At 40.6% G+C, this 144179-nt stretch overlaps 1 protein-coding gene across 3 annotated transcripts; it reads right to left on the bottom strand.

The window, feature by feature from the left end:
• Positions 1-39866: 39866 nt before the first annotated feature.
• On the bottom strand, positions 39867-139730 carry ano1b (anoctamin 1, calcium activated chloride channel b). Of its 3 annotated transcripts, XM_030426387.1 has the most exons (25): positions 139193-139730; positions 122468-122860; positions 117018-117116; positions 109904-110055; positions 108999-109053; positions 107867-107915; positions 89961-90016; positions 87213-87254; positions 86978-87042; positions 81125-81259; positions 72424-72584; positions 71485-71567; positions 68787-68798; positions 61867-61941; positions 59316-59384; positions 58982-59183; positions 57795-57906; positions 57545-57602; positions 56240-56340; positions 51196-51338; positions 50703-50855; positions 50528-50580; positions 46872-47056; positions 41661-41766; positions 39867-40753 (listed from the first exon to the last, which is right to left on the bottom strand). In XM_030426387.1, the coding sequence occupies exons 1-25, from the start codon at positions 139295-139297 to the stop codon at positions 40493-40495; spliced, it is 2925 nt and encodes a 974-aa protein (XP_030282247.1). In that variant the 5' UTR covers positions 139298-139730; the 3' UTR covers positions 39867-40492. The 3 variants fall into 3 exon arrangements, with proteins under 3 accessions (XP_030282247.1, XP_030282248.1, XP_030282250.1); XM_030426388.1 differs by lacking the exon at positions 68787-68798; XM_030426390.1 differs by lacking the exon at positions 81125-81259.
• Positions 139731-144179: the final 4449 nt, after the last annotated feature.

Raw genomic sequence — 144179 nt, 5'->3', positions numbered from 1 at the left:
CCACAGCAACCTCAGCAACTCAAAACACTCGTCATGGTGTGTCAGTGGTGTCAACTGGCAACGTTCTATTTGTTTACATACTTACGTGCCCCATGTCAAACAACTTATATGTTAGTATTCTCATGTTAGGTCTCTATAGTTGGCGTATACTTAGCATATAACCTAATATTATAACGAATGGCTTGTTCTACCTGTGCCAAGCTAATATACTGAAAGAAAGGCGAGTCATTTTCGATGAGCAACAACATCCAGCATGATGGAAACAAAACTGTTAGCTTACCCGACAACTGAAAACATGCCCATATACATGTTAATTTATTCCTTACCTGCTACATTGAGCGATAGGCTTACAATAGAAGGATGCAGTCTAAAACATAACTAACTAGAGTATCATACCCTGTGTGTAACTAATTACATGCCTTACCTTAATTGACCCGGTACGGTAAATAGTTGAAGATGGGCATGAATGTGCGGGCAGGAGTCATGGGCGTCACTTGCAGGATAGAGGTTCTCGCGGGAGTTCGAAGGATCGCGATGATTCAGAAAAAAAATTACTCCGAAAAACAGGGGGAAAAAAATTACCACAAAAAACAGAAAAAGAAATACTTCGAAAATCAGGAAAATAATTACTCCGAAAAACAGGAGAAGAATTAGTCAGAAAAACAGGAAAAAAAAAATTGTCAGGAAAAAAAGAAAAAAATTATTCAAAAAAACAAACCAAAAAATAAATTACTCAGAAAAAGTTATTAGTTTTTAAGTGAATGCAAGACGGCCTGTATAGGTCCGGTAACGGTACCCTAGCGCTGCTTTCTGTAAGCGGGTGCAAAAGAAAGGGAAAAAAGATGGAAGGAGACAGCTACAACAGTATGAGAATGAGTGAAGAGGAGGAGTGGGAGATTGGTGAAGGGGGCAGTAAATGGGAGCAAGTAAGGAGAGGAGAAAAGGGAAGAAAGGCAAGCGAAAGAAAGAGAAAGAAGAATGATAAAGAAAGCCTAGAGAGCACGGAGAGTGAGGGGCAGGGAGAAGAGGTAAATAGTGGGAAAAAAGAATCTCTTAATGTAGTGGTGAGATTTGACGGAGAAGGGGGAATAAAGAAAATGGATCCACTAACAATTACAAAAATAATTAGAACACAAGTAGGGGAAGTAAAATACGCTAAAGTGTTAGGCGATGGGAACCTGCTAATTGAGTGTAATACAGAAACACAGGTAGAAAAAGCTCGGAAAATGGTGAGTATAGGAAAGATGAAGGTCACAAAAACTATGAAAGTTGGCGAACAGAACAGAGGATGTAAGGGAGTGATAACAGGGGTACCCCTTGGCATCAGCACGAAAACGCTAGTGGGAAGCCTGAAAGTGAGAAATGCCGCAGTTAAAGATGTTAAAAGAATGACAAGAGGACCTGAGAAAAAAGAATCAGAAACAGTAGTGGTAGAGTTTGACACAAAAACTATCCCAAGAGAACTGTACTATGGATTTGTAAAATATAATGTGAGAGAATTTGTCCCAAAACCAATGAGGTGTTTTCAATTGCCAGAAATATGGACATATTGCAAAACTGTGTAAAGGCAAAAGAAGGTGTGCAAGATGTGGAGGGGACCATGAATATGGGAAATGTGGGACAGGTGTGACGCCAAAATGCTGTAACTGTGGAGGAGAACATAGTGTAGCATACTGGGGATGTGAAGCTATGAGGAGAGAAATAACAGTGCAAAGGATAAAAGTGAGTGGAAAGGTATCTTATGCTGAAGCTGTCAAGAGAGCGGGGCAGAAGAATGTCATTGGAAATCAACAGAATAGAGAGAAACAAATGATGACAAGTATTGTGCGTGACACTGAATAGAAAATGTTAGAGGAGCAAAAGAGATTAGTGACATTCATTGCAGGAGTCATAAATGCGACCGCAGATGTTAAATCTAAAACAGAAAGAATACAGATTATAGTCAAAGCAGCAGCCCACCACCTGGATATGAAAGGGATAAGATGGGAAGAGGTAAGAGATGAGCTGAGTATCCAGGCCAGTCAAGAAACAACATGTATTGGGTAGTATTAATAATAATGATAATCCTTCAATGGAAGAGAAAACGAGAAAAGTAAAGTCCAGCAGATGGCGGTATCCACCTTATTCCTGACGTCACGAGATTACCCATGGTTCATAGCAGTATTCGGTTATGCTCTTCCGGTTGAAGTGGTTGAACTCGGTGTTTACTCTAGCGTAGCTGTCATGCTCGCCCTAAAAACCGGCTTTTAAGAAAAGGAAAACAACAAAATGGAAAAAAATCGGAGGTGGATACATAGTACGGACGTTTTAAAAAGTCGCGAGGACAGTTCTGTAACCGTGCCTCATCCGTCAGTTTTCACGGAGTGGGTAGATGACATGAAGCAATGGCCAAACGTTAGCTACATCGACATAGTAAATTATCTTGTGTTTTCTGAAGGTGTTGACGGCGAAGAATTGCGAAATTACAAAAGCACAGAAGCTTATGGCTACCTTCACAGTAACAAAATAGGTAAAGTACTGTTTAAGAAACACAGCGACTTAGGGCAGCTATAGAGCCCAGCCAGAGCGTCAATCAGGCCAAACATGCAGCGTGGATAATGCTGAAGGAAAGTGGAGTCGTGGAGACAGGCGGCTGCTCGTGCATTGCCGGGTTAGGGAAGTCGTGTAGTCATGCAGCAGCTATTCTGTGGAAGGTATTCATAAATCCAAATATCTCTGTTCTATTGTTTAAACATTTGAACAATTAAATATATTTAAGGACATTAAGAAATTGTGCTTTTATTGCCGAAGGGTCTATATGGTTAGGTTCATGCTTTATAATAATGTCAATAATTAGTGGAGAAATTATGAAGATCCTAATGATGTCATTATGGCAGGTGCAGAATGCCGTAGTCAGTGGAAAGACATGGCTTGCATGTACAGATGAACAGCGCAGGTGGAATTCAGGGACTTCAAAGAACCTTGAGCCTAAACGTCTGAGTCAGATAAACTTCAGGCACCACAAGGCAGAACAGCAATACAGTGCAAACTTTAGGGCTGTAGTGACTGAATTACTCCCAAATACACCACATCATCTTTCACACAAAGACTTCAGAGACAGTGTGGACACAGCCCCCATTCAACCACTTTTTCTCCTCAAGAACAGCTTACTAGAAAAGTGTTATAATGCCTCACCATCAGTAGAACAACCTAGCAGGAGAACCAGTGCAGTTGATGACAAGATTTTTCAGCCACACCAGACACACAGTAATGATCTCACCTGTGACTCATGCAAGACATTCTACCAGACATATGTTGAAGTTGGTGATGCACAAGCAGCTCAATTAGAATTAGAAACAAGCGAGCAGAGTGCATCTGATTTGTGGCACAATTGTAGGAAAATTAGACTAACGGCCAGCTCTGCAAAGAAGGTTCCCGTACATGCAGACACAAAAAGTGACAAATTCCTCTGTGAGCACATATACCCCTCCTTTCGCGGCAACTATGCAACCAACTATGGTAAAGAAAATTAAGTTAGAGCCTGCCTTCAACTGAAGGAACAGGGCTTTAACATTACTCACAAGGGCACTGTTGTTAGTGTCCAAGAACCATGGCTCTCTGCCAGTCCTGATGGGGTCATCGACTCGTGTGTGCTTCTTGAAATAAAATGTCCTGTGCCAACCCATCTATCACTCACTGACCAGCTAACTCAGAAATGCAGTGATATCAAACTAGTAGATGGAGAGTTGCAGCTGCAGAAAGCTGGAAGCAGGGGATATTATATGCAAGTACAGCTTACAATGTTTTGCACAGGTCTAAAGTCTGCTAAACTTCTAATCTGCACACCCAGTGAGCAGGTTTCCTTTACAGTGCAGTATGACGAGGCGTTTGTGAGGGAGCTAGTAAAGCGCTTGAGAGGTTTTTACTTCTCATGTATGCTGCCCCGGCTTGTAGATGAATATGTTGCAGGACGGTTTAAGCTAAATGAAAGATACACAGAGATAATGGGCAAGGATTAGTGCACAACTGCACATGTGGCATTAACATACATGTGTGCCATACGTTAAGAGAATCAGAATGAAATATGTGATACCTTCTGGCTGTGTAAATCAACTTTCTTTCAGGTTATGCAAAAACATGCTTTTAAACTTTCTGTTCTAACAATATGATATGAAACATGATTCCCACAGTATATTTTACTGTAAAAAAAACATTGACATATCACCATGTTATTTTTAGAAAAGCTGATGACATCCAATGTTGAAAGTGGTTACAGATTTTTCACCATCTTCCAAGGTATTGTTCCAAACACAAAAAGTTGTTACAGTTAAAACAAATTCAATGTAAACATTTAAGGTGACAAGGATCCCTTGCTTTAAGTAATGGCACTAAATGTATACAGTTTATATCATGTAAATAAAATGCATTAGTATTCACATTCTGTACAACAGAACAAGCATTCAAAGAAATCACAATAACACATAAATCACATAACTCCCTAAATGTTCTGTAACCATCAATTTTTCAACCATTTTAGATTTTAATATCATTACTGTACTATTTCATTTGATGGTCCTGTATAATGTTCTAGATAGCACTGTAAATATCTCATGTCTCAGTCTACGTTCTTTTCTTAGTTTAAACATGTAACAGGTATTTGTTCAAAGATAAAATACATCAATACAACACAGCTTTTAGAAAAGACTCTCGACTTCTTAACTTGAAAAAAAGTTATGGATGGGATGGGACATTTCAGTTTGTGCATAGATTTAGGAATACATACAAATATATACATTTAAGTCTTTGGAGGTGTTGCCCGCCAACTCTAGTACTTCATCAGTGAGTTACTCAAGAATCGCAGCACTGTACAAAGCTGCTGTGGCTCCTACACGACCATGACTGGTTGTGCGAGTCTTCAAGTGCCTGTGGACTCACGAATCACGAATGAGATCCGCCCTTAATTGACAAGAGCAGCACATATTCTTAGAATCTTGTCTATTTTAGGGGCCATGGTAATTGGAACAACCTGTGATAATATTTTGTAAACTTTCAAACATCTGATTGCTCTTTCAACATGAATTCTTACATGTGCAATCCGTCTAGTGCTTGTAACCTGTTCCTCGGTTAGCTGTCCGCGTTTTCTTGTAAAACAAGGCATTACCAATTTAACCTTTCTTTCAAACAGCAAATCGTTTATGGTAAAGCCTCTATCTGCCATGACCTCATCTCCAGGCATTAAGTAGTCCAATAGTCCTGAGTCCATGGTAATGAATTTGTCACTGCATCGTCCTCCATATGCTGCAGAAATGAACATGATCAGTCCACATGGGGCAACAGCTACTAGGTATTTCACCGTGTTGTGTGAATAGTAATGGCTGTACGATTCCCCTCTTGAATCAAGGTTTTTGGGTTTTTGTAAAAGACTCTCACTGCAGTCTACAATACATGTTGTATTGGGAAAGTTTTTCTTAAATGCTGCAGGCATGGTTGCCTGAATAGTTTCTCTTGGAAGCCATGGAATTAGAGGTTGCAAAACTTCCTCCAGTTTGTCAATCCAATGTGAGATTATCTTGCTAGCCATGCTCTGTGATGTGTGGAACTGTCTGCTCAGATCACCTACTACATGGTTGGTCTTTAACTTCATAAGTGTCATGAGAACTTGATCTTGCAGAGACATTGTAAATGAATTACTAGCATATCCTTCCAGTGTTGAAACAAGGGTGTTAAATGTTTCTAGGGTTATACCAGTGTACAGCAAAGCATCTGCATCGTTTTGAAGCATGAAGTAGCCAATCTCATCACACTGAGTCATTTTATCCTGCACATCTTTTCCGCTGGGTGTCTGGCAATAATTGTGATCCTGTTGTGCAGGGTCCTCCCACTGTGTGTGGACTGAGTGCAGCTGTTGGTCAGGGAGATGTGCAGAGCTTGAGCTGCTGGTCTGGTCAGAGACAGGTGAAGTCAAGTCCGCCGAGCAGTCTGACAAAGACAAAAGTATTGCCAAAGTTACACACTAACAGATTAAACACTGTAGACAAGCCCAGATATTGTACATCTGAATCACTAGTATGTATGTAAATAGGTATAGAAAATAAACAGATAACTGTGTATGCCAAGGTAGATAGCACGTGTTATGACTGCAAATACATGCCTAAGTTTGTGCTCCTTGTGTAAATGGTTATTCAATACGAGACATGTTTTGATTTTCAGACTACCTACATCCATGATTACATTCTGTCTCAGACTACGTAGCATACTCTATTTACAATGACAGTATACAATATTATATGCAATATAACATACAGGCATGAAAACAGGTCAGGGGTGAAAAAGGTGAGAAGGATATGACCCCTCTTGGGCGGTCTGGGGGCATGCTCCCCGGAAGAAAAATTTGAATATTTCATATTTAAAAGCATCAATTTGAGCGACTTCTATTGACAGTGTGCCTGCAGTGCATGGCTGCCCTCGTGTGTTTACTATAACAGTAAAAGGACAAGCGCTATTATTCCATCTAGCAGATGTGTTCAGGAAGATCAGTCAGCAGGGATTTGCACGTTGCATTCTCTGTCAGAGAGACATTAAATATACAGTTAATAGTTAATGTCTTTCTGACAGAGAATGCAACGTGCAAATCCCTGCTGACTGATCTTCCTGAACACATCTGCTAGATGGAATAATAGCGCTTGTCCTTTTACTGTGACTTGGCCTTCTAGCTTGAGCCAAGACCAGTTCCAGTTGCACGTGATCCCTGCAACGCGTTGTTTGACAACCACAGCATCTTTCTCTCCAAACACACTAATTCTGGAAAAACAAAGGTAATGTTAGGGTTAACTTCTAGTTTAGCCCAACGTTAAAGTTAGCAAGCTAATCAGTCTCGAAAAGCTAGCTAGCACGAAAAGCTAACGTCGTTAGCTGGCTCCCACTTCACCTTCAGCCTCTGGTCAGTCCCCTACAGTTTAGATTATCTGCTCGAGCCCGAGCCCGACCCGTCCTGGACCGGGTCATGCTACCAGCTGGAAATAAAAACGATGCGTGAAACAGTAAATAACTGCCATTACAGTTAAACTTACGAGGTCCATCTTCAACGTCTCGGTCAATGTTAACGCTGCTGCTGCTGGAGGTAGCCTTCGCAGTCGCACGGACTAGCTTTCGCCTCTTCGGAGGAGGAGGCTGGTCGTAGCCTAGATAGAGCTCCGGATCAGGGTGCAGTTCCGTAGGTCTTTTGTCGACAAAGTGGAAGGAGCAAACAAAGACTCTCTTCGGGGGATATTTTAGTCTCAACGCCGCGAGCCATGCCAGTCTCCGTTCCTCCTTCCTCGGGATTGCGTGCAGGGCGTAGGGCGCAGGGCACGGACATGTTCGTCTAAGTTGTTCATGTTCGACACAAGAAGTCTCTGAAAAATGCTTAAGTTTTCTTGAGTTGTTGTGGCAACCAACAACGGCACATGTCGTGCCTGAGCTCATTTTAAAAACTATTTATAATGTAACGCTAGTTGTTCTGGGCTAGCTTCGCGCCGGCTGTCAGTCATGCAGTTGCAAGGCAACTGGAAACAGAAAACCGCCAGTCCCGCCCCCATAGGCTTCCGAGGAAACAGGTGGATATGCAACAATAAGGATGCCGACTGCCATTAAACACCAAAGAAGAAGAAGACGTTCTACTATGGTGAGAGTTCATGACCTATAAGAGTTTTTACACTTCCGGGTAGTCCGGAGCGTGAATGACGAGGAATAGAAGAAGGAGCGGAGAGTGAATGGCGTCGAGCAGCTGACAGTGGACTGTGTGTGTCGTCAGTGTCATGTTTTATCACTAACAGACTGTGAACTGTTGTCGGACAACGTGCTGTGAGTGTGTGTGAGTTGGACTCTCCATCACGGTCGAAGTGTTTGTGTTTTAATGGACATGAAGCAAGTTCGGCTAAGCTAGCTAGCAGGAGCTAAGCCACGAAGAATGACGCCGACGGACGGAGCTTCGCTGCCGCAGAGGGACACAGAGATTTATTGCTGCGAGCATTTTGTTTTCACAGACTAACCTCGCATCACAACAAGGCCGCGACCTCCTGTTAGCTCAGAGCCACGTCTGCAAGTCCAGATTTACACGATGCCGATAATGACGCCATTGCGTGTAAGTAACTGTTACTTTTTTCTCCCTCGTTTAATTTTACTGTGACTTACGTTACTTTATTCATACCACTCTTTTTAATAGTTTTCCAGCTGCCTGTAAGACATTACGAGACAGTACACAGGACAACAAACAACCAGATCTTGCATCGCAGGCGGACGCTGTGAGGAGTTCAGCTCGTAGTCGATCGAGGACAAAGAGGGTAAAATTTATTAGATTAGATCCGTTTTTGGTCAATGTGACTATTACTCTATTAAATAATAGATGTGTTTTATCCATATGCAGTGCATCGCGCAGTACTGATCGTCTGTATTGATTGTTTTTACAGCTGCTGGAAGCGGGACAGAGTGTTAGCTGAGGATGAGGTGGACCTTTGGAAGTGCGCCGCCATGGACCTGATGTCTGAGGAGGAAGACGGCACAAGATGGCGGGGTGTCTGGATGAATTGTGCGACCTACGTCCTTTCGCAGCCGAGAGCTCACCGAGCTTGGGCAGATTATACTTTGTACATGCTCTGTGTTTGTGTTTGTGCTAATAAAACACTTTCTTTGAATAAACAACACCTTCCTGGCAAATGTTCCTTTCCTCAATAAATTCATTCATGTCCTTGAAGATATCATAAATATAAATGCATGAATATAATCATAAATAAATATATAAATATAAATGAATATATATATATATATATATATATATATATATATATATATATATGTATATATACGTATATATATATGTATATATGTATATATATATATATATATATATATATATATAAATATATATATATATATATAAATAAATATATATATATATATTCTCACTGGGATTTAAATTTATAATGACCCAGGGTGACCAATCACGAGTGATTTTGCTTGTTTATGAGTAGTGGTTTCATCCAATACTGAGTGAGGATATTCAAGCCAGCCCACACATTCTCTGGCAAGGCATGGTTTTTCTGTTATTCATATGCAAATTAGAGCCTCCGGGAGCTCCACTGACGCCATGGTTCGTTTCCGCCAATTTTCGGCACAGACCGCCTGTAAATTGTCGTTAACTGACGAAAATTAGGGAGATTTGCGGGCGTTTACGGGGCCGAAAATCCCACTTTTCATGCAGTGTTTATAACATAATGGTGATGAATGCTGGTTGAAGGGCCCCTAGGTTTTTTTTTTTGCATAGGGCCCCAACAGACTCTAGCAGCACCACTGCCTCCAAGGACCACATGAGCAGCCGTTGAGCCTGTTCTAAAAATGAAAATTGAATATTGATATTATCTGTTTCCCACCTTGTCAAGTCATTGTTGATAATTATTGTGAGAAATCACCAATGTGATCAGTGTTTTCACATAGATGAGTATCATTAATCATTAAAAATCATACATAACTAAAGGCAAACTGAGCAAATTTGTTATTTCAGAAGAGTGTATCAAACTCGTAGCACTTCGTATGACGCTTGCAGTCGCTCTTAGTTTTAAAAAGGTTGGTGACTCCTATAATTAGCCATTTTGATATGTCTGTATCCTGGGAAAAAAAGTAAACTTTTAATTTTTTCAGCAAGATGCTGGAGCTAGTACAAAGAAAAAGCAGAAAGTTATTGTTGTACATATAAATAACATCACACTTCTCTTTATAAATTATTTTCCTGAACATGTTTACACAAAGTGTCTCTCCTGCCACTAAAACTAATCACAACTGAGCTCCAAATACTGCTACTGATAAATGATAACACTATTTGATTTGACATCACCTTGAATTTAAAGATTATGCACAGAAACCCTTTTTTTTAACCATAATTTGATATCAGTCATGAAAGTGTCTGATGTCTCAATCTTTCTTGATATCCTGGTGTGTATGTGTTTGATCTGTAGTGTCCAGCTTTGTTTTGTTTAATCTTTATGGTTATTTGGTTTGGTAGTGTCAAAAACTGTTTAAACAGTTTATTATTTTTAAGTTAAATCATTTTGTTGTGATATCTTATAATTACTGTAAGTACAAGTAAATGTTCTCTGACTCTGACTGCCATTAACAGGTATGTTTGGCAAAAGATGATATCTTGTGACTAATTTCACATAGAGTATGTAAATTAGAACTGCACAATATAAAAAAAGTATGCAATACGCAACTATATTAGGAAATATTGCGATAACAATAAAACAAGCAATACAAAAAATACAATTACAGAGTTAATGTGAGCTATAAATGCAAGTGTCTGCTGTTTTACACCAATTTTAGAATTCATGTCCACCCAGAATCCCAAATAGAATCTAATTAAAATGGTGTGACAGCCTAGTTATTATACACAGGCACATCCATATCATGATACTCATAAAGCTAATACCCTACATATAATCTTAACAGCAAAGGTTTAATGTAAACATTTTAGCCTAGTCCTGATAAAAACTCCTTTCAAGGAAGAAGTGCACAGAAGTCACCAAAATCATAGTGTGGAGTTGTCTGATCTCCCAGAGGTTCAAGCTTGATGAATACACTCCCAGACTGCTGAAAATCTTCCACTCCAAGGGTGGAAGTATGGGTTTGAAAATATAATCCATCCTACTCAAGGTATCCACAAACAATTTTTATGTTAGGCCAAATTGAAGTTTAGACATTTTGTGGTCAATTTAATGCAACAATAGCAAATTTGAGTAGTTGGAAAATATACGTGCTCTAATGCCTCTGTGCACGCTCAATAATCACATTGCAAGAGTATCCAATGTCAGTCATGTGACCAGAAATAAGGTATGCTGTCATTTATCTGTTGCTTCATTCAAAAGAACTCACCAGTTTTTCTTTAACCCAGAATAATGATGACAACAAAATAGGTCTGATATCACAAGCACACAAGTTCAACCTATGTCGTCTCTGGGCTCTCGTCTTCAAAGGTGTCGGCGTGTAGTATGTTGATAAAAGAATGATAAAAGATGATAAAAGATAAAAGAATTTTGCGGTGGCAAGGTCGGGTGGAATACAGATCTCAAATGCCTGCATCCGAACAGAGTGTGGCCGCACGTCTGGTAATCTCAAATCTATGGCAAAGTAATGCCAAACACTTTCGATCTTAGGAATTCTACCAAAAACCACCACCCTTTCTCTGGTGTGGGGGCCTTTTTTAAAGTCTATTTTCCATACCTGCCTACTTCTCCTAATTGGTCACTTTGATAGATTAAAGATACATCTATCCAATGGGAAAGAAAAGAAGGATGGGTCTGCCTCACATCCCCTATGAAATAACTCTTGTGTGTGTTACTTAACTTTACTGATGTCAGCTAAAGTAGACAGGATGGTCTCTCTAAACTTAGATGACAATGTATAGTTGAGTCAGCTCCAAACCTCTGGTGTGGGCTCCTTCATATAGCTTATCTCTGATGCCCACCCCAGAGCTGATCAGGGCTCCTGGTCATGGGGACCCTTGTCCTGTCGTATTCCCACACTTGTCTACAGGGGAGCATCTAGTCCTGTCCCATCCTGTCTTCCCTCTATTCACTATTGTCTTAGAGCCCAGGATGTGTAAGAAAAACACAGACGCTACACCTGTCACGAGATCACACAGAGAACTGACCTCTTTACATGCAGAATGAGAGCATACCCTATATGCTGTTGTCAAAGAAATCTCTCCAGCCAAAATTTCTGTACCTCCCTTACAGGGCTCCAAAAAAGAGCCATAATAACGCATTGTTGTCTCATACGTTTTGTACATGAATTCTATGCCAGTTATCCAACTAACAAACTTTCTTTACCTACTAATAAAAATGCAGTTTAAACTGTTTCAAGGTTCTATGATTATTTTAATTTTCATTAAAAAAATGTATTTCAGATTCCCAGCCGTTCCACCATCGATGTGAGCAGATAGGCCGTCATTCATTGTTTGATGGCTTATCTTGGGGAGTCTACTGATCAGCTCTTGAAAGAGTACAATGTAAGTTGAAGTCCATCTTTAAATATGCAAGTTTCGTCAATGTAACGCATTAAGTTGTAATTTATTCAAAGACTCTGATGCAACTTTTTTTAATGCATTCTGTGTGTGTGTGTGTGTGTGTGTGTGTGTGTGTTCAGGTAATTCTATATATTTCTACAGTTTTTTTGCAATTCTGCATTGGCTTCATTTTCCAACACAGAAAATGAAAAAGCTTACTTTTTAAACATCAACTCTTTCATAGTGTAAACTGGCAACAAGAAGTTCCCAAAAAACGGAATTGCATGTGCTAATTAAGCAGCCATGACTTAGTAGGTGTAGAACAACAAAAAAATCTGACTCCAGAAATCTGTTTGTGTAGCTCACTCTTTAATTATCTTGAATTTATGAATTAATAAAGCGGACCTGTCCTCTGTCTTAAATGTTCGTGTGTTAGCCTTCTCTGTATGTTTCCACCTCACCAATCTGTAGAGCTCTCTGCCGTTTTTGTGCAGCCGCTCCGAGCACTGAAGTTAAAAATCTTTAACATTTTCAGAAAGGCGCTGTTTACGTCACGGGCGCTCTTTTAAAAATGTATAATTCAACTTTATCTTTTATTCTCCGACAGATCATATCTTGTACCCACATCCTCTTTGCTCTGTGACTGCTGGTGTAAAAAACACTCTCAAATATAAAACATGTAGTAAAAAGTAACAGAGCTGTGTCAGTCTTACAGCAGCAGTTGTTGAAAACGTGCTTTTCTTCTCAAAGCAAAAGCGCTTTTCACACTCCCGAGCGCACAGCCAGCGCTTTTGCCACTGCCCGGAAAAAAATGCAAGGTGGACACAGGGCCTTAGTCACTCTTTTAAGCAGGGTGAAATATGTGCCATAGCATAGACCAGGTAGACCAAAGCTATATTGTCCAAAGAGGTGAAGAAAATTTGGTGATTATTAAACAATCAACCTCATTATCTTCCCCTCGAGGAAATTCGTTTTGCAGCCTAGTGAAAAGAAAAAGGTGTGGATCACACAGGCACATAACCTCAGACATTAGGAACAACATTCAAAAACGCTAAATACATAAATACTGGCTCCTTGTTAGAGTTCATTAGCTTGATCCCATGAGTTAATAATAATGACACTTGTCTGTGGCTGTACAGTCTGATAAGTACACAATATTTTTGCAATTCCGGGAACTGATGCAGACAGTGTGGCACAGGACCTGGCTGTACAAAGCGTGAAGATCTACAGAATCAAGAACAGTGCGTCAGAGGACCCTGAAGACATTGGAATTGTGGTTGATGGTGTCAAAGTGGTTATTGCTTTGAAGAACTTTCCCAGGGCCTGCTCCATGCTTGTTGGGCTGACATATGCAGTGGATCTTGTGTATCCAAAGGAGCTCCGATACACTTTTGAAGTTTTCCAAAACTCCTTCTTGAACTGGATAGTTCAAAGCTGTCCCCAAAAGTTACCAGCCTCAAGAATAAACTGTTAGCTAGAAGAGCTTGAGAAGATTGGATATTGATGAGGTGGATGTGTTGGGACCCACAGATAAAGTCATTCATTGTGGATTTCAAAATGGACTCTGAACTGAACTCAGTGTCCCAGAATTCCCCATTCTTCACACCTAGGTGCAGAATTCAGGTTTGAGCTACTATTGGTCAGGGTAACAGACCCCCTGCTGATCAGGTAGTCAAAACCCCAGAGCATTCAATGTTCTCTCTCTCTCTCACTCAATGCCCTCTACTCCTTCAACTTCGGATCTTCAAGGGCTCCTCTCCACCTCCCCCCACGGGGCTGCCTGCCTTCAGGATCCCTTCTTCTGGGCCCAATAAGCTGTGGAGAGCTGCAAGCTGCATTGGCAGCAGGCCCAAAGAACTTCTCCTCATTGCAGCAACACAAGGTCCTGCCAGTCTGAGGATCTGAGGAACACCAGGCAGGTTAGCACCGAGCTGCTATCCTTACAAAGGAAAAGGAGCGACCAGTTTCCTCCTCTGCCGACTTTCATCAAACCTTGCACAGCAAGAACAGCTTGTTCAACATTGGAGCCCCAAATTTCTCCTGCAATCACCAGCACCTTCTCTTCAAAGACCGATAACGTTGAACTGGGCTTAGATAGCAAACCATAGCACAGCTAAGCACAGGACTTTAAACTCAGGTTGATGTAATGTGTTCAATTTATGTGTTTGTTCAATGTTTTGGTGTTATTGTGACCTCAAGTCAAGTTATTGGTGGTTTGCTTTCCTAGACGGCTAATTCGACATTAGTCGAATTATGCTTCACACAGACTCAGGGTCTCTGCATGCAACTAACCATCTTCTATAACCTGGCACCACGTCACACACACACACAATCTCGCAGACACACACATTCCTTGAGGCTAGAGCATATCACACCCACATGTGATATCATTGACCGCCATTGTTTCTTTGTTCTGCCAGGCACTCACACACACACACACACACACACACTCACACACACACACACACTTGTATATAGTACATGTTAGTTAGATTGTGTGTTTCCATCTTGTGGTAAATAAAAGACCTTGAACCTTCTTGCTGTCTATTTAATATTGTACAAGAGTGAATGTTGCCAACCTCTACACTGTCAAGAACTCCAAAATCCTTCAACCATTACTAGCTGTTATGGTAAATTTGGTTGTAGTTATTAAGTTAATTATTAACCAGAGTTATAAGTAGTTCAGTACATTTTTATGAGACTGATTTAGTAAAATTGCTATCTTTTCCCTTCTTTAAGGGTGGTGCAAATTGGATCATATTATTTATCATAATTAAAAATTATTCCCAATTAATCATTAATTATTATTGATAGCCAAATTTAACCTAAATCCCCCTTTTATTGTTCTTAAACACTCCTTAACCGGGCCTTGTGTAAGGCGAGGCCCAACGGATGTTAAAGTCACTGTCAGGTGTTACTCATAGACGTTAAAGTTCCAGTTAGATGCAGTAATAGATGCAAGTAAAAAAAACTTGTCTTAGGATCTTCTAATGATTTTTTTTTTATTCAATATTGGCTCAGGAAGCACTTATTCTTCCAAATGTTTTAAATGGGTATTCCAGATATTTTATTTAGATATGTTTGTATTACAATTGCAGATGAATGTGAACAAATTATAAATGTGCCAAGTTATAGCATGATGTAAGTTACATCTCCTAAGGTCACATGACCTTGTTGGAGCTTGCAGCTGAATGAAAATCCAATCAATCAGTTACTTGTTGATAAAACAAATTTCCTTAGGATTTCTTTTAGTGTATGTTGTACACAAAATCTCATACAGTACAAAGATAAGAACACATACTTGCAATTCAGAAACATTTTTCAAATGCATTACTGCATTACTTAAAAAAAGGTAAGAATATTCAGTGCTTGTGATGGACAGAGTTTATTGTGAAGTGTTGTTAAATGCTTGTAAGCTTTTGATTCTTTGAGTAATGACCGGTCTTTGTTGGTACATTGACGGGAGCCTAGTTACTATGTGAACAAGCCCGTGTTAAGCATTGTTTACCAAATGTTCTTTATTTTTTGTTGCTCCTCTCAATATTTTATATTAACATAATATAGCTAAAGGTTTTATAGGCTTGTTTACACAAAATGTTTTGTACTATCCTTTACTGCACTGTGATATTTTGTTGTGGTATTAAGTAAACTTTACTACCAAAAAGCCATAGTATTGAGCAGATTGTGCTTAGAAAATTTGTGGCAACAAAGTGACAATCAAATGTATTGAATAGATTTAAAGCATTGTATAAATATAAATAGCTTATTCTTGAAAAATTGTGTTTGATTTACTTAATTTTCTTTTGCAATATAACTCATCTTTAAGCATCATATTACTACATTAAACTCATTTGAACGCGTTTATCAAATGGTATGTTCTAATTAAGTTAGTTTTAATTTGGTTAAATAATTCAGTAGTTTTTATCTAAAGTTGAAGAACTTTAAACCTATTTAATAATTTTACGTGTCACTTTGTTGCCTTAATTTTTTTTTAATAACTAATAGTCAAACTTTTTACGGTGTAATTAGAGGTTGTGCTCATGGCCAGTGTTGGGCACGTTACTTTTAAAAAGTAATTACTTATAGTTACTAGTTACTTCTCCCAAAAAGTCCCAAAACTGAGTTAGTAATGGAATTACTCCACTATAAAAGTAATTAGTTACCAGGAAAAGTAACTATTTCGTTACTTTTATTTATTCCCCCTTTTGAGCTCGGCATTCATTTTAGCGTACTCGGCATATGCATTTAGAAAATGTCTCTCTGCATGGCGGACCCGTCTGCTCTCCCCAATATTTTGCCAGTGAGTGAGCTGTTAATAACGGTCAGTCAGATAACAACAGCTTCAATGATCAGCTACAGTTTGTAACGGGACACATTTAATAGTCGGTAACGGTAACGGCGTTGTAACAATGGAAATAGTAATTAGTTAGATTACCTGTTACTGAAAATAAGAACGGCCGTTAGTAACGCCGTTTATTCTAACGCCGTTATTCCCAACACTGCTCATGACTGAGCGCATACATTTGGCTGAACAATATTGCCTACTACTAGATTTGAAATGAATTTGCAATAAACTTAAGCCTATTACATAAAGTGCAATTAGAAAAGTGGGGCTTACGGTTCACTCTAGTCTATTTGTTAACTTCCACTGGCTCCTCTGTATTGCGTATCTGCTCCATCCAAGCTCCTGCAGTTCAGAGCCTTCCGGAGCAGATACACAGTACATCTATTTCTGCCAGATGTCGGAGCACGATGCAGACTTTCAGCCAAATTCAGCACAGAGCAGACAGGATGTCGCACTCCAAAACAACAACATGATATCCAGTTAATTTTCAAAGTAAAACACTCCACAGAAATCCAAAAAAGAGAGACAAATAAAAGCACTTTGTGTTATTGTTTTTATAGCTGCGGTCATGAGCGATTATGTATTCTCATCGGTCTCAGAACTCCAGGCAGTGCTACGCTGTGCTGGACTCAAAATGCAGCCAGTGGGGGTTGCCGGAACTGAACATGTAAGCCATTGGAATGTAAAGGCCCCCACAGACCGCCCGGACTCAGACCAACAGCCAACTGCCTTTATCCAACCACTCCGCTCCCTCTCGTCTGACCCGTTCTTTCTTGTACAAAGATCCTTAATTGATCTAATGTATATATCTATATATATATATAGATATATATGTATAAAAATATATACATACATACAAAATACCATGGCAACCGGCTCTGAGAGGACGCTGGTGTTAATATCGCCGCTTCTCCATCCACAACAAAACAACTTTTTTCTGCTGAAAATATGAAAGCCAAACTGTCTTTACAAGCTCTAGAGCTGCGCTACAAACTTTGAAGGCTGCACACCTGAACGTCTGGCTCCGGTGGACTCACCTTTCTCCGCGATCAGCTGTTAGCCGCGCTGGTCAGCTGCTAGCCCCACTGGTCAGCTGTTAGCCCGCTAATTAACCGTTGGCAACGCTAACTTCCAAACCGGCGTTCTCAATTCTCTTTAAGCTATCCAGCATTACTCCGTTGGTCCTCTCTCCACTACAACCTCAGGATAATTCACCCCCTGGCTCCTGTATCACTCTCCTCTGCTACTGTGGTCTCATTATTATTGACTTTCTCTGCCACACTGAGACATGGCAGCATCAGCAGGACTTCTTAACTCTGAATCAAGCCACTCCCCCAGGCTATGTTTACATCCAGAAGCCCCGCTCTAAGGGCCGTGGTGGTGGGCATACATCAAGCCGACATCCTAGTTAAACAACTTCCAGTGCTGAATGTTTCCTCATTTGAATGTACAGCCTTCTCTCTGGCTGGGCATACACAGCTACAGGTTGTCCTCATCTACCGCCCTCCAAAAGCCTCCTCCACCTTCCTGTCTGAGCTGTCTGAGCTACTCACCTCCATCTGCTCTATATCTACATCTACACTCCTGCTTGGTGATTTCAACATCCACGTGGACTCCACCAACTGCCTCCCTTTGCCTCTGAATTCCTGTCACTCCTGGATTGTTTCAACATCACACAGCATGTTAAAGGTCCCACCCATGTCAAACACCTCTTTAAGGCAGATGGATTCTGCCTTAACAAGTCAGGAGTAAGGTTGTTAACCTCCAACATATTCTACTCTGTGCACCACACACCAGTTCCTTCCTTCAAGGACACCAGGCAAAACAAACTAAAACAACTGATAAGACAGCCCTTGGAAGGAGAAATACTTGTGCCTGAGATAAGCTTCGAACAGACAAGTCAGCTGTGCCAGGAGGAGGAGTCCTTGCTGCCATCTTCGCCCCGCAAGGAGGAGTCCCCCCCAGTCGCAACAAGAGGGAACATCCACTCTCCACCAACCCCAACCAACTCTCCCCCCTCTCCAGCCAGCCTCAGCCTCAGCCTCTCCCCCTCTTCCCCCCTCCTCGATTTCACGGATGAGATGAAAAAGCTGGTCAATGTTGGACTCAGACTCACACCCCGCCCAAATCTGCCACGCTTGAAACCACCATCGCCAAAACGTCATCGTGCCCCTCCGCCCCCTCTGAATAATCTTTGGCCTCTACAGTCTGAAAACAGCGAAGTACATCCTGTCCATGCTGACAGTACAATTAACGCTTACTGATATGTGCCGGGTCCGGGCTATGAAGTTGATATCACTACTGTTTTCCCCCGAGAAAAGCCAGGGCCCTGGAGTTCAGGCTGCCTCCTCAATTCCTGTGCTTACAGGTAATAGAAAAATTGTGAATTTGTTGAGAAACAGGAAATGCGGGACTAAATCTGCCAATCCATTCAATTTAGCTCCCATTCCTCGTCAGCCACTAACTGTCGCAAAAAACTGCACAGTTGCTTTTGATACTGTAACTGTAGCTTTATTAAATATCAGATCTCTAGCAGGAAAATCTTTTTTAATACATGACTTTATCATCAAACACAATCTTACTTTTATGTTTTTAACTGAAACTTGGTTAGACCAGGATAACAGTGCAGCTGTTCACATTGAATCAAGTCCTCCAAATTTCTCTTTCATAAGTGAAACTAGAATGCATAAAAAAGGAGGAGGTGTTAGTATTTTGTTTAATGAGTTACTCAAATGCAAGCAGATGTTTTATGGAAGTTTTACTTCTTTTGAATATGTTGCTCTTCAGGTAGACTCATCTTCTCGAGCTATATTTCTAAACATCTACAGGCCACCTAAATACTGCACATATTTCTTTGATGACCTTGTTGAGTTACTATCTCTTATCTGCACTGACTTTGATTGTGTGTTAATTGTTGGTGACTTTAACATCCATGTCGACAAGCCTGAGGACAGATGGACTAAAGAACTGTGCTGTGTCCTTGATAACTTTGGACTCACTCAGCATGTGACACAGCCCACACACAACAGGGGCCACATCCTGGACTTAGTTATCTCAAAGGGTCTGAACATTTCTAAGGTTCTGGTATCTGATGTTGCTCTATCCGACCATTACTGTGTTTTCTTTGAGAGTGATATATCAGTGCACACAAATGTTCAAACTCAGGTTGTCTCAAAGCGATACATCACTGAAAACACTGGTGACATATTCATTGATGCTTTCTCTTCCACACCACCCCTCTCTAGGTTCTCTGTCAATGACCTTGTACTTCATTTCAATTCCAAAATTACAAATGTCATGAATGCCATTGCACCCACTAAAGTGAAGGTGGTTTCTGGTAAGAAAAAATCTCCTTGGAGAAACGCCACGCTTGTCAAGATGGAAAAAAGGGAATGTCGAAAAGCTGAGCGCAGGTGGCAAAAAACAAATCTCCAGGTTCATTTTGACATTTATAAAGAGAGACTTTACATTTTTAATTTAGAATTAAAAAAGTCAAGGCAGTCCTTCTTCTCAGACATTATCACCAAGAACAAAAATAATGCTCGTGCCTTGTTTGCTACTGTCGACAGGTTAACAAACCCTCCTGTGCCAGTAGCAGCTGAACATCTGTCTACCAGGGCCTGTAATGAATTTGCATCATTCTTCACTGCCAAAATTCAGAACATTAGACAAGCGGTCAGTGCCACTGACCGCTTGTCTACCAGGTACTGGAGGTGTGTTGTCATTTTGTCCACCTAAACCCAACTCTAATACCCTGACACAATTTGATCCAATTAATGACAAAAACCTTCAAGACATTATACAGCATTTGAAGTCTTCCTCCTGCAGCCTGGATATTTTACCAGCAGGGTTCTTCAAAAAAGTTTCAGACTGCATGATTCCAGACCTGCTACAGATTGTTAACACATCTCTTCTCTCAGGTGTCTTCCCCCAAGCCATTAAGACGGCAGTCATTAAACCACTCCTGAAGAAGAGAACTCTAGACACATTAGTAATGAATAACTATAGGCCCATTTCAAACCTCCCAATTTTAAGTAAAATAATTGAAAAAGCTGTCTTTCAACAGCTGAACAAGTACTTAATAATAAATGGCTGTTTTGATGTTTTCCAATCAGGTTTCGACCACATCACAGCACTGAGACGGCCCTCGTTAAGGTCTTCAACGACATTCATTCAAACACAGACAGCGGAAAAATCTCAGTCTTAGTATTACTGGATCTCAGTGCTGCGTTTGACACAGTCGACCATAATATACTACTGGACCGACTGGAAAACTGGGTTGGACTCTCTGGTACAACACTAAAGTGGTTTAAATCTTATCTAAATGAGAGAGATTACTTTGTGTCTATTGGTGACTACACATCTGAACGGATGAAAATGACAAGCGGAGTACCCCAGGGCTCCATTCTGGGGCCTCTACTATTCAACATTTACATGCTCCCTCTAGCTCAAATAATGGAAAACAATGAAATTTGCTAGCATAGTTATGCAGATGACACACAAATTTACATAACCATATCACCAGGGGACTATAATCCCATACATACCCTGAGTAGATGCATCGAACAAATCAATGATTGGATGTGTCAGAGTTTTCTTCAGTTAAACAAAGATAAGACTGAAATAATTGTTTTTGGATCCAAGGAAGAACGACTTAAAGTCTCTGCTCAGCTTCAGTCTGTAATGTTGAAAACTACAGACCAAGTCAGAAACCTTGGTGTGACTATGGACTCAGACATGAATTTCAGCAGCCATATTAAGACAGTTACAAAGTCACTATCACCTTAAGAATATATCCAGGATAAGAGGGCTTATGTCTCTGCAGGATTTGGAGAAACTTGTTCACGCATTTATCTTCAGCAGACTCGACTACTGTAATGGTGTCCTTACAGGACTCCCTAAAAACTCCATCAGACAGCTGCAGCTGATTCAGAACGCTGCTGCTCGAGTCCTAACAAGAACCAAAAAAGTAGATCACATCACTCCAGTTCTTAGATCTTTACACTGGCGTCCTGTCTATCAAAGAATAGATTTCAAAGTCCTGTTGTTGGTTTATAAAGCATTGAATGGTTTCGGGCCAAAATACATTTCTGATCTGCTGCCGCATTATGAACCATCCAGACCTCTGAGATCGTCAGGTACCGGTCTGCTTTCAGTCCCCAGAGTCAGAAGTAAACATGGAGAAGCAGCTTTCAGTTACTATGCGCCACATATTTGGAACAAACTCCCTGAAAATTGCAGGTCTGCTCCAACACTCACCTCTTTTAAATCAAGACTTAAAACATTTCTTTTTGCCACTGCTTTTAACTGAAGCAATTCAAGTCTTTGAACTGCATTACTACTCTGAGTTTTTTTTTTTTTTTTTTTTTTCTTTTTTTATAATGCAATTTTTAATGTCTTTTAAATGAAATGTTTATGTCTTTTAATGTAATTTGTGTGTGCCTGTAAAGCACTTTGAGTTGCCTTGTGTCTGAATTGTGCTATACAAATAAACTTGCCTTGCCTTGCCAAAGGCCACACACTGGATCTGGTGTGCTCCACTGGCACAGCTCCCTCCCATCTACAATGCCTGGACCTCGCTGTTTCTGACCACTATGCTGTCCTCTTCACTGTTCCTGTCCCTGTGCCCAAGCAGTGCATAAGTCGAAACATCACATACAGGAACATCAAGACAGTGAAAACGCTGGCCCTGACCAACATCCTGGAAACCCACCTGGCCTCTGATCCCCTCGACTCCTCACTGGATGGGCTGGTGGCCCACTGTAATACTGCTGTCTCCTGGGGTCTTGACTCCCTTGCCCCTCTTAAAACCCGGACTGTGTCATTTACCCATTCTGCCCCCTGGTTCGCCATTGAACTCCGCACCCTTAAGACTACTGGTCGCCGTCTGGAGAGGCTCTACAAAAGATCTGGCCTCACCGTCCACCATGAAGCCTACAAAGACCACATTAGGTCTTATAAAGAAGCTCTCTCCAAGGCTAAAACAAACTACTACACCACTCTCATTGGAGACCAGCAAAATAACCCCAGAATGTTATTCTCCACTATTAACCGGCTCCTTAGCCCTCTAATGCCCCCCAGCTTTCTGGTGTCCCTGACCTCTGTTTCAAGTTCCTGGACTTCTTCCAGGAAAAGGTGGCTACCATTCACCAGCAACTCTATTTCTGTAGCTAAGTTGGTCTCCCAGGCAAAAGCCTCCACCTGCTCTCTGGACCCCATGCTAACAACTCTGGTGAAGTCTTCACAACTTTCCCTATGTCCCCTCATAATGGAAATTATCAACTCATCCCTAGAATATGGCATTGTACCTTCAAAACAGCTTCAGTCACCCCCATCCTCAAGAAGCCAGGTCTGGACCCAGATGACTTACATAACTACCGGCCAATCTCCAACCTTCCTTTCCTAAGCAAAATCCCGGAAAGAGCAGTTGCCGCCCAACTCCAGCAGCACATGTCCAACCATGAGCTCTTGTGAACCTCTCCAGTCTGGCTTCAGTGCACGCCATAGCACAGAAACTGCCCTCATCAAGATCACCAACGACCTCCTCATCGCTGCAGATTCTGGCCACATCAGTATTCTGATCCTCCTGGACCTCTCTGCAGCCTTCGACACAATCTCCCACACCATCCTCCTCACCTGCCTATCTGACCTCCTTGGTCTCACCGGTACAGCACTCTTCTGGTTCCAGTCCTATTTAACAAACAGGAAACAGTTTGTCACCATTGGAGACTCCAGTTCCACCCCAGCTCCAATCAACCAGGGCATGCCTCAAGGCTCTGTGCTTGGACTCCTCCTCTTCACTATCTATATGCTTCCCCTTGGTCAGATAATTCTCAAATATGATCTCAACTTCCATTCTTATGCTGATGATACTCAATTATATCTCTGCACCAAACCATCCACCCAGCTACCCCCACAGTCACTCGTTAACTGCCTACATGATTTAAAACTCTGGATGACATCAAATCTACTCAATCTAAACACCAATCAAACAGAGCTCATGGTTGTGGCCTCCAAGGCGCTGCTCCAGAGATCTTCTCCTGGATGTGGACGGCTGCACTATCTCCCCATCCACGGAAGTCCGCAACCTGGGTGTCATCCTTGATTCCACACTATCTTTCCAATCACACAAAAGATCCATTACTAAATCAGCTTTTTACCATCTCAAAAACATCTCCGGCCCTCCCTCTCTGAACCTGTGGCTGAGACCCTCAACCATGCCTCATCACCTCCATCCTGGACTACTGCAATGGAGTCCTGTCCGGGCTCCCTTCCAAAACCCTGGATAGGCTCCAGTATGTGCAGAACTCTGCTGCCAGGGTCCTCACCCGCACCAAGCCCTGGCAACACATCACCCCCACTCTCATCCGCCTTCACTGGCTCCCAGTTAAATCACGCATCACCTACAAAATTCTCCTCCTGACCTATAAATCTCTCCATTCCCTCACCCCCCCAATATCTGTCTGACCTCCTCCACCCCTACACCCAGTCCCGGACGCTGCGCTCATCAGGCAAACACCAGCTCTTCATCCCTCACACCAAATTTCAAACCTTCGGCGACAGAGCCTTCTGTGTGACAGCCCTCAGTCTCTGGAACACTCTCCCAGCTGAAATCCGCAAACAGACTTCTCTGGAGACTTTCAAAAGAGACTTAAAAACCCATCTTTTTAATAAGGCCTATCAGCTCTAGATCCAGCCAAATCAATCAACTTTTCTATTCTTTGTATATAGCTGTCAAAGTTAACGCGTTAATAACTCGTTAACGCACCATCCTCTTAATGCGGTAAATTTTTTTAACACGCGATTAACGTTTGGTATTTAAAAAAAAGGAACGCACATTGTTTGATATACGGCCGTCGGTGGCACCTGTAGTCTTGATCCAGAGGATGGCAGAAGAATAAGAAAGGGAATCAGAAGAAGAAGAAGCAGGGTTGGCATTCGGGAAAAACACGGTGGACTGAAAAGGGAAAGTGAAAGGACTAATGATTGGCAGATTCACTTTCAAAAGACTGCCAGATGGTTCGGTCGATAGGACAAAAGTTATCTGCACGTACTGTTGACATGAAATGAGTTACCATTGACCAAAGTCGACATCACCATGTTTTGATCCCATTTAGGGTGAGGGGATATTTTCTGAGCCCTTTATTTAAAGTGCATGGTTTGAAGTGTTGAATAAACATTTTCATAAAGCAAGTCTATTTGCCTTTTCTTATAAAAGTATTAAGAACATGAAAAAAATACATTAAGGTACATTTAGAACAGAAAGAAATGTGCCCAAAAAATTGCTATTAATTTGCGATTAATCGCAAGTTAACTATGGATAAAATGCGATTAATCGCTATTAAAAAAATTAATTGTTTGACAGCCCTAATATATATATATACATATATATATATATATATATATATATATATATATATATATATATATATATATATATATATATATATATATATATATATGTATATATATATATGTATATATATATATATATATATATATATATATATATATATATACACAAACACACATATACACACATTTGTATGCTTGCTGCACACGGCTTATCTGCTCCAGGCATGAATCTTAAGGGAGATGATGAAGATGGAGAACTCCAGATCCTCTTTAACCCTGCCTTGTGTCAGACAGGAACCCTGATTGGGATCGACGCTGTCCCAGAATGTAGATCCAGCAACTCAAAAAAAAAAACAGTCTCTCATTTTCTTGTTACCTCAAGTGTAACTTATAATGCTGACCCCAAAAGAAATGATGAACTATATCCTGAGACATTATAACCTCAGCCATCATTGTGTTTTTCCCTTTATTTTTTAAACAGCTTTTGTTACACAAATGATCCTTTACCTCTAATCAATCATGTCTTTCTCATTTACATTCACCCTTATGTATTTTTAATCATCTCAACATGAACTTTAACACATTATTTATACCAGGAAAAACCCATACCTGTACCGAGAACCCTCAAAAACTTTGTACACGCACAGACTGGTAAACATGAGAACAAAGCAGTATTTCTTTCATAAAATGTCATCAATTTCACTTTGTATTGTGATCTCGTCAGCATCAGGCTTAGACGGGGTGTCTCAATCCCAGCATGCAATGCTCACATCTACTGGATTTACTACATATCACATACATAAAGTGCCCTCTAGCGGCCATTTTAAGCAACTATAGTCATCTTGAAACAGAGTTCTCATAAATTCACATAATGAGACTGAAAAATATTTCCTCATGAGGCCAAACAAACAAATAATAGTCAGTAAACCCAAAGCTGTATTTTCATAGGGGTTACATTTTATTCTTGAATCCCTCAAGGCTGGTGTTTTTGTTAAATTCTGCAGTCTTTATTTTTGGTGGATATTGATTGAATTTGACTTACCCTACCCTGAAAAAAGCCACCAGGAGAAAGAAAAGCTGTAAAATAAAATAAGAGGAATAAGAAAAAAGGCTCTGTTAAATCAAGACGCTATAGACTAGGCACAGCAGGTGGAGTAGTGGACCTTACAAAGGCAGTGTGCCTTACAGTAATTGTACTTTATTTTATGGTGTATGTATGTTGATTATTAAATGTTTGCTCCACACCTTTATTTCAATATGCAAAAAAATCCTTTGGATGTCAGTATGATCTTCATCAAGACCCCAATATAAGTCGACTTTCTGGCATATAAACTTACTTGATAAGCTATTTATATGGTAGTAAAAATTCAGGAAAAGAAAAATGTTGTTCTTTATTTGTATTAACTAATAAAATCCAGTGTGTCACATGGAATGTTCATGGTTTACGCCATGGTACCAAAAAAACACAAGATTCTGGCACATTTAAAAAGTCTCTCTTCTGATGTTGTTTTTCTACAAGAATTACATTTCAAAAAAGGGGAAATTGAATAATTGAAGAGAGACTGGGTGGGAGAGGCCTATGCCGCTACTTGTTGCAGTAATAGTAGGGGAGCAGGAATTTTGATCAATAAAAACATACCATTCTCTTTGATAGCATTACACAAAGATCAAGACCGCTGTTACCTCATCATAACCATCGTACTATACATAGAGAAAGGTATACACTAGTATCTTTGTATATACCTCCAAGAGCCAACCTAGCATTTTTAGATAACATTCAGAATATATTAGATAACGATCAGACAGGAATTATAATCATAGGAGGGACTTTAATTATACCTTCGACAAACGTGACCGGCATAGTCAAAAAAAGAGGAAGACACAGAGATCCTCCAAAAAAGTTGACAAATTTCATTTCAACAAATAACTTAGGAGATACATAGAGATAGCTGTTTCCAACGACAAAATACTATACTTTTTACTCTCAGAGCTAGAAGAGCTACTTTCGAATTGATTATATTTTTATTTGCTGGTCTGCACTTTACAATATGTTGGGCTCTAAAATTCATGAAATCGTGATATCAGATCATGCACCAGCATCTTGTCATATGGTGCCATCCGAAAATAAAAAGAGTGATCGAATATGGAGAATGAACAGAGCTCACTTAGTAGATGTAGAGTTTATAAGATAAATATGTGAGGGAGAAAAAGTACAAATACATTTGCCCTCAAAAAGGCCCCAGGTATGGATGGATTCCCTGTTGAATTGTATTCAACATTCTGGAGCAAACTAGCTAAGATAAGATATATGTCAAATAACCTAGTCCTTCCTAGATCTATGTATCAAACCATACTCTCTGTTATAGTAAAACCAGGCAAGTCTGGAGAATCCCCCTTAGACTTTAGACCCATAAGTTTGATTAACTGTGACAATAAAATATTTACTAAGGTTGTACCACATCTGATACATAGGTATCAAACTGGGTTTGTTAAAAATAGACACTTACAAACAAATACAAGAACATGTTTTAGCATAATACAACATGCAAAAAAGCATAATATATATTTATCAGTGATGGCAGTAGATGCTGAAAAAGAATTTGATCGACTTGAGTGGCCTTTTTTATTAAAAGTTTTGGAAAAATTCAACCTTCCAGCTGAAATCATAGATTTTATAAAATTACTATATAAATATCCCACAGCTTGGATCGATACTAATAATTTACTATTTGGAGAAGTTACATTAGAGAGAGTCACAAGACAGGGTTGCCCACTTTCCCCACTCCTTTTTGCTTTAGCAATGGAACCATTCGTAGAGAAAATTGTGGTGTCAGTATAGGTAAACAACAATGTAAACTTAATTTATTTGCGGATGATCCTTGATGTACCTAACTAACTTTGAAAAATCTATACCTTCCCTGTTTAAAATTATTTCTGAATGTTCATTAGTCTCAGGTTATAAAATCAATATGGACAAAACTGAAGTAATGGCAGTAGGGAAGCATAAAAACATAACACAAGAATCACAACAATCTTTTAAGTGGACAAACAGAATTAAATACTTAGGATGTGTAATAAGCAGTGATGTGCACAAGGGGGGGGGCGGTCGCCCCCCCCTTGTGGCCCAGTTGTTGAAAAACGCGCGCTAAAGTGCCCTCTTGGGTGGAAAAAACACACTAAACTGCCCCCTTGGCTGGTTAAAACATGATAAACTGCCCTCTTGGGTGGCAGAAATGTGCGCTAAAGTGCCCTCTTGGAAGGCAAAAACGCATGCTAAAGTGCCCACCTGGTTGGCAAAATACAACTGCCCTCTTGGGTGGCAAAAACGCGTGCTAATCTGCCCGCTTGGGAGGCATAAATGTGTGCTAAAGTGCCCTCTTGGGTGGCAAAAACGTGTGCTAAAGTGCCCTCTTGGCTGGCAAAAACACGTGCTAATGTGCCCTCATGGGTGGTAAAAACACGTGCTAATGTGCCCTCTTGGGTGGCAAAAACGCATGCTAAAGTGCCCTCTTGGGTGGCAAAAACGCGTGCTAAAGTGCCCTCCTGGTTGGCAAAACACACTAAACTGCCCTCTTGGGTGGAACAAACACTAAACTGCCCTCTTGGCTGGTTAAAACACGATAAACTGTCCACTTGAGTGGCAAAAGGGCGTCTTTAAGTGCCCTCCTCATTGGCAAAACACACTAAACTGCCCTCTTAGGTGAAAATAAAAACTCTCTTGGGTGGTTAAAACAAGTTTAAGCGCACTCCCGGTTGGCAAAACATGATAACCTGCCCTCAAGTCTTGGGTGGTATAAACGCGTGCTTAAGTGCCCTCGAGGTTGGTAAAACACAAGTGCTCTTTTGGGTGGAAAAACACACTAAACTGCTGCTATTGGATGGAGAATATTGATTCCAATTAAGGCATGCAAGCTTTACCAGAGTCATTTTATGGTCTCAACAAGTTAAACCCTGTTTATGTTCAATATACTTTGTATGGCCATTAGCCCATATTTTCTGTTTTTTTAAATTCATTAATTTATTTCTTTTTTGCAAACGGCTGATGGGCTAATAAACTTTCTAGATTTTATTTTCAATTTAGAATTTAGGCTAGGTCAGTTAGATTCATTGTATTTAGTAAATGATGGAATAAATTGATAGCAGCTAGATAGATGGTAACTTAGGTTTTAAGAACACATTCCCGTTGTTAAAATAAGTCCATTCCATCCATTTAAGTATTCAATTTGAGACACACTCTCTCTGAAATGGTCACATGTCAGTGGGGACTTTATACTGACTGAGGTGCAACCCGGCATCCTACTGCTGTGTGAGGTAGGTAGCTAATATAGCAAGCTGTCTATTAAGTTACCAATTTTGCATTACTAAATACTAGTGTATGTAGCCTGGAAGTGCTATTATTAGGTAGAGATACCTATCACATGTTTAAGCCTAGGCTGAGGAGCTAGCCTAGCTAAGTCTTGCGGGAATCGCTTTTTAAAGCTAGCCAGTAAAATTAAAAGTGGGGTTAGCATTGCATATCAGGGTTTCCACCAGGTTTAAGGTTGACCCCCCGCCAGGCTAAGCATTTGGGATTTTTTATTCTATTTTAATTTTTAGAAATGCTTTTCCTTAAAATGCCTTTTGTAAGTGCACAGCTCAGTTGGAAACATATACAGTGGCTTGCAAAAGTATTCACCCCCCTTGAACTTTTCCACATTTTGTCACGTTACAACCACAATTGTAATTGTATTTTGATGGGATTTCATGTGATAGACCAACACAAATTGGTGCATAATTGTGAAGTGGAAGGAAAATGATACAAGGTTTTCAAACCTTTTTTAAAAATAGAAAACTGAAAAGTGTGGTGTGCAAAAGTATTCACCCCACTTTACTCTGATACACTTAAATAAAATCCAGTGCAACCAATTGCCTTCAGAAGTCACCTAATTAGTAAATGGAGTCCACCTGTGTGTAATCTAATCTCAGTGTAAATACAGCTGATCTGTGAAGGCCTCAGAGGTTTGTTAGAGAACATTGTTGAACAAACAGCATCATGAAGCCCAAGGAACACACCAGACAGGTCAGGGATAAAGTTGTGGAGAAGTTTAAAGCATATGAAAAAATATCCCAAGCTTTGAACATCTCACAGAGCACTGTTCAATCCATGGGATGGGAAGATGGATGGAGCCAAATACAGGACAATCTTGGAAGAAAACCTGTTAGAGTCTGCAAAAGACTTGAGACTGGGGTGGAGGTTCACCTTCCAGCAGGACAACAAGCCTAAACATACAGCCAGAGCTACAATGGAATGGTTTAGATCAAAGAATATTCATATGTTAGAACGGCCCAGTCAAAGTCCAGACCTAAATCCAAGTGAGAATCTTTGGCAAGACTTGAAAAATTGCTGTTCACAGACACTCTCCATCCAATCAGACTACGCTTGAGCTATTTTACAAGAAGGAATGGGCAAATATTTCAGTCTCTATATGTGCATCTCTGGTAGAGACTTACCCCAAAAGACGTGCGGCTGTCATTGCAGGGAAAGGTGGTTCTACAAAGTATTGACTCAGGGGGGTGAACACTTTTGCACACCACACTTTTCTGTTTTATATTTTTAAAAATGTTTAAAAACCATATATCATTTTCCTTCCACTTCACAATTTTGCACCACTTTGTGTTGGTCTATCACATAAAACCCCATTAAAATGCATTTACATTTTTGGTTATAACATTACAAAATGTGGAAAAGTTCAAGGGGGTGAATACTTTTGCAAACCACTGTATGTCCATGCTTCATCATAGTTTGTTTCTTTTGAGATGTCAAATAAATATTTTAAATGTGTATTGTTCCCTGTGTTTTTATCACAGAGCCCTATTGGGTGAAGAAAACACACTAAACTCCAGAAGACTATTAAGACCAAGAAATACTTTGAAACATTACTGTTGCAATGACTTTTATGTTGGGCCCCTTTTTGATCTATATTGAGCCAGAAGTATATCTCACAGAACCAGTTTGGATTATCTGGTGCTAATATGGTGTTAAAATGCACTACAGGAAATGGCATCTACTTAATTGAAAATGTTCTGGGGGAGGACCCCCAGACCCCCTAGGGTTTTATTTCCTTCATACATCCATGTCTCTGTGTGTTCTTCACAGTCCAATGTTGTATCTACACAGTTCTCGTGGATGCTGATCCTAACTACAAATTAGCTTGAGTAGTCTGTCTAGTTAGTCTGTTTTAAGGCTATGTAATGTGCCATTTGTATAACATATGAACATGTCTAAAGTGCCCTCGGCAACACACAGAACTTAGTGCCCTCTTCAGTGGCAAAAACGCGCTGTATGTGCCCTTTTTTTCTTTTTCGCCCCTGCCCTTCAAATAGTCTGTGCACGCCACTGGTAATAAGTCACAATAAGCAACAGATATATGAAGATATTTTCATTCCATTGCACAGTAATATGAAATCAGATCTGAAAAAATGGATGAACCTTCCAATAAACTTTACAGGAAGGATCCATTTATTTAAAATGACATGGCTTCCAAAATTCTTATTTATATTTTCAACAGTACCAATGACTTCCCCTAAAATATGTTTCAATAAAGCTTATTCTATTATGACAGACTTTATATGGGGGAAGAAAAATCATAGAATTAAAAGGAAAGCTCTACATCTCCCATGGTTGAAAGGGGGATTTAACCTCCCGGACTTAGAACTACATTATCTTGCTTCTCAAGCATTTTACTTACGTCATATAGTCAAAAACACAATAGAAGAGCAGTGGATCCAAGTGGAAAATACACAAGTTTATCTCAAATGATAAAATCAGCTCTGTTGATTTCGTAGTAAGAACTTTAGGAACAACATGGAGACAAATGAAAGGTATTCTGAGTGAGTCAATATCCGTGCCCAAAAATTCTTCTTTATGGAACAATCCTGGGATAGCTTTTCAAAATGTACCATTAAGCTGGTCTACATGGAGAGATAGTGGGATAGAAACTATAAATGATTTAATTCATGGAAACAAACTCAGTTCATGGGCTGATGTACGAAAGAAATTTGGTTTGTCTAATAGAGAATTTCTTAGGTATATGCAACTCAGAAGCATATTTCAAACTGTGGATTTATAGTCATTCGGACAGCAGAGTAATTTAGAATTTAGAATTTAGTTATATTTGATTCAGAATCAGGTGATCATTTAACAGGTAAGGTCTACAGGCTCTTGCAGAAAACGTTTTCTGTAGATAGTTCGTTACAGTCAAGAATACATTTGTTGAGCCAAGATTTAAAACGAGAGGACACTGATGTAAGATGGAGGGATTGTTGGAATTAGACGAAAGATATTACTGTTAATGAGAATCTACGTTTGATTCAATATAAGATAATGTACAGAACCCACTGCACAAGGGATAAAGTGCATAAATACAATCCACACATATTAGGAGACTGCTTTAAATGTGGAACTTCAGATTCGTTAATCCATGCTTTTTGGGACTGCAGCAAAATTCAGAGGATCTAGGTTAATATATACATAATTGGCTATCAGACATATTTAAGGTCAGATTTAACTTTAATCAATCAGTTTGTATACTACAAGATATGTCGCAGCACACAGTGAGGTACCCATTGAGTTGGATTATTCTTTTGTCATCAGTTGTATAAAATAAACTGATCCTTTAACATTGGAAATCCACACACCCTCCCACATTACTACACTGGAAAGAGAAATGTCTTTTTTTTTTAACATAGAAAAAACTATCGCCATGGAAAAGAATGAATCAACTCAATTTGAAATCATATGGGCAAAAGTATTACAGGCACTGAGTACTTATACGAATATTTTGGGGGTGACATGATTTTTATTTATTTAGTCCTTGGGTTTCAATAATTAATCAATGTATTTATTTCTATTTATTTATTTATTTTTCCCTCTTGAGACGTGGGTGTTCCATAAAGAGGAATGATATTTGGCTGTATTTCTATATTGAAGGTCTAGATGACGACACTGATATTGAACTTATGTGTTGGATATGTGGAGCAATCAGGGTGTGTTTTTGTATGGTTTGTTTATTTTTATTTCATTTTTGGCTTGGCCTTAATTGTCTTGTTTTGTTCCATCTTCAAGACTGTGGTTGTTTGTCTTGACTTGTATGTATTAAAAAATCTAAATGAAATTGTATATATAAAAAAAAAAATCAAGACGCTATAACACTGTCTAATGGTGTCAGTGTCAGTGCTGATTGAATTTGAACTGAACTATGACTCTAAACATTGAAAGTAAAATCGAATCGTGAATTTAGAGAACTGTGGCACCCATGATTAATTATCCATGCTAATACAGCAACACACTATATCTTATTTTTTCTCCTTCCATTTGGATGTTTGACAACTGTCAGTAATTAAACAAGAGGTTCTGTTTGAGCGGCAACAGTGGCGGACCAGTCTGAACCAGGTGGACCCAGAGCAACCACATATAAGGAGGGAACTGGAAGAACTCTGGAGCTGGCATGAGGGAGAGCAGCTTAATGGATTTGTCACTGTTTTGTTGAGGATGATGATGAAGAAGCGCCCACTCAGTCCTCACAATTACATCAGAGACAAACTGAGCAGAACAGAGTGACAGAGCCTGCAGCGAGCAGCTCAGCTTAAAAGCGGAAAACCCCCAAGATTCCGAGACGAAAATACAGCTCTGACGAGGTACAAAGGACAAGGAAACCTCGGAAAGCTTTGACTTTTAGGTAACATAAAGAAGTCCATATAATTGTTGAAAAATGTCACTGTAGTATTGGCAAGAAAACGTAGTGTTCTATAAGAGTATGGCAGAAAATTTTGCCTGAAGGCATCTCTGCTGAGACACATGAGAACTCACACATGAGAGAAACCATTTGCTCAGTCTGTGGTAAAAGGTTTAGCTGGAAACATCATGTGCAGGAACATCTGATAATTCAAACAGGGGAGAAGCCATACGGCTGCACAGTCTGTAGCAAAAGGTTTCGATATAAAGGAGGCTTGAGGAAGCACATGCTTTCACACAGAATCAAAACCATTACTGTGTGCTAAGACTGTTCCAAGAATAAACCGTTATCTACACATATGATGGCTCACAGGTGGGAATAAGCTTTCTGCTGTTCAGTGTGTGATAAATGATTCATATGAACATGAGGAGCCATGCCGTTGCTCAATCTGTGCAAGAACTTTTCATGGGAAAGCAGGTTGTGTGGAAAAAATGTTTATGTCAACCACTAAAAACTGTAAATGTGTTGCTGAGAGCAGGGTTGTTCAACTAAAAAAAAAAGCTTAATTCCAAAGTACCCAAATTATAAAGGAACAATTAAGTCAGCCTGTTTTCTGGCAATAACAACATGTTTAATCCTTGTATGGTGTTCGGGTCTGTGGGACCCGTTTTCATTTTTTAGTAAAAGAAAAATTATACTATTCATCATTTTTTCAACCTCAAACTCATTGGCCTTGGCTCATTTTCTGTGAAGAACATATATCAGAACCCATTTTCAACGACCACACAGTGTACACCCCCCCTACACATTTATATTACATACAGGGTGTTCGGGTCCACTAGACCCGGGGCGAATAAAAGTGGGGTAATGGTAGGTCCTGTGTACCTTCATGCTGTACTGTCTGGGCCTGTTGTTAGAGTGAGTTTGTGTGTGTGTGTGTGTGTGTGTGTGTGTGAGTATGTGTGTGTGTGTGTTTGCATGTGTTTGCATGTGTTTGTTTGTGTGAGTTTTGTGTTTCTGCCCGTCATTCCCACACGTTGTTTCAAAAGTACGTCTGATCTCACATTCCCGCACATTTTACCCTCTGTCTTGTGGGAACCAATCTTTATATTCTCATACTCTCTCCCAGCTGCAAATTGGTGGTGGGACACAATAAATATAGCTTTGCCAGTGTGGTTCCTTAGCACAACTGATCAAGATGGCCAAAAGATTCTCTGCTCAGAGGGCCTTGCAATTGATTTGGGAAGAGAGAGAAGCTTTTGATGATGATGTAGAGGAAGAGGTTTCAGAATGTGAGAATCACATTTCTAACAGTGACTTTGAAGAAGAGGATGAGATTGAGCATCAGCCCGTTCCAAAACGAAGACGAGCCACAGGACCAGCCCGTCAAAGAAAGTCAAGAATGTGGTACTTATGAGTACACTGTGCAGGGATGGGAGAATCTGTGGCCAGGAGCATCAAAACCAGAGATCATCATGGACTATGATGTCACCAAAGGAGTCATGGACAACATGGACAGCCTACAGCTGCAAAAGGAGGACCTTACACTGGCCACTGGTGATTTTTTTTGCCTATTTGAAATCTCTGCAGACAACGCATTTTTCATCTGGATGGCACTGAAGCCAGAGTGGAACAGAGGGAAGCTCCAGAGGAGCCCTCTTCTCGAGAAACTGGTAAAGGTACTGGTGATACCTCAAATCCAGGGGAGACAGCATGTTCCAAGAACCCCAGCCTCTGCAGCCATCATGACGAGGATTCAGGAGAAGAATCAATAGTCATCATGATGTCTGACATACCTTGAAATGTAAGACGTTTTTTCCCTAAACCTGCTGCAGAAAGTCTGTCTTTGACTTTTTGGTTGGGGACTAGGTCGGCGTTTTGTCAGAATGAATGTGTGTAGGAATACATTTTGGCAGGCCCAACAACAAATCGCCGTCTTGCTGTCCTTGTCCCTCCCACGTATGGCCCAAACAGTCTTGAAACCTCGGCTAGGATCAAGTGAAGAGGACATGCTCAATGTTTGAAAATAATATAAAGAGATTGCCGGGGAAATATGTTGGCTAATGTTAATGTTAGCATAGGACACTATAGCAATGTGATCTGTTAAAGCTAATGCACAGCGCCACTAAATCAATCACTCATCACTGGCGATAGTAGTTTTGTCCACAGATGGGATTAAGAATTAAAGAGTGTTCCCTGTAGAAACCTACGGTCCACTGGGTGTCTGGGTGTCATGCTATGTGTCGGCGGAGGAGGGGAACTTGGTGCGTTAGCGGTGCTCAGTGCTGAACATAAAATAACAAAGCAGTGAAAATCATTTGGGTGTCTAGTTCAATTATTAAGCTCAACAACTGCTGTTTCTAGCTATACTTGTTACAGGCATAAACAGAAGAAACTCACAATTTTCAAGCTGGTCAGCCACATCCCGCAGCAGGTCTGCCAGTGGCCTCCCAGCGGAGGCCATTACACTAACTGGAGCTGGTTTACAACGTTACAGAGAGCAAGGCTTGGGATCGGGAATCGTTTGCTGTTGTATGGCTCTCCAATTTGACCAATCATGCTGTTGACTGAGGTTAGGACCTCCTACCTTATTAACATATGGACACAGAAATACAGAAATAAATAAACGTAGGTGAACAGAGATGTAGAAATAAATATAAAGCATTTATTTATTCTTTTATTCATTCGTTCATTTATTTATTTATACATTTATATCAGCATTTATTTATTAATTAATTTGTTTATGCATTTATTTATTAATTCCTGTATTTATTTATACATTTATTTATTTATACATTTATTCATGCATTTATTTATTCATTCATTTATTTATGAATTTATTTATTTCTGCATTTATCTATACATTTATTTATATTTATTTATTTATTTATTCCTAAGTCAAGTTTAGTCCTCCATAGTTCTGAAGCCTGAAGTTCGGTTAGTACGAGCAGGTTAGTGGATCAAAGCTTCTCCACATCTGAGACTGAAAACAGGTTAATGTGATGTTAATGTGATGTTAGCTGATCGCATAATGTGATGAGACTCCAATTGTTTGGAATAATGCAGCGTATTACAGGGAAATGCGATTCATGATATATTTTTATGGGTTTTGCTGTAAATCTTCAGACAGTAACTTCAGCAGGACACTTGAATAACTCCTCTGGAGACAGCAGCAGGGAGGACAGGAGCAGAAGGGAGAACAGGAGCAGGTGTGGACGGGCTGAAACAGGTCTACAGGTGCTTCCCTAAACTATGGGGTTTGTAATCCCCCAGTTAATAATTGATCCAGGCTTAGGTTTCCAGTTGAAAAGAGCATGTACAAGTGAGACATCAGCATTACTGTAAGAGGTTCAGTGTCAGGAGACGGTGTGGCACCTCTGCAGTGGAAAACTGGGTGAGCCCAGACACACTGTCCACATCTCAGCATTATGAGAAATGTTCTGAATCAAACAGGCCCACCACCTCCTCATGTCGCGTGTTGTCATTTGTGTTCCAGACTCTGGAGGGTTAATTACTTTTTCTGTTTTTAAGTAAAGTCTGCCAAAGACTGAAACTAACATTCAAGTGTTCATACGCTGGTCTCTTCCACTGAGCATTTAATCATTGAAAAGTTCAGACACACTGATGTGTGGAGAAATGCTGTGTTGTCAGTACAGTGTGTGTCCTCTCCCTGCATCGTCAGCCCGCTGACACACACACACACACACACACACAAACTGGAACCATTATAAGTTGTTAGGTGTTCAGTTACTGTGATGATAGACATTTAATAATTGGCATATTTTGGCACTAGCACAACTATTGGCTGAAAATAAATATCAAACAAAAACATAAGAATCTGGGGTTCTGATTCTCTTTCACTCTTTCTTATGTTGTCTCTAACAATACGTTGTAGACAGGAAATCAAAACAAAAAGATAATCTGACTGATTTGCATGATGATCATTTCTTGCTGTATTTACCTTTTCATTCCTCTCTCTCTGTGGTTGAGAGAATTGTCCAGGTTGGGATGACCTAGCTATTCTGTAAATCCTGCCAATGAGGGCGTTTTCACACCTATAGTTTGTTTGCTCTGTTCCGAATCAGGGACCAACTTGTCACAATGTTGCATATTGCCTCGAGTTTGGTTTGTGTTCACACGGCAGCATTTACAAGCGGACCAAAATGTGTGATGTGCGAGGAAACTGCTCTCTAATTGGTCTGAATTTCGAAAACGAGGCAGCAATTCAGCTGAATTTAGCACCGAGCAGACAGGAAGTCAAGCACTGAAACAACAACAATATGCGTATCAGCTCTGAAATCCAGAACAATCCAAAATCCAGCTGCTGACTCTGCGCTCCACTATCACACAACGGATCATATCACTCTCTCTTTCTCTCACTCAATATTGTTTTGTAGCATATAAATATCTAGTTTAAACAGATTTATTTATTTGCATAAACAAAATGCTTCTTGTTAATGAGGATCATCTCTCTCTCTCTCTCTCATGCTGTCCGCATGCTGCGCATCACTACCTGCGTCAATGTGTTACATCCAAATGAGTCAGAAGCAGCAGCCCGTAGACGTGGTCTTACATGAAGAAAATGAATTTTGGGCTGTTTGGGGTTTATATGTGTTTCAGAATTAATCTCAGCTTTAATATATAGACCCTAGTCAACATTCAAATGATAAACTGTGGTTAAGAAATTAGTTTAGTAAAGTTAGGTCGGAGGTTTTTCCTCCAACCTAACGTTACCTAAGGGTTGTAGCACCTGTTATTTAATAGAGCTGAATAGAGTTTATTGACAGAGAAGACAGATTTTGGTTGACAGAGGGAGATAGTTAGCTTGAAAAAAAATAAAAAATCCATGAGGAAAACATCGCCTGACTCTCCCTTTTTCAATAATTTCCAGTGAATAATATAAACATTTACGTAAGATTAAGATTTTTAAAGCTTGTATCATGAGGCGTCCCCCCCCCCACTGGCTGTCAATGGTTGGTGCCCCTGGGCACTTGCCCAATCCAGTCTATGGATAATCCGACCTTGCTACCTGTGTTATTGTTTGTATAGGAAAAAAAGGATCTGCCCATGACTAAATGAAAATGCCAAACTTATACATTGATATTTTTATGCAGATTCCTAAAAGATTAAAAACATTTATTTTATTTAAATGTGCTGGCCTGTTGGACACAACTGTAGTGCTACAGTCTGGGACATGTTCTGCTCCATTATTTATTTGAAAAAGTACAGAATCATATTCTATGCACAACCCAAAAATTGAACTAGTGAAGCAAAAATGCTTTAAACAAGTTATTGCAGCTCAAATATGAACTTTCACCCCATGTTTGACAGAATGTTTTATATTTTTGAATAAAAAGTGACAACCCTAGTGATCGTTGGTAGCTGCCGAAGTTATGCACAGTGTTTCTCATACATAGGCCAAATGTTCAGCTGTTCTAATTTAAACGTACTTACAATGTTAAAGTGAAATTCTTGCCAAAAAGCAACCGAGGCTTTATTTGTGATTGAATATGAGTCAAACCTTTGTGTAAATGCATAATTGCGATGAAAGAGGCACTTTTAAGATTTACTGTAGTTTTGTTTTCGGGCAAGCTAATTTTCAATGGAGTGCAGGGGCTATTTTTAAAAAACTCCTCCAATCTCCTAATCACACGTCATATGTACTTAAAGTACTTAAAGCCCTTATGCTGCCAGCAGAAAAAATGAGTTACCAGAGTGTTTATTTAAGCTGAGTTCAGATGATTTAAGGCTGTTGTGTTGACAGATTTGACCAATAAAGTCTCTTTGAGCTGAAGTTATAAATTGGCTGATAGCTGATGGGTATCTAAATCACTTGTTAATTGTACAATGTCAGCCTATTTTTTTTACTAGTTAAAATAAAACTTTAAAATTATGATGCACCTCATGCACTGCTCAGTCTCATAGATGAGTCTATAGTATTATACTGTTATAGAAGGCAGATAGTTGGTCTGGTGGTTTAACAACAAGAGGTTAAGAATGATTAAGAACAATGTTGCAGATTGATATGGGAAAAAATCACATGTCGAAATGAGAAATGCACATCAGGTGAATATGTGGGCAAGGTAACATTAAATATTACACTATAAAAAAATTGTGAAGATGGAAAAGGAAATGGATAAGTGGTTTATTGACCTGCAGAGGTTATGCCAGAACCACGTGGAAGTTTCATAGAAATGTTTGAAAGAAATTACCAGCTATTAAGTACTTATTAGAACAAATATGAAATAGCATAATATTTCTATTAAATTATATGGTCAATTTTGGGGTAGTTATTGTGGCAACTGTGGGGTACTTTCAAATAAATGTTAAATGTGTTACTTGAAACCTACCACGATTGACCATGAAATCTGCAACACAACACTCAAGTTATTATGTGTCACTCTATGCTTTGGGACAACCATACATTAACAGGAAAAAGTTTCATATTTACAATCATTCAGTTTATTGGCCTGCTGTGGGCAAGTAGTTGACAAGATCAGCATAAAATGAAGTGTTAATGATTTTTACTGGGGATAATATATTATTATATTATATTTCACAGACCTTTCTCAGGGTTACAATTTGTAATTGTCCTTGTTTAATAAAGGACTGCACCAAAGTTTAGATACATATAATTGAAATACAAAACAAAAATTCCAGGTTCAGCAACAAAAAAAAGAAGTTGAGTTTGTTGAGTACAGTTTTATTCTTATAGATATAGTCTGTCGTATGCTCATGTGGGATTTTCGTACACGTGGCAAAGTGGAGCATGTATTATTCTTGTACATATTCTCAAATCCTTGCACATTTACAGATTTATGTACACATTCACAACGTGTGACTGAGAACATATGTATGGACTGAGATAGTTTTACAACTCTCCATACACAATGCGACATAATTGGCCCCACACATTCACCTTTACTCTCCTCTCACCACGCTACCAGTTGTTGGAATGATCTGAATAAGAACATAAAATCAATTTAGGTTCGCCTGAGCAAGCACGGTGCTAGTAGTCTTTGGCTTGCTAACTAAGACTGAACTAAGAATGAATTGTTACAAGCATTAGAGGCTTTTAATGCTGTTGGTGTGCAGTCCAGAGCGTGGGTGTGCCACCATGCTGCTACTGTTGTTGTTGTTGCTCCGGCTGCAGTTCTCCTTGCCCCCTGTAGACAACCGGCTCTCAAGGATTTGAACCTTGCCCTGCTCTTCCTTCATGAAGAGGTCTACCAATAGAATCTTCTCCTTGTGGATCTGGAGGCTGATGTCTTTAGGGATGTCAGGTATTAACCAGTCAACTATGTCGCTCATCAGCATCACAACATTCTGGCAAAGAGAAATTGAGAGTTTAGTTAATTTTTTTATTTATGTATTTTTATTTATAACTGGCCATTGAAGTGAGGATGAGGTGAGCACTGTTGACTTGATTGTACTTTGCAACCTGACATGCTGGATGGCACATCATCCTATACACTGGACCTTTAAAACATACTGAACATACTGAAAATAGAAGGAATGGACTAAATAGTGTGTAATGCAAAACCCAAACACTGAAGCAGAAGTGAGGTATGATTTGCATTTCAAGTCATTCTGCCTTTCAATGTGCATAATAATTGGTGCATCTGTTAGTGATGGAGCGTTTGTCCTAGATTCCACCAGATACGTGTCCGCCACGCCAGCGGAGCTGATAGGTTTTGCTTTAGTTTATGTGTTAACTTCCACCAGGTCTGCTGCGCTGCGTATCAGCTCCGTCCCAGCTCCGTCAGTCCGAAGCCCTCCCACGAATACGCAGGACTTCTATTTCTGGCGGATGCCAGTGCACGACACACTCTGAGCAGACATTAAGTTACGCACTAAAACAATAATATTACTTCCGGTTAGTTTTTAAAATAAAACACTCCATGCTGACACCAGCACACAAATCTCAAAAAACAGACAAACACAAGCTCGTCTACTAATTCTTTGTTCGGAACGCTTCATGTTGTTGTTATTATAACACATATCGATAACTGCGGTCGTGAGTGATTATGTGATTATTGCGGGAACTCCTCGGTCTGGCAACTTACTCAAAACACAACCGGTGGGGGTTGCCGAATGGCGGGGCAAAACTGGATCGGAGCCGTAACGCAGCGGAAACGTTTCTAGTGGAATCTAAGAATGCAAAGTACAGTCTGACTTATCTGAATGTATAGCATTTGTAATCTGTTTGGTACTTATGAATGTTTCACCTTACCTGGAACACAATGACAAAAGCCAGTCGGACAGCGAGCACCGCCCAGAATTCCTTGGAGATCTCATATGGATTGGTTGACCAAGGAGGCTCTCTGTAGTCCTTATACCTTTAGAGATAAAAATACATTTTATTTGTCCTTCTTTTCAGTTCTAACATTTGTTTATAATCCAGCAACTCTCTTCTTAATGTAACATCATCTCCACTGCTAGCTGCAGGTGCCATTATGAGTTGAAGCTGGTGACTGAATCACTGTCTGATCTGTTACAAGAACGCAATGGGCTCCATTTTACTGTTGGCATTAAGCCAGCACTTGGGCTCATGCAGTGTTTATGCACATTTCTTCAGGGTGCAGATGGCAAGTTTCTTGTTAGATGTTGACATGTGGTAGCTGTAGAAATGATTGCAGAGAGCCATACATTCTGCAGCAGGAGGCAGTCGGGGACAGACGGTCAGGTCAAACAAGCACAACGCTTTCATTCAGGAGACCACGGTTTGTGTCCAGTGTGAAAGTGAAAGTCAGCGAAAGTCAGCGTGACTTCAAAGTGTATACACTTTAAGAGATGTCATAATTTTAACCCAAACCACATTGTTTACCTAAAAACCTAACCAAACAGCGAGCATACTACAAAGGTCATGTTGTTTTGGATAGGCTATATGTAGTAGTATATATGCTATATATATGTATATTTACACACAACACAAGACACATATGTGTATATGTACATACAAGTGTGTGGTTTCTTGACAATTAAATAAGTTAGCTAGTTTTGATGGCTCTTTTCTTAATTTATGTGACACTATAAATCAACATTATACAGAACATCATTAGTCCACAGTTGCACCAGTTTAACCTGTTCAACACAATATACATAAAGCTACTAACAGGAACTTTTATTTTTTTGTTGATTCTATTGGTCCCTTTGGATAAAAGATTAGAAAAGATTACACTGCTGACACAAGGTACACTTTGTTTCAGTGCTGTACCACAGACTGAAGAATAGCTTCTTTCCTTAGCCTGTGAAACTTCGCAAGCATTCTGCCAGCACAGTTTAACATCTGATTGTGTTAACTTCTAACTTTGGTCCGAATGCGTCCATGGTTACCAACATTTACCAACACCAATACAAAGAAAGCAGCAGACCTCTCCATAGCTTCCCTAAAACAGCATTCATTGTGAGCTAACAAGCTGAACTCTTTGAGCTGTGCATGTTCTGCTGTCACGTTAACCAGCTCAGTTTAGCTACGACACATATTGTGTTGCTTTGATTGGTTGTAGGTCTTTCCAATTGCATTTTAGAGGCATGCTGGTCTGCAAGTATTAATAATGGCCCTTCAAAACTGAAAATGAACCAAGAGGATCTGGACTATTTTGGATTGGTCTAGCGATGTCAGGCTAGTGAGATTGTATTTCAAGCGCTTGAAGTTCATCAAGGCCAAAATAATCATTATTTCTTCTCGTATGGCCTCAGCAACAAGGCCCAGGACCATCATTACATAGACTACTATCCTGCACCATAGACACAACCCGCTACATTAACAGTCTCCATGTGAACGTGTTTTGGATTATTATCTGCACATTGCACATGTTCCTAGTACTTCACTCTGTGAACTTTCTCACATACCTTAATCAAAATATTACACATTCCTTCCACTTTGTTTTGAACTGTGAACGGTTCTTTTTGTTAAAATAATATCTAATTAATGTATTTTTTTTCGTTTTTTTCAAATTTTTTATTGTAACTTTAGATAGATAGATAGATAGATAAATACTTTATTACAGTGATGTGCACAAGGGGGGGGCAGAGGGGGCGGTCGCGCTAAAAAAAACACGCGCTAAAGTGCCCTCTTGGGTGGAAAAAACACACTAAACTGCCCCCTTGGCTGGTTAAAACATGATAAACTGCCCTCTTGGGTGGCAAAAACGTGCGCTAAAGTGCCCTCTTGGGAGGCAAAAAGGCATGCTAAAGTGCCCACCTGGTTGGCAAAATACAACTGCCTTCTTGGGTGGCAAAAACGCGTGCTAAAGTGCCCTCTTGGGTGGCAAAAACGTGTGCTAAAGTGCCCTCTTGGGTGGCAAAAACACGTGCTAATGTGCCCTCTTGGGTGGCAAAAACACGTGCTAATGTGCCCTCTTGGGTGGCAAAAACGCATGCTAAAGTGCCCTCTTGGGAGGCAAAAACGTGTGCTAAAGTGCCCTCCTGGTTGGCAAAACACACTAAACTGCCCTCTTGGGTGGAACAAACACTAAACTGCCCTCTTGGCTGGTTAAAACATGATAAACTGTCCACTTGAGTGGCAAAAGGGCGTCTTTAAGTGCCCTCCTCATTGGCAAAACACACTAAACTGCCCTCTTAGGTGAAAATAAAAACTCTCTTAGGTGGTTAAAACAAGTTTAAGCGCACTCCCGGTTGGCAAAACATGATAACCTGCCCTCAAGTCTTGGGTGGTATAAACGCGTGCTTAAGTGCCCTCGTGGTTGGTTAAACACAAGTGCTTTTTTGGGTGGAAAAACACACTAAACTGCTGCCATTGGGTGGAGAATATTGATTCCAATTAAGGCATGCAAGCTTTCCCAGAGTCATTTTATGGTCTCAACAAGTTAAACCCTGTTTATGCTCAATATACTTTGTATGGCCATTAGACCATATTTTCTGTTTTTTTGAATTCATTAATTTATTTCTTTTTTGCAAACGGCTGATGGGCTAATAAACTTTCTAGATTTTATTTTCAAATTACAATTTAGGCTAGGTCAGTTAGATTCATTGTATTTAGTAAATGATGGAATTAATTGATAGCAGCTAGATAGATGGTAACTTAAGTTTTAAGAACACACTCCCGTTGTTAAAATAAGTCCATTCCATCCATTTAAGTATTCAATTTTAGACACACTCTCTCTGAAATGGTCACATGTCAGTGGGGACTTTATACTGACTGAGGTGCAACCCGGCATCCTACTGCTGTGTGAGGTAGGTAGCTAATATAGCAAGCTGTCTATTAAGTTACCAATTTTGCATTACTAAATACTAGTGTATGTAGCCTGGAAGTGCTATTATTAGGCAGATATGTCTATCACATGTTTAAGCCTAGGCTGAGGAGCTAGCCTAGCTAAGTCTTGCGGGAATAGCTTTTTAAAGCTAGCCAGTAAAATTAAAAGTGGGGTTAGCATTGCATATCAGGGTTTCCGCCAGGTTTAAGGTTGGCCCCCCCCCCGCCAGGCTAAGCATTTGGGATTTTTTATTCTATTTTAATTTTTAGAAATGCTTTTCCTTAAAATGCCTTTTGTAAGTGCACAGCTCAGTTGGAAACATATACAGTGGCTTGCAAAAGTATTCACCCCCCTTGAACTTTTCCACATTTTGTCACGTTACAACCACAATTGTAATTGTATTTTAATGGGATTTCATGTGATAGACCAACACAAATTGGTGCATAACTGTGAAGTGGAAGGAAAATGATACAAGGTTTTCAAACCTTTTCTAAAAATAGAAAACTGAAAAGTGTGGTGTGCAAAAGTATTCACCCCACTTTACTCTGATACACTTAAATAAAATCCAGTGCAACCAATTGCCTTCAGAAGTCACCTAATTAGTAAATGGAGTCCACCTGTGTGTAATCTAATCTCAGTGTAAATACAGCTGATCTGTGAAGGCCTCAGAGGTTTGTTAGAGAACATTGTTGAACAAACAGCATCATGAAGCCCAAGAAACACACCAGAAATGTCAGGGATAAAGTTGAGGAGAAGTTTAAAGCATGGTTAGGATATGAAAAAATATCCCAAGCTTTGAACATCTCACAGAGCACTGTTCAATCCATGGGATGGGAAGATGGATGGAGCCAAATACAGGACAATCTTGGAAGAAAACCTGTTAGAGTCTGCAAAAGACTTGAGACTGGGGTGGAGGTTCACCTTCCAGCAGGACAACAAGCCTAAACATACAGCCAGAGCTACAATGGAATGGTTTAGATCAAAGAATATTCATATGTTAGAACGACCCAGTCAAAGTCCAGACCTAAATCCAAGTGAGAATCTTTGGCAAGACTTGAAAATTGCTGTTCACAGACACTCTCCATCCAATCAGACTACGCTTGAGATATTTTGCAAGAAGGAATGGGCAAATATTTCAGTCTCTATATGTGCATCGCTGGTAGAGACTTACCCCAAAAGACGTGCAGCTGTCATTGCAGGGAAAGGTGGTTCTACAAAGTATTGACTCAGGGGGGTGAATACTTTTGCACACCACACTTTTCTGTTTTATATTTTTAAAAATGTTTAAAAACCATGTATCATTTTCCTTCCACTTCACAATTTTGCACCACTTTGTGTTGGTCCATCACATAAAACCCCATTAAAATGCATTTACATTTGTGGTTGTAACATGACAAAATGTGGAAAAGTTCAAGGGGGTGAATACTTTTGCAAACCACTGTATGTCCATGCTTCATCATAGTTTGTTTCTTTTGAGGTGTCAAATAAATGTTTTAAATGTGTATTGTTCCCTGTTTTTTTATCACAGAGCCCTATTGGGTGAAGAAAACACACTAAACTCCAGAAGACTATTAAGACCAAGAAATACTTTGAAACATTACTGTTGCAATGACTTTTATGTTGGGCCCCTTTTTGATCTATATTGAGCCAGAAGTATATCTCACAGAACCAGTTTGGATTATCTGGTGCTAATATGGTGTTAAAATGCACTACAGGAAATGGCATCTACTTAATTGAACATTTTCTGGGGGAGGACCCCCAGACCCCCTAGGGTTTTATTTCCTTCATACATCTATGTCTCTGTGTGTTCTTCACAGTCCAATGTTGAATCTACACAGTTCTCGTGGATGCTGATCCTAACTACAAATTAGCTTGAGTAGTCTGTCTAGTTAGTCTGTTTTAAGGCTATATAATGTGCCATTTGTATAACATATGAACATGTCTAAAGTGCCCTCGGCAACACACAGAACTTAGTGCCCTCTTCAGTGGCAAAAACCCGCTGCATGTGCCCTTTTTTTTCTTTTCGCCCCTGCCCTTCAAATAGTCTGTGCACGCCACTGCTTTATTGTCATTACATATCAAAATACAACAAAACTTTGGCATCAGTATCCTAAAAAGATATGTATGTAATAATGGTCAACAATATAACAGAAAAATATTATTTCTCTGTTGTGGTACAATAATTTGGTGATTACTGATCTCCTAAACTGAGATTGATTTCCCACCTGCAGATCTCAATGGGGTAGCCGAGTTGCAATGGCTCCTGGGTTTCTTTGCCTTCCTGGAAGTGGCTGACATTGAAATAGGACAGCGTATGGTTGACAAATCCATGCATGGAGCCATCAGGGCTGTACATGTACTGGTAGACCATTCGAGGGATGAAGTCTGAAGTAAAGGAGATGACAAATGCCTAGAAATTGGGGTTGGGGAGGTGGTGTGTGTGGAGGGGTAGGGGTGGAGTTCAGAGATTAGGGACAAAAATAGGAGTTAGTCTAATGTGAATGAATATGTCATATTGCATGAGTAAACAAGACAGTGTGTAATGTAACAACATACAGCGTCAACCTAATGTACCCACAGTGGTAACACATAAAAGTGTCAGGCATGTTCACTGCACTTTGGTTTCTGCAGCAAACATGTAAAATGCTCCAGCCACATAAAATCCAATATGTTTTTTTTTTTCTGCTAGTCGAAAAGTGGCACCTTCATGTGTGCAGTGAGGTGTCCTGAAGCAGTATCAATTATCTGACTAACATACAGGGGCTGTGCTGGATAAACAATCATAATCTGCCCACCGGATTGCACGTGTTATGATCTATTAGAACACAGCAGTAGACAGTATCACCTGTCATGGAATTATTGAGTTTGAGTTAATTCCTTGCTGAACAACCACCAATGCTGATGAAAATCTGTCTCATGTGAATGCAGAGATATTCACAGACGAGGTAATGTTTTAGTCTGATTACATTTTAGCTTGAGTAAAATTGTTGATTTCTCTGGTTTGAACATTGTTGGAAACATTTTGAATAATGTTATAACACATCTCAAAAACATATAGAACAAAGGTCATGTTATTTTTTGACATTTTAATGTCATCAAATTCAGTAGCCAACAGCATCAGTAGCCCACAGCTTACAATGATTGCTGGTTAACAGGTAGTATTAATGAGCTGCAGGTTCACTATTTCTTTATAGGTAGGATAAGTTTATACCAGGATACCATATAGTGCATTATTTTTCGCCAACCTGCAGCAGCTCCCATCTTCATCTCACCTACAGTTTTGAATGTTAAATGATCTTCAGTCCATGTGTGCTCTAAAGTCTCACACTTAAATGTATTCTTTTACAGTAATTGATTGATAACCATCAACATCAAATACTTTTACCTTTGTGTCTGTTGATAGATTTAAATAATTAACGTGTTGTACATGCTGCCAACAAGTGTGCTGGATTTTAAAGGGGTTTGAGGTCTCTGAGGTGCAGGCACCTCACTTCACTGATATCACTGATATTTGGTCTACACCAATGGTGTTCTGGTGGATTGAATCACCCACTGTAGAGCCTTCCTGTCCTGGGCCATGATGAACCATGCCAGACTGTGATGTTTCCAGTCAGGATGCTTTCTGTTGATACTCTCTGTAAGTTAGTTCTAGGCACCTAGTGCACTGATGTAGACAGGGGTGTGTCTTTGCCTCCTTTTATCTAAAGTCAACATCAGCTCCTTTGTTTTGCTAAAGCTGAGCAGTAGATTTGTCTCTGTGCACCCCTCTGACAGATTGTTGATTTCCTCCTGATATGAATACTCATCAATGTGGTGGTCTCCTCCTCATACTACACAATAGAGCTCTCCTGATGTCTGGGAGTGCAGTCATGGGTGTAAAGTGTGAATGGGGGGGGGTGAGCACACAGTCCTGGGGGGATCCAGTGTAGAGCACTAACGTAGAGGAGGTGTGACTGCAAATCTAAACTCTCTGGGGTCTGCTTGTGAGGAAGTCCAATATCAAGTTGCAAAGTATTGTACTTAAGCCCAGAATGTTTACTTTTCCGATCAGCTTCATGGAGACTGTGTTGAATGCTGAGCTGAAGTCAACAAACTGCATCCTGATGTAGCTGTTCTTATTCCCCATGAACACTGTGTGAAGACTGAGTGGAGGGCAGTAGATATGGCATCTAATATCTCAGTTTTTTTTCTTGATATCAGTTGTCAGGTCATGTGAAGATTTATTAATTCTAATATACACTATATTGCCAAAAGTATTCGCTCACCTGCCTTGACTCGCATATGAATTTAAGTGACATACCATTCTTAATCCATAGGGTTTAATATGATGTCTGTCCACCCTTTGCAGCTACAACAGCTTCAGCTCTTCTGGGAAGGCTTTCTACAAGGTTTAGGAGTGCGTTTACGGGAAAATTTTGACCATTCTTCCAGAAGTGCATTTGTGAGGTCACACACTGATGTTGAACAGAAAGGCCTGGCTCTCATTCTCCGCTCTAATTCCTCTCAAAGGTGTTTTATCGGGTTGAGGTCAGGACTCTGTTGCAGGCCAGTCAAGTTCATCCACACCAAACTCTCTCATCCATGTCTTTATGGACCTTGCTTTGTGCACTGGTACATGGTCATGTTGGAACAGGAAGAGGCCATCCCCAAACTGTTTCCGAAAAGTTGAGAGTATGGAATTGTCCAACATCTCTTGATATGTTGAAGCATTCAGAGTTCCTTTCACTGGAACAAAGGGGCCAAGCCCAGCTCCTGAAATCAACCCCACACCATAATCCCCCCTCTACCAAACTTTACACTTGGCACAATGCAGTCAGACAAGTACCGTTCTCCTGGCAACTGCCAAACCCAGACTCGTCTATCAGATTGCCAGATGGAGAAGCGCGATTAGTCACTCCAGAGAACGCGTCTCCACTGCTCTAGAGTCCAGGGTGGCTTCCTTTACACCACTGCGTCTGATGCTTTGCATTGCACTTGCCAATGTATGGCTTGGATGCAGCTGTTTAGGCATGGAAACCCATTCCATGAAGCTCTCTACACGCTGTTATTGAGCTAATCTGAAGGCCACATGAAGTTTGGAGGTCTGTAGAGATTGACTCTGCAGAAAGTTGGCAACCTCTGCGCACTATACGCCTCACTGACCCCGCTCCGTCATTTTATAAGGCCTACCACTTCGTGGCTGAGTTGCTGTTGTTCCCAATCGCTTCCACTTTGTTAAAATACCAATGACAGCTGACTGTGGAATATTTAGGAGTGAGGAAATTTCACAACTGGACTTGTTGCACAGGTGGCATTCTATCACAGTACCAAGCTCATTCAGCTTCTGAGAGCGACCCATTCTTTCACAAATGTTTGTAGAAACAGTCTGCATTCCTAGGTTCTTGCTGTAGCCATGGACGTGATTGGAACACCTGATTTCAATTATTTGGATGGGTAAGTGAATACTGTTGTCAATATAGTGTATGACATGCTGTATACAAGACAGGATTCTGTAGAGTGTAGAATTTTTTCCCTTTTGGTTTCAGGTTTTTAATTTCCACAGTTCCTTATTTTGGGCAGTGTTTCATGCTCTTCAGTTCATGTTTACTGTGTACTTTTTCTCCTCTTTTGTATACTTTCTTCATTGAATTTGTCTGGATATCTTATTTGCAAATCATAAATTTGTTCCTTTTACTAGTATGTCCCTTGTTCTGTATACCTACCTGGGGGGTATGTTTACAGTTTGCATGAAGATGTGAATGTAAATGCCCTCAAATCAAATTCTGCATCTATTCCTTTTAACCGCATTGTTTCAGAATCCAATATAATGGGGTATAGAGTTGACAAGAATACATACAGACTGCACAATGCATACAAATGAATAAATTCATCTTTTACTTACATTAATGATGACGGCCACTTTTGCTACCCCTCTTAGTATGTTGTACCATATACCTGTAGACACAAAAATATGTATCAGCAGAAACATTTGACAAGATCTAACTGTATTCCTTTACTATGGGGTACCTTCATGCATTTTATGGCTTAAAAACTACAGCATGTTGAATATAACCCACCAATGTCTTTAGCTCTTGCTGCCACTGGTCTCCGCAACTCAGTAACAAATTTCTTGGCATCAAGTCGTATTTCGATGATGTTGTTGAGCAGAGCAAAGAGAGGAGCCAGAGGAAAGGATGCCACAAACAATGTAACAAAACCAAACTGGATGACTGGACAAACAAGAAGACAAAATAATATATTAGAAAGATATCATTACTTACTCTCAGCCTGATGATCAGCATATGATTTCTGATGATGAGCATGGTCCGCCTCATTTAATTACTTTACTAAGTGAGTAGATATAATGCAATGTAAATCAATATGATGTGATGAATTGCATTCAGTCTCATCACATATAAGGTTCACTGTGGTTTTGTTATTCACTTTTAGGTGATGCCCAGGGAATGTGTATCAACACAAGATTTTGTGTGTTTGCTTCTGTTTTTGTCTGATTCTGAGGACACGATGCAGTGTGTGTATGTGTGTGTAGTCATTGTGTGTGGCACTGACTCATTTCCATGTATTCAGGTGTTAACCCAGCAAATGGTTCCAGAAAGTGGTCAGTTTCATATCTCCGCAGCTTCTTTTGCCTCTCTTCTTCTTGAAAGGCCCCTTGCTTTGATTGAATGTAGCGAATCAGCTTCTTCAGCTTGCTGACAAATGCACACACAAACCACACCCACACAGGTACCCCAACACACACGCATGTGCACACACACGCACACGTGCACACACACACACACACACACACACACACACAAAATGTGAGAAACAGAAGCATGCACACAATTTCGCAACTGGTATGCTGCCATTCTTACATGCTAATGATGGATGGTTTGTATTCATACATTCATCCAGTATTGTTCTGTTATTGAAATCAGCTTTTTTTTTTCTTTTTGCTCATAGGGGGTCATAATAACTGTTGTTTTTTTTAACTGTAGGCATGGTAACCTAATCTGACCATTTATCCATATCCTATGTTTCTCAAAAACAGACATTCTGGTTGATTTTCTAGCCGCAAGACGAGTGGCGTGCACAGACTTTTTGAAGGGCAGGGGCGAAAAGAAAAAAAAGGGCACATACAGCACGTTTTTGCCACTGAAGAGGGCACTAAGTTCTGTGTGTTGCCGAGGGCACTTTAGACATGTTCATCTGTTATACAAATGGCACATTATATAGCCTTAAAACAGACTAACTAGACAGACTACTCAAGCTAATTTGTAGTTAGGATCAGCATCCACGAGAACTGTGTTGATTCAACATTGGACTGTGAAGAACACACAGAGACATGGATGTATGAAGGAAATAAAACCCTAGGGGGTCTGGCGGTCCTCCCCCAGAACATTTTCAATTAAGTAGATGCCATTTCCTGTAGTGCATTTTAACACCATATTAGCACCAGATAATCCAAACTGGTTCTGTGAGATATACTTCTGGCTCAATATAGATCAAAAAGGGGCCCAACATAAAAGTCATTGCAAAATTATTCACCCCATTGAACTTTTCCACATTTTGTAATGTTACAACCACAAATGTAAATGCATTTTAATGGGGTTTTATGTGATAGACCAACACAAAGTGGTGCAAAATTGTGAGGTGGAAGGAAAACGATACATGGTTTTTAAACATTTTTAAAAATATAAAAATCACCCCCCTGAGTCAGTACTTTGTAGAACCACCTTTCCCTGCAATGACAGCTGCACGTCTTTTGGGGTAAGTCTCTACCAGCGATGCACATATAGAGACTGAAATATTTGCCCATTCCTTCTTGCAAAATAGCTCAAGCGTAGTCTGATTGGATGGAGAGTGTCTGTGAACAGCAATTTTCAAGTCTTGCCAAAGATTCTCACTTGGATTTAGGTCTGGACTTTGACTGGGCCGTTCTAACATATGAATATTCTTTGATCTAAACCATTCCATTGTAGCTCTGGCTGTATGTTTAGGCTTGTTGTCCTGCTGGAAGGTAAACCTCCGCCCCAGTCTCAAGTCTTTTGCAGACTCTAACAGGTTTTCTTCCAAGATTGTCCTGTATTTGGCTCCATCCATCTTCCCATCCCATGGATTGAACAGTGCTCTGTGAGATGTTCAAAGCTTGGAATATTTCTTCATATCCTAACCATGCTTTAAACTTCTCCACAACTTTATCCCTGACCTGTCTGGTGTGTTTCTTGGGCTTAATGATGCTGTTTGTTCAACAATGTTCTCTAACAAACCTCTGAGGCCTTCACAGATCAGCTGTATTTACACTGAGATTAGATTACACACAGGTGGACTCCATTTACTAATTAGGTGACTTCTGAAGGCAATTGGTTGCACTGGATTTTATTTAAGTGTATCAGAGTAAAGTGGGGTGAATACTTTTGCACACCACACTTTTCAGTTTTCTATTTAAAAAAAAAGGTTTGAAAACCTTGTATCATTTTCCTTCCACTTCACAGTTATGCACCAATTTGTGTTGGTCTATCACATGAAATCCCATTAAAATACAATTACAATTGTGGTTGTAACGTGACAAAATGTGGAAACGTTCAAGAGGGGTGAATACTTTTGCAAGCCACTGTATATGTTTCCAACTGAACTGTGCACTTACAAAAGGCATTTTAAGGAAAAGCATTTTTAAAAATCAAAATAGAATTAAAAATCCCAAATGCTTAGCCTGGCGGGGGGTCAACCTTAAACCTGGCGAAAACCCTGATATGCAATGCTAACCCCACTTTTAATTTTACTGGCTAGTTTTAAAAAGCTATTCCCGCAAGACTTAGCTAGGCTAGCTCCTCAGCCTAGGCTTAAACATGTGATAGACATCTCTACCTAATAATAGCACTTCCAGGCTACATACACTAGTATTTAGTAATGCAAAATTGGTAACTTAATAGACAGCTTGCTATATTAGCTACCTACCTCACACAGCAGTAGGATGCCGGGTTGCACCTCAGTCAGTATAAAGTCCCCACTGACATGTGACCATTTCAGAGAGAGTGTGTCTAAAATTGAATACTGGATGGAATGGACTTATTTTAGCAACGGGAATGTGTTCTTAAAACTTAAGTTACCATCTATCTAGCTGCTATCAATTTATTCCATCATTTACTAAATACAATGAATCTAACTGACCTAGCCTAAGTTGTAATTTGAAAATAAAATCTAGAAAGTTTATTAGCCCATCAGCCGTTTGCAAAAAAGAAATAAATTAATGAATTCAAAAAAACAGAAAATATGGTCTAATGGCCATACAAAGTATATTGAGCATAAACAGGGTTTAACTTGTTGAGACCATAAAATGACTCTGGGAAAGCTTGCATGCCTTAATTGGAATCAATATTCTCCACCCAATGGCAGCAGTTTAGTGTGTTTTTCCACCCAAAAAAGCACTTGTGTTTAACCAACCACGAGGGCACTTAAGCACGCGTTTATACCACCCAAGACTTGAGGGCAGGTTATCATGTTTTGCCAACCGGGAGTGCGCTTAAACTTGTTTTAACCACCCAAGAGAGTTTTCATTTTCAGCTAAGAGGGCAGTTTAGTGTGTTTTGCCAATGAGGAGGGCACTTTAAAGACGCCCTTTTGCCACTCAAGTGGACAGTTTATCATGTTTTAACCAGCCAAGAGGGCAGTTTAGTGTTTGTTCCACCCAAGAGGGCAGTTTAGTGTGTTTTGCCAACCAGGAGGGCACTTTAGCACGCGTTTTTGCCTCCCAAGAGGGCACTTTAGCGTGTGTCTTTGCCACCCAAGAGGGCACATTAGCACGTGTTTTTGCGACCCAAGAGGGCACATTAGCACGTGTTTTTGCCACCCAAGAGGGCACTTTAGCACACGTTTTTGCCACCCAAGAGGGCACTTTAGCACACATTTTTGCCTCCCAAGAGGGCACTTTAGCACACATTTTTGCCTCCCAAGAGGGCACATTAGCACGCGTTTTTGCCACCCAAGAGGGCAGTTGTATTTTGCCAACCAGGTGGGCACTTTAGCATGCGTTTTTGCCTTCCAAGAGGGCACTTTAGGGCGCGTTTTTCAACAACTGGGCCACAATGGGGGGGCGACCGCCCCCTCTGCCCCCCTCTTGTGCACATCACTGCCCAAGACCATCTGTGAACAGATTCAAAGCCTCTGTCCATGGGATGCCCGCTCTACCAACTGAGCTAAACAGTGCCCCAGGACAATCATTTTACCAATAACTATAATGTTTTGAGCATTAACACTGATGAAAGACAAGATTCTGTAAACGGTGGCACTAAGCACACGTTGTGTTCTAGAGCTACGTCTGCATGTTAGGAAATGTATATTGATGAGTTTGGATTTAAAATCGAAATTGTGACACCCTTGGTAACGAGTAATCTAACACATCAATATTTCCAAACCAGTAATCAGATATTAAATGACCTATTCACTCATTCACTGTGCATTACTATTATTTTTGTCATTTTCCTCAGTAAGAATATACATTTTTTAGGGCTGTGAAACGATTATTTTTTTTAATCGTGATTAATCGCATTTTGTCCACAGTTAACGGGCAAATATGCTTGCTTTGTTAAAATGTTTATTCAACACTTCAAATCATGCAGGAAAATAAAACGCTCAAAAAATATCCAATCACCCTTAATGGGATCATACATGGTGAGGTCTGCTTTTGGCTTGGGGGGGGGGGCTCTCTGCATCTGCCGTGTGTTTGGCTTGGAAATGATATTTGAGATTCGACGTACTTCAATGGTAACTCATTTCATGTCAACAGTACGTGCAGATAACGTTTGTACTATCGACCGAACCATCTGGCAGTGTTTTGAAAGTGAATTTGCCGTTCATAAGTCCTTTCTCCATTTACCATCACTTTCGCTTTTCAGTCCACCGTGTTTTTCCCGAACGCCAACCCTGCTAATTCTTCTTCTAATTCCCTTTCTTATTCTTCGGCCGTAAATCAAACAATGCGCGTTCCTTTGTTTTTTTAATACCAAGTGTTAATCGCGCATTAAAAAAATTAACGGCGTTAAAAGGATGTCGCGTTAACAGGCGATTAACGCATTAACTTTGACAGTCCTAATATTTTTGCTTTCTTCTTGCATCTCGTGGGAGTGATGTATGCGACAAGTCACGTTTTTCAGCATGAAGACAACTCACGTGTAACACACAAAGATGGACAACAGCTGGATGGAGAGTTGGCCATCTATAACGTGTTTTCCTAAATGCCATTAATTAGCTTATATGAGCAAGTCTACAATTCGATACCAATATTTTAAACACTCCTGTGGCATTATTGTGTAGAGACATGTTGAAGAAGCTTATTTATGGCCCTGTACATTTCATTTTGGTTTAGACTAAAAATTATATATTTAAAGTTAGTAATTGTTTTTAGTGTGGACAGCCATTTACCTCTGGACAAACATTCCATACTAGGAGAACTTCCATTCCTTGAAATACAATGCTTAAGTCTCTCATCTCAAAAGATGATGCTCTTCCACAGAGCAGTGACTTGAGACCATTTATTTCATGTCCAAGCCTTGTGTATTTAATGACAATTAGAGTTGTAATGATGAGATCGATAAAAGTGATGCATACTTACGGTATTCCAATCTCAAAAAGGTTGTTCTGAATTAGCTGTTTTCCCAGCATGGTGATACTCAGCTGGATACACAGCTCCATTAGACAGCCTCCATGGGCACACTGAAAACAGTCCAGCACAGCATTCTGATATGACCAGTAGGCCTCAAGATACATGACAACATATGACAACATTTATGTAAGTGTTTAAAGGACTGTTGATCAGTACGAAATTATTATTATTAACATGAATAAGTTGGTGAGTTAATTTTACAGCTGTGTTGGATAAAACTGGTGTTGATGCTGATGCAGTGCGATCTTTTCAACAGCTGGATAGATGGGTGACCCCATGGTTATTACCTTAGCTTACTTTAAAGTTCCCTGTTTCACCCATTAAATGTGTGGTATCCAGTCACAAACTAGTACTTTGATCCTGGCTGAGGTTGGTAAACTAACTTGCCTGTGTGAGCCGCTATCAACTTGGAGATGACCTCTCATCTGTCTACTCGTTCTGTGTTGGATCTAACTTTCTTTTCACATGGTTGGTGTGTTCACTGAGGAGCAATGGTTCTTTGCTGTGAATGTAAATGTATCCATAACTGAAATCAGTCTTTATTAGTCTAATCAGTCTTATCTACTGATCTCATCTCACCAGAACTGTTTTGATGTTTTCAGTCTCGATCATTGGCATAATTTATTATAAATAGGTCAGAATTCAGCAGTTCTCCACCTACCAACAGATATTACTGACTAACTTTCAGCCAAATTCTGCAAAAGAATAAAATAAATCACAGGATTTGGTATTTATTAATAACACTGTTCGATATAGTATAGTATAGTAACTATGTTTAATCTCTATTCATTTCACATTAGTTTGAATTAAATTCATAGTTAAATTTTTGTCTAAAATTGTCAAATTGGGGGAAAGGAGAAGGTGAAGGCTTTCGTTAGTGTCTGCAGCGCTGTGGCTTTTTCCTGGTGGCAGTAACAATGTAAACCCTGAGTACACATCGAACTCAAAAGGGCATATCGAAAGGACATTATTATTAAAACATTTTATTTTTAGCACCAATGTGTTTATGTTTTATGAAACATTCAACAATCTGTACATGAAAATAATATAAACTACAAAATAGAAAAACGTAGTTTATTTCAGTTGGTAACCTTCTGTACACCGGTTACGAATGAAGAATGTACATGTGTCAACACAGAGGAGCACAAGGATGTTTATTGTTGTTAAGAGCATATAAAAAGCACCTTAAGTCTAATGTCAGTGTGTGGTTTTAAAATATTTTTCTCAAATAATGTATAAAAGTGTAAACTTTACCTCTTCCATTCTGTAGGATTCAAACACATACAGGTAGTTGCCTGGTCTGCCTACAAGTCTGGAAGTGAATGAAACGGTTAAGACCAGACATAAAATAATTTCCCAGTCTGGCAAGTAATTCTATTCTATTCTATCGTCAAACTGTTATTGTTATCGTTGTTTATTCGAAAATATTTAAGATTGGTTAAATATATCATAATGAAAGAAGAAGTGACAGGGAAACCAACTGAAAGCAAAAGAAGTTACTAACCTTCCCCTGAAGAAAGCAATGTAGATGATGGGGCTGAAAGCATTGACAAACTTCAGAATGAAAGTCTTGAAGATGAGTCGTTCCTCAAAACTCTTGTCTGTTTTAGGAACCTCTAAAATGAATACAGACAATTACTTTGATTCTTTTTGGCATTTGCATTGAAAATCAGGCACAACTTTTCCTTCTGAACTAAATGTATCCATAGAAACAATTCATAAGTCGCTGCCTCCCTCACAAAGCAAGTTCATTTTAGATATTCTGTCTGTCATCCAAAATAGATGAGTCTGGCTATAAACTGGCCCTTTTTTTTAAATTAACAACAGTTCTACATATTAAGGTTGGGACAAAGAACATATGAAATGGACAACATACATTACATAATATACCACTGTGTGAGTGCAATGAACAAGTATTCAAAGGGGAAAACAACACAACAATCGCTAACTAGGGATGTATTTCTCCAATCCATTTTCTCCGACCCAAAGTTTAATTGACTTCAGGGAAGAAAGTCAACTCCATGACCTTACAGGTAGATTTTTCCCATTAAAGTGTGTTTACAGGTCCTGGCTAATGCTACTGCATTTGTGAAAAAGGTTGAATAAAGCTTTTGGTTGCTCTTGAGGAAGCTGCATGCAATCTGATAAACTGCTTCCAATGCCTCCATTGTGGCAATTCACTTCAAAACACCATTTCTGAAGCGATACCATTGTTATGACATGCCAAGTGTTCTTTGTAGTAAGCACGTAATGTTACATTACATCTGATGATTTGTTACAGTAACCTAGGATTTACATCTACCACAGTTGTGTTACACTCAGAAACTGTGTTGAGTACCTATTGGCAGAAAACAGGAATTCACTTGACTGTGCAACGCAGTCTGTACCTGTGTGAAATAGCTACATACATACCAAATAAAAACCATGCATCAGCACAATGATCAAATTGTGGTTCTACAAAATCATGAACACAACTTCAAAAGGCACCTTGCTTGGCTCGGACAGCATTTAGCAAACAATACCATGTCAGATACTTTCAGTTTGTGGACGTCTTTTTCTTTTCTGCACAGTATACAGATTATTTTGTTATCCGCAAGGAACAGCCATAGCAATGTGTACATGCATATCCCAATATTATATCAGGTACATTTGACAAAAACAATCACCAGTTGTACACCTAACCCAACGTACCTAGTACAGTGAGCCATCGTGCCACAGCGCCATACACCTCGTCCAGTATGAGGATGACCACCAGGTTGATGATGGCTGCAGTAGTTTTGACCGTTAGTTGTACATGATTCCGTGTGATTGGATTGGAGCTCATATGAAGAGCAGCTTTGGTGGAGATCCGGTAGAGGATCACACCAAACACAATGGCAAACGTAACACCAATCTGACAATGTAAAGATTTTCAGGGTTATAAACAGATTACACAGACTGTGAGGGAAAAGTGACAATAACTCCACACCCTTTCAGTAAATCATCAGTGATGTACAGTAAGTGCTGAGAATCAGGTTATTCTTACCATTAACAGCATCATGACAATGTTCGTCATGTAGGCAGGTAGGCGGTCACGACATGAGAGTTTTTCTATCTGAAAATAAAAGTATAATGAAAAAAGGTTTATAATTTCAACATATTTACAAGGGACTGTAGGTTACAGTCCCTATTTCTCTGATTGAAGAGATTATCTCTCTACCTAGCTACAGATATATATACAGTTTTACATTTTAGGGCAATTTGCAGACCCTTTCTTTCAAGTTGGCCCAAATGTACAACTCTAGCGCTCTTACACAGCAGAAAGTGGATCATTTTTGTTGTCCATCTGCTTGCGGGCAAGAGGGATTAAGCTTAATCACCTGATTGCACTCCTCCCCCATTTTCCGGCCTAAACCTGCATAGACCCTAATGCACTTTGAGGCCATGCATCTCTCCTATTCTCTCCACAAATCTCACGGGTAGCAGAAACGCTGTCTAGAGTAATAGCCATTGCAGGCCCGGCAACTCAAGCTGCTCAAAGAGTCACACTGCAGAGCCTCCCGGACCAACCCTTGGTCTCAATGCGGAACTGCAGGGGCTCTCACATGAGACCAGAGTCTCTTGGCGACTTTAAAAAATGTGCAATGAGGATACCACAGTCCTCAGAACGCATGCACCTACCCACACGGGCTGCTTTAAAGGCAGCCGCCATTCTTTTAAGGGTCAATAGAGCCTTCCCTCTGTCCAACTGCTCCTGTAGGTAAAGCAGGATTGCCTGAGATCCACGCTTGATTTGGCCTGCAACATAACTCCAATGGTATATGTATGCTGTCTAGATGGGGCTCATGCCCCCTGAAGGATCCTTACCACAGTCTGCGGCAGGTCCATTTCCAGGAGGCCGATCCTTTTAAGGGCCAGGCCTAAAGCCAAAGGCTCTGGGGAATGGGAAGAAACAGAGCCCTTTGTGCCTGTAAAAGTAGATCCTTCCAGACCTGGCGCCCCTATGGCGATGCCAGATATCAGTGGTTGGAGGTTAAAGGACCAGACCACGTGAGGCCAGTTCAGGGCTACCAGGACAAACTGCAATTCCCCTATCCAAATCCTGTGCAGGTGGGCAGAAAGGAGACCAATAAGGGGAAATCAATACAGAAGGCCTTTAGGCCATTGACCGGCCAAGGTGTTGATTTCAAGGGGTGAGTCGTCTCTCCTCAGGGAGACAAACTGGGAGCAATTGGTTGACTCCCTGGAGGCAAACATTCCTGCCACCACTCTCCTCTCTGAGTGGAGCCTCCATTCTCCTGTGCTCGGACCCCCTCTGGACAGGTAGTCTGCTGCATGATTCTCCAGCCCAGGCCCCTGTACTGCCTTGAGGGATTTAAGATGCAGAAATGCCGCCAGCCACAGCTCATATGCCAGTCTGCAAAGGTGAGGGGGGCCAAGGACTCTCTGCCTGTAGATGTAAGAAACTGCAACCATGCTACAGCATATGGCGACCTTGCAGGTGTGGCAGAAAATTCTGATAAACACTGAGATCCTGTTGAAGCATATTCATTTCAGAAGATAAAAGTTTGACTCGGTTCCCTTTTCAGTTTGTATCACGATTTTTGACCCACGGTTCGATACAAACCTCGATTTTTGTTTTTTTTTAAATTTAACATTTTATTTATGTAACATTTCAATAACTTCTGTATATGATACTCGTCTGATAGTATCAGAGGCACAGTATTGGCAAACTGAACCAGTGTGAATGGATGAGCCGGCTGCGTGTATGGAGGGTGTGTGTATCGGATGGTCTATTAACTGCACAGGTCCCCCCTCAACTTAATAAAGGGAAATGTCCCACAAAGCAACTTTGCAGAACCAAAGTAAGGTAACATAGTAACTGTAACTGTCTTCGGCAATGAAGTAAAAAATATGCTGTATGTGGAGAAGTGTATGTCCTCCTGTCCTTCCTCCCATCTGTCCTAATGACTCCTCATCACAAAAAATCACTGCGATGGTCAGCCCTCCTGACCGGGACTTCAGTGAACTTTCCCCCGGAAAACAGCCTCTTTCCTCGCGAGTGTGGAGCGACCTGTTTACTGATGGCGATTATGTAATTATGTAATTCAGAGCGAAAAACATAACTTTGTTTCTTTCCAGGATGTTTGGTGTGTCAGGATCTCAATCACGACACATTATAACAGCTAATTATAACTTATCCATGGGTTTAGATTGACAGGGGGACACTGGGGAAGCACCTTAAAAGCACACACACGTCATCATCATGACGTGTACCGTCACGTCTCTTTAGGAGCCACAGCGCCAGCTTTCTGAGTGAATTACACAGTGGTTTGTCTTTACTCCAGTGGTGCTCTGCTCTGTGTGAACGACCAACGGCGGAGAACTGGCAAACCACCGCTGTGGTGTTAATGTGGTGTCGCTGTGTAAAAGGAGCTACTTATAGCTCACAGGGCTGGATCTGGACTGGAAGTTGTGTCGCGATTCTGCCTTCTCACACTGTGAGACAGGTTTGTAGATCTGATTGTCGCAATTTCAGTTTTGACATGTGTATCGTTACAGCCATAGCAAATATGTAAGCACTACCTTATAATTACCTTGTGCTGTGATTTGCGATCTTTGCTCAGAGATTTTTGCATGACCTGGAATTCATATTCGGCCCTGGGGTGGTCCTGTGATGGTGACATGACACACACACAGTAAAACAAATAGAGAAGCAGTTAAAGTATAATTACCATGATATGTGTCTATGGTAAAAAAAAAGATTGGTCTGCCCAAGAACTGTTTAATTATTGTTGAACACAATGCACTTATCATATCACACTAATGTGACCTACAAAAAAAAACTCAACTAAACCAAGTCTAAAGAATGAAAGTGCGAATACACTTCATCACAGTTTCTCAAAATACTCGCTATTCAGTGGTGTGCAGGTTTACTTAATATCGATAAAGTGATTTAAGAGAGAAAGAGAGAAAGATCTAAGTACACTTCCAGTCAACCTCTTCATCCTCTTCACTCCCAGACACACCTGACAGGTGCCACTTGTTTTGTCTTGCTAACATGCCATTTAAAGTTGTAGTCTGTAACTATTTTTGGTTATATTTGCTAAAATGTCATTATGATCTGAGAGTAGAATAAGACACAGGTCAGCTGTGTAAAAATCCATTGTCTGGGCGCGCAGGTGGTCAAGTGGTTAGAGCGCATGCCATAAATGCAGCCGACCCTGGTTCGATTCCGGCCGGAGGTCCTTTGCTGCATGTCACATCCCCTTCTCTCTCCCATATTTCCTATCTGTCTACTGCTTAATAAAGGCGTCTATGCCAAAAAAAAAATCCATTCTGTGGCTCCACCCAGTGGCAGTAATTTGAGTTGCAAAAATCTACCGCTCCCGGGTAAATACAACCGATCAGGGCCACTTTCATGCCCAAATTGTAAACTAGTGTTGTCACGATACCAAAATTTTGACTTCGGTACGATACCTACTTTAAATATCTATACCTGTACTGAAATGATACCACAGCGGAAAACTAGATCATCATCAAAAGTAGTGGACTAAAATATCAGATGACAGAATGTGGAAATTAAAATGATTTATTCCCTTTTATTAATAAAAACACTTCAAAAGTCGAAATAAAAAAAATTATTTTGTAAAAGCTGCTGAGCTTTATAGCTTCTGTATCCAAGAAGACAAGTGTCTTCTTGTTTTGGTAATTTGTCTTGTTCGCTCTCAGAGATTATTAAATAACCTGATTTTCCATTAAAGCTCAGTGCTTGTAGCAGAAAAAATTAACAGCACATTAACTACAATGTTATTCAGCATAAAGATAATGAACTTCAATGACATTAACTGTAAGTCTGGGGATTCATAAAATAAAATAATACTTTATTCGTCCCACAAAGGGGAAATTTGCAGTTTGTATTTCATGTTGATAAAGTTCAAATCCTGGATTATCAGCCTGCAAACTACATTAGTGCACTAAAGTACAACACAAATGACCCAGACCTGGTGGAGGTCTGTGCTCTAATCACACCATTTACTAATAATATAAATTACAATATATATTATAAATTATTGACAAAAATGAACATGCTATGACTATAATACTAGTACTGACTGACTTAAAATAGATAATTTATAAGTAGTGTTGTTGATCAGCATACTTGTGAACACAGGCGCATGTTCTGGTAAAGTTCATGTTACCAGTGTGAACGTTGTGTTTGCATACAGAGATGTGTGGAACCACATCGGACTGTTAAACAGTTAGCTTTACCCCTGACTGCCAGAGTGCAGCTCTGTTGTTGAAAAACCTCACTTGACTTCCATCCGGGGGATATTTAACGTTATCTATCGCTAACCTGCAGCTCTGAACTCTTTGAACAAGTCCGCATGTCTGTCAGCTGAAAGTGGCATCAGGGCTCCTGTCGACCGTCCTAGGCTTGTTGAAAAAGCAGACGAAAAAGTGAAATATGGAAATAAATCTGGAAATATTTCGCTTACGTTGCCAACAGAAAGGGCAAGCCCACGGACACCACAAAGCCCGTCTGTAAACAATGTTTTAAATCCGTAATGACCAAGAGAGCCAACACATCTGTCTCACTCTCTGCTCTGTGACTGTCTGTCACCATGAAGCCACACCCACTATGGCTGCAGGCAGTGAGGGAGCAGAGAGAAGCTGCACACAGACACACTGCCCAGCAGTCGCACAAAGTCCATAAAGTATTGTTCTTAACGGCTGGGTACCGCTGTACCTTTCTAGTATTGGTTTACCGTGCAACACTATTGTAAACAATGGCAGAGAACAGACAACAACAACAGAGCCAAAAAAATGCCCCACCACTGCCCACATCAAAGAGAAGAAAGAAAGAAAACAAGGATAATTAAAGCTGCAAGCAGCGATGAACGGGCCCTAACAGTCCAAGCGTGTTGGGGCATGCTGCCGTCGGGCTGTGCTGCTGTTGTGGCATGCTGACGTCGGGGCTTGTTCATACAACACCTTCCGTTGACGCAGTCGTTTCATTTATAATTTAGTGGCTTGCTCCCGCTGGAATGAAATAATGTATCCATGTTCAGGCAGTGAGGCTGAAACTAAGAGGGCTTGAAAGGTGAACAGTTGAAAGGCAGAAAAGCTGAAAAGTAAGAGGGCTGAAATAGATTAAAAAGGTGAACAGTTTCTCTGGCTGTAGATATGTTCGAACAGCAGCAGAGCCAAAGATGAAAATGTTCCCATAAGAAAGAATGGGAAAACGCCTCCAAAATCGCCAAAATATTTATATATTGAGTCACAGGAGACATTGCTGAACTCTGTGATGTCTTTTTTATTTCTGTAGAGTGAAAAAGGAGGGCAGCAGAGCCGGGACAAAACAGATACCTTCTGCTCTCCTCCAGAAAGTTAGGCTCAAAATTAACATTGCGGCTTATGGGGGAGTTGCTGGAGTCCTTATCGCTCTGAGGCTTCTACAGGCAACAATCTACGCCCTACATCTGAAATAAGACCACCAGCTGAAATCCAACAAGATTTCCTACTTTTCTAGGTATATATTGTCTGTGTGACGTAAAAGATGTGGGATCCAAATCAAGCTGAAGAAAATGTTTTCTCCAGTTTTTCTAGCTGCTCTTCAATTCAGCTCCACCTATTGGCCGATTTTTGCACCAAATTTTGCACAAAGCCTCATCGGTAAATGAAGCACAATTATTAACATGTTTGTGATAATCAGACAGTATTTCATTAAAGATATGCAAGACTGTCGGTTTTAAACACAATGTGCAGGAATTTGTTGTTTTATATTTTGGGCGTCTTTTGGTCAATCATAATTCTTTTGGTAAGTTTTTGTTAAGAGGGTCCCCACATGCTACATGCAACGTTTGGTGCAAATCAGTGAAATTCCCTAGGAGGAGTTTGAAAAAGTACATTTTTAATCTGTCACAATTTTTCAAATGTAAAGTTCCCGCAAAAAAGGGCGTGGCCTACACCACACAATTCAGCTGAACTCAGGGAACATGTAGATATAAGGTTTAACAATGTGCTACATATTATGTGGGAGTTATGGGCCGAAAAAATATCCACAGGAGGGCATTGGCAATGATTATGCCAAGTTCCGTGTCAATCAGCCCAACCGATGTGGAGATATAAAATACTTCAATTTCAACCTTGTGGTCATCGGCCAAAATTTTGCACAGAAGCTTGGGGCTCATGGGGAAGTAGAAACCGGAGTTTCATGTCATTCGACCACACCAATGTGGAGATATGCATCACTTACTGTTTTGAACCAAATCTGCAGGAAGTTATCTAATAACTTAAGTATTGTTTAACTTTTTGTCAAGAGAGTCCACAGATGCTGTGTGTAAAATTTGTGCAAATAGGTGAAGTTGCCTGGGAGGAGTTGGAAAAAGTAGGTTTCAACATTTCGCAAATTGCGGGGAAAAACGGAATGGCTGTGGCCTATACCACGAGACTCAGCACCATTCACTGAAAAACATGGATACAAGTTTTTTTGAATGTGTGACAAAGTATATGGGAGTTATAAGCCAAAACGCACTTCCCTTGATTATACCGTCAATAGATTACAACATTTTTCACCAGGTGTGACTTATATTCCAAGTTTGGTGAGTTTTGGGGTATGAGGCGGTGGAAAATGCGATCATTTGGGAAAAAGAAAAATAATAATCATTCAAAAAACAATAGGGACCTAACAGGTGCTCGGGCCCTAAATATCAGAGCATCATTTCAGAGGTGGAGGGAACTGCAGGATTTGCAAGGACTCAAGAGCAATGCAGAGTTTGCTGTTTTTCTGCTGGACAGGTAGGAACCCCTGCTTGATATATGTTTAATTCTATGTTTTAACCACAAGGCAATGGTGGTGGCAGTTGCAGTAATACTCGTAATAGCACAACGATGTCAAGCTACGTAGCTTGTTGCTAAATCTAGCTTGTTAGCTTGTATGCTAACTCCGGTGTTTAGCTTTGTGTTTGTGGCTACTGGTTAGCAAAAGTGTCTTTCAAGTGATCGGGCAGTTATAATAAGTTTGTGTTCAGGACACTCTGAAGTGGTTGAATTGGTGAGAAATAACATGACTCATGCTTCAGAAAGGCAGCATGGTGATAACCTGAATGATTAGCTGGTAACTTTGTCTGCAGCGATGTGAGGAATAGTGATTGTTACTCAGGATATATACAGTGATACGCATGAAGCACTCATCATTTTAATTTAGTTGTATTGGTCAGAAATAGAACAATCAGGGCAGATGTTGTTGTTGTTTTTTTTGAATGTGCCTTCGTTATCTGGTGTCCTCTTGTTACCGTCATTACAAGCCTGCTCATGCACAGCAGGCTCATCTGTGAGGAGGGGCTTTAAAGACATTGCTGCAGCGCAGCATAGAGGAGGAAGGAGGGATCTGGGACCTGTATCATTCATATCTTCTGGCTAGGTCCGCTTTTTTCTCCAAACTCCAGACTGCAGCTTTAATGATCACAACAGTAGGTTCCAGTCATACTCACCACATAAATCACTGGAGGTGTTTTGATATGAAAGATATTAGAAAGGACATATAATAAAGGACAGTGAAGTTGACACTCACAGCTAGAATAAAAGTAAACAGAAGAATAGAAGCTTGAGGTGAACAGTCAAGAAATAAGCACAGCACTGAAAGAGAGGATATATTATAAAATTGTCAAGGCTGATAGCAGCTATAGCTATTAATAATGTAATGAAATACACAATCTGAAAACACTGTGTAGGTGTTCTCTAAACATCACAATTAATGTTGCTCCAGGACGGTAATCAATAAATAATATGAAAATAATAAATGAACTGAAAGGTTCCAAACAGTACTCAAACTTCAATCTCCTGAGTAAGAGGCTTATATGTAACCTACTCAGCCACAGCTTGCTATATGATTTTCATCTATGATTTGTAAGTAGAAATGATGCTCTTGTAACAACATTAGTCATGATGTTCTAGGAACAACACCAACACGAGGACATCAGATAAACAGTAAGGCAACTCCTCATATTCTTCTCATTAAGAATGTGTTATTACAAATAAATTAATTAAAAAATCAGGTGGTAAGTATTCATATGTTTGCATAATTTATGACATGAATGAGTGAAAAGTGTGAGTGCGTGGAATTTTCTTTACGGCAGCCTTTGCTTGTGTAGTTTGTTTCTTGTTCTATTGGACAGTCTTTGGTCCACTAGTAACATTGATAAGAAGCAAAAACAAGCCCTTTATTCTGTAGTGTGATCACTCACATCCGCAGCTGGATAGTGTTCAAAAAAGTGTGCTTATAAAATTGAGAGAAGGTGGACTGGCTACTGCTATGGGCATCACATACACTAATCTTCACTACACATTCTTCTTGGGATTATGACTGTGATTATAGTGTATACACGGAAAGTGTGAACAGAATGCTACAAACAGCTTGCATAATGTTACTCATTATTCAAATACAATGTTTTAGGATTCGATATAAAAACTTTCCTTTATAAGATTATATATTGTCCTGTCACAAAGACAGTTATATAAAAATGAGTAAAAAAAAAAAACATGCATACAAGTTTCCTGAATAATCAGGTGTTGAAGAATGGTCGCTGGTTTGAGGATGGAGAATGTTGGAGAGAGGTATACGTTCAACAGCTATAGACATGTTTGTCTGTTGCAAACTTTGTGCGAACACCACTACACTTTCAGGCTAATTGAAATGACCTATCATGATTTATTTTGCTAACCTTATAGACTAAGTTCCCAACTCGTCGCTTTTACATCTCCCAGCTGAAACTATGGGAGATGTCATGTCATGTATTACAAAGTAGTATTATGAGCCAGGACGGACTGTGACTGCTAATTAGCATACTAACTTTAGTAGAGACTCTCTGCTTCACACTCTGTTGACAATGTTAGTTCATTTTTTGTTTGTTTGGAGCGGCAATAGTTCAGTCCTTAGGGACTTGGCTTTGGGACTTGAAGGTCGCCGGTTCAAGTCCCACTCGGAGTATGATGTGGTCTAGTAGTTGGACCACTGGGCATTGCTATGGTACCCTTGAGCAAGGCACCGGCCTCTACGCTCCAGTGTTAGTTGTCAGATTTATCACACTTCATCCCGGTTTGGAACAGATTTGTATCATATGTTAAAGGTCTGGTTCTGATTCTGGCTCAGTTCTTTGGTAATGGTTGAGGCTGGACTTGTATCCCTGCCACAGAGCTCAAATTGTTATCACTTGTCCTCATTTGTTTTATCCAATGATTTAGATCATTCTTTTTGACTAACGCAATTCTGCTGCTATTTGATCTAACTGGACTTCTAATGCCAATATCAAGGCATTTTCAGACAGAGAAGCAACTGCAACTACAAACTATACTGATGGAGAAAACATTATTCGTGTTGTACACAATGGGTACAACAAATACAACATCTGCAGGCATTTCTTGCGTGGTGGATTGTGATCAGAGGTCTGCAGCAGGAGAAAGGCTACAGAGGGAAAAGAGAGGAGATGATCTAGTAAAAGGAATTCATCCAAACCTTGAGAGCTTCCTGTGAAGAATAAACCCAGAGAGAGAGGGAGAGAGGAGAGGGGACAAGGATGTGGCGGTTAGTCGGTAGAGTCAGTATACACAGCCAGATTATTACATTCATTTCATCAAATGTATTAAAGAAGAATTCAATATTGTCTTTTAATACAATCACATAAAGTCAGTTGGAAGGCCTCTTTGGTAGCTGAAAACATTGCTTGCATTCTGGTGACCTGGTTTGGTATTTGATTTATGGGTTTTACAGATGACTTTTCAGATTTAAATTCCACACCACAGACCTGCAGTATGATAATACGAAGGTTTACATTAAAGAAAATCTGTTTTTGCTATGCTCATACAACAGTCAGTTAGACAGTTATGGGCTGTAGGTGAAAACAATGACGAATGGTAAAATAATTCCCCAAACAGTCTGTTGTAAACATCCAGGTTTGGACCACTGAATTTCATGAAGCAGTGAGGCACAGCAGATTTAGTATTGTTGATTACCATGTTTTCCAAACTTTGCGCTATCAAACAGTTGATATATACACTAGATACTACATTCTGACACCACCATCCTGCTATGGGAATCATGACAGCATCTTTATATGCAGGAAGAAAAGGGAATATACTTAGTAACATAAGACTTACTGTGTGCAATTATTTTCTATCTATAAATGATCAAGTATTTGGTGAGAAAACCTGCACTTTTTAAGTATCCCACATCATAAATACCTGCATGGCCTTGGTATAGTAATTATTTATAAAGCTCATGTGCTTCAGGCCACAAGGGGGAATGATGAGCTGATGTTCACTGCTCTCATAGCATTATTCTCAGACAAAGCAGGTGCATGTTTTCACAGAAAAAGCTCTAAAAAACCTTCTGTACACTACCCGCTCTAAAAACCTTCTGTACACTACCCGCTCTAAAAACCTACAGTACACTACCCGCTCTAAAAACCTACTGTACACTCCCCGCTTTAAAAACCTACTATACACTATCTGCTCTAAAAACCTATTGTACAGTGCCTGCTCTTAAACCTACTGTACACCACCTACTCTAATATACCTATTGTACACTACCTGCTCTTAAACCTACTGTACAATACCTGCTCCAATAAACCTACTGTACACTACCTACTCTAAAACCTACTGTACACTACCTGCTCTAATAAACCTATAGTACACTATCTGCTCTAATAAACCTTCTGTACACTACCTGCTCTAAGAAAACCTACTGTACACAACCTGCTCTAAAATGTACTGTACACCACCTGCTATAAAATCTACTATGCACCACCTGCTATAAAAACTACTGTGCACAACCTGCTATAAAAACTACTGTATAACAACTACTCTAAAACCTACTGTACACTACCTGCTCGGCATTAAACCACTGACAAACACTGTTAAAGTTCTTAAAGACCTAGCTGATGAAGAACCTGATATTTTTGGTAGAGACCAAAACCAGAGCTAAAAGACGGGGGGCCTGAAATGCAATTCCACATAAAATGATGAATAATATTTTTTCTCCGTAACTGCTGGATGTGTATATAAGCAATTGTTTGCCAACACGTTTGCTTTACCAACTTAAATAATGATGATATTGTTACACAGTGGTGAGGTTTTGTCTCGTCTGGGTTTTTGTCTTGTGAATTTCCTGTTTTATTTTGAAAGTCTAACTCCCCTCTCGTTTCAGGTCACTTGCCCTTCCTCATGTGTCCCTGGTCTGACGTCATCCCTGATCCCTGATTGTTTCCACCTGTTCCCCTCTCCCTCATGTGTTAAATAGTCTGCGTCTTCCTTTGTCTTGTGCCAGAGTGTTTGTGTTCGTCCTGCATCTCCAGCCCTTGTCCCAAGCCACGACCACGCCAAGATACTGTGTTTGTATTTCTGTTTTCTTGATCCTCTTAAGTGAGTGACTTTTTGTTTGTAGTTTTTAGTAAAGTGAAGTTTAAGCTTATAGCCCTTTTGTTTGCCTCCGGTGGAGTGCCTCTTTTTGTTTCTTAACTTTCATTGATATTGATAGAGTAGTTTTGTTTATAGCCTTTGTCTTCCTCCTCCTCGGAGCAATTTTTTGTTGTAAGTTTTTTATTGCCTGAGTGCCAGAGTAGTTTATTGCTATTTTATTTTCCCTCCACAGTGAGCGATTTTTGTTACATTTTTTCCTTTTCTTTTGAGGTCTTTTGCCTCAGTGTGTTTTGTGTTTTGTTTCATGTTCCTTGCTTAGGCAGTTTAGATATTGTGGTTTACAGCCTATTTCTTTAAGTCACGTTGCTTAAAAGAGTTCAAGTAAAGGAAATATATTTCACAATAAACTTGATTGAGTCCTATCTTCAGCCCAGGCCTAACAGATATGTCAATGCTGTATTCACATTTTTCCACTGCCCCCAAAGTGGCTGAAAAATCAGTTACTGCAAGTTAAATTTATGTTTTTTTTACAATTAGTGGCATTTAAGGATATGCACTGCATTTCATCAATGTTCATTATTTTACTTCCAAGGAGCCACCACACACATGGAGTGCAATAAGACACTATTTATGGCACACTTGAATAGCATGCATATGAACAACTGAAATGTACTGATATAACCACCAACTTCGGAACCTTCGCACAAATCAATAAGAGATAACTCAGCATCGACTGAGTCATGACCATAAAACACTCATACATTCTCAGTGTTGTCTGCTGCTGCTGCACCACTCACCTCCTCATCTTCAAACCCAGTCAGGTCCCACTCATAGTTCAGTCTCATCTGTCTCCTCTTCCAATGCTCCATGAACATGGCAGCTGGGTGGGAGGCCAGGAGAGTTCAGTGTATGTGTTTGGAAGACTTTTTGTTTAGGTACAGTAATTCCCTGTCTGTCAGCCTAACTGATATAGTGGGATATTTAAAAACAAGATTGATGAATGTTGAAGATAAATTGGGTAAGGGGCATCTAATAAACAGTTGTTTAGGTATATGAAACTGGACCATGACTACAGTTCCAGCCCACACAGTTTTTGGCAAAAAATGCTAAGCATATCATCTCGAATGTGGCTGTGGCTCAGGGCTAGAGCAAGCGTCTTGTTATCAGAAGGTCGCTGGTTTGATTCCCCTGGTTTGCATGCCAAAGTGTCCTTGGGGAAGATACTGAGCCCCAAAACTGCACCTGATGTGCTGGTTGACACCTTGCATGGCAGCCACAGCCATCAGTGTATGAATTACTATAAGTTGCTTTGGACAAAAGCATCTGATAAATGGCCTTAATGTAATGCATCAAGGAAAAATAACTGACAAAAAATCACCCACAAAACATTTTCTCCTGTCCCTCAGATACACTCTTTGACTTCAAATGGAAAAAAAAACTATAAAACAACCTCAGTTCAGGTAAACAGTTTTAGAATGGATAATGTGTAAACATGATAACAGTAATCATCTTTGACATAAAACCTGCTATTTCTTCACATTCTGTTGATAAAGTTAGTTCATATTCAAACTAAAGGTCTTACATGTTGCACCCCCAATTATGAGTCAATTCAATAGAAGACCAAATATAGGCTCCAAATAGAGAAAAGGTGAGGTTGACTTTCTGAATGAATATTTTTGTTTGTTTCTCTGCTTTCTCATTTTTTGTTTTGAGTGAGTTTATATGTGTTCACTCACCCCACAGAGCCATGAATATAGAAAAGAAAACAGTTGCTGGGTTGTCGAACAGGTGACTGGCCCGGGCCGTTCCACAGGCAGTACTTAGTTTCCAGTAGCTGCACACTCTGTCACACAGAGGACACATGGTGATGTTGTTCCTTGGGTGGCAGATCTCCATGCTGGAAAACGTGACAGGCAGACACCCACCCACACACACACACACACACACACACACACACACACACACACAGACACAGAAGCTATTGACATACTATAATCAGGTACGGTAATGGAGCCACTTCACAGCTGTTTACTTCACAGAAGATAAAAAAATTAATACAGTTGACACTTTCTATCTATAGAAGAATTAAAATGCCTAGATAAAAAATTAAACAAGTAAAGAGAAATACTTTTTTTTTATTATGAGTATTCTTTTCATGTATTTTAATGAACTGACTGTGTTATAATTTAAATGCAAAATCTATTCACAACACATAACAAATTCATCAAGTGTACTGAGTCTCACAGTTGGTCAGTATAAAGCAGCATAGACCTGGCAATACTAAATGAAAAGCCCTGTCATTATTAAAGTGTCATCTTGAGGTCAATGAGTGTCATTATATTTAGAGTAGTGTATGGAACTGGCCATTTTTTGTGTTTCTGTGTTGTGTTTGCTCACAAACACTTTAAACTTTTAAATGAGAAGAAATCTTCAATGAGTTCAAGCACAAAATGACCTCAGTGATCACTTGAAAACACACCATATGCATGAATTGCCTCATTGGGTTTGCCAACTGGAGACTGTAATACCCAGAGAATCATTTGCATATTTTGAAAAATACAGAGAGACAGCCCTCTGAATAAACCAGAAGCTGAGTGAGGCAAACCTCTGTCATTAGTGGGTGGACTTTTTCCAGTCATGACTAGGGTGGGGAATCGAGAAATGGTTCCAACTCAGAATCAGTTCCAACTGAACAATTCCATTGGAATTGTATGCCTTATCAGTTCTTCATAATGATTCTCTCATTTCCCTGCCTGCACAAGGTTTTCTTGTTTTCCTGAAATGTTGCATTGCGGTACATTTGCATCACACTCTCTGCGACAACTCAGACCTTCAACCATGAGGCAGCATCATGGAGAGGAGGAAGCGATCTAAAGCCTGGCTGCATTTCACCAAACAAGATGAGACTCTCTGTGTGACAGAGTGTGCAGCTATTGTGTAATCAGTGCAATGTTGTAATATCGTGTAAGGGTGCAAATACCAGCAAAATGCTAAAACATTTGTCTACCCAGCGTGGAATTAAGTACCAAGTTAGCACTTGTATGCAGGTGGTTGAACTAATTTATTTAGACTATATTTTCTTTGTACACTTTATCTTGTCACAGTGTTGTTCAGTATGTTTGAGTTGAATATGTTCATGTTCACAGTCTTTTACAGACATAATTTTGGGAAAAAATAAAATGGTTGCTTTTGGTGCAGAAGACTGTGTAGAACTCCTTTTTTGCCACTTAATGAACTTCTTGGGAACTGATATGAGAATTGATAAGGAATTGGATTGATAGGCAGAATCGACAATGGCATTGATATTGATAAAAACGTATCAATTCCCACCCCTAGTCATGACTAAATGCACTGAACATTTATTCAATGAACTGAACAGGGCCTGTGTGTGTTACTGTAACTAACATTAATTTCTCATCTTGCTAGTCAATACTGATATCAGTTTCTCGGAAATGATGTGTGTGCAAACTTTTATAAAGATAAAATTGATAAAATCATGCTTGTTCATATATAAATCTGTAAAATCAGAATGCATACAAAGAGGCTAATTGTTGGTTTCAGCTATTTCAGCATGTTAGATCAAATATCCATTATGTGTTAACATAAATCAAATAATTCTAAGATGAAAAAGAAACAAAAAAATATAAAGACAGTGTAACAATTTCTATCATCAATGAAGCAAACGACTTCCTGACACTGAACACACTGACCATTCTGTACCTGACAATCTGTGGATCTGCTTTGTCTAACTGTGTGCCTGTGGGCTAGTGTGTGTGTGTGTGTGTGTGTGTGTCTGTGTGTGCATTGAGTGCAAAGAGAGCCGGCAGCATGTGTCATAATATCCTGTGGATGATGAGATGCAGATAGAAAATGGAGAGGAGGTCTTAGTTTCTCATTTCATTTATCAAACCATTTCCTTCGTATCCCTCTCTCTGGATTTGTTGTTGCTCTTTTCTTCATCCACTGGGATTTTCTTCTGTTAAACAGCTACAAACTCCATTTTTTTGCATTACTTAGTTCTAATATTAAAATGACCTTGAAGAAAAATCTAGGAAGTACACTCATTTGATTTCTTTACAAAGGTGAGATTGAAAGATCAATATCAGTGTCCTGTTTGTTTGTTTTATACATAGCCCTGTTTTCCAGCTGTTTCTGAAGGCTGAGAGGAACTCAAAATCCGTCTTCCAAAACTTTAAAGAGGTGTTTTCTAAAAGCTGATTGCATTTTTTATGTTATATCATGACCACTGATGCTATAAATTTGATGTAAAATGGGTAACAATGCTTTAATATGATCATTAAATTGACTAATACGCACATGCATAACAATTACTTGACTTGCAAAAAAACTGACTCGTTTTGAATTGAGAATCAAATTGGCATCTAAGTAATGTGATAGTGCTGCTTTTTAACTTTCGTCAACAAATTAATTTTGAGACAGTAAAACAAATACTCTCAAAGTCCGTGTAAAGCAGCAATACATTTGTGTTATGAGTTTGTCACACATTTCTGTGGTGTATATAAAATAGGTATATAAAATTAGGTCTCAAAATCAAGGAAAAACAAGCACCTCTCTCTGCTGTGAAACGCTGGGGGCGTGTCAGATAGAGGCGCTGGAACCACGCCCATGTAGGGGAGCCGCCTCCATGTACAAGGACGTAACCTACAGTAACAATGGAAGCTAGCAGCATCATCAGACGGACCCAGCCCGACCAGAAACTGACTCTGAGTCAGACACTGACACTGCTCAGCTTTGTACCTCACAGTCCATGTTTTACATTACACACAAAGGTAAAACCCCGGTCTGAATACAATTCCTTGTCATAGCTATATTGGTGCACGTAAAATATTACCTGTGGATTATCATTGTGCTGTCAGATGGACTCCGCTCTGGAAATGAGGCCAAATCATGTCATGATTAAATGCAATAATATTTGCTAAAATTACATGGGCATGACAGGATGCAAGATGTAAAATCACTTTCAGGATTTGCACCTTCAGCAAAATGCATTTAATTGCCCAAATGTACAATATTTATAATATAAGCACACATGCTCTCTGAGGGCACGTAATGCCGGTGGCGGAGATGAGAGCACCTGTTGTTGGTGGGACAGAGAGGGTCGGTGACGGGCACATAATGCTGGTGGCAATGATGATAGCACCCACTGTCGGCATGAAGGGAGGATACAAGCCAGTGGCGGGCACATAATGCCGGTAGCCATGATGGTGGCACCCGCTATTGGAGGCACGGGAGGATACAATCCAGTGGCGGGCACATAATGCCGGTATCCGTGATGGTGGCACCTGCTGGCGACGCTGTCGGCGGGACGGGAGGATGCAAGCTGGTGGCGGGCACATAATGCCAGTGGCCGTGATGGTAGCACCCACTGTTGGCGGGACGGGGGGACACAAGCCGGTGGCGGGCACATAATGCCGGTGGCTGTGATGGTGGCACCCGCTGTCGGCGGGACGGGAGTATGAAAACTGGTGGCGGGCACATAATGCCGGTGGACGTGATGGTAGCACCCGCTGTCGGCAGGACGGGAGGATACAAGCCGGTGGCAGGCACATAATGCTGGTGGCGGTGATGGTAGCAACTGCTGTTGGATGCAAGCCGGGGACGGAGAGGGTCGGTTCGGCCCCACTGACCAGCGTCAACGGACTCTTCAGATATCCAGACTTTACCTGGTGATAGTTGTTGTAACTATCAGGGGTAAAGTGGACACTGCAGAGACGGGTGTTGGTGGTGATTTTGAACTCTCCACAGTAGCTCCTTTTGACATAATCGACCCACCGTTTCCTTATGTTGTGGTCCGTAGGAAACTTAAATAGGCTAACGGCGCCGTTACTCTGCACCCTGTGGCATCCAGGAAAGATGCACGAGCAACGTGGAGGAGACATGACTGGTTAGCTGACTGGTTGACTGGTTAGCTAGCTTCAAACTATCTTAAGAGATGCTATCCAAGATTCGAGAGCGAGCGGAAATACCACCAAAGCTGATGCGCTGAATGTATTTATACCACATCCGCACCAGGGCCGGGTTTATGCAAATCATAGCTGCCTTTACGTAATGTGGCTGTGATTTCTGACCCACCAATTAAATCCTGAACATAGACATTTTGAAACACAGTTTGTGAGCCTAGCTCCACAATTAAATTCTAAATGGTTGAATGGCTTTTTACATGTTTTAAGGAAATACATTTATGACCTATTTAACGTGTTTAATAGAAAATGGCTGAATTTGCTTGACACAGACTTTAATTAAAGCTGGTATAGGTTTAGATTTATCCTTCGTAAATATAGAACATCATCTGTGTATAATGTAATCATTGGATATTTGAGTATGAATGGCGATTTCGACGGAAACCAGTTTGATCTGTGGCCACTAACTTAGGCAATACTTAATTGAGATGTGTTGAATTGATAGAGGTCTATATGAAGAATGAATCTCCGGGTCTTTCTGTTCTTTCGGTATTACCATGATTGTGGCCAACTAACCAGAAATGAGTGCTAGAGCATACTTGTTAATACAGGCACAGTTGGCAAGTCCGCTATTATAAGCGACATTGGGCTTGTTTTTTCCGTAAAGTCGCTTATAAATATTGGTAGTCGTGGGTTGCGGGTTTCTAGGCTTGTTGTTAAGTGTTCCTCTTCCTGTTGTATTGCATGTCATATTGTTTTGAAGTCCTGGAACTAAAACAAAAATGGATCATATGGATCATATCATAAAATGGATCATTTTATAATAATATAAAAACAATAATAAATACAATGATATTTCTGGGTTCAGGTTGATATCAAAGTGTAATAATCTCTCTTTTTAATTTTTTTTTTTACCACAAAGGAGTTTGTTGTTGTTGAGTTGTTTTGGGCTTGTTTTCATGGGCTCACTTGCTTGTTTCTATCGCGATATCTGGCAACACTGAATACAGATACCCAAATTGATTTAAAAGTGTTATATACTTCAGATGGGATGCCATCTGGACCATGTGCCTTCCCATTTTTTGAGTTAGTAATAGCTCTTTCAACCTCTTCAGATGTAATTTCAGCATCAATCAGATTTCTATCAACAACACTAACCTTAGGTATCTTAATTTTTTTAAATAAAATATTCATCCCATCTTCTTTTCCTAGATTTTCTGATTTATATAGTGAACAAAAACAATCTTTGAAGACACTGGAAATCCCAGAGGATGTATACACCTTATCTTTATCTTACATTTTAAATGTTGAGATTGCATTGCGAGATGTTCTTATTTCTGTTTTCATACCTCTTGTGCTTCAGTAGGAGCCTTTTTTGATGTTTCGGATTGCAATGTGTTAAGTGCAGATCAAGCAATTAATACTTTGTCCCAACTTTCCTTAGACAAAGTTAATTTATGCTCTTATTCATCACCTTGCAGCTTAAATTCTAATCTTCTCTGAACTTTCATCATTTTTTTCTTTCTGGAAGCACAGTAGGATGTCATCATGCCACTAAAATAGGCTTTGGTGGTTTCCCATAGGTTTGATGGATCAGGTCCCCATTTATTTCTAACAATTCCAAAAGTAAATGTTTGCCATACAACAAAATCCAGGGTCCGACAATATTGACCTATTACACTGCCAGGAATGTTGGTGTTTATGTGACTTAGTAATAAAGATCTCTATTGTAATCAAAGCATGATCCGATGAATGTTCCCAGTACTGCAACGTGATACAATTCTAGAATATGATTTATGTGGATTAAAGAAAATATATTTTTAAAGGTCCCATATTATGAAAAACACGTTTTCTCTGGTCTCTCGTATATAAACTGGTCCTCCCTGAGCCTGCCAACTCCTAAAACAAGGAAAGTAAACAAGTCCTGCAGGGTCTCTGCAGCCCACCAACTGTTAAAATGGGGCTCATACAGGCTGTTCAGATTCAGCTCCTGACATTACGTAATGAAAGGAGAGATTTTCATAGGTAGGCCTCCTTTGCACAACGATAGGAGATATCCGAGAGGGGGGCATGCATCCCTGAGGTGAAGTTCATTGTGTCCAGCAGTAAGCTAGCAGTGTTTCGCAATGTCATCGCTCAGAGTTAGACAGGCAAGTTGCTCTGTTGTTGGTTGTAAAAATCCACATCAGTGCCTATATTCTGTCCCAGCTACAGAAGAACAGAAGAGACAGTGGTTGCGTTTCATTTATAATGACAATGTGCCGGCTACTGTTCATGTTAGCTTGTATGTGTGTGCTAACCACTTCACACTGGACTGCTTTAGTAACGAGCGTCAGTACATAGCTGGCTTTGCCTCGACACTGACCCTCGTAAAAGGATCAGTCCCAACCATACTGGACCCAGCAACAGCATCCGAGCCACAGGTAAGTGTTGCCATGTTTTGATAGTATTTAGAGTTGCCTACGAGTACGGTGAAATCAGCTGGAAATTGGCTGCTTAGTTAGCTCCACTTCAGTCCACTATGCAATGGCATATGAAATGAGTTTAATGTTACGAGGGAGCTTGGTTGTCACAGTAAAAAGTCTGGAAATGTGTGCAGACTGGAGACAGAGACTATGCAAACAGTGTCCAAGAGTTAGCCTGTTAGCCAATTAGCTACATGGTAGTAAATGTAACAACAAACAGAACAAACTAACCTTATTCAGATACACTAACCATTCAGAAACGTCCTGCTGCAGTTACAGAGTCTGTACTTCTGCAGGAGCCTCTCCTTCTGGGCCCGATTCTGGGTCAAACTGGTACGGTTGAACGACAGCATCTCGGCGAGCCATAGCGATACATCCACTGTAAACATTAGCGCATGCTACCACTAGCTAGTGATGTGCGGATCGATACTGAAATATCGATACCCCCGATACCAAATCTTTATGCTCTAAAATCGATTCTCAAATCAAAATATTGATACTTTTGATACTTTAGTCATTTGAGGTAATGTATATTATTTACAGGAACACAGTGGAAAGGAAATTAACTATTGAGATCTTGTCTAAATGATACAGGGTTGGTGGGAACTACTTTTTCTTCTGCCTGGGAATGTGCGCAATGCATAAGGGCAGCGGCACGCTGCTCAGTCAATCACTCTGTAGACACAATGGCAGAGCGTAAACAGAGTCATGCATGGAGCTATTTCAGCTCTACAAACAGCCAAGATGCGGTTTATAATGTTTGTGGAAGAACGGTAAGGAGTTGTGGCAACACAACAAACCTTGTGAAACACCTCAGGTTAAACCAAAACACAATACAAGGCATTTATGATGTGGCGGACAGAAGGGGAGAGCACAGTGTCTCGTCTCTGGCGGAGTCCTTTCAGTGCTGTGGGCAGGAACTATCCAGGGACAGAGGAAGAAAATGTGGAGCTTTAAGCAGCGCTAAGCACTGTTGCTGTTAGAGTTGTTCAAATTAACAAATATGGTTATTAAATGAGTGATGAAATAAATACATGCTTCAACAAATAGCTGCATGAGTTCAGCTTGGGGTAATGATACGTGTATCACTGAGATAATCTCACATAGGCAAAAATGCCTAGATTTATTCAGGTAAGGTTTTCTAACGAAGTGATCATTAAAAGTAGATTACAGAGACTAGGTGTCATTAAATTATACAGAGCAATTGCGATGAAATAGCAATGGTGAACTTAGAAAAATATATACTAAAAAAGATGGATAAAAAATAACATTTTATCTATAAAATATATCTGTTATTATTTACAATCACTCTGATTTGCTTTTACTGTTAAATTAATATTTTAAAATGTAGATATTGACAAACTTGTGCAATTATTGTGGCATTTATTCTATTTGGAGAGACTACACACATAGTTGAATCTAAATATGATCAAGCATTCAGTGCAGAGTAGCCCATCATTTGTTTTGCCCTGTGATTTTAAAATAAATAAAGAAATAAAGTATTCTGTCTTGTATTCTTTATGAAGCTATGATTTGAAATACACTACTTTTTTTTAGATTTACCAGACACATTAGGTATATTCGCACAAAGTATCGGTATTGGACCGGTATCGCCGATACCAGCCTGAATTTTACTCAGTATCGGATTGGAAAGGAAATCAGTGGTATCGAACATCATTACCACTAGCGCAAGTGGCATGGTCTCCCTGAGAGGGGCGTGTAGCAGGCAAGGCATGTGTTGACAGACGGAGCTCATAAGCATTTAAAGTTGCTGGCACAGAAACAGCCTGCTCTCAGCAGAGCTCAGTAGAGCTCACTTGAGGGACTTTTAGACAGCTGAAATTCAGGGCCATGGATGGGTTTGGGGCAGTGCATTTCAAATACAGTGTTGTTGGACCTCTGATAGCTGTGTGAAATTGATGAAAAACAGTATAATATGGGACCTTTAAAACTACAGTTACAGTAGGGCAGGTGTGTGTGTGTGTGTGTGTGTGTGTGTGTGTGTGTGTGTGTGTACTGTATATGTGCGTGTGTTGAGTGCATATGTTTACCTTGGTATGTTGTCATCGACTGTTGCACATCCATACAGAAAGACAATCACCCCCACTAGAGAAGCAGGAATCAGCATCTGGGTGTACAGACCCAACCAGGCAAAGTATAGACCAATCTTCTCACCAAAGTACTTTCTAAACAACACAAGATGGAAATGAATCATTTGGTCAAACAAAACTGCCATATTTAAATGAGGACACTGGAGACTAGATTGACTGATTTGCTAGCCCTAGAGTAAAAAGTAAGTCTTAAAATTACCTGTGCTCAAACGTAAGCCGTTTTTATACTGGGCAATAAGCCGCCAATTGGCCGTTCTTTTTGCGGCTAGGTCCGCGGATTTAAGGCCCCCACACACCGGCCCAACCGTTGGTCGTCTGAAGCGTTTGGAGAGACTCGGACAAGGTCGGGAACAAATATGTTTGGTGTGTTCAGGTGCGTCGGAAGCTATCGGAGCCGCGCGGACGTTGCCGGATCCCACTGAGCATGCGAAGTCTGAGGAGGTGGGCCGTCGGATGTCTGAGCCATTGGATTCTCTGATTGGCGGTGTGATAGCGAATCAGCGCGGTGTGTGGGAGGGGCGGAATACTGTGTGCGCACTGGTTTTCTACGCACTCCGTTCCGTCATTTCTTGTTTTCATGTTTTGGAGTACTGGCATGAGACTAGCTGTTATTATGTCCGTTCAGGACGAATTAATCTGTGTTCATTTGGTAATGCCTCGCTGCATGTTTAGTATGCAGCTGTTTTTGTCTGAAATAGTTAAGTTTCGTTTTGATCGAAAGTAAAGAGAGTTGCGTGCATAAACCTCTAGTCCAGCGTCTTTATCACTAGAGCCACCGGCTTATTGCATCTCGCGCAAGCGCAGATCATACACACTACTGTGGAACTGGCAGCACGTCGAAGAGGTGTGTTCAGTGCAACTTTTGTACCGAACGAGTCAGACGAGAGGCAACAGAGTGGTCGGATAAGGCAGGTGGACGTCTGGGCGGTGTGTGGGGGCCTTTAGACACAAGGCGGTAAATTGGGGGTCTGTTTTGGTCCACCAATTTGACGCCTCGGAGGGTACACCTTTTTCCGCCTCTATTGCTATCTAAATCCGAGACGTCGATGTGCCGGCAATTGCATGAGATGGGCGGAGGTTGTGCACTGTTGTGCGACCCACAGCTGGGGAGTTTTAAAACCAGGAAACAGCTGATCACAGCAGTCAGTTCATCACTTCATCCGCGGACGTCAAGAAGAGCAACTGGAAAGCCGCTGAGATCCAGATGCTTGCATCTCTGTAGCTGTTTGGCTGTGTCCGCTTGTTATCGTAGCGGCAAGCTACAAATACTACTTTTAAATTAAAAGCCCCCCGCTAAGAACTCAGTTCTAAACTCCAATCGGGTGCAATTTAAAGCTCTTATTTTGAAGACAAATTCGTTGTCACTGTGTACTGCCCAACTTTGTGCTTCATGTCACATCACATGTTTACGCCTACCCCAGTGGCGGCCAAGTGGCGGCTTTTGGACAAGGAGGAATATTACAGCTCCCTTTTAGAAAGACAAGGCAGCACATTTCTGTCTTTACCTTGCAGCAATTGTGCTGCCTTTTCTATCTAAAAGGGGCTGTTGTGTCAGTGGGGACGTGTGTTTAAGGTATTGGTAAGACTCTGTAATATGTTTTCATGTCTTTTTTTATTTGGATTTGTCTTTTTAATATTGACATGTGTCTCCAAATAACATAGCATAGCCGCTACCTAACAGCTCAGAGCCTGCCAGCTGTGAAGGAGAGATTAGGTTGCAGAGCCAGACCTTCTGGAGGAAATAAACATCTGGATTCACATCTGAAGTTGACAGGGGAGCATACTGATTTCTTTTTAACTTTCGTGTTTAAAAGGTGGATTTATCTTCACTCTTGTCTATCAACTTGAGCAGTGATCCATGGAGGTGACCTCCATATTTCAGGTGTTTGTGTTCAGTAATGTTGACTGCTGACTGGAGCTGGAGGGGAAATGTACTTTACTTTCCAGTCAGGTCAGTAGTTTGATTCCCCAGCTCCCAATCAGCACGTCGAAGAATCCTTGAGCAGGATATTGAACTCCAAACTGCTCCTGATGAGCAGGTCAGCACTTCGCATGGCAGCCTTTGCCATCAGTGTGTGTGTATGTGTGTGTGAATGGGTGAAAGTGACAAGTGTTGTTAAGCATGTTGAGCAGTCATTAGACTGCAAAAGCACCATGGAAATCAAGAATATTAACCATTTACCTTATACAGTTGTCGTAAAAAATGTATATCCACTTGTATAGAACATGTATGTCATGGAAGTCGTCATTTCCAATGATTTTTGTAACTCTCATTTTCTACAAAAGGTGTGTGTGTGTTTGAACTACGTCAACTTCTCACTGAACCCAGTACCAGAGATTCTGGTTCTCTCTCTTCTTTTTCCCCTCTCCTCTCTGTAACAGTATATTAATGAAGTACAGTCACGGTCAAAAGCTTACATGCACTTGTAAAGAACATGTATATCAAGACATTCTAGAGTTCTAACTATTTCTACAGCTCTTACTTTTCTGAGATGTAATGAGAGGAACACAAACTACTTTGTTGCAAAAACATTAACAAGTCTTGACAGAATCTGTGAGTTCAACTAAATCTGTTGTCTTCCTGGCACAGACTTGTTTCTTCAGGACAGTCCACATGTTCTGATGGTTTTCAAGTCAGGACTTTAGGACGGCCATTCCAAAAGCTAAATTCTAGCCTGATTTAGCTATTCCTGTACCCAAGAGCTAATCTTCTGGCTGATGATTTTACATTACTTGAAGAATTTGGAGGTAATCCTCCTTCTTCATTAGACTTAGACTTTCCCATTGTAGTGTTTGTGGCTGAGTCTAATGGCTGTTCCAAACAAGCCCTGTTAAAATGGGTCCAGCAAAGTCACCAGCTGTTATTGATCAGAATCATTTAGAAGAAGTTAAGGGGCCATGCTACAAAGAACATTTGATTCACACAGCAATCTGTGTACTTGGCAGCCATATAAATAAATGAAAATCGGAAAAAAAAACTTGTTCCCCATATTTCACTTCAAAATCAGAAAATGAAAAACGGAAAAGGTCTTGGGACTCGTATGTCGTATCTCTAGGCTACATCCATTTGTGAGGCGATCTCAAAGTTCTAAACTCTTATTTATGTTTTTAGATGAATATTCTGAGTATATTACGACCAGGATGTCAAGTGGGATGTCCTTTGGTGATATAGCCACAGCACTGAGTGACCCTTTGGTGTCCTACGAGGCTTTTCGGAGGGGACTGTGCGGCAGTGGTGCTCTGAGCAGGGACTGGAACGCGAAGTTGTGAAGGCAATTGAAGAGGTATGTATGGTGTCCTGGACACAAGACATTGAAGACCCACCCCAACCTCAATTGTTGTCACAGAACGATTTAGTGGTCATGCAATAAAGGATGATACATTCTTCAAAGTGTTCTGTTTATTTACATAAACACTGACTACGCCTGGGCTATGAACTCCGTAGCGGCACTGTTGCCTCCTATGCCGTTAATAGGAGATAAGTCATCATCATAATCATAAGGTCACATGCAAATGCAGGATCCATGTTGTTTGATACTACCAAGCCGAATGGAGGCTTATACATACAGGGGAGGGGCAAGTGTTCGGTTTTCTTGCAGACCTATAGCCTATTGATTGACAGTAGATCAAACCAGTAGAGAGTGAAGGACGAAACCATCAGTGTAAGTCAAAGTAAAGGGGTTCCGGTGTACATAAAGTGGTGCCTTACATCTCAACATGATTTTTTCTCATAATAAGTAGCAAGAGCTGATAAACATAAGTATGTGCCCAATATTGCCCGGATGGACAGGCGGGTAGATGGATAGATAGATAGATAGATAGATAGATAGATAGATAGATAGATAGATAGATAGATAGATAGATAGACAGACTCAGAGTTAGTGGTGTGCACGGTGGGGGTCGCCCCCCCTCGTGGCCCAATTGTTGGAAAAAGCGCACTAAAGTGCCCTCTTGGTTTGCAAAACACACTGAACTGCCCCCTTGGCTGCTTAAAACATTAAAACTGCCCTCTTGGTTGGCAAAAACGTGCGCTAAAGTGCCCTCTTGGGAGCCAAAACACGCACTAAAGGGCCCTCTTCAGTGGCGAGAACACGCTGCATTTTTTGCCCATGCACTTCAAAAAGTCTGTGCACGCCACTGCTCAGAATACTTATCTAAAGTCTAGTTGCATTACTCGCACAGCAGTAATCAGAAGAATTGGTTAGAGAGTGGCATCCAGCCAGAGGTCCCCCTCAGGAGGCAGGAACACTGACGCTCCTGGAGAGTGCCACTGCTGTATGTCCATCATCGGTCCTTCATCATAATGCTTCTGCTATGAGAGCCACAGCCAATGTTGCTGCTTGCCTAATATATCTGTATATGGAGTAAATGAAATAACATCCTTCTGAATATGATTAAAGACTTTCAGGGTGCTGCACAGGTTCTATGGCTCAACCTATACTGCCACAGACATCCCACTTGACCTCCTGGCTGTAATAAACTCAGAATATTCATCTAAAGACATGATGAGGACTTCCTTATAAACAGACATAGCCTTGAGATCAGTGTGCCTTAAGGGTCGTTAAAGAAACGACCTATGGCAAAATATGAAATAAAATTAGCACCGTTATCCTAATTCCCAGTTTCCTTTCATGAGCACAGCTCCTACAATTACTTAATGAGTTGTTTCCCATTATGAAACATGAGTGTTAATTTGAGTAAACTTGTGCATTTCGGCAAAAAAGATTATTAGAAACATCTGACATAATGCAAAAAGTGATGTCTAGTTGTTTTAAGACATTGAAATGCCAAATTCATATATATTATATTTTTGAATAACTAATTAAGGTGGTTTTTAACTCATATTTGTTTAAAGGGATAGTTTTTTTTTTTTGAAGTGGGGTCATATAAAGTACATATCTATAGTCGATCTGTTTCCTACCGTAATGACCGATCAGCACAGCTTCAGTTTGGAGAAGCAGAGAGCCGCTCCAGCCCAGACGCTCAGCTTTGTACTGCAGTGAACGGGGTCCAGCAAAAAAGCGAAATTAACCACCTAAAACAAGGCTCACCTAAAAATTTTTACATCAGTTCAAGTGTACATTGTATAGGTAAAATTCACACCGCTTTACATCGCCGTCAGACCGCGCTTTCTTTTGGCACTACATTTTCTCAACCGCAGAACCCCCGTATCCCTACGCATGTGCGCTAATGCGGAAGGATACGGAGAGTTAAGTTTCGTTTTTATCGAAAGTAAACCTCTCGTCCAGCTGCTGGGCCTCGCGCTGTATTCCACCGCTCGCAGATCAGCTGTTGCCCAGTTACGCTCATGCGTAGGGATATTCTGGGGATACGGAGGTTCTGCGGTTGAGAAAATGTAGTGCCAAAAGAAAGCACAGTCTGACGACGATGTAAAGCGGTGTGAATTTTACCTATACAACGTACACTTGAACTGATGTAAAAAATTTTAGGTGAGCCTTGTTTTAGGTGGTTAATTTCGCTTTTTTTACTGGACCCCGTTCACTGCAGTACAAAGCTGAGCCTCTGGGCTGGAGCGGGTCTCTACTTCTCCAAACTGAGGCTGCGCTGATCGGTGATTACGGTAGGAAACACATCGACTATAGATATGTACTTTATATGACCCCACTTCAAAAAAACCGAACTATCCCTTTAAGGTCCAGTATAATATGTACAAATGGATGAACTGGTATTACAGTCCTTCAGGTAAAAGTCCTGGCAGACGGAGAGGGGTTACTTCATTCTCAGAGTTGGTACCATACAGTGATGATGATTGCCATAAAAACCTGGCCTTACCGCACAAGTCCAATGGGCTGGTACTTGTAGAAGACACTGTAGTTCGCCCACTCCTCATACAAAAGCTGAGGAAGACAATAAACAGTGTTTTGTTAGAACATTTGTCTCAGTTTATCATGCCTTTTAGCCTCTTTCCTGTAATATTTATTTGGATTACAATGAGTTTTCTCTCCTGCTTTCTCACCAGTCTGTGTTTATTACTGGACTCCATATGTTTAAAAAAATATTTTCTCACCTTTCTGTCATTGGGCTCTGCACTCTCCTCATTAATATCTCCCTGAAAAAGGAACGAAAAAAAGCTAGTTACTCTTCGACATTTTAAGGTTTCCATCTTAATTGGAAATTCGAATCTACATTTTGAGGAAATCTGCAAATATAATTGCAACTGATTGCGATATTGCGATTGAGATGGTCTATGGCTTGATCTAAAGTGCTGCATGTTTGTGCGTTTCGGGCTTTTGTCTTCAGACCAGCTTTTTGTTGGTCTATGGCACTGTCGATTTCCACTGTCTCAAGATAACAATCCATCATCAGTGCGCTTGATCACACCTCACTTTAAGACCAACACACCCATGAGCACACAGGTGGGTGCAAGTACATTTGCTATTTACACAGTATGGCGGCTGGGCATGATACTGACAACTGAGTTGGTCTGGAACTAGCAATGACACTTGCCCTGTGTGCAGCTCTACAGTGGAGCAGAAGCTTCCATCAGAACAGAAACAGCTGATCAGTCATGTGTTATATGTTTGCTACATCAGAAGTTATTTGGAAAAGGTGTTTTCCATTTAATGGACTCATTCTTTTTTGAAGGGTTAAAAAGGCAAAAAGGACTAAATTTCTGCTAAATTGATGTTTTTCTTACATTTTGTTTGTATCCATCCACCTTGTCTATTGTGATTCATCTGCATGCACATGAATAATATGTTGAAGAAAACATGGCTATTTACTGGAGATGAGAGTTAATCATCTTAGATAGAATCATTTGAATAAAGGTGGAGCTCCAGTCGATTTCTAAAGTCACCTCATCTCTCTAAACTTGACTCATATCTACTACAACCTTTAACGATAATCTGTAGCCCTTAAGTGTTAATGCTGCAACATTACTACGCCTCACCACTGTCCTTCAATTAGCAAATTCACCCTACTTTCTTATTAGGAAAACTCTCAAATGAAACTCCATACCACGTTTCACTGTGACCTTGCACCCAGATAGATTGACACATGGCATGTACCCACATACACATGAGCACATTGCTAACATTTATGGAGTTAGACGGTCTCAATATTATTCACAAATACATGCTGAGGGATTTGTATCCACAAAACTGGATCTGTATCTGTGCCGGAGTAATTTGTATCCGTAACGCTGAATCCGTATCTGTGCCAGAGTAATTTGTATCCGTAACTTTGGATCCGTATTTGTGCCACAGTAATTTGTATCCTTAACACTGGATCTGTATCTGTGCCTCTAATTTGCAACTTGTATATCATCATTTGTTCATCAACTTAGTATTTTTCAGTGGAAATGTATTTGTGAATTTACACCTATTTGTGTGGATACTTTTGAGACTCTTCTACCGTGCTGTTTTCACACAAAATCCACAAATGCAGGGCGCAGCTGACTTGTAAAATGACTTGTGTCTCGTAAAACACAATTCACAACTAATTGCAGAGTGATTTATATCTGTAAATCTGGAACCGTGTGTCAGCCAAAATGATTTGTATCTGTACATTTGAATCCATGTCTCAGACAAAATGATTTGTATCTGTAAATTTTAATCTGTATCTGTGCCATCTAACTTAATTATCATCAATTTAGTATTTTTCAGTGGAAATATATTTGTAATCTCCATCTTTTGCTGTAGATCTTTTTGAGACTGTTTTTCCGCGCCATTTTGCGTCTTCCAGTAGATGGCGCCAATGCAACTTTGATAGACGCTGTTATACTAAACAAAAGAAGAAGAAGACAAAACCAAGTGCTGCCACAGGTTGCCTGCTTGATGAAGAGGCAGCAGCAGCATGGCTGGCAAACTAGCTGCTTCCATGCTGCTATATTCACACTTTATTAATTATGAAAAGTCACTCAGTCTCACAGTCAGACCCATGACACATACGATACTTTTACAATAATTATTTCCGGTTATAAACTGAAGGATCACGATGACGTCACTCCCATGTTAAAAGGTCACGGAGAATTTCTGCCCTTGGAAGTCCAGGGGAGCACTAAGTGGTGGTGAGACCCCCGGTTTCACCCAACCGCTACCATAAGGGTGCAACTTTGATTAACGTTTTTCTTTCCCTTTGTTGAACTAACTGCAGTTCCCTCCTCGCTGGACGAGACAGAGACTGTTTTTGTTTTACTTTCGTTTTTGTTCGGACGTTCGTCATTATTTTTTGGATCCAGGAACGCTGCACGAACCAGCTGTTTCCTCACTGCCTGCAGAAGGAAGGAATAATCTTCAGAAGGAGACAAAATCGTCCCTTCCATTGAGTTGAAATAACGTTGTGAACAGCCTGCCGTCAGTTTCCAGGACGCTGGAGCCTGACCCCGCTCTCGCGCTCCCGAACAAGTTGGAGCTTCGAGTCAGACGGGCACCCACGCTACCGCAACAAGTGGGCAACCAAGTTGTTTGCTGATATTTTTTTTTTTTTTTTTTCAAAAAAAAAAAAAAAAAAAAAAGGATTTTAGGGGCCTGTGCCACAAAAATATCATAAATTAGTCAGAAAACACATTTCTGTACATTTTAGCTTTCAAATATCTTCAAATATGTGCCTAGATAATTTGACAAAATGCACCCATAATTTTCTCATGCTACTTTTTCCAGATGAAAGCATCATTCTTCCTGTGTGAAAGGAACCACAGGAAATGACATCTACTCAGTCAAACATTTTTTTTAGGGGGGAACCCTCAGACCCTCGCCAGATTGTCCCACCTACATTTTGAATGCTTCCTATGCCCATGTTGACATGTAATACTCACATCATGAAGAGGGTAAGCTGCTGTATAGACTCCACTACCTAATAGACTGGTGATACCTGCCGAGAGAAAACAAACACAGATACAGGCGTACACTTCTGGATACACTAGCTCAGTGAATGTGACCCCAGTAGAGTCATTGATACTGTGGCCCTGAAGTGCAAAACACAACGGAAATTCGAAAAACACAACAACACAACGACAAATCAGAAAACACAACAACAAAAAAGAAAATGCATGCCGTATCCAACCCTGTATGGACCTCACCTCAATGTCGCTGCATGCCTCTACCATGGCTTGTAGAAGAGGCATGCGGTCATAAACTTTCCAGAGCCATGCTGAGAGGAACTCCTCAATTGGACTCAAAAACGAGGTTTATGGTGGCAATTGAGTGCAATAAATCTATTACGGTTGGTGAACCAGTCCCTAACAGAGCTTTCCCAACGATTGCATGAGATTTCCTTTTTGAACAAAGTGTCTTATGTAAAAAACAGTGTTTAGTGTTTTGCAAGAAGTGTGTTGGAGAATTTCAAACACAGTGCATAGCATATATTGTGTTTACAGGGTTGGTGCTTTTGTTTAGGGCAATTGTCACCAAAGTTAGAGGTTGTGATGCTTTGGGCATAGAAACAACTTTTAGTGTTTAAGCTTTAGGCAAAAGCTGTAAAATAGAATGTATTATGATCAAATATGTTACTTTTAAGTTTTTTTGTGATCAACTTTTTATTGACACCATTTATGTCACTCAAACATGTACATCATTTGCTCCTCATACAAGTACAAGTACTGTAAACAGATGTCTACATAATAATGAGCAGGATACTTATCAGATGGTGTCTAAAAACAAAACAACGCACACACACATACCCACAACAAGGTACACACCCATACCCTCCCACCCAGCGGTCTCAAAAAGAAAAGAAAAGAAAAAAAAGAGAAGAAAAGAAAAGAAAACACCTTGTCTAATCATCCTCCACTGAAGATCTTTCCAGGTCCTGTGTGACTGAGGTCATCATATTAAAGACCTGTTCAGCAGAATCCCTCCAGAGGTCAATAGTTTTAATTTTTGCCTTGTTTATCCTTGCTGTCGAGAGCTCAAGCATGATTATATCCAGAAAGTAAGCCAGCCACTGTTGGATAGAGAGTGAATGCGGTGGAAGCCATCGTTGGACTGTCATTTTCTTGGCAGCCATTGATCCAGCCAGCCAAATTTTCCTCTGTCTTTCAGTCAGTTCTAACTTAGAGTCATCATTTAATAACCAGATAATGGGATCAACAGGAATTGATTTACCTATCAGGTTAGATACTGTTGCTGCTATTGTATGCCAAAAAGCATGCACTTCTTCACATTCCCAGACCATGTGTAAGAAAGTCCCCGTTTGTTCAGGTTCACAAAAAGTACAATTAGGATTAGGAATGGCCTTAGTGATGTATCTTTTCTGAGGGGTCCAATATGTCCTATGACATTGGAACAACATTGAAAAGTTGTTCCAATGTGTAAAACCCCTTCTTACTCCACTGTCTGCATCCAAAGGGCTTATTACCGGACAAAAAGTGTGTATTATGCCATAAAGGAGTATGTCTGTGCCATTTATTAGTATATCCCAAGTGTTCTTCTACCTGCCTAACATTAGTTATTGTGTTCGTAATAATAAGACCATAGGTTAACAAGCTTTTCCTGAGACAGACACCTGCAAAGGCAGAGTCCTGTAGTCTCATGGGTCCAATAAGTTGCTGTTCTATTTCCCTCCATGGGACGATAGATGAGGGGTCCATCCACACCCTAAGAGCACGTAACTGAAAGGCCAAGTGATACATTTTAAAGTTGGGAAGCGCTAATCCTCCATTATTGGTGATGCATTGCAAAGTTGGGAATTTTAGTCTAGGTTGTTTATTGTTCCAAATATACTGCCTAACAGAGGATTCAAGTCTCCTCCAGTATTTTATTTTTATTTTGCTTTGAATTGGCATCCTATGACTCACAGGTAGATTTGCTGGTTTATTATTTAATTTAAGCAAATTCAACTTGTCCCAGTTGACTTTGTAACCAGATATCGAACCAAATGCACTAAAGACCTGGAGAATTTTAGGTATGGAGTCCTCAAGGTCTGATATATACAGCAAGATGTCATCTGCAAATAATGATATTGAGCTGTTGCATGACTTGAGAGGAACGCTACAGATTTTGTTTTGCCTTACAGCTTGGGCCAATGGTTCCAAAGAGAGTGCAAACAGCATAGGTGACAGTGGGCATCCCTGTCGTGAGCCACGTTGAATGGGAAATGGCTGTGAGTGTAAACCATTGGTTGAAACAATAGCTGTGGGGTTTGCATATAGCATTTGCACCATGCTAATGAATTTGAACTCAAGACCAAGTGTCTCCATTACTTGCCAAAAATAATTCCACTCTAAGCGATCAAACGCTTTTTCCGCATCAAGGGATAAAACTGCTGATGGTGTTGGAAGGTTTCTGACCTCTTCTATTACATGCAGCAATCTAAGTATATTATCTGCCGCATGGCGTTTGGGTATAAAACCAGTTTGGTCGGGATGGACTAACTTCCCAATAAAGCGCTCTAGGCGTAGTGCCAAGACTTTGGAAAAAAGCTTTGTATCAGTCCCCAAAAGACTTATCGGTCTGTAATTGGCACATTCGGTTGGGTCTTTGCCTTTCTTGGGTATGACAGATATTACCAAACATCCAATGTAGCAGAGGAAGCAGCGGCATCCTTTCCAAACTCACATATCACCATCTCTACCCTGCTACCCCGCAGAGACTTTTACCCCAGGACCATCCACAGGGTGAAGAGAGACATCACCAGAGGCTGTGCCTCGCTCCCTAATGTGCCTTCAAAAAAAGCCTTCATCTCACACCAACCAGAGGAGCAGCCAGAGGACCTAGCAGGGAACCTCATTACGCACCAGACCCCATCTGGAGCCAATGACCTCCCAGACATCCACCCAGACCCGGCGCACGCCACAGACCCCCACCTCCACCACTATACCACACTTCCAGCAGCAAAGGCAGACAGGCCCTGACTCAGGCTACTACCCCACACTAAACCAGAGAGTCTACCAGAACCAAGAGCCGGGTCAGCGGCCCACACCCAACCCCGTCCCACAGTCACAGCAGACAGAGTCACACCAAGCTCCATGCAGCTACGCAGAGGCGCTCCAAGGACGAGAAGGGATGAACGAGATTAAACAATTCCTTCAGTATATCTGCACAAAACTGAACTAGTGTTCCGGCAAACACACACACACACACACACACACACAACCTCTGAAAAGGTAAAGAATGCCTATTAATATTTTATATCTTTGAAAAAATACTTTTAACTAGATATTGATTCCTATACAATGAAATCCCTTTCAATATGCATGTGGAATATACAGGGCCTAAAATCTTCAACCTTCGGGCTGAAGAGTTTGGCACCAGAATTTTTAGCAAACCTTATAGATATTGACATCATCATTCTACAGGAAACATGGTGTAAAGCTGATACTGTTACTCACTGTCCCAACAATTGTAGAGAAATTATAGTACCATCTCAAAAACACAAAATAAAGGTAGGCAATCTGGAGGATTAATCATTTGGTATAAATCTGATCTGCATATTCATATTGTTCCCCTAAAATTGGGAAAAAAACTGAAGAAAGAGCTCTCATTAACAGATAGGGAATTATTTATTTGCGCAATATATACCCCTCCCTCCGAATCACCCTACTTCTCAGAATACACCATGCTCACCCTAGAGACAGAGATAAGCCATTTCCAGGCCCAGGGAAATGTGCTCATCTGCGGGGACACAAATGCACACACAGGAAAAATTAATGACCTCACAGATCCACAAGTGGACAAATACATCACAAATGGAAATATATCAACACTTTCCTGCCCCACAGGAACAACAGTGACCAGGTCATCACCAAGAATGGAAGAGAGCTGGTGCAGCTCTGCCAGAGCCTCGGTCTGTACTTTGTCAATGGCAGGGTACGGGGGGCCAGCCTGGGTAGATTCACCTACTGCTCACCTCTTGGCCATAGTACTGTAGACTATATGATCACAGACCTTGAACCTTCCTCTCTCAGCTCATTCACTGTTAAACTGCTAACCCCTCTGTCTGATCACAGCCAAATTACCCTGTTTATTAAAAGATCAGACATTAAATTGGTACACACACAACCCAGTAAGCTGTACAACATCAGAAATTCATACAGATGGGACCAAAACAGAGCAATTGACACCTCAATAATCCAAACACTTTTAGATAACTTTTCTGAACTGTACTTACTCTTGTAATAAAGAAAACCTCAATCTGGCAGTTAACAATATTAACAATATAATTAGACAAACAGCAAAAGAAGCACAACTAAAATTGACCAAAAACAAACCAAAAACCATAACAATTAAACCTGGTTTGATACAGATTGTAAAATGATTAGAAAAAACCTTAGAACGCTATCAAACCTAAAACACAGAGACCCCCGCAATGCTGATCTACGCATCCTTTACTGTGAGACCCTAAAACTCTACAAACGTACACTCAGACTCAAAAAACAACAATATAACAGACAGCAACTGACAATAATTGAAGAGGCAATCGACACAAACAACTTTTGGCAACACTGGAAAAGCCTAAACAAACCTCAACATCAGGAATTGGCGATACAAAACAGTGACATATGGACCACTCATTTTAAAACACTGTATCACTCTGTTCAAATTAATGCAAACACAGAGCAATCTTACATTCACCAGAAGCTGACTAAACTAGAACTAGCTATAAAAAATAATCAGAATCCATTAGACTCACCAATTACTGAGCAAGAACTCCTAAAGAAACTGCAGACCCTCAAATCTAAAAAAGCTTGTGGGCCTGATGGCATAATTAATGAGATGCTAAAAACACATACACAAAACATTCCAATCGGCCATAATAAAACTTCAATTTGGTTCTGAGTGTAGGTTTTTTCCCTGAGATCTGGAATCGCGGACTTATAACCCCAATTTATAAAAACGGAGACAAATTTGACCCAAATAATTACTGAGGCACCTGTGTAAACAGTAATCTGGGAAAGGTTTTCTGTAACATTATGAACACTAGACTTATGAATTGAAGCTTAAAGGAGTCATCACCCGCAATTTCTCTCGTTAAATCATGCATATTGGTGTTGGACCTCTGTTGAAACTTGCCTGAAAAGCTGGAGTTTGAAAGTGGCTTAATTTTTTCGCTTTGGCTCTTTTTCCGAACAGGAATAGCGCACAATAGTGCGCATTCCTAAAGCACGAGATTTTGACTCTGCTCCTGTGGTGACGTTACCACAGGAGGCTACTTGCATGAGCATCGGCTCACAGCCGTCCTCAGCCAGACTTTCTGAGTGAGCACGCCGAATCTGCTTATTTCTCTGTCATTTTCACGCCATACATTATGACCGCCAGCATTAAAACTTAGGTCTTACATGTAAAACACGAGTGTGAAAGTAAGAAGGAAAAAAAAAGAATTTACCATTCAGAGGCGTCCTGCTGTAAACGTGTCTCTTCCACCGTCTCTGCCTCTTCACTCTCCCGTTCGGTTTCCGACTCCGGCTCGTACATAAATGCCTGAATTCCGTAAGGTTCGTCATTTAGTGTGTGCGCCATGACAGGGGGCTGTTTATGTTTTGGAGTCTGTGTGTGCATGCAGGCTCACCCCCCATTCCGGCTCTGTCCTTCCTGCGGCCAATCAACACGCGCCTCATTACATATTAATACAATGAACATCCGGACCGGTCAAAACCTCGCGCATAATCTCGCGTGAGAAAGTCGCGGTATGAAAAAGTGTCAGAACAAGCTCTATGTTTTTTTTTTAATTTTCTAATAAGTTTTAAGAATTGATCCAAAGCGATCCAAGAGGGACTGGATATGTAAAAAACCAGGTGATGACTCCTTTAATTGGCGAAGTTTCAGGAGCAGGACCACACCTCAACAGCGCCAACCTCCGCATGTCTATAAATAACCACCTGACTATGGAAGCAAATTTGTACCATAATTCAAATTAAAATGCATTTACAGAAATGCTTTTTCATTTTAAGAATGTAGCTGCATTTTTTGACTCATAAATAAAATTAGTAATAAATCATCCAAATTGCATTTTCATTTTCTTCTTCAAGACTGCTTATTATGTAACTTAATTCAAATGATAAGGAAAAGGACATTTAAGATATAATTTTCAAAAGATGACCCAGCAAATAGGTACCAAAATTCAATTTGAAATGTCAAATTTGAAAATTAAAATGCATTAGCCGAAATGCTTTCTCATTTCAAAGTCAGAGCTGCATTTTTGACTCATAAATACAATTAGTAATAAATCATCCAGATTGCATTTTCATTTTCTTCTTCAAAACTGCTCATTTTGTTACACAAAGACAAAGAAACTGCTTTTTCGTTTTGAAGCCCTCCCCCCGCAAAAAAAGGTCCAACATTCAATTTGAATTCGCAATCCCAAGCGGCGCAGGAGAGTGACGTCAGCGGCCTCTCTTCTTCAGTGTTGCCAACATGGCGACTGTCTCGCTAGACTTAGCGACTTTTCAGACCCTCTAAGCGACATTATTTCGAAAAAGCGACTAGCGACAAATTTAGCGACTTATTCAGATCATCGGGGGAAAGGCGAGAAATAGATTATATTGTAATTCACATGCTGCTCAGAGTCATTGCAGTCCACGGCTCCTCTGCAGCAGCGCCGGGGTCTCTCCTGTCTCCTCCCGCGCGGCTGCGCAGGCGACAGGCCGGTGTGTGGGGGCTGGCTGGGGCAGGCAGGAGCGTGGATCTGATGTCGGATAGCTGCCGTTTACTCTGTTTTGATCTGTTAATGTTAGGTGTCTTTAGCAAAGGTGAGACCCAGAAGCAGACAGGAGGCTGTAGCTGGATGCATGGAGTGTTTATTGTAACACGGACAAAGTCAGATCAGGAGGGGGTGTGCACGGGGAAGCCACGCTCCGGGGCGCGGGAGAGCTGGCAGTCCTGTCGGCACTCGGATGAGCCCCGGGCGGGTGGAGCTGGAGCGGATTGAGTGGATTGAGCAGTGCTGCTCAGTTTGTCTTTGAAAAAAAAAAAAAAAAAAAAAGCAGAGTAGAAGACAATAGGCTACCTATGTATTTTTGATTCAATAAAAACTAGGCCTACATGAAATTGATTGTGTATCCATCTCTTATAGCCATAGACGGATTATTATGACCACGGGCCTACACACGCAAACTGTGCGCACGCAAAGGCTGTTACATTATTACATTGAATATAATAATGTCCGCAAACGTAATAAACCTTAAACACCTACTAATAATACTGACCGTGCTCGAAAATCCAGCTGCTGGCCCTCCGCTCCACTGTCACACAACGGATCCCCCGTCCGCGCTCCCTCTCTCTCTTATAATTGTTTGCCCGAAAAATAATTTCCATGAAGAAAACATCGCCTGACATTTAAATTTTATTTCCCATTGACAATACAAATCTCAAGAAATCTGAAAGTATTGCTCATTTGTAAACACAACACTTATCAGTCTATAGGCAAGAATCTAAAGGTTTATTAATTCAATTCATTTCAAATTCGCTTTATTGGCATGAATGCCACAACAACAACAATATTGCTCCAAGCACCAAGAACCACGAAAAGAATACCTAGCACAGTACCATTATACTTGCTGTGTGTGTGTTTATGTGAAATAATAATGATAATAATAATAATAATAATAATGATAATAATAATAATAACTTTGAACATTATCACAATTAAGTTATCAATCTGCGATGTAAACAAAATGCAAACATTACAGACTTCTAACCATTTTCTAAAAGTGTCTGTATTTTAATTGAGAATAGTTTTTTATATAAATTACACAAAAGGAAAAGAAAATGTGATTTGTTTTACCTATTTCAGCCATAAGCGGTCAAATTGACCGCACATCATTTCGCGGGATTTCATTCATTGTCTCTCTTGTCTCTAACTGTGTTAGCGGTCTCCAGCTGTGCGACTGTAACACAACTTTATATGAAGAAGGACTAACACTAATAGCCTAATTGATTCTTATTTCTTCCACTTACAGAACTGTTTACGACTCGAAACAATGTTATTATATATGACGTTTCTAAACCAAATGTCGTGGCTTCAAATGCATCAAATTCCCACATCCAGTTACGCAGGCAGCTGTCCAGGGTGCTGAACCAGGTGACAGACAAAGCTGCACTCTGCGTTCTGATGTTTGCTGGGCAGATCTGTCCCCCTTGGTTTCTCATCCACTCTGTTGTGGGAGATCTCCCACAGAGCAAAAGAAATACACAATTTTTCTCTCTCGGCTGAACTCTGGCCTAAGCCCACTTCACCCAGGCGCGAGCCTGCAGCCCCCGCTCCTGCTGACAACAGACCGGGGGAGAAAACAGACATTCCTTTGCTCAGAACCCATATCAGGCTGTGTCTGAATATGTCCGAAGATCGGTATAACGCACTGGAGCAATTTTCATACAATTTCGGATATTTAGCATGATAAAATAATTTCAATTCAACATAGCCATTTGTCCAGCTGAAGCATAATGAGCATGAAGTAGGCTTGTTTTGCGGTTAATCAGCCACATGATCCGTTTTAACCCACAAAGGAAAAAAGGATAAATGTGCAGCCTCCGTTTCCTCTCTGATTGAGTCCGTTCGGAGTGGGGGGGTTTCGGAATGGAGGGGTTTCCCCAATAGACTTTTCGGAATAGCGGGGTCTTTGAAAAAAAGAGAAACCCCGCCATTACGATGAATTGAAGTCTATGTTCGGAACAGTGGGGTTTCGGAAAGGCGGGGCTCCAGGCTATAAAGCGGCCGGTGATTTTGTGACCCGCTGCAGGTGCGTGGGTGTGGGAGAGAGAGAGACATTAGCTTATAGCACTTTGTAGAAGAAGCTTTATAAAGTTCACTCCATTGACTTGTATTAGTTCACGGGGCTGAGCTGCCACATCCAATATGGGGGCGACGTCGACGTACGGTCCAGCTGATACCTTCAGTTTATTACCGGGAATACTGACTGTAAAGTACCGTGTGTTTTTCATGGGTCTGACTGTGAGTCTGCAGTCTGACTCACCGTCACTGCCAGCAGCTCTTCAGAGCAGCTTCATTACGTTCACCATAAACGTTAGAGAATTTCGCACTGGAAAAAAAATGTGCGGCTGATTTAACCAAGCAAACGCGAACCATGGCTGGCTTGACCGCAGTACAGAACTGGACATGGTGGTGATTTCCCCGCTGTTTCTGAAAACATGTACCACAGTCTATGCTACCAACACAGCCTTCACACTCTCCTCTTGTCCCTTCTCTTGCTCCAGTGTCGAATAAGCACCCCGCCGCCCCCTAACGTAGATGCGTAGCCTGGTCGGTCAGACTGGGGGCTGAAGAAGAAGAGAGGCCGCTGACGTCACTCTCCTGCGTCGCTTGGGATTGCGAATTCAAATTGAATTTTGGATCTTTTTTTGCGGGGGAGGAGGGCTTCAAAACGAAAAAGCAGTTTTCTTTGTCTTTGTGTAACAAAATGAGCAAAATGAAAATGCAATCTGGATGATTTATTACTAATATTATTTATGAGTCAAAAATGCAGCTCTGACTTTGAAATGAGAAAGCATTTCAGCTAATGCATTTTAATTTTCAAATTTGACATTTCAAATTGAATTTTGGTACCTATTTGCTGGGTCATCTTTTGAAAATTATATCTTAAGTGTCCTTTTCCTTATCATTTGAATTAAGTTACATAATAAGCAGTCTTGAAGAGGAAAATGAAAATGCAATTTGGATGATTTATTACTAATTTTATTTATGAGTCAAAAAATGCAGCTACATTCTGAAAATGAAAAAGCATTTCTGTAAATGCATTTTAATTTGAATTATGGTACAAATTTGCTTCCATACATGACCCTCTCCTCTGCTTCGCTCTCGTATTCTGCGCTCTCGCACCCAGAAACGAGATCACGCGACATCGCCTCGCCCGAGCACATCCAAACTTTTGTACGAGCAACATCAGGCACTACTCACCTCATCATGGACTTCGTATCACTATCCCCGTGGGACGATCTTTCAGACGAGTTCAGGATCACCATTCATCTGAAGCCGACAACTTTCCCGTCACCTCCGTACCCGAGACTCTGATTCCAGTGGCCCTACAGCCGGCTAGGGCGCGAGCGAGTCCGAAGAGCACCAACTTCGTCTCATCCATGGTTCGCATCCCGCCTGGTTCATCTCTCCTCAACATCCAAGATTATCATAGTTCGTCCGACGACTCTCCCGTGTCTCCCAGCCCACCTCCTTCCGCAGCAAAGAGAGGACGAGGAAATTCCGGAACAGAAAGTCACCGTCGCTGCAGTTCGCCACAGTTCGCCGACTCCTTCACCTCCAAGAAGCGAAGCTTCCCGCCATCGTTCCGCCAACACCGGCCGAACAACTCGCCGTTCTCAACGTCTCCACGCTCCGGTGAGTTCCCCCGACCGGCTTTCATCTTCTACAGTCACCGACTGGACAGTAGCCACTCCCCAGAAAACTTTAAACGACAAATGAATTCTGTTTCACCGAATGGACTATAAAGCCAAACTTTCTCCACACGCATGTGTGCTTCTTCCGTCAACACCAGCTCTCTTCCGGGTGACGTCATCACGCGCACGCAACACACCGCGACGTTGACGCTCCTGTTAAAAGGGACAGTACAATTAAATACTACAGCCCAAAGACAGCAGAAAGCTCATAGACAACAGAGAGTGCAGCAGCAAAAGTGGAGACAGAGATCCTCAGCCAGATCAAATGACTCTAGAGCTTCTGCTACCACCTCTCGTCATCACTCCACTCCAAAGGGAGTGCCCAGATGGATTTCAGGACCTTCCAATCCCCACCAGGATTTTCATCATCGACACCAGCAACTTACAACATGGTGCCCACTGCCATCCAGTTCTAGCCACCACAACAGCCAATCTTTGGGAAAAAAAAAAAAAAAAAAAAAACAACAACTCATGGCTGCTCGTTCCGTTAACACCAGATCGCTTCCAGGTGACGTCATCACGCACAGCCCTACAGGCAGTGACGCCTACGCTCTTGTTAAAGGGACAGTACAATCAAATAACACAGCCCAAAGAAAACAAAGAGCAGCAGCAAAAGCAGAGACAGAGATCCTCTGCCAGATCAAACAACTCCAGAGTTTCCGCCACCACTTCTCGCATCACTACACTCCAGGGGGAGCGCCCAGATGCATTCCAGGACCCTCCAACTTCTATCAGGATTATCATCATCAGCTACAGCAACTTACAACCTCAAGGGCAAACGCCACAGTGCCGACCGCCCTCCAGTTCCAGCCATCACCGCAGCTAACCTTTGCGGGGGCTCCTGGCACCGGGATGCCAGCGCCCCCCGCTGCTTTTTCCAACAACCACAGCAGCTCGCATCAACCGGGGCTCCTGGCACCGAGATGCCAGTGCCCCCTACTGCCCACTGCTAGCAACCACAGCAGCTCGCTTTAACTGGGGCCCCTGGCACTGAGACGCCAGCGCCCTCTGCTTCCTGTTTCCAGCAACCACAGCTGCTTGCTTCAACCGGGGCTCCGGTCTGTATATAAAAATTACTGTCAATTCTTGCACTACATCATGTAAATATGTATATACGTCGATTCGATTCTATTTTCTTCCCCTTTTTAATTATGGTGTCTAATCTATTGTCTATTTTGCTATTGCGCTGTTCGCGTAATATTCTGCTGCGACAAACAAATTTCCCCGTCTGCGGGACATTAAAGGATTCTGATTCTGATTCTGATCCTGGCACCGAGATGCCAGCGCCCTCTGCTTCCTGTTTCGAGCAACCACAGCAGCTCGCTTCAACCAGGGCTCCTGGCACCGAGATGCCAGCGCCCTCTGCTTCCTGTGTCCAGCAACCACAGCAGCTCGCTTCAACTGGGGCTCCTGGCACCGAGATGCCAGCGCCCTCTGCTTCCTGTTTCCAGCAACCACAGCAGCTCGCTTCAACCGCTCCGGTCTGTATATTAACAATTACTGTCCATTCTTGCACTACATCATGTAAATATGTATATACGTCGATTCGATTCCATTTTCTTTCCCTTTTTAATTATAGTGTCTATTCTATTATCTATTTTGCTATTGCTCTGTTCTCGTAATATTCTGCTGCTGCGACAAACAAATTTCCCCGTCTGCAGGACATTAAAGGATTCTGATTCTGATTCTGATCCTGGCACAGAGATGCCAGAGCCCTCTGCTTCCTGTTTCCAGCAACCACAGCAGCTCGCTTCAACCGGGGCTCCTGGCACCGAGATGCCAGCGCCCCCTGCTTCCCGTTTCAAGCAACCACAGCAGCTTGATCAACCGGGACTCCTGGCACCGAGATGCCAGCACCCCCTGCTTCCCGTTTCAAGCAACCACAGCAGCTTGATCAACCGGGGCTCCCGGCACCGAGATGCCAGCGCCCTCTGGCACCTATTTCCAGCAACCACAGCAGATTGCTTCAACCAGGGTTCCTGGCACTGGGATGCCAGCGCCCTCTGCTTCCTGTTTCCATCAACAACAGCACCTCGCTTCAACCGGGGCTCCTGGCACCGGGTGCCAGCACCCTATGCCTATGCCAGGATGCAGGGAGCTTCCATCTCCCAGCTCCATCAGTCCCAGCAGCTCATGTCAGCTGGGGTCGTCAGCACCGGGATGCCGGCACCCATTCTTCCCCCTCAGCAGGCAACCACTAATTTCACTTTATACACAGCTACCCACACTGAGCCGCACAAAAAACCAAACGAGAGCTTCAGCCTTCTCTTGCCTGTCATCGGCAGCTCCACCAGCACCCATACCTCCAGAACAGATGTCATCTACCCCTTCAGTCATCTTCCCGTAATCAACAGCGTATATAAGAAAGGCAGGCCCGTCATGCACCAAGGAGGTCGTTCGATTTGCAACGGCTTTAACAGTACCGGATGCACCGTGTCCCAGTGCCGCTTCCTCCACGTTTACTCCTTCTGCAGCGGGGGCCACGCCCACCCCGAATGGCCGTACAACCTACCTCGCCAAAGCTAGTTTCTCATAAAGTAAAACTTGAAAGAAGGTCTTCACCCTGGACTCCCACACAATCATCTATCTCTTTTGAAATCAAAAATCTTCAGTCGACCATAACCGAGCCAGGTTCAGTTGACCGCACGTTCGTTAAGGAAGGTCCAGGAACAGACCAGTGCTCTTAAAGTCCTCCCTATTCACCCCGACTTCTGCCGTTTCTTCAGCATCCACTGGCGTGGTACATATTACTTTGCCGTTAGGCTCACCTTTGGTCGCAAAGCAGCCTAAACTCTTCGACACCCCACCTGAAGCCCTCAGCTGGATCCAGTCTAACAATTGCCCCCCACCTCATCGCCACCCGCTTCCGGCCTGATTACCCTGACTTCAGTCTTCTCCAACCTCGGGGTCCCATCATCGCAGAGAAAACACAGGGCCCCTCCACATCCCTCGAGTTTCTCGGAATCATTCTTGACACTAACAAGTTTTAGACTTCATTCCCGGTCGGAAAGCTCAGCCGAACCTTCTTCTGCGCCCCGCGCCGCACCAAATGTCAACTTCTGTCCCTTCCGTCCCATCACTCTTGACCTCCATCTCCCTGGATAGCTCGAGCCTTGCTGAAATCCGTCTGTGACTCAACCCTCTCACCAATTGGAACGGAATCACTTTCTTTTACGATGACCAACCGACTAACCCACATGACATCCATCTGTACATCGATGCTGCTCCTTAGGCCGGTTTTGGGGGGTTTCTACAAAGGAAGATAGCTGGTGGCAGAATCGCCCCCGAAGCTCGCTAATGAATGCCAGAAGTTCAGAAGCTTGGCACCTCACGCAGATACCTTCCCTACGCCAGTCGGGCGTCGACATTCAACTCGTAAATCCTGCGCTTATACCCCTGATAAGCGACTCCCAGAGCTCCACCATCAACAGCCTATCACCCTCGACCCTCTCTTACTACTGGACAGCTTGGAAAGCTTCCATTACTTTCACGACCAATACAACACAACCTTTCCGTCATTCGATCTCATCACCACGACTTCTTTCAGTACTTACGCCCATTCCTCATGACAAATCACGCATCACCAAGCTTACCTTAGCGGTATCAGCTTCTTTCCAAGACAATAACCGGCTGTTCGTTAACAGTTCGTTAAGCCCTTGCCATCTTCCTCTTAATGCCGACTTGCTGTTAATCTGCCTCCACACAATCCGTTCCGGGTACGGCACTCCTCAAGTCGCCCAAACCCTGGAAGCCATGTTCTTGCTTGCCTTTTGGTTTCCTCAGATGCCCTGAATTCACCTCCTCAACCATTCACTTCGACTCAAGCCGTCATGCTTGCATTTCTGACTTGTCTCGCTTTTCAGACGACACTATGGGGTTCAACTTCAAGCAAACCAAAACCAATCAATTTGGTCCGCCTACACCCGTCTTCTTCTTCAAGGTCCAATCACCACTGAATCCCTTCGAAACCCTCGCAAATTTCTTGCAATTCCGTAAATCTCACAACAATGACAGATCCTCTCTTCATTTCCGAATCTGGCCAAGTGGCTACTTGATTCTGGTTCCACCATCACTTTCGCCACGTGCTCTCATTGTCTGGTATTTTGCCCGACAACTACTCCGGGCACTCCTTCAGAATCGGAGCTGCCACTTCAGCCTCCCGTAATGGCTTCCCAGAACACTTCATACGTCTCATAGGCCACTGGTCCTCCCAAACGTACCACCGTTACATCCGTTCAGATCTCAAAGATCTCAGATCCGCTCAATCTCTTCTCAAGTAATTGGAGGTTTTTTGGGGTCCGTCGCTGCCCGGGAGCGGTGGCGGATTCTCTACAAGAATCCCCACAACGCACTCGAAGAACTCAAAAGAACCAAGATCTTCGACACTTCGTTTTCCTTTGTCACTAATAAATCCTTAAACGCATCTCGTTGACGGTGTGGTCCTTGCTAGTGAACTTCCTTACCAAACACAATCTCTAAAGCAAAAGCCCAATTGGATTCATACCAAAACAACGCACAACCGATCATATTTACACCTTACATACCCTAATAGATAAACATATAAACCAAAATAAACCCAAATGTATGTCTGTTTTATTGACTTCCAAAAAGCGTTTGACTCTATTTGGCATGATGGATTAGTTTACAAAATTATTAAGAGTGGTATAGGGGGTAAAACATATGATATTATCAGATCAATGTATTCCGGTTAGACGTGCAGCGTAAAAATAGGCAAAATGAGGACAGAATACTTTACCCAAGGATGAGGCGTCCGCCAAGGCTGTAACGTCAGCCCTGGACTTCTCAATATCTACATAAATGAATTGGCAACTACCCTAGAAAAGTCATCTGTACCTGGTGTAAGTCGCCACAATAAGGAGGTGAAATGCCTCCTCTTTGCAGATGACCTGGTTCTGCTGTCCCCGACAGCACAGGGTCTACAGCAGAGCCTGGATCTGCTAGAGCATTACTGTCAGATCTGGGCCCTGACAATAAACCCCCAAAAGACCAAAATAATGATCTTCCAAAAAAGATCCAGATCTCAGGACATTCAACCTAAGTTTACAATTGGCACACAACAAGTAGAATACTGCACAAAATACACCTATAAAGGAATAAAACTAAACTGGACATTTTAATGATGCAGTTCATGAGCTGAGAGATAAAGCACACTGGGCTTTCTATGCCATAAAGAAACATACAAACTGAAATACCAACACGAATTTGGCTTAAATTAATTGAATGCGTTATTGAACAATTCGCACTCTATGGCAGTGAGGTGTGGGGTCCACTTACAAAACATGAATTTACTCAGTGGGATAAACACCCCATTGAGACCCTGCATGCAGAGTTGTGTAAAATTCTTCTACATGTCCAGAGGAAAGCCACAAACAATGCATGCAGGGCAGAATTAGGCAAATACCTACTAATTATAAAAATACAAAAAAGAGCAATTAACTTTTGGACACTTCTCAAACTAAGTGACCCCCTCTTGTAATCATTATCAAGCCCTGCAATGCCAAGACATGAGCAGTAGGAACCCCCTTACCCAACTGGTTCCAAGGCTGAGATCACAGACCTGCCCTTCTAACACAGCCCAGGAACACACCACCTCACCAATCAATATCAAATACTGGCAAACACAAACAAAAACACAGAGCAAAATGCAATGCTATCTGGCTCTGAATCGACCCTACAACACAGCAAATTATCTGACCACGGTAACTGATCATCAGCTAAAATTGAGTGATTTACTGTATTTTTTTTTTTTGAACGATTACCTATGAATTTATTGTAAATACTGTTTTCCTTTATTGTAAATACTGTTTTAATGTATTATTATTATTACTTCTAATGCTTGCTTTGGCAACATGTACACTGTTACGTCATGCCAATAAATCCATTTGAATTTGAGAGAAAGAGATATAGAGATAGAGAGAGAGAGAATTTGCATTCTTCCAACTGAGAAATGCTGCTAGATTGCTTGCCAACTGCTCAGCTCCCCACAAGGAACCAGTTGGGAAAATAACACTAACCTGATAGCAAGAAAGGACGATAAGCTTAGAGAGAAGCTGGATTTTGCACCCACGGTCAGTAGTATTAGTAGGTGTAAAGGCAAACAACAACCACAATGACCATTATTCATTATACTGTTACATTTGTGGGAAGTTATTACAATAAAGATTTTCACTTCCCCACAAACGTAATAGTTATTACATTTGTGGGAAATCGCGTTGCACATTTGAAGTAGGTAGCGGCTATTAATTTGTGGAAAATGTATTACATTTGTGGGTTTATTACATTAAATGCTGTAGATTTTCATTACGTTTGTGGTTTATTACATTTGCGGACATACTTACATTGGCGGCGGTTACAAGGGTCTTCAGCGTACACAGACTCATGTTTACATTGTGAATTGTCGACAGCATATCCAGTACTACATCATATCCATGTCCTGCATCAAAATATTCTTTAATAACAGCGTATACGTCGTCACTGGCAGTGCTCTTGTTTTGAAAACATGTAAACCATGTCCTTCCGGTTCAAAGGACGGACCAGTACAATCAGCGACGATTCATGTCGCCCGAGGCTACCTACCTTTTCCATTTTGGTTAATGTGTTGTGTTTTCTGATTTTACGTTGTGTTTTCTGTTTTGTTGTTGTGTTTTCTGATTTGCTGTTGTGTTTTGCACTTCAGGGCAACCATACATTGAGGCCTGTAGGCCTACTAATTGCATTCATAAGTAGGCTGAGTGGTTTTTGACATTATTTCATTTCATATCTAGATTCCAGATCTGCAACCAAACATTTGTTTAAAAAATGGCATAATGATAACAATGGATTGTAACAAAAATAACAAGCCTGCTGTTACGTGCAATGGGGGAGGACAAAAACATTGTAAGTTCTGCAACTGTTCCTCACTTTGCACAGTAGTGTCATGGGAGCCAATGAATGGTAAATGGTCTGCATTTTTATAGCGCTTTTCCAGCTGTACAACACATGCCACATTCACCCATTCACACACACATTCATACACTGATGACGGAGGCTGCCATGCAAGGCGCCAACTGCTCATCAGGAGCAATTTGGGGTTCAGTATCTTGCTCAAGGACACTTCTACATGCAACTAGGGGGAGCCAGGATTCGAACTGGTGACCTACTGATCACCAGACGACCCGCTCTACCCACTGAGCCACAGCCGCCCCACGAATAATACGAAGTGGAAGGGGCTGAATGATGGCTGAGTCAGCAGTTTAGTTTGGATGATAAAATGAAAATATCTGTTTGAGATGAACTAAAATACATCCAGATACAACCGCAGAGACCTGGATGATGATAAGGAAGCACTGTGGGAACAGTGATAGAGATCCAAACTTACCCATGCTGTACTTGGCCTTGCATTTTGTTCTTTTTAGTATTTCATAGACCTTAAAGGGGATGGAAAACAGAGGAACTTCAGTACATTTATCATGCTGCTGAAGAAAATATACATGGAAACAAATAGTTCATGTTTTTTAGTAATAAATATTATAATTAGGGCTGTCAAAGTTAACGCGTTAATAACGAGTTAACGCAACATCCTCTTAACGCCGTTATTTTTTTAATGCGCAATTAACGCCCGGTATATAAAAAAAAAAGAAACGCGCATTGTATGATTTATGGCCGTCGGTAGTCTTGATCCAGACGGTGGCAGAAGAATAAGAAAGGGAATCAGAAGAAGAAGAAGCAGGGTTGGCGTTCGGAAAAACACGGTGGACTGAAAAGTGAAAGCGAAAGGAAATGGAGAAATTCACTTTCAAAACACTGCCAGATGGTTCGGTCGATAGGACAAAAGTGCACGTACTGTCGACATGAAGTGAGTTACCATTGAAGTACGTCGAGTCTCAAATATCATTTGCAAGCCAACGCAAGCTCATCCCTACATGAGACCGAAGTCACCATGCCAACAACAGATAAGCTGAACAGGTTGGCGGCAGTCCTGGAGAGAGAGAGGGTGATTGTGTGTGTATGACAGAGAGAGAGAGAGTGTGTGTGTGTGTGTGTGTGTGTGTGTGTGTGTGTGTGTGTGTGTGTGTGTGTGTGAGAGAGAGAGAGAGACAGACAGACAGAATCAGGTTCCTAACTGAAGTACTTTTTCACTTGTATTACAGGCACATAAGTGAACTTCTGGGAGGAGAGAAGTTTCTTAAGAGTATTAAGAACATGAAAAAAATACATATATATATCAAGAACAGAAAAAAAATGTGCCAAAAAAATGCGATTAATCACGAGTTAACTATGGACAAAACGCGATTAATCTCGATTAAAAAAAATAATCGTTTGACAGCCCTAATTACAATATAACAATGGAAAATTCTAATCTGCATTTAGTAAAACTGACATGAAACAAACTTCCAGTTGTCCCTATTCAAATTGAACTACATATTGAATTGTGCATGATCTCTGTGGGAGAGTGCTTTTGGTGGATACACTCACAGAAAACTGTCACAGAAAAACTTCAGTGGACTTACTATTGAACTCCTGGTTTTGCTGTCAAAGAAGTAATCTTTGTCTGACAGGTCAAACCTGTGAAGACACAAACACAAAAGCATCCACACTTGTTAAGGTCTGTTAAATCTCAGACCAGTTATTGTAATGTTTACCACAGTAAAGCAATAACCCTGGCAACAATAGTTAGCCTAAAGTGTATTTCTCTGCCTCTCTGTTTCACACATACAGCTGATATTTAACGTATAGCCTTTTGTGTGTTCCTGGATTGGGAACAGGACATTTCTTTGTCTGCAATAATGAAGTTAAAAGGATCATAGACTTATGTGGAGATCGTCTCCACTGCAGCCTGTGTCTGTTTTTTCATGTGTGTGTCTGTTTTTTCATTTGTGTGTGTCTGTGTCTACCTGCTAAAATTGGAAAAACACAAAAACAAAGTCAATTCTATTTCTCATAGATGTTTTTTTTTCTGCCAGCAGTGCACACTGTCTTCACAGCCCAGCTGGTTAACATTGGTACTAGAGGAAAACGGGCAGTGGTTCTTGGCCCGATCTTCCCCCCGCCAGATATGGAAAGGGCACATAAGAGTACTGGCAGGTTGTGAGAAGAAAAAGTCAAGGTACGGCAAGAATTAAACCTGTAAAAGTGCCAGTATTGTGTACGGGTCTGTAGTGGCCCACCTAAAGCACTGCTCAGTAGGTGAAATAAGCCAACAGTAACAAATGTCAGTAACAGAAGGGTGTATGTAAGGAGACACACAAGAGAGAATGATGCCACAGTGTATCAAAACACCCCTCTGGTAACACTTGATTTCTACTTAATTGTTAGACAATGAACAAAATGCCTTTTCTGCATGTATCCTCTGCAGTCATGTCAGTTCGCTAGGGTCAAACTTTTTTTTCCATTCAGATGTAAAAGGTATACTTACAGGTGTTGTTTTTCCCTGGAAAAAGTGTGTGACAGGCGTTTGATATTCTTGGGTTGACGTTCCTCAACATGAGGGTGGAGAGGCTCCAGAACTTTACTGACTAAAGAGCTGATCTTCTCCACAACTCCGCTCGACTGCTTCACTTCATAAACCTAGAAATCCCCATGAAACACACACCACAGACAGACAGACAGAAAGACAGACAGATTAGGTACAGAACAGCAACTTTGATTTCACTAATTCAAAATGGAAGGCAGGAAAAGTGTTAAAACATTAAATGTTCAAAGCAAGACAACAACAATAGATTACTTATGAAGAAGAATACAACATTTAGCCCATTGGCGTCACTTAAATAAGCACTAATGCCAAAAGAAAATGATATTCAAATGCAAATGACACAGTGTCACAAGTTTTAGAATTGTTATCCCAAATTTGAAACCCAAACTCACAAATGTATATTTAACTGTCATAATATCAACATTACATTAGAATACTACAAACAAGGGCAAAAATATTAGTTAACGAAACTCAATACATCATATGACCTGTCACATTATTCAATCAACTACAATAATAAAAAAAAACACCTAATAAATACACCCTGCTTTACAGGTATTAAAACATCAGTGAAGAAAACACTCAGCAGACATCATCACTCTTGTGATGGGATCACACCATGTGAATCTTAGGGTGCACTGTAACAAATTGCTGTATATTTACGATGGATTTACAACAATATCCTACTGTATTTTATGATAATTGTAAAAAACTGTTAAATATTCATCCCTCACATGTAAATTAACAGTTAAATCAGTCATTTAACAATAACAGTAGTGTCAAGCAGTGGAGACATGTGCTAACATCCCTTCTCAAGTCCAGTTATTAACCATCAGCATCTTACTGATGATTGCGGGCTTATCTTTCTATTTTGATGATAGCATTTTTTTACTGATAAAACTCCTAAAACTACTCATTTTTGAGTGACAATATGTAACCTAACTGGCTATTCCTGAACTTGACTTTGGAGACCACAGCTCCGTCATATAATTGTAGCCAGAAAAGTCCATGGGGAGTTACACAGAGCAGGTAAAGTAAAGTTATGCTGATCTCCCGAAATTGGTAGTGTCCAGTGTTTGCATGATTTCTGAATTGTTGACATTTCAGATGTTGCATTAGGTCTGTTTCATTAGTTCAGGTTGCTAAATAGGGCTAAGTTAAGCAAGCTCTGCAGCTACCTTGAGCTCAATTAGATGTAGGCTGTGTTGCCTGCATTTTTTTTATTGCAAAATGTACGTGTCATTATCTTATCAATTAATAATTTAACTTCATTAACTTAATTGCACACTAGTTTTCCAGCCTTTCAGTAAATCATTTTGTAAATAAGGTGGGGCATCCTTTGACTCAATTGAAGTCAGCAAAAAAAAGGCAGCACAGACGATAATCTGGTATATGTCAGTTTCATTCTTTACACCAAGTACTGATTAAAATGCTTAAAACTCAATTTTGCGAGCACACTATTTGTTTCTAGTTTCTGCTTGACTCCATTCGTCCACTAGTCCTTCTTAACATTCCAACAACATGCTACTCTACTGACGTAGCCCATAGTTTAGGGAGGTAACCCTCTATAAACTATAACTAATAGGGATGTTAATCTTTGAGTGTCTCACAATTCGATTCGATTCCGATTCTTAGGGTCACGATTCGATTCAAAATCGATTCTCGATTCAATCGATTCTCCATTCAACTGAATTGATAAAATGCATAGTGTGTTAACGCAAATTATGGCATCAAAACAATACAGTATGTATAAGATAATGTGATTTTTAAATAAACTGATTCCAATGATGTAATCACACAAAGGCAAACTTAAGACAAAAGTTAACATCTATCTGTGGTCACATTATGCCATATATGAAATGAGAACTTCTCTCATGAAATCTGCAACAGCACAACTTTAATAGCGCAATCTGCTGCAGAATGAAAAAAGCAAGCCCTTAAAGAGTGTGTTTTGACTAGATGAATATGGGTTTCGAAAAAGTTGCTGTCTCTCTGCTTGGAAGGAAGGTGCTGGCTACACTGTGTGTGGATGTTATGACCTGCACCTTCTTTTTGTGCACTTCTGTTTGACATTGTGCCTGCAGTGCATGGCTGCCCTTGTTTGCATAGTTAATAGCCGCTTCTATACTGGGCATTAAGCCGCCGGTTGCTACTTTCAAATTAAAAGCCCCCCGCTAAGAACCCAGTTCTAAACTCCAATGGGGTGCAATGTAAAGCTCTTATTTTGAAGACAAATTCGTCGTCTTTCTTTCCCCAAGCTTGCTGCAACGCTGTGTACGCTAGTCCGTGGGGGCGAACAGAGAGAAGGGGGAACGTTAATAAAAAATCGATTTTTGAAGTTTATGAATCGATTCAGAATTGTGGATGATTAGAATCACCATTCTTATGTGAATCGATTTTTTCCCCCACCCCTAATAACTAACCACCCTCTCTCCTTTCTGTCCCTTGCTTTTCTCTTCTTTGCACTTTCATCCTGTCTTTAACCATTTTCTCTCTCCCTTGAACAGTTTATTGCTCTGGCCAATTTCTCTCCCCTCATTTTCATGTTTCTTTATCTCCCTCCATTAGTCTTTCTTATTCTTATATTTTACGAGAGACGTTGTGTTGCTATTTTTATTTTTTTATTTTTTACAGGCACCTGTCATCGGTGACTGAGGAAACCAGCCAAACGCTGCTGTCAAGTACTCACTGTTCGCTCTTTCTTTCTCCCCCTCTTTTCTTTTTCCAAGTCCATTGTTATTGTTCACATGCAAAAGACTTGTTTTCAAGCTAGACTGTTCTGTTACACTTTTCTAGATGGTATTTTGATGCAGTGTTACACTGTTCTTGATGGTACTTTAAATCAGTATTACACTGTTCTTGATGCAATTTTAATTCAGCATCTGAGGTCATGCTTATGAATTCAGTAAAGCCTGTCACTAATGATTGTATTGAGGCAGTTTCTTCCAAATATGGTAATGCCATACCATGATTTTATTGGAGACAGTTTCTTCCAAATGTGCAATACCTTGTCATTTTTGTAATACAAATGTTCTCAATGTTACTAATCTTACAAAGTCTGCTGTACAAATGACCACTTTGAAATAAACTATATCAATGTTATAAAATGTAAATTATCTTGTGTTCTATACCAGGGTTCTGGAACTTATTACTTAAAGGTCTGCATCTGATTTTTATTTAAGGTCAGAGCTTAGGAATGATTGGCAATGATTATGTCTCTTCATTGAGCCGGCATGCATAGAAACCCTATGTTGATGATAGAAACTGAAGCAGACACAGCTCAATAAGTTAACAAACAGTACTAAGTTATCAAGTGAAATAAGTTGTCAGTTGAATAAGTTTAAAGTGGGAGCTCTGTACTGTCAGTTCTGGGAAACGGTGTTAGAGTGAGTGCTCTGCTCTGTGAGTTCTGGGTCTTGGTTCTTGGAAATGGCGTCAGAGTGAGCGCTTGTTGTACTGTTGTACTGTCCACTCTTCACTACTCTCTTAGCTACTGTCCTCTGCTAGCTTATTCTGCTACTTTTCTTCAGTTGAGCACAGACAGATGAACAGTGATGAATGCGTGTTGTTGCTTAATGTGTTTCTGATCTGCTCTAAGCACTAGAAGGCAAGAAGTTAGTAAAATACAAGAAAATTCAGGACTTTTGGATGTTGATTGGCTGTCGGGATGCATGTGGTAGCTGAGGGCTGGGTATTTGAGAAGCCCTGCATACTTTGTTTTCAAATTGGTGAGGATTTATATGAATGAAAAAATAGCACATTTTAAAACACACTGGCATATACTGTAAAATTACCATAACCCACAGTTATCCTACTGTCATGTACTGTAATCCAAAATACAGTAATATACTGTTAAATAAATTACAGGAGATGAGCTGAAAAAATACCATAACCCAGTTATCCTACCGTCATGTACTGTAATCCAAAAAACGGTAATATACTGTTAGATAAATTACGGTAGACGCGCTGTAAAATAACCACAACACCAACTGTTATTCTATGGTCATATACTGTATTCCAAAATACAATGATATACTGTTAAAATAAATAACAGTAGTTGCACTGTAAAATAACAGTAAAATACTGGCGTCCCTGCTGCCAGCATTTTACTGTTATTTTGCAGTGAAATTCTTTACAGTGTGCCCTAAATTCTCCCACAATTCTCTCATTAAATGTCTTTTCACTCCTCCTGTCTCATGAATGACAATGACTGGCCCTTTCACCAAATAAAATGACAATCATCACTGGCAGCAGATTTGTCAGTTCTATCTGATTAATGTTAATTCTGAGTAATTTGAAGACGCTTCATTGTTTCCCCTAGGATGGAGTTGTAGCAGTGGAGGTGAGCAAAGTGCAAGGTGCACCCTGCTGGGAGGTTTCTAATTGTCTGCCGGCACTAGAGGATTTGTGCACAGTGATGAGCAGGGGAAATGTCTGTCTAGCTTGCATATGAGGTGCTTGCTTCATGGTGGACATCTACCCGTTGCTTGTTAAAATCATTAGCGCTAGCATTACCTCCGTTGTGGTGTATGCTGAGAGACGGCGCAGGCACGGAATTGCAGAGTTTAGCGCTGCGCATCACCTGCTTCAACCGGTAACAGTATAGAGACAATAACAATGTTAGTTGCCAAGCATAATATGATGATAGAACCATGGATACTGGCAGCCGAAATTGTTAGATTAAAGTTCATTATTCTAACAGCTGTAAGAAATAGTGTAACAGGCTTCATAGTCTCTATAGGTGGCCCACTGTGGTTCGTGATTCATTTTCAAATAGGTGTGTGATTGACCTGGATATGAAGCGTCCATAGCACAAAATGATACAACATATACCGTTTGTAAAGAGAGGAGACTGAGCCCACCCCTCACCTCTCCTCTCTCCTCGTTAAAAAAAAAAATCAGCAGCGGCGATCATATTTCAGCAGTGGCCATCTGCCGCTGCTAGGTGCATATAGGGGAAACACTGCGCTTAAATGAAAACAAGTCTGTGCCTGTACTCTGATTCCACATTATTGGAGAAAGTACAAATAATGTGATGGAAACATACAGTGTTTCTTTAACCTAAAGTTGCTCATTGTTATTTGTATATAAAACTTGAAATGTCTGTGTTTCAGGCATCATCAATCTTGGCATGGCCAAATGATCAAAATGGCCATCCTGTATCCGTCCCTCCACTCCCTGCAGTCAGACCTGACATTGGAAAAACGATGTGTTCCGTCAGCAGCAGTTCCCCTCAAGAGAGCTTTATCAAAGATGTTGGTGTGGACAGACATATCAGTCTTTGGATGGGAAGGAAGTTGTTAAATACGTGCAGTATGTTCACTGGTTGACTGTCAGGGGGAAGGTGAAGGGGGCAGTCTCACCTGGGCTGAACCTTGTGAACAGTCTGATAATGCACAATAAGGCACCTAATATAAGGCTTAGGTATAAAATGTTTTTTATTGCACCGCATCTACTGTATAGAAAATATATTATTTAAAAAAATCACTTTGCAGTGGATCAGCACATCCATGTATGTAGAGTGCCTGCTAACCCATAAACAACTTTTGGACAACTCACGTTAGCAGTAGCATCTCCAGCTCACCGCTGTCATGGCAGACCAAAAGTGTCGATCCGACCAAACAGACAGGTTTGAGGAGCGGTCCACCATTACTCTCCTGCCTGATAGGTCACCCTCGGGGATCGACACTTTTTGTCTGCCATGACGTCAGCTAGCCGGAGAGCCAGCTCCTACAGTGAGTAGTTCAAAAACCTTGTTTTTAGTAAACTCTGTATACACAAACAATGTTCTCAATGCTCATGTTCATGTGTAGAGCCTGGTGATACTAAGAGCAAAGTTTCATGTTGTGTCTTCTCAGTGTTTTAAAACGATGATTTTGATGCTAGCGTAAAAGTGCCCCTGCACCATTGAAAATTAGCTTGCCCAAAAACGAAACTATGGTAAATCTTAAAAGTGCCTCTTTCGTCGTAATTATGCTTTTACACGAAGGTTTGACTTATATTCAATTGCAAATAAAGCCTAGGTTACTTTAATTTTTCTACCCAGACAGAGATACAGAGAGAACAGAAAGAGACTTGCCCTGCATTCCAATACCCATACGACCATACCAGTGTTGTTTTCGTCAACGATAACAATGACAAAATTACTTTGTCGAAGCCCCTTTTTTTCATGACGATAACAAGATAAACATGGCTCTTTGATGGCTTAAACATGACGAAACATGTGTGAGTTTCGCTGACGAGACGAGAACGGACATAAATGTTAGTGGATGGTCTGTCAGACGTTCAAAATGCATGACATTTCTGCTGTCTTCGGTGTCCGCTTGTTGTTGTAGCAGCAAGCTAGGAACGGCCGCTACTTTTAAATTAAAAGCCCCCCCGCTAAGAGCCCAGTTGGACTCCAATGGGGTGCATTGTTAAGCTCTTATTTTGGAGACAAATTTGTTGTCACTGTTCACTGCCCAACTTGGGACTTCACGTCATGTCACATGTTTACGCCTACGCCCAGATATATGGACGTATTTTAACTATAATCCATAAGTATTGGAGAGTGCTGTTGGACAGAAGCCTTTTATCTCTATATTTCAACTTTTCAACTTATTTTCATTCATTTCATGAATTGATGCCCTACTTCATCATACAAGACTGTCATACATAAGTTGTGAAAATAGCAGATCTACAAGTTCAACACATTGCAACACATTGTGAGCTTGTAGATCTTATGTATTTATTGACCTTAATTAATTTGTTAAAAGACTATTCTTCTTCTTTTGTTTTTTGTTTTTTTTAACTAAAACTGACTAAAACTAGACTAAAACCTTTTTGAGTTTTCATCTACTAGAACTGGACTAAGACTATCACATATAGAAATAACTAGAATTTGACCAAAACCAAAAAGCATTTTAGACCAAAAGACTAAGACTAAATCTAAAATGGCTGGCCAACACTGGACCATAGTATTTATAAATACTGCAGACAACAGTATGTACTTTGTAATGGCAGCTGCAGTATGAACAAAGAAAAGCATGCAATCTGGAAAGTACCTAGTGAGTCTTACCTTCTTGGTGGGCATCTTTAGCTTCATCAACTCAGCCTCTCGACAGAGAACATTCCAGGGAGCATGAATCTTCACAAATCCTACACCTTGAATTCTGGCCTAAGGGACATAGTGACATAATGAGGCTCAATTTTAACATACCAACGCTGTCTTCTGATTACATCAGGAATTCTAAAATGAGCAGGCTGTTGCATGTCAAAAATCTGATAAATGAATTTTGTAAAATTGTCACATCATATCGTGATAGAGAAGTGTTTGTAGTGCCGCTGCTCCGTGGTGGGAACGGCACCGGCACCAAGTGCTGAGGGGGCACCAAAAGTAGCCTAATGAAAAATCATCATAGCCATAATAATTATAATGCCGACATTATTTTAGCATGTATATCACAAAACAGGCAGAACAAGAGATATATTTAACTACTCAAGAAAGTAATGATGGTTGAGATTGAGATTTTACTGTTAAACATTATCGATGCATTTTATAAGTAACCGATGCAAGCTAGCTGTTATTTTACTTTAGATATTGAGCAGTAGTTTATGGTTTATTTTGATGTTATGGTGGTCAATACTTTCTCAGTAACAGTTAGCAGTCAGTGCACAAGGTAGGCTAACAATTCCTCTTGCTTCAGACCATTTATTACCATGTAGAATGTGATTAATAGTGTTTAGCCAGGCATTAAGCAAAGTTTACCTAGCATAGTGTCATTTGAGCACAGTGATGCGGGTAATGCGTTACTTAGTAACTTACCGAGAAATCTAATGCGTTAATATTTCCAAACCAGTAATCAGATTAAAGTTACTTATTCAAGTCATTTTGCGTTACTATTATTTTTGTCATTTTCCTTAGTAAAAATATATTTTTTTTATTCTTGCATCTTGGGAGTGATGTCACATAATGCGACAAGTCATGTTTTCAGCATGAGGACAACTTATGCGTAACACCATGCAGCGACACAAACAACATTGCAGGGAGGAGAGAGATGCGCGTTTTCTAGCTGGAAATACAGTCATTATTTTGAGTTTGTGTCAGCTAGAGATGAGAATATTAAGGTTCATTGTACACTCTGTGCTGAAGACAAAGTACTATCAAGCTTCAAAAACACGATGTCAAATTTGAAGAAAAAATTGGAGTTGCAGCACAGAACATTTAAGTTTACAGAGCAACTGCCACCAGGTGGTGTTTAGCAGAGACCTATGAGCAAAGCACTTCCAAAAAAGTGAGTATTGGCAAAACCCACTGTCATTTTTATGTTGAGGCAGCGGGGTGTTGTCGGCAGCTGCTGAATGTAACTAATAAAGTAACTTGTAATCTAACTAGTTACTTTTTAAAGGAGTAATCAGTAATCAGATTACTTTTTCAAGGTAACTGGCAACACTATTTGAGAACGCATATGTTACCATTTGCAATGCATAATAAACCCACGACCCTCTTTAGGATCGTCATTCAGTAGAATTCAGCAGAATGTAGGCTACAGTCTCTCACACAAATTAGGTGAGGTGTCAGATGTGCAGTGGGACAGAAAATGGCTCTTGATAATGTGAAGTCTGAAAACCTCAGACTTTTTAGTGTTACTGCTACAGCTGGCTTAGCTACATCTGAATGTGACAGACACTACATGACAAAATTGACTGGTGTTTTGATTGCATTTATGTCAGGATGCAAAGGCATGGGCGACATCTGCTGGTGAAATAGAAAAACTTTTTGTAGTAGACAAAGTGCTCTCGTAACGATATTCAAGTTAAATTTAATTAAACCGTAAAATAATGTTTAAGATTCAGAAATGTAGTCTTGTGTAAGGTGTATCATTTTGCTTTTATTCCTTCAGTTCAGTGGTAGCAGTAACTAGCAAACATGAAATTTGCGGGTTCGGTAAACATTTCCACAATAACAGCATGCTCCACCAATCAGAGATGTTGTTATTACATTAGCAATGGTTTATGGGATGAGTAGTTCCTTTACTCTTAAGATAATGTACCTTTGCTTTTTTCTCCATTTTCCAAAATGTTTTTTGTGCCGAATTAAATGTTTTATGGTCACAATTCATTGTAGTTTATTGGCTTGGTTTCAGGCTTAAAAGCCTTTATATAAGGATTTTATGAAACATCAATGGAGTGAATGACTGGCGAATTCACTTCCGGAACCGGAGCCCTTAAAAAAGTGGTCGGTCACTGTTGAGCACTATAAAGAACATCTAGAGGTAATATTGCGTGGGAGCTTGGTGTTTGACCAATACTCATCTGCACTAGACAAGTGACTGATTTATAGTTGCCACGACATGTCCTTATTGGCTGTTGTTTTTGTAAATCCCTTTTTAATGTGAAGTGTTTACTATTGGATTTATATTTCATTTGTAAATTCTATTTATAATTCCTCTTTTTACTGCCCATTAAAATTGCCCATGACAGTCTATTTATTAATAGACTGATAAATGAATTTGTAAACTAGTTTATTAATGGCTATCTTTACTGTACAATTAGTTAAATGCTTTATTACTATTTCCCTGACACCTGTGTTCCTCAATACAGAGCTTCTGGCAAAAGCTCTGAGCGGAAAAATAAAAATAAAAAAATGATAAAAACAAACAATCCATCCATGTCTGTAACCGCATTATCCCTTATATGAGGTCATGGGTTTTTTTGCTGGAGCCAATCCCAGCTTATTGCAGGGCCATCACTGACGGCAGAGGTCGCCACGCCACGCCAACCACACATAAGGAGCAATTTGGGGTTTAGTATCTTGCTCAAGGACACTTTGGCATGCACCTCATGAGCTGGGATTTGAACCAGCGACCTTCCGATCACTAGCCGACCTACTCTACTCACTGAGCTACAGCCGCCCCTACATTGAAATCATTTTCTAAAATTGCCATACATGTTTCCAATTGATTATGTTCACTTGCCATTTCATCTGCTCCTCTTTTATTCTCTCTAACAGTCTGTCTTAACCCCTTTTTTGTCGTTACATGAAAATAGGCTGATATTTTGCATAGAATATCATATTTCACAAATGTATTGGTTAGACAATTGCTTTCACCGCAGTGAAACTGGTGATAACCAAATATCACATATGTGTGTTTGCACTGGGATTTTGTGTTTGTCCTTGTGCCCAGTTTCAGAAAAATAGGAATCAAGACCTTCTACGTGGTACTGGCCACCTCAGGTCAGCCATTTCAAGTTACTGCTGTGGAGAGCCTTATTTTCTATTTATATGCTGGCATTAGGACATCTTATACATATGCACAATATCAGTTTACCCTTTTACACGGCTGATACACAGATATATCTAAGCTGCAACCCTGCAAATAGTTTTACAGAAATTGGCTGTGGACAATTAAGGACATTAAGAAGTTGATGTTTCCTAACTTAGTTAAATATGAACAAAGCTGAGACCCTGCCACATGCATCTACAACTGCTTTTTAAAACAACTTCAGTCCAGACAAGCATTGTGTGAAAAAGGTTGTCTTAAAATTCCCTGCCATTACATTATTCACCTCGTTTCCAAAAATGATGGGACTTGACAGCAATTTCCTTTTTCCAGTGATCTTGATCAAACTGTTTTCTTTCAACCATATCACTGCGCACAAAGAAGTGTGCATATGGTCAAGGCTGGGCCGTTCATGCTCCTGACAGGGCGGGATATAAATATAATTTTTGGGTAAGTTATTGTCCTGATTAGTTTCACCTATCCCAGAGGAGTCTCCTGTGTAAATGCTGTTTTTTTAATCTCTCTTTGTCTGTTTTTCTTAATGTTTTCCCTGCTCACTTGTGTTAAAATGATTTTCACTCCTGTGTAAAGGCACCATGCCTGATCTTCTTCTCTCTGTGTCATTCTGTCTGTTCTGTTTCCCAATGCAAGGCCTGTGTCTCCAGTGTTCCTCTTATTCCTGGTGTTCCTGCCTGTGTTCCTAGCAGTCTTTTGGTTTGGACTTTATTTGGTTGTTGTGTTTTTTGGACTTGTTTTCTTCTCAGATCCACTCCTGCCTGCTCCATCTGTTATTGTTGCCTTTTGTGTTAGCGTTGTGGATTATTTGTATTTGACCCTGCCTGCCTCCTAAGTGTGTTGCATTTGGTTCATCACTATTTTTGCTAATGTACCAGTTACCATCATCCATCAGGGAGGCTGGTTTGACAATTGAATAAAGCCGATGAGAACAATCTGGACATTTTCACAAGGGAAATTCATCCTCTCCTCATCTCTCCCTTTCTCTCTAGATTACATAGCATCACGTCTCTCTTTCCCTCCATTTGTTTGTTTGTCCCACTGCATTTTCTGTATGTTTGGTCTGTCCTCTTTCCAGGTCTCCACAACTGAGAGTAGGTCGTGTGGCCCTGGTTCTAACAATCTGGCCACACCTTAAGGTGCTGAAAGTTCACCTTAAACCAGAGTTCGTTTTTTTTACTAAGTAGTGTTAGGACTACAAGTTAGAACTTGGCATCTCTAACCTGGTTCACATCATACCTAACAAATGCAACTTGCAGGTTTTGTCAGTGTGCGTCCACGGACACAAAGAGCACAGACAGATCTCAAGAGCGAGAGCTGCAGCACACACTTTCTAAACTCCGATCAAACGGTCTAAACCTGGCTGTGCAGATAAAATATAAATCAAGAACAAATTTAGTGTAGTACTTAACTAAAAAAAAAAAGAACACTTGTGAACCAGAAGTTCCAACCATTTTGTTTATGTACAATGAAAATAGGTTAATAAACTCTGATGAAACTTTTAATGAGTAGGCTCACTTTTACATTTGTGGTTCTTTTAAGATTGTCCCTTACATAAAAGTGAGCTGTCTATTCAGTAGAAAAAACAAACATTTTTGTAACTGCTGCTACATTACCAGAGAAAACAGAGATGTGATGTGTTAAGAGAACAGTGTAATGTCAACAATAGCATAACCAGCACTTTGATGTAGAAAAGTAAATATATTGTACAGAATTTGTATGTATCTATTATCTTGGTAAAACAAGTAGCGTGTTCATAACACCATCTCTTGTTATAATCACATAATAATACAGAATTAAAATACTGTGAGAGGAGAGAGATGGACATGGGCAAATCATTGCAAATTTAAATGTCCATCACTACCAGGGCAACTATCAACTCTCTCCTTCAAGGCAAGGTGGATAGACCAGACAAACAGGCTGGCAGATGAAAGGTGGATACCAATGACCTGGCAGAATATTCAGGGATGGCATCACTGGTGGCCAGCTCTACGGCCAGCTCTACTTAATTTTTTCTTTTGTAATATTTCCAAGAATTTTTCACCCATCAATAGTTTTTCCTACTTGATTATGTTGTGCTTGTCTGTACTGTCTGTGTAACTGTGTAACCTTTGTAAATGGAATGTCTTTTGTGTCCATAAAGTACACCACAGACACTATTATAAAACATATTTTAGGTAGAGTTGACAGTGTTTCTGGAAAAAATAAATGAATAAAGATGTCAACTTACATCCTCATCTTTCTCCAGCTCCAGTCCCATTTCTCTCAGTTTTCCCTCAAACTCCTCCCTCCTGAATGTCTTATGATCCTCATGTCCGCCGAAGGTCTCTCCTGGACATCCCAGCTCTGTGTCGGCCCTTGGTGATGATGGTGGGGACAATGAGTCTTTTGCCCTTTTTACTGTATAATGTCGGAGATGTTCAGAGATGTGATGGGGGCCACGGCGTAGGCTGCGAGCAAAAGCATTCTCAGTGAGCAGGTGCGTTGACTGTCGGCAGGAGCGCCCCCCAGCCTGCTTCTTCAAAGGGTAGGTGAGAACATAGTCAACGCGCCGCTGACCGTCTTCAAAGTAGAGGCCGTGCTGGCAGTGGGTGCTTTCCTCTGGGGTCAAAGCTTTCAGCAGCTGACAGCATGGGGGCAGACAGAGACGGGTGATAATTAAGGACAGAGGAAACTGCATTTAGGTAACACTCCAGCAGATTTGTTTGATTACTTGTTATGCTTTTTGTTATGTCAGCTACTACTACTCATGCTAATTAAGCACACTTACCAACATTACACACAAAATCTATGTAGGATTGTTTTCACTTCTTAAAACAGGCTATTGACTTCCTTCACATTGCCAGTGGATGAATATCATAAAAACAGACAGTGTAGAAAGTAGCAGATTACACACCTCATCAGACTACACCCAGAAGACAGTAAATTTGCTTTTAAAAAATTCTTATTCAAATGCATTCTGAAAAATAATCAGTAGAGTTTATACCTCCACCAAGACCCAACAGCTCTTTAATTCATTCAAGCCTTCTCCACTTTTATACTTGATAGCCCTGCATAGATCCAAATTCTAATCCACTCATAACTGCATAATCATAACATATGACCCATGACCAGATCTGTAACAGCCAACCACCAGGACAACAAACAATGCAGATGGAATCTTAATCTCCATTGTACAATAAGCTGATAAAAAGAGAATCAATGTTTTAGTAGTAAATTAAATTAAATACCTTTTTAACAATGTTAGATCACATCTGTGGTTACACTGTTCACCTACTTAACAAGTGTGACAAAATACATGTATCGAAAAAATCTATTACTTTGTATTTTCATCTGAAATTTCAGACATGTCTTCCTCTTACAAAACAAAGTCACATTTACTTAAAGCTCATGTTAGTAAGATAGTAAGACGTTTTGGGATTGTAGGTCTGGTCGGACGCTACAGGAAAGCCTCATTTTCTGACGAGTTGGGGAAACCCAAAGAATCTGCATTTAATGAATTGGGAATCTTACTAAAGGCAGGAACACACCAGCCCAACCGTTGGACGTCTGAAGCGTTTGGAGAGACTCGGACGAGGTCGGGAACATATATGTTTGGTGTGTTCGGCTCTGTCGGAAGCTTTCGGCGCCGCGCGGACGTTGTCGGATCCGACTGAGCATGCGAAGTCTGAGGAGGAGGGCCGTCGGACGTCTGAGCCATTGGATCCTCTGATTGGTTGTGTGCCAGCTGAATGGCCGTTCTGATTGGCGGTGTGCTGGCGAATCAGCACGGTGTGTGGGAGGGACGGAATACTGTGTGCGCTTTGTTTTTCTATGCACTCCGTTCCGTCATTCCCCGTTTTCATGTTTTGCAGTAGTGGCACCAGAGTAGTTGTTATGTCCGTTCAGGACGAATTAATTTGCGTAAGTTTGGTAATGCCTCGCTGCATGTTTAGTATGCAGCTGTTTTTTATCGGAAATAGTTAAGTTTCGTTTTGATCGAAAGTAAAGAGAGTTGCGTGCATAAGGTTCTCGTTTACAACTCACAACACAAGCGCCACCCGCTTATTGCATCTCGCGCAAGCGCAGAACGTACACGCTACTGTGGCGTAGGCAGCACGTCGAAGCGGTGTGTTCAATGCAACTTTTCTGCCGAACGGGTCAGACAAGAGGCAACGGAGTGGTCGGAGAGTGGTCGGATAAGGCAGTTGGACGTCTGGGCGGTGTGTGGGGGCCTTAAGAGGGGCTTGGACCATTCAATTTCAAGAAGTATCAACATGTCATCCACCGTCAAACAATCTTTAAGCGTTGAGTGAGTGGCACAAACCTGGAGTGTTTCTGGGGTTTGGCCTTAGAAACACTTTCTTTCTTTTCCATTTTTTGGGTGAAACTTAATTATATTTTATGTAAACAATGTTTTCTGGTTTTCCATCTTATGTCCTCCGGCCTGAACCGTAGTTATTTTCTCATGAATAGATGGCTTTCCTTGTTGTTAAAGTGACCGCTAACAGCAGCTAACTGATGTCGGTGTCAGACCAAACACAGACTCCCTCGGCCAACTGTGGCAAGTTTGACAACAGGGAATCTATTACTAACAGCTGATAGACAGTTACCTGCATACTAGCTGATTTAAATTAGGCCCCAGTTTGCCAGGAGGCAAATCCAGCAAGACAATCACATTGCTAGTATATTCCATGTCGTGGCGATGTTGATGTGTTTGACAAGTCCTATCACTTGATCAACCATGTTCATTGGGAGCAAACAGTTGGGCAGTCAGCTACCAGCTAGCTGCATGGCATGGGTCAGCATACAGGAAATTCACAGAGAGATCAGGCAAACAAGGCACAACTGCTAGGCAAAAGGGCTAAGTATTCAAAACAGGGTGTGACAAACTTGACTATTTTGTCACATATTTTGTGTCGTTTCGGTCATACAGGGCCCTCTCACAATCCTGGATTTCTTGATTATGTATGACGGTATAATATGCATGATTAAACTTCAAGTCCATGTTGCACATCTGTGTTTGTGCCTATGCATGAGCAACTGTGCCATGTGAAAGCACACGTCTTCCAATTGTGCCAGGGTCCAGGAAGTTTATCACGTTTGAGCATGTTACAGAGCACATAGTCAAACAAACTTTGTTGGTCCAACATGCTTGGCATGATACAGATTACCTAGTGTGAGTGCACAGTTAGACACCACAATGAAACAGGAAATAGAAATAAATGACTGAAAAAACATGAAAACATGCTTAGCCTAGCTTTTCGAGATATGACAAGGGGGGGCATAATTGACATTCAGCGTATACTATACATACTATACATACCAATTAATAACCGCGATAAGTCCCTCTCCACTTGACCAGTTCTTTAGGAAGACTTATATGAAGAAAGTCCCAAAAAAAATCTTGACCCAGCCATTCTGTTTCTTTAAGTTTTGTTTTTACTCTTTTGACTCAAGAGTTTTCTCTTTTCTGTTGAAATAATAATATAAGGATGTGTCCTAAAAGGCAAATCTTTCCGACCGGTTAAGCAGATAATAACACTGTGACACACCAAATAAGAGATGGTACAACACACCTTTATTGTAACTTTACACTGAAATTCGTGTGGCATCCTAAGGCAGTTCTATTCAAGCAATTGACACAGAAGTTGAACATAGTTACACATGTGACATGTTCCTAGATGTAAGATGTACAAAAGTTGTGACTATAAAACTTAAGATAATATCCTCAGATCGAGGTCTTTGTTAGCAGGACACTGATTTTGATTTAGCAGGGGGTAGATTGATGTTTTGAAGAATTCTTCATCCTGTCGCATTTAAATAGAAGGATATATACAGAAGATAGGGCAGAGGTTGATCTTCTCCATTTAGAATGTGATAGCAATTCAAGCTTATCTGGCGAAGTTTCAGGTGTAGGACCACACCTCAACAGCGCCAACTTCCGATATTCCTATAAATAACCACCTGACCCTCTCCTCTTCTTCGCTCTCCTATTCTGCGGCTCTCGTACTCTGCCAGAAACGAGATCACACGACATCGCCTTGAGCACATACAAACATTTGTACGAGCATCAGCCTCTACTAACCTCATCATGGACTTTGTACCACTATCCCAGTCGGACGATGATCTTTTCAGACGAGATCAGGATTACGATTCATCAGAAGCCGACAACTTTCCCGTCACCTCCGTACCCGAGAACCCGATTTCAGTGGCCCAAAAGCCATCTAGGAAGCGAGCAAGTTCGAAGAGCAACTCCGTCTCATCCATGGTTCGCATCCTGCCTGGTTCATCTCTCCTCAACATCCAAAATTACCATAGTTCGCCCGACGACTCCTTCGTGTCTCCCAGCTCACCTCCTTCCTCAGCAAAGAGAGGACGAGGAAATTCCAGAACAGAAAGTCACTGTCGCCGCAGTTCGCCGACTCCTTCGCCCCCGAGAGGCAAAGCCTCCCGCCTTCGTTCTGACAACACCAGCAGAACAACTCGCCGGTCACAGTGTCACCACGCTCCGGTGAGATCCCCCGACCAGCCTTCATCTTAAAAAATAACCAATTGGACAGCAGCAACTCTCCAGAAAACTTTAAAAGACAAAGGAATTCACCAAACAGACATAAAGTCAAACTTTTCTCCACACACATGTTGGTTTGTTCCATCAACACCAGCACTCTTCCAGGTGACGTCAACACGCACGCCGTGACGTTGACGCTCCTGTTAAAGGGACAGTACAATTAAATACTACAGTGCAAAGACAAGGGAAAGAGTTCTGCTACCACCTCTCGTCATCACTCCACTCCAGAGGGAGCGCCCAGATGGATTTCAGGACCCTCCAACTCCAATCAGGATTTTCATCATCGGCACAAGCAGCCTACAACATCAAGGGCAAACGTCATGGTGCCCAATGCCATCCAGTTCCAGCCATCACAATAGCCAATCTTTACTTCCTGCGCCCTTTACTTCCTGTTTCCACCAACCACAGCAAATAGTTTCAACCGGGGCTCATGGCACCGAGATGCCAGCGCCCTCTGCCACCTGTTTCCAGCAACCACAACAGCTCGCTTCAACTGGGGCTCCTGGCACCGGGATGCCAGTGCCCTCTGCTTCCTGTTTCCAGCAACCACAGAAACTTGCTTCAACCGGGACTCCTGGCACCGGGATGCCAGCGCCCTCTGCTGCCTGTTTCCAGCAACCACAGTAGCTTGCTTTAACTGGAACTCCTGGCACCGGAATACCAGCGCCCTCTGCTTCCTGTTTCCAGCAACCACAGCACCTCGCTTCAACCGGGGCTCCTGGCATCAGGATGCCAGCGCCCTCTTTTCCCTGTTTCCAGCAACCACAGCAGCTTGCTTCAATCGGGGCTCCTGGCACCGGGATGCCAGCACCCGCTGCTTCCTGTTTCCAGCAACCACATTAGCTCATTTTAACCGGAACTCCATGGTACCTCACGCAGATACCTTCCTGATGGCGGTTCCTCCATATTCAGCACTGACATTTAACTCCTAAATCCTGCGCTAATACCCCTTATAGGCGACTCCCAGAGCTCCATCATCAACAGTCCTCTCTTCCTACTGGACAGCTTGGAAAAGCTTCCATTACTTCACAACCAATATGACATTACCTTTCTGTCGTTCGATCTCATCACCTTGACGTCTTTCATTACTTACGCCCATTCCATCATGAAAATTTAAACACACACCATCACAGCTTACCTTAGCGGTATCGGCTTCTTTTCCAAGCCAATAACCAGCAGTTTGATAACTTCCCTTTTTAAAGGACTCTTACGTCAAGGGCTAGCTAAAAGCCTCGCTCTCTTCCTCTTTTTGCTGACTCTTAATCTCCAACCACACCATCCGTTCCGGGTACAGCACTCCTCAAGTTGGAAGCCATGTTCTTGCTTGCTTTTTCGGTTTCCTCAGATGCTCCGAATTCACTACCTCAACCATTCACTTCAACTCAAGCCGCCATGCACGCATTTCAGACTTGTCTCGCTTTTCAAACGACACCATGGTATTCTATGTAAAGCAAACTAAAACCAATCGATCTGGTCTGCCTACACCTGTAATCTACTCCATGGTCCAATCACCATTGAATCCTTTTAAAACCCTTGCTAACTTCTTGCAATTCCGCAAATCTCAGTGCATAACAATGACAGATCCTCTCTTCATCTCTGAATCCGGACAAGTGGCTACTCGATTCCGGTTCCCCCATCACTTTCGCCAAATGCTCTCATTGTCTGGTATTTTACGCGTTAACTACTCCAGACACTCCTTCAGGATCAGAGCAGCCACTCATAATGGCATCCCAGAACACTTCATGCGACTCATGGGCCGCTGGTCCTCTCAAAAGTATCACCGCTACATCCGTTCAGATCTCAAAGATCTCAGATACGCACAATCTCATCTCAAATGATTGGAGGTTTTTGGGGGTCCATCGCTGCCCGGTTGCGGCGGCGGATTCTCTACAGAGCTTTCCCACAACACACTTGAAGAACTTGAAGAACCAATGTTTTGTTCCTAATAAATCGTTTAAACGCATCTTGTTGATGGTGTGGTCCTTGCTAGTAAATTGAAGCTTATCTGGCGAAGTTTCAGGAGTAGGACCACACCTCAACAGCGGCAACTTCCGATATTTCTATAAATAACCACCTGACCCTCTCCTCTTCTTCACTCTCGTATTCTGCGCCCCACCCCCCCACCCCGTTTCTCTCTCCCTACTTCTTATTTTCTTTCCTCTCCTTCATAGGACCATGAGGGGTTCCGTCGGTGCACAACACACTTCAAGAACCAATGTTTTGTTCCTAATAAATCTTTTAAACACATCTTGTTGACGGTGATGTCCTTGCTAGTGAAATACCATATCAAAAACTATTACAGCTATGATGTTTTTTTCAGGTTAAAGGTTAATTTATTATTTATTTTAAACTGGGGTTGTAGAAAGACATCTGAGTTTAAGATTATGTTTGGACAGCAGGCATATCAGATTTTCTTTTTCAAATCAGATCTGACAGAGTGTCTGCATTATTGTTTGCAAGTGGTCGAATTGGATTCTTTGGTCCAGACATCACAAACATATCTGTTAGAGTTGCTATGGTAAGGACATAGGCGTCACCCTGTGATGTCGCAGAGCAGACAGTTTCTTTTCTTGTGACTCCACATATAATGACAGATTATATATTTTGTGTTGACGTCACAGTTGTGTGTTATACTGCAAGTGACACACAAAATGCATTGAAATCCACTATGGGCATCCAAAGCAGACTGTGACTTATTTGTATCAGTCTTTTTTTAACTGCATTTCCAACCACCTCCAAAAGCGGGTTGATCACATTTTTAAGAATAACGTTTTTGTTTTTTTGTTGCCAGAATCCCTTTATGTTACATAAGAAAAAACAAGAAACAAAAACAATTTTATATGTGAGTGTTGAAGATAAATTGAGGAGCCTCACAGCCCGAGGAATGAAGCTGGTCTGTAGTCTGGTGGTATGGCAGTAGATGTTTTATGTTTTTTGTCAGATGGCAGCAGGGTGAATAGAATAGCTGGGGTGGGTGTTGTCTTTTAGTATCCTTAATATCAATCCTTCAAATCCCATCTTGTAATGTACAGGTGAATCCACCAGCTTATTTGTAGACAGAGACTGACAATGGTATCATGGTGTAACCCAATTTAGCATCCAATAAATATAAAGACACACATAGAACTGCTCAACATAGAACAGATACTAAATGCTCGGTTACGGAAAGGGCGTAATGCCTTATAAATATCAATAATATGTTATAGGATGACTTTAAGAGCTTTTAGTAAAGTGACAACACTGTATAACGTTATTAGCAATTGTATGACATTATAACACAATTATAATCACTTAGGAGCAGTATTTTGTTGGCTGTAAGTAAAGTGTAAGTTAAAAATTATACACCATAATGATCTTTAAAACAACTTTATTTTGCAAAAACAAAATATAAAGAAAAGGTGCATGTTATTCTGTACATATCAAGACAATTGAAATCTATAAAAAAAAAAAAAAAGCTTGCATAGCTCACAAATTTAAATTCTTGCACCTGAGAGACTAAAGAATGCAATTTATAACATAACAAATGAAAACTTGGAACAGACCAGCTTTTTTGCACATTTAATATGCAATGGGTAGCAAAGTACCATTCTCTTTCATTTCGCATATGCGCTCTTTAATCTCAGCTGATATAGCTGCGTGATATCTACCCACAAAGGTGGAGAGCTTTTCAAACTTCTCATTCCACTGGCCTAGAGCTCTGAAAGCTTCAGGGGCTGCAAGGCTGAGCTCTGCGATGACTGCCGTTCTGGCGATTGTGTTGCAGTCAACACCGACTTCTTCAAAGGCAGATTTCATGGACCCCCCTCACTATAGCTCTTCAGCACTGCCTGGTACCTTTTAATGATGTCTCTGCAGTTTTTCACTGAAAGAAAAAAAAGTTCATCTGTCATTGTAAAGAGAATGCATTACCTGGTATGTGCAGTATATGAAAGGAGTGTACATAATGTTGTATATATACTTAACATCTTTTGTTCTATTTTTGCCTGCTCTATCATTTAATGAATAACATAAAACAGTAACATTACACAATTTCCCCTCTGGAATCAGTAAAGTCTTTTAATTTTGTTTGTGAACTGGCTATCTCTTGGGGACCACAACAATTCTTAGAGTTAATGACATAATGTCAAAAATAATTCACTTTTTGGTAAAATACAGTCTGTTCTATCTTTTTATTCATTATTATTAGTTCATGGTTTATATTAAATGCTTTATTATGCAAGCAGTTAAAAAAACACAGTTAAAACAGTCAATTTCACTCATTACTGATATATAAAACAATCTTACCTCGAACACGACTGGTTTCTGGTTTGGGGCTTCCACTCAATTTTGGGGATCTCTTCTTCAGCTTTTTCTTGGAGTCATCTTCCAAGGATGAATCAGATAATGGCGAGTCAATGGCTAAGGTCAAAGCAACTTCAGATTCTTCATCAGAGATGAAAACTCTTTTCACCTTACTCTTGGAAGACTCTGCTGCAATAAATCAAACACACACACACAAACACACAGTTCTAAAACATTAATTCATATTTTTTCTTCTTATTGTGTTTCTTGTTATAACAAACATTGTAGAACAATCCAAGATGGTGGATGTCAAAATTCAAATGTGTGAAAATTCATGTAATAACCCAGGAGCAACACTGGCATATAATTGATCACCTGAACTAGATGATGGCTCCACCAATCTGTTCCCAGATTTGACTAGTTCCCTCATTAATTCAGCCTTGCTGGTCAGTTCACGCTGAAGGTAGTCTTTATCTGACTTCAGCATTTCTATGGTTTCTTCTCGGAGTCTCCCACGCTCTCTCTCTGCCTCCAGCTGAAGTTTGATCATGGCCAGCTCATGCTTGATTGTAGGAGCTGCACACAACACATTAGCAAGGATCACAAAAAAGAAAACAAAAAATCATTTTTGTAAATATTAAATGAAATTATTTTTAGCTAAAAGCTATGACAGGGATGCCAAGTTTGAAACACAATCTATAACCTTTTTAGGCCTATGCTGGATATGACTCAACCAGGCATCATCTAACGTTAACTTTAAATTTTCGCTTGTACTAAATGGTTTGAATATGACTACAAAGTTTAAGCTCTAACTTACACGCTTCAATATTATGAGCAAAGCCCACATTTAATGATGCATTTTGGACAATACAATACAATACAGAAAAAGAAACAACCTAAAATGGCAATACATACCCATTTTCTCTTCCTCCACAGCAGGAGTGGAAGCCTTGTTGTCTTTTGGTGGCGGAGGATTCACAGCTCCCCTTCTCGTGTACATGGCTATTCATAAAACATAATCAACCGAGGGTTAGCGTTTTAAGTATTATGCTTTGGCTATTGTTAGTTTGAACTTGATTCAAACTTTACAGCAAAACGCTCCCACATTAAAGGGATAGTTCGGGTTTTTTGAAGTGGGGTCATATAAAGTACATATCTATAGTCGATCTGTTTCCTACTGTAATCACCGATCAGCGTAGCCTCAGTTTGGAGAAGTAGAGAGCCGCTCCAGCCCAGACGCTCAGCTTTATACTGCAGTGAACGGGGTTCAGCAAAAAAGCGAAATTAACCACCTAAAATAATTATAGATATGTACTTTATATGACCCCACTTCAAAAAACCAGGACTATCCCTTTAACACTATGCACTAACATTTGCTTTTTCAACATGTTGGCTGGATTAGCTTACCCATGTGGCCTGGATGCTAACGTTTAAGCTGGGCCGACAAAACTTAGGCCAAACCCCCCCCAAAATAACTATATACATTTTGTTCATATTTTACAGTCTGTGTTGAAAAATATTACCTTAGTTTTGGTTTCGTTGCCTTTTGCAGACCGTTACCGTCCACCGCCTTTCTTTTCAAACCTGCAGTCAAGTGCGTCCTTCCTCTGTCGTCTAGGGGTGGGCAGATCGATCCAAATATCGATAGTATCGATACCAAGGTGAGTATTGGTATCGGATCGATACCAGCGTGATGAGATCGATATTTTTGTTGTAGTTTCTCTTCTATAAATTCAGCAAATCACTTGTATTTCTTCCCAGAGTTTGTGTGAGCGCAGCGCTCCTCTTCACCTCTCTCACTCCGCTCACTCAGGTTCACTGTAACTGTAACTCAAAAATATATACTTATATTAAGATATATAACCTACCTCAAGAATATAATAACCCTTTTGTGTATCTGTTGAAGGAACATTAGTATTCCTATTTAGGCTACATGCAGGTTAGAGATTTAATATGTTAAATAAAGTACAAAATCATTAATTGATCAGGAATTTTCAAGTAAAAAGTATCGGTATTGGTATTGGTATCGGCAATACTGGCCCTGTATTTACTTGATATCGGATCGATACCAAAATTTGCAGTATCGCCCACCCCTACTGTCGTCTTCGTGGTCCCCTGTGCTATGTTCAGGACTAATCAGAACTCATAGATTCTGGCTTCTGACAATCAATACATTTCGTTCATGCTGTAAATAAATTCAATTGCTTGATGATTTCAGTTCACTTGCATAACCTCTCAGCTAATGTCACCTGGCTGCCAACACAGGCTAACTAATTTAGTCAATACAATAGCAATTAACCTCCACATATTGCTGTAATCATAGTGTAAGATAAACTAAGCAACCATTATAATGTATAATTACAAATGAAATGTACGTTGAAATGTCAACAAAAAGTAGCTCTGAAAAGACAGCAGAATTTAAGACCTCAAACTAAAGAATTACAAGTTGGAGAACCATTCAATTTATTTTTAACAACTCGGAATTCCCCTTTCCCAGCGTTCTGACTTGCGTGAACGCAGCAGTCCCAGAAGGCAAGTTTGGACGCAAGCGGGAGATTGCATGGACCCATGGGAGATCGTCGCTGCCCGCTCTTCAGGTGAAGGATGCCAACATGGCAAATTTATTGAATGATGAAATTCGTCGATTAATACGACAAGAGGACTCAATACGCAGCCAGAGAAAAGTTGTTGTATGGATGCAAAGAAGAGGAGTCCTAAAGCGTTGCATGATCTGCTCCACCTGCAAGAGGCCCATGCACCTAAACGTTGTCTCCAAAGCTGATGGATATGTATGGTAAGAAACGCCATAGCTACGTTAATTTTATGCTCAGACATGTCCACTTTTCACATCCTGTCAACGGCTTCGGAGTTAGGGAGGGAGAAATATTAATTCGTAAATATGTCCGGTTTTCATTGTTTTTTTACGGACCGTTCAGCAACTGATGATGGTGTTTTGCACAACTTATACTGTGCATTGTTGTGTGCGCGCAAATGTCGGGGCAGCATTGCCTCTCATTAAAAACTGTCCAAGAGTGGGGCCACCCCATAGCGTGCACCATGAAGTTTGAGTTTTGACTGCAGGCCAGTGTGCAATTTAGAGACATATCCGACCGGGATGGGGGGCTAGTGAAAAAAAGAATGTATGTAGCACATATCCTTATCCATAACGCATATGTAATAAATGACATCCGGTATGGGTAAATCCCCACCCTGCTGCAGGCACAGATATAATATTTTGTAATTATCAGTTACAGTGTTAGTTAAATCTATCGCCAATTAATAATTATTAACATTATTTTTCTTACTCACCCATAGGTCTTGTGGCAGAAAAGGCCATCGCCAGAATAGAAGATCTGTCAGAAGTGGATCGATCTTCTTCAATTCTCGTAGGCCTCTCCGAAGCCATTTGGAGTTCATCTATCGGTTGGTGTTTTTTGTTAACATTACCCATTTTAATACCCATATGTAAATGCTGAGGTCCAAATTACTCATAGACTTCTGATTGCCTGTACATGATTTTTGTTTTAATTTTTAATTTTACTAAGATCAACCATTTCTGTCAAAGGTATTTTCAAGGATTGAGGCTGAGACAGATGGATATGATGGAGGATGGCATTGCCAGCAGCATTGCCACTTTGAAAAAGGTGTTGTATCAATGATATGAAAGGGATTTTAAGCTATAGTGCATAGGTTTTTGAGGTCATAACTTTGCCTCTATGCATAATATGTGTGCTGCTTTCAAGTGGTGTCAGAAAAACAAGTTGCCAACTATTTATTTTGCCCCTGTTTGAGTCTCCACTTGTTTGCTACCCAAAATTATTTCTTAAATCAGGAATAGTGCATAACAACTACACAACTTACATTTGACATGTACGTGTGACAGAGTAGACTACTATATGACTGAAGCTCAAAAAGGTCTGCAGTAGTGATCTAGATTCATTTTAAAGCAGTAGAATGTATTTTGTTGGAGAAGAACATAACATTTGAAACAATTTACCTGACTGAACAAGCTCTAATATTGAACTTCCATCTCTCAAGGTCTGCATTACAGCCATTGACAAACTGAGACACAAGGGGAATTTGAAGATTGGTGGACATCATTGCTTTGTGATGTTAGATGAAAGTAAGTAGTGTGTACTAGTTATTTCTATTGTAAATTATCCATTTGTTGTTTGTTTTTGCAGTGTGGTTTTTAAAAAAAGTAATGAGCTCTTTTGAAAAGTGGCTTCCAAGAAAGCTTTTTTACTCCATCTGAAAATATTTGGTTTTGCAGTATAACAGAGGACGCTTTGGACCTGCCTGGAGCCGCACAAAAAAGTGGGTTTTGGGCTTACTTGAAGTTGGGCAAACATCAAGAAGACCCATACTGAAGGTGGTGAGAGGCCGTTCGAGAGAAGATTTCCTGCCAACCATAACACACCATGTGAGAGGAGGCTCACAGATTGTCTCTGATGAATGGCGAGCTTACCAGCGGGCACTTGGAGATATGATATTTGACCATCACACAGTATGCCATAAAAGGCATTTTGTTGACCCAAACACTTGAGCCCGCACTCAGCATTTGGAACGTGCATGGCAGACATTCAAGGTTGAAGTGTGGAGGCACCGTGGAAACCGTACCACAAAACTTTTGCAAGAACATTTAAAAGTGATTGAGTGGGAATACTGGCTGGGCAGGTATCATAGATTTCATATCATTGGCCGGCTCCTGCATGACATTCATAAAAATATGCAATTCGTAACTGTTGAAAAATGAGGTACATCAGCTGATAAGAGTATCAAAATATTGTGCCTTTACCTACCTGTTTTATTTCGTATTTAAAACTTGTAGAGCTGTAAAAGTATTTTTTAAAGATGAACAAAGTAATATGCATTTTTTCCAATTTTGCTTTGGTAAGAGACTTGTTTTTTTATTGACCTATATTCTCTCCATAGGTCAATAAACCATTTTGTTTCTGCAAAATAAAGAGTTGCTTTAAACATCATTATGGTTGACTTACACTTTACTTACAGCCAGCAAAATACTGCTCCTAAGTGATTATAATTGTGTTATAATGTCATACAATTGCTAATAACTTTATACACTGTTGTCACTTTACTAAAAGCTCTTAAAGTCATCCTGTAACATATTATTGATATTTATAAGGCATTACGCCCTTTCCGTAACCAAGCATTTAGTATCTGTTCTATGTTGAGCAGTTCTATGTGTGTCTTTACTACTGGCTAGAGTAAGGATGGTTATAATGTGTTATGTGACCCAGGACTTCAGATTCTTCATTCAAACACTGTTGTCACTTTAGTATGCAGGTATAAAACATTTTAAGTGCTTAATTTATAATACATTATGTCCACACTTGTAATATTTTATAAACCTTGGTATAAGTTCTTATACATGATTATACTCCATTATAATGACATGTATGAAGCATTATAAATGCATTATAACGTCTTATGCATGTGCTCCTAATGCATTATAAACTAGACCTTCATAGAAAGTGTTACCATAACATCCATTGCTGACTTGTCTGAGTTTAGGTCTACACAGATAGAGCTTGGACATCTGGCCTGAGCTCCAGATGCAGCTATGCAGCCGGCTGTCGGTTGCTGGCTCATTCACTGTGTGTAAAAGCAGCTGTGGATTTCACATGTTTGACACAGTGCCCTATTTTTCAGGGTCTTAGTTTTGGTGTAATAAGTTGACCTCTGAATTTGCTCCACATCTCAGGAATTCGGATCGCATAGAGACATGGTGAGTGAAAATGTTGACTTTAGGAGCTCAGGGGAGCAGTTGGGTGCCATAGTAGGGATGGCAGCTGCCATGCCCACTGTGGCGCTTCATAAATAGTGTGTGAATTATGAGCTGTGTCATGACCCTAGTCTATAACAGCATTTCTCCTCATGAAGTCTATTCATAAAGTCTGGCTGCTGATCTGAGAGGAGGTGTCTACAGATCAAACTACACAGAAAGCATGCGCCAATGTTTAAAGGGAAACTCCACCCATTTTGAACTTGAAGATCAGTTTACTAGGGTTGGGCTCTGATAGCTGGGTACATGCTGGAACCAGTTCATAGTGAGTAAAATACCTGGACCACCTGAACTCTGACCTTAACAAACCTTCAACTCTTTTATCTTGTAGAGCAAAGAAATATATGGGAAACATTCGCGTAGCAGCTTCTTATTTCATCTGGACACTTTCGCTGGTTCAAATGACAAACATCATCATTAGCTGTAGATAATAACTATAACAGCTTACAGGAAAGGTTTCTGTTGTCTGTATCATGTGCTCTCTGCAGCCAGTGTTAGTACTTTTTTCATTTGTGAGAGAATGAAAAGAAACTTGAATATTTGGGGTGTCAAATAAAACCAACACATCACCAAGATCATGTCTTTACGAGAAAAAGGATTTACATGATACATTACTTAAATTTCAGGCGCATCTCCCAGTCCCAATTATTCCAGTGATTCCACAGTAATTACATCTTGCTCAAGAAAATAAAGGGTATATGTCGGTTTGCTTGAGCTCTTATTTCAATGTGTCAGATCAACTTTATCAACATTTCATATATTCTGCTGCCAATCTCATAAGGTGGTGAACATAAACAAGGCTTCCACTTACAACAGTTTTGTCTTCTCAGCGGACAAAAGGTCTCTGGATCTTCGTGTTTTAATGGTTATGATTAGTTAATTACAAATGCTGAAAGCTACATTTAATTAGATTTGATACTCTCTTGGTCATGGTGAGTACTTCTCAGCCTGCAAAAAAAACAGGTGATGGCTTATGGCTCCTGAGAAGTCTGAGAAAATAATTGTGATGATGTCATTGTGAAGTCATCAGAATTACAGTATTTTAACAGAAAGCTTGTTTCACATACTTGGAGTTTAAAGATGTCGACATGGCAGGGAGGGACTAATTAAAGGTGCTTTGGCTGTATTTTGGGAAATGTAGGATCTAACATTTTTGAAAAAATAAGTCAGACTCTGCTGCTTCATATTTGATCATTCTTTTTTTTTTTTTGTAATCTGTCTTGTGGCAGTAACCTGACTCAGTGAACACCCTATACTCTTTTCCACTGGTCTCATCCTCACTACATATGATTCTGATAGAACATTTAAAGTACCTTTACATTTAGGGCATTTGGCAGAGGCTGTTGTCCAAAGCGACTTACAATATACAGGCCGTTACAGCCATGCCATGCACCGGCACCCAATGTCAAGTAAGTCAGCCGGCCAATATTGCATCACCGAAGAACTAACCATTTTTGAAATGCAGAAAACTGATGAAAGAATCTCAGCATGAGTTCATTTGTTGTACTTTTTCATTTAGCTCCATGACAGCTATTAACTTCTAGAGGAATTAACGCTCCGAGTCACATCAGATTCTGCTTTGATTTCAGAACAGTTTACTGACAGGAGTCAAGCTCAGAGATGACCTTTTAACATTGGCAATAAAAAGTGGATTTATCTTCACTCTCATTTATCAACCAGAATCTTCATATCTTCATATCATATCAACTTGTCTTAATCAATCGGATTTTGTTCAAGCTTACAACTATTTTGGAAATGAGAAAAAACATTGTATCACATTTTGTATCCGGCATTGCTTAGTTTGTCCCGAGAGTTAGAACCAGGTCTGTTTGTATGGAAGTTTCATGAATGAGACCCCACATCCCTTACTTTCTTGCCATTTTCATCTTCAGTTATGGGCTTTCTGTTCTCAGACCACCAGAGAAGAGTCATACATTGGCTGCACTGTGACTACAATAAAAAGAAACTTCAATCAAAGTTTCAATCTTCCTCATAGGTCGTCAACATCAAAGCCAACTGAATCATGTTTCCAACTCTTTTTTTAACCAATAAAACCTGAATCAGAAAAATTCAAACGTGTCTCATAAAATATTTTTTAAAACGCTTAAAAACTGAGATTCTTTTGTACAATACCAAAAAATCACAATATACTCCCTGTAATGCTGTTTACAGCAGGTATCTGTGAACAGTCCATACTGTCTATGTTGCTACCTGAACCAATTTCATTCAGCAGCTCTGTTTAACCTTTAGTAACTCTCATTTTACTACCTTGCTGTCAGTCTCAGTCTCCTCTGTTTGTCCCTTCCAGAGAAACTCACCTTAAACTTGCCGTGGAAGATGACATCCTGTAAAAAATGTGGAGCCTGTTGCTCGTATCCAGAGGTTGGTGATAGGTCGGCTCCCTCTTCTGCTTCCTCTGTCATTGTCCAGTCCAAGCAGGTAAAAAGCAAAGATAAACTAATGTTGTGAAGATTGTTTCCAAACAGAGCAGTCGAATTTGTGCTCTTCCTCTCTTCACTTCTGTGTCTCCTGTTCAAAATGTCTCATTATAAGACAGCTTTTGGCTCTTTCCTCTCCTCTTATTATATTGTGACTTGCCACTTTTCTGTGCCTTTACTTGTTTCCCTTTAAAGTTCTCGTTCTGTCTCTGGTGTGAGCCTGCAGCCTTGTTACTTGAGAAGCCGTCTGTGAGCCAAAATCTAAACTTAGGCAACGATAAAACTCTGATGAACACAAGGTGCCCTCCCTCACTCTCTCTCTGTCCCTACTCAAGTGTAATCACTACAAGATCAACCACCCCAGAACACACCCAACATCTCTCTCTTGCTCTGCCTCTCCCTCTACCTCCCTATCCCTGCCAGTAACTCACTTTTCTGAAAAAGGAGGGGGAGTGCTATAGTTTTTCTCCTGCTTGATATACACTGTTCAGGACACACTGATAAAAAGAATACCAACACAACGTACCAGCAAGGGACAACCACAAGAGCTGTGCAGCCAGGGCATGTTGGCAATATTTTTAATGATGATGGCCTCATTGTCATGGCCAAGTCTAAAGAATGGGCCAAGTTCTGCACAGCCCAGTTGGCTTTCCTCCTGACCAGGTTCTGGTTGAGGTCACCTAGAGAAATTGCACCCCCTGGCCACTACCGATATTTCAAGTCCCTGATACAGAAGAGGTATGTGTTGGTGAGTTCAAACAACTGCATCATATGGCCTGGTTCAACAGACAGGGCCAAGTCAGGTATGCTTAAGAAAAGTAGGTCCTATATTCATCGATCTTCACCCCCTGCACCCAAAAGTTGTATCTGATATCGCTGCCTTGGTTTTGTCCTGAGAACATAATAATTAATGTTTGCTCCAAGACCATCAATAAAAACTGGCTATTCACATTCCTCTAAATTTTTGAGCCTTGCATTGGGGTGGTTCCTGCTTCTGTACAGGGCTCTGACTAAATAGACTGGGGTTTGTAGCCTGCTAGTAGGGGTGCTGTTTGGAACATATTAGTACACTGTTTATTTATTTTTTCCCCCAAGTTTTCTAATTATTTTTCTTTTCTGCCACTGTTTGGTTAGGTTTAGGGAAATATCTTTTGTAAAAATCATTTCCTTTTTCTAACCACATTGTTAAAACAGATCACTTCTCCTGTGTGCATATTATCTGGACTTTTTCCCAAGTTGCAAAGCTATATCATTACAAAAACTATTGCATTGCAATTTGCAAAGATGGTCCTAGAGCAACAGTAATTATGATGTCCTGAATTAGGTGACCAATGACAGGCTACATCTAGTGAGTCAGACTAGAAAGACAGAAGCAGAGGCAGGCCAAACACATATTGTCATGCAACCACAGCATTTCACAGGGATTGTTGTCAAAATCTGCCAATCTCTGTATGATGTTTTTTCTGTTATCCAAACACATGTATTCTTGTGACCTGTGGCCTCTTTTCACCTCAACTATATTATCTAACTGACAGAATATTAATGTTCAGTTATAGAAATCAGAGATCACAACAAATCTTTGTTCTCTGAAGTATGCCATTTTTGTCTTTGGTACACCCATACACTTTTAGTATGGATATTAAATGCAATTGTACAAATGAACCCACATTTACAGGAGAATAAAATAATGTAAATCTGTCTTATTAAAAGCACTGGTTGGATATTAAAGTGAATGTAAAAATAAAAACATGAACTTCTGTTTCTTTTGACTAGAAAATCTATTGACTATATTCATTAGATCATTTAGCAAGAAATACAAATGCTGATAATACTAATCTCTACAGTTGCAGGGATTGAAAGAGAAGTTGACAGTGACATTATCCAGGATTCATTTCTGGGGATGAAGGGACATTCTTTAGCTGGGAATGATAACACTGCTATGGTGAATACAAATCTTGAGTATAGACTAAATACAGTTTCATTACTGCCAGTTTTTATAGTGGAGCACAGGAAACCTGTGACATTTCTTCTAAAGTATATTAAAAAGTGACCAAAACAAAAAGCTTGCAGTTATTTCTATGTAGATTTTTCCTCTGTGAAGCTGTTCCAGGAAACTGTCCTTTCTTCCATAATTGTTTACTTTGTGAGAACTTAGATCCAGAAACTTTCTGTACAACCTCTTATTCCTGACACTTCAGTCCTACAAGCTTATGTAACACAGCAGCAACATCCGCACTCAGCGATATTTTTAGATTCTAAGAGTTACAAAATACACAGAGAATCAAGCAAAGGAAAGCAGGGACCTTGTAGAGCACATGCTGTCAAGCTCCCAGGGGATATCATGTGTTCGACTCGATGCTGGGAGCAAGATGTAGGGTTCAAAGGTCAATTCTCACAGGAAACAGACGGAAGTGGTGTTTGTGTTCACATACTGTAACTCAGCTTTTCCAACAACAATGGCCAAAATTGTGTGTACATGACTCAAATTAAGTTTTGACTAATATGGATTTTAAAGGTCAGTTCTAATACCTTCTCAGTGGTCCAGCATTTGGTGTTTGTTCAGAATACCTTTAAAGGCACTTCTGGAAACAATCAAACAGACTTTATCACTAAAAACTGTTGACTGAGAAATAAGTAAGGAACAAAACAACTAAAGATGCCTTGATTTGACTTACACAAAAGCAGACCATCAACAGAAGATTCGCTATTTCTATATAGTTATTACAGTTATTCTTAATGCCCTTTACCTTATCGGATTCCATCTTGTCCCAGTTGGATAAGTTATGTAATAAAAAGTATTGTTAATGGCCGATTAAAAGCAGGATTTTACAGTCATAGCTGGAAGATTTGAGCAAGTGCTTGGCTGAAACAGGTACCACATTTCTCTAACCTTTGTTTTTGTTTTCTGTGCCACAATCTGCAAGCTGTGTCACTCTCTACCAGAGTTGGACACGTTTTAAAAAGTAATTAGTTATAATTACAAGTTACTTCTCCCAAAAAGTAACTGACTTAGTAACGGAATTACTCCACTATAAAAGTAATTAGTTACCATTAAAAGTAACTATTGCGTTACTTTTTTGTCTTCCCCCTTCTGAGCTCGGCATTCATTTTAGCGTAATCGGCATCAATATATTTAGAAAATGTCTTTCTGCATGGTGGACCGGCTCCTGCTATTCCCGGTATTTTTCCAGTGAATGCTCTGAAGGAATCAGAGTCAACTGTTGATAACAGGAGCAAGTTCTCAACAACATGAGTAGCTTCAGTTTGTAACGCGTCACATTTAATAGTCGGTAACAGTAACAGCATTTTAACGATGGAAATAGTAATTAGATTACCCATTACTGAAATAATTACGCCGTTAGTAATGCCGTTTATTTTAACACCGTTATTCCATCACTGCTCTCTAAACTCTCTATAGCTTCCTCCTCCTCCTCCTCCTTCTTCTCCTCCTCCTCTTCTCTCTCCTCCTTCTCTTTCTCCTCCTCCCCTATTTCATTCAGGCTCCCTTCTGATGGACTACGGCCCCCTGGGACCATCTACCGTTTCCTGGCTCCTGCTGCCTTGAAATACTGACTGATATGGATTGTCACACCCCGGGCTCTGCTGGATCATTGCTCTCCTCTGCTTAACTATCTCCTCATATCTATATTTCTGTAAATCTTGATCCCTCTCTCTGTCTATTACTAATGATCTTGTGTGGCCTGCCCTCTTCCAGGTCACCATGGTGGACATGAGGTCGTCTGGCTCGGGCACCACTTGGTGATGCCTCATTCAGCACAGTCGTCTCCTGGATCCACTCACTTTACATATAACTTGGATCAGACTTTCTGTTAATGTAACTTGTAAACTGTGATTTGTTGCTCTTTTCTGTACACGCGACATCTATTGCATGTCTGTCTGTCCTGGAAGAGGGATCCCTCCTCTGTGGCTCTTCCTGAGGTTTCTTCCATTGTTGTTGGTTTTTTTACCCTGTTAAAAGGTTTTTTTTCCATCAACATGTGAAGTTTTTCCTCACTCGAATTGAGTGTCTAAGGACAGAGGATGTTGTTCACTGTACAGATTGTAAAGCCCTTTCAGGCAATGTGATTGTGATTTTGGGCTATATAAATAATATTTATTTGATTTGATTTGATCTGGTACCGATAATATATGTTTTGACTATAAGATGTCTCATAATGAAGGAAAATCTTCATTTGAGCAGCTGATGGAAGTTAAAAAAATTGCTCTGTAAATAGTTATTTTACTCTTGTGATCAAAAACATTCATTACTAGCTTAACCCTGAGTCTATTCTTTGAACAGTTATGATAATCACTATGGATTCATCTGATTCATGACAACAGGATTTTCAGACTCATACGGATACGGGGGTTCTGCAGTTGAGAAAATGTAGTGCCAAAAGAAAGCGCAGTCTGACGGCGATGTAAAGCGGTGTGAATTTTACCTATACAACGTACACTTGACCTGATATAGATTTTTTTAGGTGAGTCTTGTTTTAGGTGGTTAATTTTGCTTTTTTGCTGAACCCCGTTCACTGCAGTACAAAGCTGAGCCTCTGGGCTGGAGCAGCTCTCTACTTCTCCAAACTGAGGCTGTGCTGAGCGGTGATTACGGTAGGAAACAGATCGACTATAGATATGTACTTTATATGACCCCACTTCAAAAAACCCGAACTATCCCTTTAATAGATTTTACCTATTTTCTTTTTCTTTTCTTTTTTTATCTATTCTTTTGGGTAAATTTTATACACCTTATTCTTTGTCTAAGGCTGTTAGGGTACCACATTGGCTTCTTTGGCTCGTGGGTTCAATACAGCAGTGAAAACCCACCCCTTTTGGCTTGCCCCATGGGACCTCATTTTGGAAAAAT

Source organism: Sparus aurata, chromosome 8 (genome assembly GCF_900880675.1).
Source record: "Sparus aurata chromosome 8, fSpaAur1.1, whole genome shotgun sequence".
Taxonomy (NCBI): domain Eukaryota; kingdom Metazoa; phylum Chordata; class Actinopteri; order Spariformes; family Sparidae; genus Sparus; species Sparus aurata.
This window is presented reverse-complemented; position numbering and strand designations above follow the sequence as displayed.

Excerpts from the sequence above, each read along its gene's own strand:
- ano1b (XM_030426387.1), bottom strand. The coding sequence starts at position 139,297 with ATGACAGAGGAAGCAGAAGAGGGAGCCGACCTATCACCAACCTCTGGA. Across the intron at positions 47,057-50,527 it reads AAGTGGCCGTCATCATTAAT|GCATTTGTCATCTCCTTTAC; the intron begins GTAAGTAAAAGA and ends CCCAATTTCTAG. Across the intron at positions 40,754-41,660 it reads CTTTTGTCATTGTGTTCCAG|AATGTTGTGATGCTGATGAG; the intron begins GTAAGGTGAAAC and ends TCTCTTTGCCAG.